The 121,896-nt window shown below is 42.8% G+C and overlaps 9 protein-coding genes and 1 long non-coding RNA gene across 14 annotated transcripts in view; 5 read left to right on the forward strand and 5 right to left on the reverse strand.

The window, feature by feature from the left end:
* The window catches only part of ascl1b (achaete-scute family bHLH transcription factor 1b), a 1,542-nt gene extending 1,072 nt beyond the window's left edge, over positions 1–470 (reverse strand). Inside the window, exon 1 of the mRNA XM_068723487.1 lies at positions 1–470. This exon is cut by the window's left edge and continues 1,072 nt beyond it. Within this exon, the coding sequence (XP_068579588.1) occupies positions 1–342 (342 nt within the window). The 5' untranslated portion in view covers positions 343–470.
* A 5,656-nt stretch (positions 471–6,126) lies between these two features.
* Positions 6,127–10,141, forward strand: irf7 (interferon regulatory factor 7). 2 transcript variants are annotated; one of them, XM_068723645.1, is made up of 10 exons: positions 6,127–6,223; positions 6,510–6,663; positions 7,064–7,235; positions 7,329–7,429; positions 7,553–7,604; positions 7,734–7,826; positions 7,943–8,151; positions 8,813–9,014; positions 9,127–9,242; positions 9,358–10,141. In XM_068723645.1, the coding sequence occupies exons 1-10, from the start codon at positions 6,216–6,218 to the stop codon at positions 9,541–9,543; spliced, it is 1,293 nt and encodes a 430-aa protein (XP_068579746.1). In that variant the 5' UTR covers positions 6,127–6,215; the 3' UTR covers positions 9,544–10,141. The 2 variants fall into 2 exon arrangements, with proteins under 2 accessions (XP_068579746.1, XP_068579745.1); XM_068723644.1 differs by lacking the exon at positions 6,127–6,223 and having other exon boundaries at positions 6,496–6,663.
* Positions 10,142–10,587: 446 nt separating this feature from the next.
* On the reverse strand, positions 10,588–23,594 carry phrf1 (PHD and ring finger domains 1). Of its 3 annotated transcripts, none has more exons than XM_068722910.1 (19): positions 23,530–23,594; positions 22,513–22,658; positions 22,263–22,391; positions 20,745–20,941; positions 20,511–20,594; positions 20,255–20,388; positions 20,038–20,129; positions 19,761–19,939; positions 19,281–19,413; positions 19,019–19,125; positions 18,616–18,809; positions 18,238–18,375; positions 17,535–17,677; positions 15,001–16,885; positions 13,686–14,869; positions 13,474–13,550; positions 12,925–13,041; positions 12,655–12,783; positions 10,588–12,522 (listed from the first exon to the last, which is right to left on the reverse strand). In XM_068722910.1, the coding sequence occupies exons 2-19, from the start codon at positions 22,598–22,600 to the stop codon at positions 12,376–12,378; spliced, it is 5,157 nt and encodes a 1,718-aa protein (XP_068579011.1). In that variant the 5' UTR covers positions 22,601–22,658; positions 23,530–23,594; the 3' UTR covers positions 10,588–12,375. The 3 variants fall into 3 exon arrangements, with proteins under 3 accessions (XP_068579011.1, XP_068579012.1, XP_068579013.1); XM_068722911.1 differs by having other exon boundaries at positions 23,286–23,578; XM_068722912.1 differs by lacking the exon at positions 23,530–23,594 and adding an exon at positions 22,819–23,055.
* Positions 23,595–25,525: 1,931 nt separating this feature from the next.
* On the forward strand, positions 25,526–26,860 carry LOC137881453 (uncharacterized). Its single transcript, XR_011103864.1, has 2 exons — positions 25,526–25,706; positions 26,161–26,860. It is a non-coding gene; the product is annotated as an uncharacterized lncRNA (long non-coding RNA).
* Positions 26,861–28,599: 1,739 nt separating this feature from the next.
* Positions 28,600–62,759, reverse strand: rassf7a (Ras association domain family member 7a). Of its 2 annotated transcripts, XM_068723014.1 has the most exons (7): positions 62,689–62,759; positions 57,838–57,961; positions 34,587–34,786; positions 32,942–33,876; positions 30,607–30,781; positions 30,423–30,530; positions 28,600–28,897 (listed from the first exon to the last, which is right to left on the reverse strand). In XM_068723014.1, exons 3-7 carry the CDS (start codon positions 34,687–34,689, stop codon positions 28,866–28,868), a joined length of 1,353 nt encoding a protein of 450 aa, XP_068579115.1. In that variant the 5' UTR covers positions 34,690–34,786; positions 57,838–57,961; positions 62,689–62,759; the 3' UTR covers positions 28,600–28,865. The 2 variants fall into 2 exon arrangements, with proteins under 2 accessions (XP_068579115.1, XP_068579114.1); XM_068723013.1 differs by lacking the exons at positions 57,838–57,961; positions 62,689–62,759 and adding an exon at positions 50,699–51,150.
* A 4,728-nt stretch (positions 62,760–67,487) lies between these two features.
* lrrc56 (leucine rich repeat containing 56) lies at positions 67,488–77,659 on the reverse strand. Its single transcript, XM_068723442.1, has 13 exons — positions 77,600–77,659; positions 77,187–77,364; positions 76,611–76,698; positions 75,981–76,041; positions 74,676–74,772; positions 73,979–74,176; positions 71,371–71,548; positions 70,989–71,219; positions 70,700–70,767; positions 69,979–70,121; positions 69,571–69,779; positions 69,054–69,405; positions 67,488–68,703 (listed from the first exon to the last, which is right to left on the reverse strand). Exons 2-13 carry the CDS (start codon positions 77,349–77,351, stop codon positions 68,526–68,528), a joined length of 1,968 nt encoding a protein of 655 aa, XP_068579543.1. The 5' UTR covers positions 77,352–77,364; positions 77,600–77,659; the 3' UTR covers positions 67,488–68,525.
* Positions 77,660–78,639: 980 nt separating this feature from the next.
* On the forward strand, positions 78,640–93,941 carry LOC137881054 (GTPase HRas). Its single transcript, XM_068722759.1, has 6 exons — positions 78,640–78,947; positions 86,388–86,525; positions 87,398–87,576; positions 89,109–89,268; positions 90,789–90,913; positions 91,126–93,941. Exons 2-5 carry the CDS (start codon positions 86,415–86,417, stop codon positions 90,906–90,908), a joined length of 570 nt encoding a protein of 189 aa, XP_068578860.1. The 5' UTR covers positions 78,640–78,947; positions 86,388–86,414; the 3' UTR covers positions 90,909–90,913; positions 91,126–93,941.
* A 943-nt stretch (positions 93,942–94,884) lies between these two features.
* Positions 94,885–96,345, forward strand: zgc:123278 (uncharacterized protein LOC641569 homolog). Its single transcript, XM_068723278.1, is given in 7 exon segments — positions 94,885–95,018; positions 95,134–95,218; positions 95,325–95,390; positions 95,541–95,582; positions 95,585–95,704; positions 95,870–95,972; positions 96,207–96,345. Coding segments are annotated over 5 exon segments (279 nt in total). The 5' UTR covers positions 94,885–94,976; the 3' UTR covers positions 95,629–95,704; positions 95,870–95,972; positions 96,207–96,345.
* An 840-nt stretch (positions 96,346–97,185) lies between these two features.
* On the forward strand, positions 97,186–106,958 carry tsg101a (tumor susceptibility 101a). Its single transcript, XM_068723448.1, has 10 exons — positions 97,186–97,565; positions 98,642–98,729; positions 98,851–98,916; positions 99,450–99,613; positions 99,907–100,033; positions 101,197–101,254; positions 101,492–101,586; positions 104,540–104,742; positions 104,863–105,102; positions 105,505–106,958. Exons 1-10 carry the CDS (start codon positions 97,524–97,526, stop codon positions 105,592–105,594), a joined length of 1,173 nt encoding a protein of 390 aa, XP_068579549.1. The 5' UTR covers positions 97,186–97,523; the 3' UTR covers positions 105,595–106,958.
* Positions 106,959–107,382: 424 nt separating this feature from the next.
* On the reverse strand, positions 107,383–113,500 carry ldha (lactate dehydrogenase A4). The gene is made up of 8 exons (XM_068723449.1): positions 113,393–113,500; positions 111,604–111,729; positions 111,093–111,210; positions 110,795–110,968; positions 110,514–110,687; positions 110,214–110,331; positions 108,782–108,905; positions 107,383–108,641 (listed from the first exon to the last, which is right to left on the reverse strand). The coding sequence occupies exons 2-8, from the start codon at positions 111,727–111,729 to the stop codon at positions 108,477–108,479; spliced, it is 999 nt and encodes a 332-aa protein (XP_068579550.1). The 5' UTR covers positions 113,393–113,500; the 3' UTR covers positions 107,383–108,476.
* Positions 113,501–121,896: the final 8,396 nt, after the last annotated feature.

A 121,896-nucleotide genomic window follows, 5' to 3' on the forward strand; every position in this document is an offset into this window, starting at 1 on the left:
CGGCACGTGCTGTCGCAGCGTCTGGAAACCCATGTTGACTTGCTTGACCCGGTTCCTCTCTCTTTCGTTCCGCCGGGCCACGGCCACGGGCTGCTGCTGAGGGATGGAGTAGCCGAGGCCGTTGAAGCTCAGGCGCCGCTTGCAGCGCAGGAGCTCGGGCGAGCTGGAGCGCTGTCTCTTCAGCACCTTGGTTTTGCTTTGGAAGCCGGCCGCGTTGTCGTTGGGGTGCGCAGCGGGGGCAGCGCAGTCCTGTGCCGGGGCGTGCAGGCTGATGCTGGCGTGTCTTTCAGTAAATCCAAAGGTGAATGCAGTCTGCGTGGTGGTGATGGTTGTCGTTTCCATCTCGCTGACAGTTCTTCCGAAGTGATGGATGCAGGGGGAGAGTGCAGCCTCTAACAGTGGGAGAAGAAGAGGCGGAAGGGGTTGGCAGTGTACAGCTCTCGTGTCCTTCGCGTGGGGACCGTGTGGCTAACTCTAGTCCAAGTCTCTCTTGACTGCTTACTCCACGAGCCGATCTGACCCAAACTTTGGCAGCACTCCTCTTTTTCAACACGCGCCCCAACACACACCCCACCCACCCCTTTTTTTTGGGAGACGCACGCTTCGTCGCGAGGCCCCGCCCCCGCTGTGTGATTCTTCTGCACGCCGACTCCCCCGGGCCAGGCGCGTGGCTCCGGGAGCTCAATAAACAATCCCGAGCTTTCACTGCGCCGGGAGCACGCGCTGAGCTCATTTACATTCCAATGTCCCTAACTTGAAGGCCCATTGGTCGATTCAAACGGCCTGCAACCGTGCAAAGAGAAAGAAAGGCGGAAAAAAAGACAGAGACAGGAGGGAAAAAAAGAAGAGAGAATAAAAAAGTGAATGGTTTGGTTCTTTGAAATGCCTTTTGAATTTGACAATGTACCCCTGGCAAGTCTTCAAATTATCAGTCCCCCCCCCCCCCGGCCATCTTTCTCCTCCAGCTCTTTACAACACAAATACCAAGGACGCTCTCCCCTGTATCCAGGCTACAGCTTTACAGAGCTAAATAAATTGCAAGCGTGTCTCTGAGCACAATAATTGGCAATTATAAAGCTCGTAAAGACGCGATAAATGTAAAAGTAAACACTTTTTATGACATGGAGGCGTCCGAAAGCCTATGTTACAGTTACATCTCAACTCAGTGCTCTGCAGGTCCACTTTGTTGTCACTTGCTTGACAGGTCGAAAGTCTTGTTAAATTCAATACAACTCCATCTGAATGCAACGTTTATTTTTGTATTATATAGTGTTATATGCGTAAACCACAAAGTTTGGTAAAATGCCAAACCCAACTCGAAGTACAGATGCACGAGTGCAGTATTTCAGCACCACATCTGACTGGACAGTTAACAACGCCTTCGTCATCCTCCAAGTTTCGCCTTTCTGTCGACCTAAGTCCCAGTATTTGTTTCAAACAGATTTTACTTTATTCAGCTTTGTCAAACGACCTTTGAAATACGCTTCGTACGTGACAAAGTCTCCTTACCAGCAAATTCTAGCAGCGAAGAAGTCTGGGTGGAAATGAAGAGACCGTTACCCATATAATAAAAGTGGGACACTTGCGGCCTCTGGCGGCAAAACATGAATAGGACTTATGCCAACATGGGCGCAGAAGACACCGCACCATCATTTAAACCAAAAAGTCCAAAAAGCGAGAAAAAACTTTCACAATCAGATCGTCAGACCGTCATTGTCCACAACAAGATGTATATATTATTGACAAAAGTTGTCCCTGGATAATACTGTAGAAATCAGAGTAAATACTGAATTAATAATCCATTTTGCCTTCATTTCCATGCTTTTAAGTCATAGTGAGCAAAGTTACACCCGTCAATATTAAACAATCACTCCAATGTTTAATCATCTGTACACTCCATAAGATACACTCTTAAATCATTTAGTACAGTGCAAAAGAAAATGGAACTGCACTTTACACCTCTCCCAAATCACACAGCTCGCACTATCTGTTTTCCTTCTGAATATCTTAATAGTCAATATATTTGAAGCTGAAGATCTTTCACTTTGAGATACACAAGCACATGATTCATGGCCAAACTTATTGATATATTATCACTCTAATTTGGGTCTTGACAAAATATCAATATATGACCAAGAAGCTCTCCTGCAGAGAACATCTCCATTCATTATCATCATCTTTTTCTATCATCATGGCTGTGTGCGTGTGTGTGTGTGTGTGTGTGTGTGTGTGTGTGTGTGTGTGTGTGTGTGTGTGTGTGTGTGTGTGTGTGTTCTGAAGGTACTATTATTCAACTGTGCAGTAATATAGACTTGCATTGGCCTGCTGTGTGCTGTTTCATTCTTCCCTAAATTGGTTGTGCTTTGCATTGTAATCCCCACTTTCAAACTCTTTCTCTCGCCCTCTGCCTGGCCAACAGCAGAGGGCGCTGAGTGAAAATAAAAGTGAAAACCCCGTGTTACGCACAAGCGCATTCAGCACAGGTTGTTTATTTAAAGAGCCTTCGTACCTTGAAATGGCGCCTAATAAACCTGTCAATGTCATAATAATATGTACTATCATAACCTGTAACAAAGGCTTTGTTGTGCTTTGAGCAAACAACAATTATTAGGAACATTTCTGAACCAAAATTACTTACTGTAAAATTAATTTGCGGCAATATCAAGAAAAACGTGTCAATTTCAGTTGTGGATATGTTGGAACCGGCAGAGAAAGATTCACTTGCTGAAATTGTTCTTTTTAAGGATATCAAACATTGTGAAATTCAAAACAGACGTTTTGTAGCAAAACTCCTGAGTAGAAAAAATGTATCAGTCAAAGGTCACTGGACCTTTAGGAGGACCCTTTAGGAGGACCCAAAACACACGACCAAAAGCCCTCAGAAATGGTTCACCACAACATGTTGGAAGTGTTCTCAGTTAGCCAACAATGAGTAACATATAACAATGAGTCATGGACGGTCTGGGGAGATGTGAAGTATAAAGTTGGCCAAACCAATCTGGAATGGGATGAACAAACAATTGTGTGCATACTAAATTCATGTTACATTAAATAATAGTCACAAATATTTAGAAATATATACAAAAAAAATACAATAACATTTGATATATGGTTAAATTCTTATACTATTGTTTTTCTCTCAGTCTAGCCTCCTCACAGAAATACACACACACACTAACACACACACACACACACACACACACACACCAATTTATGCTGACGTCTGTGTTACTCATAGGTGAGGGTGCAGCTGTTTATGAGAACCGTAGCAGGGTTTTTTGAAACACACTGAAACTCCAGCGTCACAACACTCAACATTTCTGAAGTTTGTTTTTTCTTACAAAATCAATGCCTCAAGTCAACAGTGCCTCATATGTAACACACACAGGTGATAGAGAGAGAGAGATACGGGTGGTAAAGTGTGTGCATCCTTCTGCATGCCAGCGCTACAGAGAGAGGGAGATAGATAGGAAGATAAAGAGAGACATGGAAGATTAAAGACAATTGAAAATCCAGCTAATTTCCCAGTGCATCAAACATGCAACAATAATTGTGCCTGTATAATATAAGTCCCTCATCCGAAGGCTTGTGTATACATGCGTCTGTGCTGGCAAAATAAGGGCCTATCATCTCACTCGCAACTCACTGTGGCGTCATACTACGAGACTAGAAAATGTGCTCAGATCAAAACAGTGGACCTTTCTGTCACATGATCGGCCACAAAATATTCAATATTTCCATTTACAGAACAACACACTTATGATATTGCCTTCGCATTGTGATTAAAAGTGTGAAATAGGATGTGAGCCATCCATGTGGTCTTTCAATAATCGAGCTATCCTTCCTGAGAGGCCTGGGTTTTCTAGAGGGGCCTTCTTAAAGGACTAAGCAGTATTTCCAACGAGCAGGAAAAGGGAAGTGCTCCATTAGAATATGTATCGCTTCTCTATTCCTGACACATGTGTACTAGGCTGTAGTCGTGTTAGCCATATTTCTTAAAACAGTGGCAGATAGAAGCATTACGATGCCTTAGTTCATCACCAAAGCAGTCTGCGGTCAGGACACGGCCAGACAGTATAAAGCAATCTTCTCTAGAAGCAAGTAAAGAGAAGTAGGCTTAGCATGCACACTAATGCAACACACAGTACCTGACCTTTTGTACTGTGTCTGTGGGTAAAAGATTGGATAAGACTCCAGAGGGGGAGAAGAAAATAAATAATTCAGAGTTGTACTTTTCTCATGCAGTGAAGTTAGAAAACGCTGATGCTAGAAAAGAGGAATTGTATAGTAGTACAATTGTAGTTTTCTTTAGTAATATACTGTGGATCAAAATGTATGTCATGGAAACAAGGGAGTCCCCACTGCACTCTCACTCACTGTCTGGTTATTAATATTCTGTTTCATTCAAACACATGACACAACCGCACACCTGCAGGATTCTTACTCTGAAAGTATCACATTACACTTGAATACACTGCACAAGCTTGTTACAAGCTACAGTACACTCCCCGGTGGATTCCTTTGTCTAGATTCACTGGAACAGAGCTGGTTTCACGGGTCGCTATTTATTAAGTGAGCAATACCTCTCCAAAAGCAGCCTACAGGTCAGAGCAAGTGGAGCTAAATGCCTCTGTGTATTAACTGACATCTCATCTGAAATTAAACTACTTACAAAATATTTGGTGGGTCCTAAATCGTCTCATCATAGCTATATGATAATGCACTGGCATGTTGTAAGGTGGCATAGCATTTGAAATGTCTGGTGCACTATTTTATAATCTATGTCAGTTATGACATCATAATTCAGGATCACATGGGCTATACCTACAGAAAAGGATTAGGGCCACATGGGAAAACATGTATTAAGGGTGGACAATTGTTCGGCATCATGGCGTATCGGGGTCTCATTAAGCCACTTGTTAGAAATCGTCTGTTTTTACTTGGAACTTTGACCCTCATGCTGATATATCGGCTGCGCAGGACACTAAGGGTCACAATAGACACAAAAGCATGTTGGCTTACATACTGCAAGATGCAACCGGATGACTTACTATGTATTGGGACATACAAAATATTTTTTCTGGCATAATAAACAGTGGTATTATGGATATTCGAGCGCACTTACAGTCTAGCGCTATGGGGAATGGCACATGCAAAGTGTAACTGGTGCTGCAATGTCGGAGGGTTACGGCAGACAGCACTAGAAATAAAGGGATGGTGTCCACTCAGGGGCTCTTGGGTTGCACATGGCCTGATTTGGGGTATGCTCGTGCACCAGCCAGTGAGCTAAGTGCAGACTAGATTTTACTGTGCATGCATTGTACGCAATGATGTGAGGCATGACATCCCCTCTTTTAACTCTCCTTGGTTTGAGGACTCATTCCTGCAGCACTCTGTATTATAGTTACAGACTGTAGACTGTATAATGAATGTTAAGCAGTATTAGCCCACCTGGCTCTGGCATGGTTTCCAGTTTTTAACAATAGGCTATACTGTTGGTATCACTCAAAAACAAGGTATAGACAGAACCAAACGCAATTTACTTATTTGATGATTTCATATATTATTTCTCATTTTAAACACGGGACGGCAACATTATGAGCAAATATCCTTGTAGTGTCCCTCTGGCCCGAGCATGTAGGTCAGGTAAACACACCTTACGTCCCAGCAGCATTGCGGCGGACACCAAGCATTACTGTTTCATCTATTGATACTTTATGTGGCGTTTGTGTTGAGAAACATGTTGCACGTTGTAGCTGACATTTCCACATTCCATAGCCTCTTTTGCCGTAGCTTCATGAAATGTCTTAAATAAGATGTACAGAAGTATTTCCCCCAGAGGGTTTAACGTGGTGACGCAAGAAAAGAGATTAACAGGAAAAACGTATTTCACTTTCGATCGCTAATGACAGCTATTCTACTTTTTCAACCAACATGTCTCTACATCCGGTCTGCAGAGGATGTGTTTCATTTATCCACCGTGAGCTGCTGAGTAAGTGTTTAACGCTCCTCGGAGGAGGTAACGTCTTGCTTCTCCGTGAATCAAACTCACCCTCGCGTGTCTCGGAAATGCCCAAAAGAGTTGTGCCCTCCCCTCTGGGGGAGGAGACGACGAAACCTGAACTAGTGACTCTGATGTTGCTGCTATAACTTCAGCGAAGGTGCAACGAGGATCCACATCAACAGCTCTGTCAGAGCAGCACATCTACTGAGAAATGCAAAGGTAGGGAGACAAACACACTCGCCTATGTAGGATATTATCAGTATGTTTCTTACTTTGTTTTGTTGTGAGTGGATTGCATGCGTTATGGAGTAGTCAGTTCCCTGTGAAACCTGCTGTGTAGATGAAGATTAAAAATCCTTTTGTATAATTTGCTGAATAAGTCTAGTGTGTGCATGTGTATTGCTTGGCCAGACTATGTTGAGGATTACAGTGTGCTGTGGGTAGTTCATTTCCTTTTAACTGTCGGAACATTGAAACTGACTGACAGTGTCATGTTTCCTCTCAGCCTTCCCAAGCCTCAGTTTGCCAGCTGGCTCATAGAGCAGGTGGAGACGGGCCAGTATACGGGCCTCCGCTATGAGGGCCAAAACAAGTTCAGAGTCCCCTGGAAGCACAACTCCAGGAAGGACTGCAATGATGAAGACAGTAAAATATTCCGGGTAGGTTTAACTGCCTCTGTTAAACTTCTCTGCTGTTCTAGTCGATTGCTTTGTTGACATCTGTCTGACACAACTGTAGTAATACTAGTAATGTTTTTTTAAAGGTATAATACTGTGCCAGAAACATGCCTCATAAGACATGACATGTCATTAGAGATTCCTTCACGTCATTCCTGGCACAGTGCTTAAGTATGGCAGGTGATGACAGTGGCAATTATAGCATTGCAGTTAACAGTGGTGGCACTTCCACTTCCCTTGAGTCAAAGTGGAAGCACAGTATCAGTACCACAGTGAAAGTGGTTAGAAAAACTCTATTCTATGTTTTTTTTAAATGGCAGGACATCCCCTTTTTGTGTACATGTGGACTGCAGAGTGTATTTAAACTTCTCCTGGTTCACAGGCATGGGCGGTAGTAAGTGGAAAAATCAACGAGTTCCCCAACGACAAGGCCAGGTGGAAAACCAACTTCCGATGCGCTCTGAACAACCTCTCCGTGCGCTTCAAGATGACAAGGGACAATTCCAAGAATTCGGACGACCCTCATAAAATCTATGAGATTATCAACACCGAGTGTAAGACGATAGTCACTTAAGCCAAGCCTTCTACTTCCACTGTTTTTTGAAGTTGAATGCCAATGAAAGTGTGTCTGTTTTCTTTGTCTGCAGACAACTATGAAAGTCTGCCAACACAAGACTCCCAGGAGGATTCTGTCATGACTCCAGATATCTATAACTCTCCCATCGAGTACTTTCCCTCAGGAAACGAGGTGCCGTATTGCCTAGAGCGCACTTTCACTTCTCTGTTAATTGGTTTCATATCACAATGATTTTCCTTCAATACTTACATGCATAAATATGCTTTATGCCTCTCTTTTTTTTTCTCCAAACAGCATAATCTACTTAACAATTTCATGGCCTTGGACCTTGGCAGCAAGACATCAGGTACATGGTCATATGCAAAGGGAATACCATAAATGTTATGGCAGAACATCCTCTCTACCTGCTAATGATTTCCCATGGTTTATAATGAGGTTGAATGTTCTTTAATCTGCTTTTTATTGCCTTTAATAGAGGAGCAGCTGTGGGCAGCTGTCCCTGGAAGCTATTCTGTGGCTGCTGAGAACCACCCACAGCCTTTACCAGACCAGCCTTCTTACTGTGAGGGTACGTTCAGCCAAATTAAATCAAATTCCTTTATTGAAACGCTCTACTGGAAAGAAATGTTTCCAATTTATTATCTGTAAATAAGTGATCATGTTTTTGTTGTTGTTATTTTCCAGTGAATCCTCCACCAGTCCTAAATTCACCTCTGCAGCAGCAGCCCAGTATATATGACCTGGAGGTCTCTATCCACTACAGGAAAAGGGAAATGCTAAAGGTCACATTGACCACCGCCCTTCTCCAGCTCCACTACCAGCAGGAGGCCCCGGGGCCCAATGTCCATCATATCTGCTTTCCCTCAACAGACAGTCTGCTGGACCACAAACAGGTACATGATCAGCTGGACAATTTGTGTGACCTAATTTAAGAAAAACTCCTCCATAACTACTGAATGAAAACCATCTTTTAGCACATTACTGCTTTTCTTTCTGTTACCACACTTGTGGACCAGTGGGAGAGTGTGAACCTTTTGGCAGGAATGTGCATCATCTCAGTGGCGTGTAGATGCACAAGAACCAACAAAACTGGAGACCCACTCATAGAAACATTGCTCTTTAGCACTGCTAGTGGTCAGAAACTCCACAGGGTACATTTAAGTGATTGTAATATGTGCCAGTCTAATTTTATTTTTAAGAAAGGCTTGCATCTTCACCATGCAGCGTGTTCATTTGAGCATTAACCGGAGGAACAAGTTTCAAAAAGGTGTCTGATAAGTGTATGGTTTGCTCCTCTACAAATAACTTTGATCAGCTTGAAGTCAGAATTTGGATTTTGTGTTAGCCCAAGAGCTTCTTTTGACACTCAACACAGCTTTTCAACATGAAATATAGAAATCCATTAAAAGAGAAAAAAATAGCAAATATTTAGGGTGGAATGTTCCCATAAGTTTATATACAATACACTGCTGTACATCCTCAGTGTGCCAAAGGTTTTTTTAATATTTTTTTTTTATGTAAAAGTTTTTCTAATCACAACTTTCTGTACAACAGGTTGAGTTTACCAACCGCATCCTTGACAGCATCCAGAGGGGTCTATTCCTGGAGGTACGTGACACTGGTATCTATGCCTGGAGGCAGGACAGGTGCCACGTGTTTGCCAGCACCAGTGACCCCAGTGTGGCTCACCCAGACCCAAGCAAGCTGCCCCAGAACACCATGGTGGAGCTCCTGAGCTTTGAGAAGTATGTAAACGGTAGGTGTGGATCTCTTGCTCATTTGAACACAATTAGGACTTATTACATACAATTTATGTGAAGACGATATAACTTTGCACTGTGAAAGTAATAAATTGGGTTCTGTTTCAGAACTGAAGCAGTTTAAAGAGAACAACGGCGGCTCTCCTGATTACACCATCAACATGTGCTTTGGAGAGAAGTTTCCTGATGGAAAACCTTTGGAGAAGAAGCTCATCGTAGTCAAGGTTACCTTCTTTCCTATTTTCCCTGACTTTCACCTCGATACAGTTTTTGAGATAATCTCACTTCAGTTGTGCATTTTTTTTAAAAGCTGTAAAATGTGTCACTTTGTCCATGTAGGTGGTCCCTTTGATCTGTCGACACTTTCATGAGATGGCCCAGATGGAAGGGGCCTCGTCTCTTCACAGCGCTAACGTCAGCCTACAGATCTCAAACAGCCTCTACGATCTTATCAGCTCTGTCTTTGGTGTGCCGATGGTTGAAGAGCCAGCCCGGGCTGCTGCACCTTTTCTACCTCTGTCCTGAAGTTTTATCTCTCACTTGATGGGGGCGATTTCAACTACCACTGTTCTCTTACTCAAAGCTTTGCTAAAAAGTAGCCAGACTGATGACCTGTTGCAATTAGTATTGCATAGTGGGCCATTGTTTAGCCACCCTCCTTCTTCGGATTATCTCCTGTTGACATAAACTTTAGGCTAAAAGCTGACATTTTTATCACTACATAAGTAGAAATGAACTCATCCACTAAAAGTTAGTGGGTTAGGGGTCTTACTCAACTCAAAGGCCAATGGCCTTGCCTAAGAATTAACTTGTAACTGTCAAATCATCATAAAATGTATGGTTCAATTGATGTATGCTAATGAGGGTAAATCCTGTGGTAAAATTTATGTTTGTGCTTTTTTGATCACATATTTATGAGCCTGTAAAATGCAAATGAAAGTAAAGCTAAATATTGAATGTGGAACTTTTTTTTATAGGTCATGCAGTCATTGACTGCAATATATATATATATATATATCTATGTTTGTGGTGAATTGTTGTGCACTTCAGAATTTAACCGTTTTTATACTCTGCTGGTCATTTTTGCACTTTTCAAACTGAATAAACCTAACCTGACCTTGAATGTGATCTCAGATCATTACTGCTGTGCTGCCATATATGACTCCAACATGCTGGGAGGTAAAATATAGATCACTTAACACCATTTTAGTGTAGAATCGACACACACACACACACACACACACACACACACACACACACACACACACACACACACACACACACACACACACACACACACACACACACACACACACACACACACACACACACACACACAAAATGGAAGACAAAGATATTCTTTCATTCAAATTGTGTCCCTGAAAAGAAAACACAAAAAGTGACTGTTTTCAGTCTATGGGGAACAATTAGGAGATTACAGGCATCACTATACATCACTATAATTCTCATAGTTTATCTTCAGATGTTACCACTTCATGTCCCAGATCCTTAAAAACAAAATATGACACAAGGACAGAATGCAGGTAAATGTATTAAACTGAGACAAAACCCTGTTTATCATCAGTGATTTATTATCATTTGTTTTCCCTCTTAGAAACACCTGGCCTGTCTGATCAAATGAAAAAGTAAAATACATTCAGATAAACATGAGCACCTGTTTTTGTAGTTCTCTACTACTCCTCTTTATAAAGTCGAATTAAACGTAAAAACAAGGGAACTCCAACCACCGACCTAATCCGTCGTTACAGTTGGCAAACAAACTACTATAGACAACAAAATGGTGGACATGTTCCTCCTGAACATTTGTGTTAAAGAAAGCGATGCAGTGAAGCATATCGCCAAGAGTTAGCATAAGACACAATGGAAAAGCAGTCATAACTAGGCTGTAATTAAGTACTGCAGGTGAACACCGAGAAGATTCCTTTAATGTTCCCAACTAAAGGGCGTGTTTATTTCCATCATATTGACCGTGGAAAATGCTGCATGTAGTGAGATGTTCCGTTGTTTTTATGATATTTAGACTATATATTGAGCTCACAAAACCAGGATATTGAGCAATTAAAATTTGCTTAATACTTATTAATATACATTAAATACAAAATTAAAAAACTGAAGTTGAAATGTTTGTGTACATGAGAGCACCAGGTAAGACAGTGACAAAATATGTACATTAACATTTTTGCAAGATAATGGGGACTGCAACTCAGCCGTTGAGACAGGAAGTCGGTATTATTCGCCTTTTCACTCCAAAATAAAATGTATACTACCTACTGTATTCTAGAGCTGTAGTCTCCATTGTTTAAATACAGAATGCCCAAAAACAAATTTAATATATTTTTTGCAGATGTTGCAAATATTATTATTGCCATTTATTTATCTATTACAAAAACAAGATATTTCTTGGTTCTCCAAAACCTGGTTTTCTACATTTGAGTAATGTATTGAAAAACAGATAACGATGAGATTCAAAGGTTTGTTCTGAACATAAGAGGAGGAGGAGGAGTCGTTTCACACTGCTGAGCAGTATTGGCCTGTAGTATGCTGGACTAGCTTTAGCTCAATAGACACATCAGAAATGTGAAAGACGGATAACAGAGGCTTTAAAATACAAAACACAATCCAACCAACTCTATAAACTTCTCGAACAAATCATTTATGTCATTCGCAGCAGGCAGAATGTCAGAACACAGATGACAGGAACATATAAGTGGATATATCAAATCTATATTATTTACAACCAAATCTAAAATTGTTCAATCATTCTACTGATAAATGTTCTACAAAAATTGCATAACAGTGCTATTCCTTAATGAGACAAACGTCTCAAATATGCATACTTTGCATATTTTAATACCTCTTCTTAACCAACAAAAAAGATTTGCCACTGATAAATACCCCTTCACTCCCAAAAAACAATAAACAGCCACATGAAGGTAAAAGCCCACGCTGCATCCTCCCAGTGGACAAAGCTACCTGATTTATCACTCCATGGGAGGGGCTTTGAGGTTTGCCTCTTTAAGGCACAACTTCAAGGTCTCCCATTAAGTTTGTGAGCTGTACTACACAAGGAGACCAGTTCTTGGCAGTGGCGGTCCAAACACCAGAGATCAGCAGGTGCAGCTCAAGTGATCAACAAAAAGAAGGTTTGTCCTCAAACTTCAGTTAAGATAGAAATCTCGGCATTATAGAAAATGTTCCATCTCGAAGCTTTGAGCAAATCTTACTCAACCGTTTAGAATGGGTTTGAGATCACACCCAGTGGTAGGACACAAAGTAAAACATATGGATACGTGTTTGCAGTGGTTGAAGCCGTCCTTGCCATTAATGTATGCCTCCTCATGGGCTGTCAGAGGTTCTCTCAGCCTCCTGTCCTAAGTCCTCTCCTCTCTTGTGTTTCCTAGCATGTTTGTATTTGTCCACGTATGCCTTGACCAGAACGCCCACCTTCACTGGGTTGATCTCCCCACTCTTGCTGTGGCACACCTGATGACCAGGGACACAAGTTAATTACATGTCAATTCAACTGATGAAATGCCAGAGTTAATTACTATTCAGACTTTAAGTTGATGGCCGGCGACAAAACTTTCAGCACCGTGGCAACATTTCTGCACCCACCTTCTGCACGGCTTTGCGTAGAATCTCTTTGTATTCGTCCTTGTCGATGTCTCTCCTCTGGTAGAACGGCTTGATGGCAAGCTTCACCTCTTCTATAGCTCTCTCCTGCATGTGCAGCTTCTTCAAATACTGATGGCAGGAGCAAAACATCAGAAATGTCATGATAGTTTCCACAAATATTAGGAATACTATTAAGTAGTAGTAGGAGTCATATGTGTTTACAAAACTCCTTGACAGTTCAAAGCTGAAACATTCAAAAGCCAGGTTCACCTGGTCTTTCCTCGCCAAATCCCCTTCCTCTCCTTGTTCCCCTTCAGAGGTGGAGGAGGAAGTGAGCGGACCAGCAGCAGCCCTCTTGGAGGGGTGACCGACAGCTCCAGTGATTTCCTGTTAAAGTCGAGGGAGATTGTGTGGATGAAAAGAGAATGACAAGACTAAAAGATTACGCAAGGAAAAAAATAAATATAAAAGATAGATTAGGTAATTGCAGGCTGCAACTAACTATTTCAAATTTTGTGTTAATAAAAAGTCCTACAACCCATTGGCGATGTATCCAAATAATAATTGTTTTATATTTCAGTCCAAAATCATCAAATGTGTCAACAGCTTTGATTTTCAGAGGATGGCTTTTACTTTCGTTTAGTCTGAAAACACTTCAGTATCAGTATTAGTTTCGACCACATGACTACACAGAGAATACATTTTACTTCTTCTAGATAAACACTGCCACCCTCTGGTCATGTAACCACATTAAACGCTCCATGTCTAGTAGGCAGAAATGTTGAGTTAACCCTGCAGTAACGTTTGCCTCCATCCTACCTGACCGGATGTCTGGACTGTTGAAGATGGTCTGCGAGCTCCTTCCTGCTTCAGCTTCATTTTATACAGAGAGAGCTCTATGCAAGACAACATTCAGAAAACAACATAAAGTTATCCATGTGTTAGCAAAGATCTACAATCACCTTTTACATCTCAACTCTTTTATTTTCAGTACAAAAACTGGTGTGGAGCGATCAAGCAGCAACACTTACTGCTTGCGGATTTCTGTGGCTGAGGCCCCTCAGGCTCCTGTATATTCCAGGTAACCCTTTTGACTTGAGTCTTGGATTTGGCTCCCACTACAGTCGATACCCGTTCATTCTTCTCCTCTTCTACTTCCGTCTCTTGTTTGACGGACGCGCCGCTTTCCTCTGTGCGCTCAGACTTCACGTAGTCCAGGTTGTCCAGCATTACGTCGACATTAAAGTCGTCATCGGAGTCGGAGGGTTGCTGAACTTCCTGCTTTACGGGGACAGTCGACCCCAAGGTGTCTGGTGGTTCTCTGGAGGGCATTAACTCTAAATAAGACTGAGTGGCTGAATCCTGGAGACTGTCTGCTGCACCGGGTGTAGTCGTTGTTGAAAATGAGGTGGCAGGGTTAAAGTGGCATAATTCTGGGGAACTTGGCTCGGATTTAATTATGGGGAATTCACAAATCTCAGTCTTGATTTCAAACGTCTCGGTCTTGATTTCAAACGTCTCGGTCTTGATGGGGTCGTCTTCCTTTCCCTCCTCATCTATGCTTTTGGCTTCCATTGAAGAATGAATGTCAGTTTCTTCTTTCTTAATTTGTTTCGTAAGAGAAAAAGAATCTTCAAACATATCAAGAGATGGTTGTTTTTCTTTCTTAATTTCTTTTTCAGTCTTCATCTCTTTCACCATTTCTGCTGCTGTGGCCTGGCTGTCTGTCATGGGGTCTTTGCCTTTCTTTCTAAGTTCAGAGGTGGCAATCTTCTGTTTATTCACCGTGGCAGCTTTGTCCTCTTTGAGGGAGCTTCGGCTGATATCCTTCTCTTTTTGTTTCTTGCCCTGTAACAGTTTTGTGTCTTTAGAGGACGAAACACAGGACCCTGAAGTCTTCTGAAAACTCTTGGATGACGATCCTTCTTCTTTCCTTTTCTCTCTTGAGCTGGATCTAGACCTGTGTCTCCTCTTGTCCTTTGACCGTGACTCCACCTCGTCTCTGGAGGAGAGAGACGGTTGTTGCACTTGCGTGTGGTCTTTCCTCCTTTCCCTGGATCTGGATCGGGAGTTTGAGCGAGAGCGGCCATGTCTCTTGTCCGTTGACACCCGTCTTCTATCGCAGTCTCTCTCTCTGCCGTCATATCTCTCCTTGCTCCTTGGTTTCTGCTTCTTCCTCATTGAACGCTCTTTGCTGCTAGAGCTGGAACCAGACCTGAAAGTAATGACCGACAAAACCCTTAACTGAAGAAAACTACTTGGTTCTCATTAAAAAATCTCGACAACAAAGAGACAGTTACTAAACAGTTGATACCAGGAATATTGGAAGTAGTATTACATATTTACCTAGATCGCCTGTCTTTGGATCTGGATCTGGATCTGGACCGCCGTCTCTTTCCACGAGTCTTATCTGGGGAATTGCACTGAGAGCTTTCTGAAGTTGAGTGTGGCCTCCTCGTCCTCTCTCTGGAGCTCGACCGCCTTGAGCTCCTTCCTCTGTCCTTCTCCTTCCGTCGGCCTCCCTGGACTGAGGCACGATGGTCTCCTCTCCCGTCTCTGTCCGTCTCTGAACTGCTACAGCGTTTCTCCTTTGACCCTTGGGAGGTCTTCTTCTTCTTATGGCCCGAATCTTTTGACGCAGGAGAAAATTTGGAATCTGATTTAGTTTCTGGCCTTTGCCTCTTGTTGGTGGGGATGGAGCTAGATGCCGATGAATTGTTCTTACAGTCAGGGGGAGCGCTGTTGGTAGTTTCAACACTCCGTCCACTCTCCTCCTCTAGAGTCTCTCTCTCCGTTTTTAAACGATCCAGACTGTGTTGAACAGCTGGTGTGTTGTCTGCTTTCTCTGACTTCACACTTTGTAGGCTGTGACCAAACCTTTCATATTCCCCCGTTTTAACTAACCCTGGCTCGTTCTTAACTTGGCAAGTGGCAAGTGATGAAGTTTGTTTCTCAGTCTTAGTGTCTATTAATCTAGATTCTTTTTCTACCTTGACCTTTTCCTCTGAGCATCTGACCTTCTGTGATGTGGTTTCCTGAGTGCCATCTCTCCTTGGTTCTTCCTGTGAGACCTCAATCTCCTGCGTTTCAGCTTTCACAGTAACCAGGTCCTGCTTGCTTTTTACGAGACTCTTTTTGTTGCGTAAACTAGGAGGCTTCCCCTCAAGTGTGGCATGTCGGGAGCTACCACGCAGGCTGGTGCTCTCAGCTTCATCGTCTGAGCTGCTAGACTCTGACAGGGTGGGATCAAAAGGATCATAGATACTATTACTGTCTTCTTCCTTACTGACCAGCATACGCGATGCCAGGAGCATCTGTTTATCCCTGTGCACCTGTCTCTTTTTTACTTCATCTTCCTTTTTACTCCGAGGTGTTTGCACACTGCCTCCAGCAGCAGAGGACGACGGGCTGCTCAGCTGCCTTGACTGCCAGGAGTTCCCACTGGAGTTAATACGGAAGCTCACTGCTGACGAAGAGGAGGAAGATGGGGAATACCGTGGTTGGCTAGCAGAAGAGCCCATAGGGGTCGAAGAAGAGGAGAATGAGTTGGAGAAGGTTGAGGACGAGCCGGCTCCATCAGGCCTTTGCCTCGGAGCCTGACCGTCAGCCCGGCCCTTTTTCTGGTCTACGCTTTGCTGCCTTCCCTTGTCCCCAGCAAAGCTGTTCATGCCCATCTCTGGCACGCGGTGACCATTACTACTGCTGCCACCTTGACCACTGCCATCATGTGCGATACCACCGCTCTCCCTTTTTATTTTTGGTATCCTCGGAAGCACCGACACATCTACCCACATGGGCTTTGTAGGGGCCTTTTTAGGTTGGGACTGTGATGAGGCCCCTCCCTTGCTCTTGTAGGTGGAGTCGAGCGTTAAGTGGGTGGATGAGGAGGGGCTGGGGTCTCTAACTCCACTGGTTCTCTGGTGACCAGGAGGGTGTGTGGGTCTGACTGGAGGAGGTGGCTGCAACCTGGGATGACCTCTGTGTGGTAAATCAGAATGGGGAGATGGATGGATGTGGCTGGCTGAGCAGGGCATGTGGGGGGGCAAGCGAGAGGAGCTCTGGGAGAGAGGTCTGGTCATAGACCTGTGGGAGGATCCTGGTAGGTCTCCGGTGGGGTGCAGAGACGGAGAACTGTCTCCTTGATTCGGTGACATCACCGGGCTGATCTGGGTGCTGACATCTCCTGAGCTACTGCTATTGCTGCAGCTTGGATTCAACGCAGATGGCATCACTGTAACACAAACGATTTACAAAAGATAAACACACTTAAAGAGTAGAATGATTAAGCTTTTTTTGCTTTGCTCGACAGATTACACTGACTTACACATTGTGCACTGTGATTATTTAGAGTAACATGTGCCAGTGTTGGGGGGGGGGGGGGGAATCAGGAAATGGGAAACAGTCACAGTTAGCTGAGAGTGAGTGAGGAATAACTCATTCCATAGTTTACATTTTGATGTTGACTAACTTGATCTGCATTTTACATAAAGCACTAAGGTTGATGTCATTTATATAAAAAAAAAAGAAAAAAAAAAGATTGTTTAAAAATTAAATTAAATAAATTAGAAAAGGTACTAACTAAATAAAAAGAAAAAAGAGAAGAAATAGAAATAAATAAGCGAGGTGTGCAGTGTTTGGATTCATTTCAAGCGATCTTTGCAGGATGTTTTAGTTTAATATTATTAGTTATCTAAGTTCATTTGAAGTTGTTTGATATTCAAAAGCTGGATATTTCAAAAGGAACTATTATTTTGATAAGAATCTCTTGTCCTCTGTTAGTCTCACAAACCACCAAGTGTCTTCAATCCAACAGCTAGAACACATTTAATTTAATCTTACTGGTTACATTTTGTGTTTAAAAATGTGCCACACACACTTACTTGGCTTTATAGCTTTAAGGGAACCATCCCGATTAATAACGACATCAGAGCTGTCCATCAAGAGGACACTCTGTCCCGATAGGATGCTGCCCAGGAGGTCGGGCACAGGAGCCGCCTCTGATTGGTGCACATTCATACCTCTCCTGGTAAAGCAAAGCAAACCTTTAATTAGATCAACCATATTTCTTTAGTATTCATTTAGCTAGATGCCATCTTGATCACCAAGACTGAGACAGCCAAGTACTTTACTAAGTAATTATGATTTGTAACTTGATCCACATTAGTAGTCTTTGGAATTGTTGTTTAATAATTTAGGTTTTTAATCTGCTCATTAGTTGTGGTTCTTATCTTAACTGATTACATTTTGTTTTTATGTCAAAGCATAAAACCACCTTCACATTCAGCAGATTTAGACTGCCATAAACTAACATGTCATAAAAAGCAAGGTACTAAGAAATATTCTCTTATCAAGTGATGCACATTGCTTACAATCATTTCGACCAATCAACGTTGGATGATTTCTGGATCATTGTAGCTAACATTGAGGGCATTTAACAACCCTGCATTCTAATACCATGCTACAGTAAAGTCTTGGTCATACTCGGGATTGATAAGCATCAACATGTTACTCAGTTAGCTATAAATATGGAAAGTTCCCAATCAGAACCGGTTCTGGATAACCAACCATTACACTTCATGTTACCTGGACAGGCTTGCAGTGACTGGTCGAGCTACAGGCTGGTGAGAGCGAAGAGCGGAGCGAGAGATCCCTCGTCTCTTGGCCTCCAGCAGCAATGTAACGCGGGCCTGCTGTCCTTCCTCCTCACTGGTCAAATCAATACTGTAAGGCACAATTATTTAATAATAATAATTATTAACATTGTATATGCTCAGCTACATACAAACACAAACAGAGAAATATACAGATAATGAGAAAAAAGAGTCAGGACCACTAGACCAGTAGGTGAGTGGCACTAGCAACCACCTCTATTCATTACATGCTTATTATACAATATTAAACACACAAGATATTTGAATTTGGTATTTGGGTCAGCACTGCAATATGCACAAGTCTTCTTACCGATCCAGAAATGGATCCAGGTCGAATGGCTCTCCATAGATAGAGAGGGATGCTGCACCTATGTCAGCACGCATGCTGCTTAGCGTTTGCTCTGACGGCCGATACACAGTAGGAAGCGAGGAGCTCTTCTTGTCCTTTACAATTTTGAGATTATTAGCAATACGGCTTCGAGGAGTGGCTGCCTTCTTCAACATCTAGTGGGAAAACATAGGCAGTGTTTATCTAGAGAGAACAGCATCTTACAACTACAAGATCAATAAATTGATTAGGTATTATTAATTATTTATAGGAAGCAATTATTATAAATAATCTTAATTCATTACTCATGGTTCACATTCGGTGATTCATCGAGTGAAATATTTAAAACCAAATCATGTAAATCTCAAGACTGAGACTGACTCACCAGCTTTCTTCTGGATTTAGTCCGTCTCACTTTCCGTCTCCTCCTCTTGACTCCTGTACCGGTTTTAGCAGAAGACGTCTTCCTTCTTCTTACCTTTCTGCGCCTCCCTGCACAGTCGAGTTATCCCACATCACAAACATCAGGATTTTGGCCTCACAGCTATCTCTTGCTTTTCCTTCCACTACATATGTTCATGTGTGTGGATGTGATTATGTTAACTATCAGAAAACTGTTGTGAATTTGTATGTGTGCACTGACTTACCGGTGTTACGCCTGCTGCTAGAAGGGACGCGAGGTGTTAAGTCCCGTATATACACGGCCGTGTTGAGCCCAGACACCACAGCATTAATAGTATCATCCAGCCAATTGGACTGAATCAGATACGTGGGAGCCAACTAGGAAGATAAAGTTTGCATTACTCCACTAGTTCCCTTTCACAAACCTTTGCTGCCTCAACACAACTCCTAAACACATGCGCCGCTCCTTAAACACAAGCATTTCAGTCACCAATCAAACAACAAATGTCAAAACCACATGCCACCATTTCTGCTGTCAGCAGCACTAAAGTACATCACCCAAACGCACAACTCAATGAGTCATACATGCCATCAGTAACTACATCTACACAACAACAAACCTTGCAGAACATCAAGACATTTCTGCGATATTCAGCCCGCATATACGCTGTGGAAGTTAAGTTAGAAAGTAAGCCAAGACTGAAGCGTCACGCCTCATGCCAAACCTGGGACGTGCGTGCCTGTGTGATGCGATGTCGGTTGACATTAGCTCGAACCCTCTCACTCTGCTGAGTTCGGGCGATGGCTCTGGTGGGACCTGCAGCACCGGACTGGAGGCGACTGGTGGCAGGGCGGGCAGTAGACGGTAGGCTCTCTGTATCACTCACATCTTCAGCTGAACCCCCTGAGACAAAAGGATTGAAACGTCTGACTTGTAAAAAAAAAAGTCCAAAATATTGTTTGAGGAAGTTTTTTAGAACTGCGAATAACTTAAAGGCGTACTTGAGTGACGATTGCTGGCTTCACACTCAGGGCAGAACCATTCCTCCACTGGAACAGAGTCAAGAGGTGGCGTGAGACACTCCATGTGATACCTATGGAACAAAAAAGGCATAACAAATGTATCTGATGATAAGAAATCAAACAAAAAGCTGTAATAAAGGCTGAATAAAAGCTGACTCTGAAAACAATAAGACAGGGTTAACAATATCTATCTCACCCAGAATCACAGCCATCGCAGAGCAAGAGACGGTCCTCCCGGTCACTGCCCCCACAGACCTCACAGCTGGTCTGCTCCAGGTCCAGATCTATTATTTCCTCGAGCCCCTCCTTCACAGGCTTTTGTACTGTGATCTAAAAAGGAAGCAGACATCAAACCCCACGTAAACAATCAGCCCACACAACATGATGTATTAAGCGTAAACTGGTTTAATAGATGTTCCAGAAGTTATGCTACCAAGACTGAATGCACTCACCATTTTCTTCACTTTGCCTCCATAACATTTTCTTAGGTATATGCTGTTGAAGGCAATACGGTCTACGGGACACGAGTTTGCATTCTAAATAGCAGAGAACAAAAAATGTTATTGAGCTTCCTCGACCACAGATGCTTCTTCAGTGCAGAGTATTTACTGTTAATCAAATGATACAAGGTGCTCTCTAACAAAGGGCTTTCTCCTCAGGCTCATACCACATTATGCGAGACCCACCTTGGCCCATGCAAGGATGCAGTCAAGACAGAAGTAGTGCTCGCAGCTCTCTGGCGTTGCAACAGGCTGGCTGCTGAATGAGTTCAGGCAGATGGGACACTTTTCCGTGTCCTCATCCGAGCTCATCCCTGCAAGATCAACAGAGGTTCCCCCGAAAGCTCCATCCTCAGCCTTAGCATCTCCCTCCTCGTCCTCATCTGATAAAAGTGGGAAGAAATCTATTGTGAATGTACTAAACATACTACACTGAAAGAGGTTATTTCAGCACATAGTAACACAGAACAAAAAGTAGTACTGATATACTTCACGCCTTAAGTGTGTAGTATATTGCAGAAGCTTATTTTTCCTATTTCAACGCCTAGAGGAAAACCAAAGGCTTTTTACGTTTGTTGAAGCAATTTATCATATTGTTCTTTAAGTTATAACTTGTATCGCTTAAACCTAAACCTTGGCGGATGCCACAGGCAACCACTGAAGAGGTGGAGGAAGTACCGGCACCTCGCACAGAGACATAAGTAGGTATTGAAACATAGCTAGGTCATATGTTCTAATCTTCATTGTTTTATTCTAGGGGTGTTAAGTTAGTTAGCATAACTGTTGTTCCCGTATATAGTAAGGTAGAACAAACCTCTGAAGACGGACACAAACTCATGCATCCAGGTGCTAGTCACCTCATGCATGAGTGGTTCTCTACTGCGCGTTAAGTACATGGACCAGAAGACCAGCGGGAGGTTCTAACATGTTTCTGGTATGAGTGACTCCACTCACTCAAGGGGAGAAATGTGGGAGAAAAATGTATTTGTGACTAGAAATATATTTGTGTAAAATCAATCATATGAAATGTATTCCTGTATATTCACATTCATACAGTGATATTGGCCTGCATCATTGTCATATGTTAACTCACATCACTGAGGCAGGGTGATTGTGCTCTTGTGGCCTATTGTGAAGTTATTTTTATTTATTTATTTATTTATTTATTACACTATATTTATCCTGTTGAGGGGGAAATTCTTCTCTGCATTTGACCCATCCCTGTACCGGGGACAGTGTCTTGCTCAAGGACACTTCGACTCAGCTAACGTCCCAGCCAAGGATCAAACTGCCAACCCTCCGGTTCCCAGACAACCCTCTTAGCCTAGTGAGCTAGTCGCCCCCCACAAGTTAGTTGACTTGTATACTTTGTGATGCAAATAAATCTACGTGAACTGAAGGAAATCCAATCTCTTGTGTTCTGTGGGTGTTCGTTAATGAGTAATAGTGAGATCTGTGGTGTCTCACCACGAGTCAGATAGATAACAGTTACTGAGCCAGCCGTGAGGTGTTAAGTTTTAACAAAAGTCATAAAGTCGAAGAAGCTCAACCACTACACGTTACAAAAAAAATCAATGTGTGGGTTGAATCTAAAAATTTGAGACTTTAGCGTTTTGTAATTACAAAAATCGTAATCAGTGCAACAAGTTGAGCAAAGACTAATAAGGCTATATGATGATCTTGTAAAAAGCCTGTCACTCTTACCATCCTCATCCTCATCCTCATCCTCCTCCTCCTCCTCCTCCTCCTCTCCATCTAGATGACGCTCCTGTTCTTCCTCACCACTGTCAGATTCTCCCTCCTCAGACTCCTCTTCACCACTGTCCGAGTCATCTAAGACGAACACAAACGCACAAGGTGTTAAAAACGTTTGGGTATGTTTGGCATTGTACTCTGAAATACTCTTTCTTTATTCAGCTCATTGTCTTAAACATAAACATGTTACACAAGTTACCTGAGATGGCCCACAGCGCAGCCCTTTTTCCTTTGCTGTGGGACGCGCTGCGGTTGATCAGCTCATCTTGGCTGTCATCTTCATCCATGGCTGACCATCAGAAAAACTGCCCAACAACTCCTGACAGCTTTGCTTTAACAGGAATCCTTCAAAGATGGACCAGAATTGCAGATAGTGTTTACATAACAGAAAATGACAATTTTTCTTGTGTACAAATGTTCAACGATTATCACACAAATGGGTCTGATAGATTCTCATTAAGATTTAAGTGTGGAGGTTGCATGTAGCCTAAGCCAGTCTACTCACTGCTTATTAAGTGGCAGGAGATGAAGGAAAGACATTCAACCACAATGACAAGTTGATGTGTTTTCCAGAGTCCTTGAGCAGTGAGGGGAAATGATCATCAAGAATGTGCTCTTACTGGTCTACACTGGTATCTATGACTACAGTGAACAGCCAAAGACATTCTTACTAACCACGAGTGACACTTGGGAGCTCCTGTGTAGCTCAGAAACTACAAAACAGCAGCTTTAAATTACTCGATTTTTGAAACTAATTTGTATTGTTTGTAGACAAATAGGAAATGGCCACCTAACATCAGCTTGTTGGCTAGCATCAACCTGCAGATTGTGCTATAGCTACATTTGTAAACAAAGAAGAAAGCTCAGCACCAAACAGATCGTTTCGTCTATGCCTCGGATACACTATGCATGCAGTGTGTATGTAGATATATATATTAAAGATATTTGCACTGACAATAATATGGGACTAACCTGTAACGCCGTTCTTAAAGAACAAATGATGCTAGCAAGTAACATTAGCCTCAGTGTAGCGTGTTAGCTAGCCTCACAATAGCTAAATTTAGCGAACGTCAACTACAAGCACCTTCGGACTCTGCACCCAAAAGCACTCAGTTTGTGGGGTAACGTAAACGTTAATGTAGCGTTACAAAATTCTTCATTTAACCCTCATGACTGCAGTGTCCTATTCGATCATTTAATATTACTTTAAACCTACCCTACTCAGTAATTTGCGGTATAATTTGAAGTCTCCACGGTTGTTGACTGACACCACCGGCTGGCTAAAGACGGAAAAGGCAGAGTGCACTCTGTGACTCTTAAAGAGACAGTACTCGTTTAAGTGAGATGAGTCGTATCGACACAGTAGGCTGCACGTGAATAGATATAATAGACACAATATTTATATATATATTAGTGTGTGTATATTACAGTTTGTCCAATCACATTAAAGGCAGTTATTTTAATACACGAGCTAACACGAGATAACACATTTAAAATGTTCTGTGGAGCTAGTTTTAGAGTATAGGCTGATATTTTAAATTTAAAAAAGTATTCAAATTATTAATTTTAGTTCACTTGTCATTTATATACTGTGAACTACAATTAATATGATCTGAAAGACTTCTGAATGGGATTTTAAATGCCCACCCTGTGTATTCTAGAATTGTAAACAGTAACACAAGTAAACCACACAAACAAACTCGCAAAAGCATGGAATCAAATGACGGTAACAACTTTTACACAACTGGCCTTGATTGCAGTAGGCCTGCATAGCCTGTAGTTATGAAGTACACGTGACACTAATTAGAGCATGGTGGTCAATCTAAAAGTGTGCAGGGGTAATAAGTGACACGGAGACGATCTGTGTTAAGGATACATTTTTTATGTGTTAATGATTATACATTTTGGCATAGTTATATTTTACACATAGCTCCTAACCTTAACTTCATACTAAAAATAACATATAATGTATATCTTACGTTGATAAATATATTGCAGTGACGAGGTCACTACAATGATTATTCCAGGGCAGTCAGTGGCCTACAGAAAATAAGGGCCGCTGTCGCCCCCTGGCGGTCACTCTGATTTGGTAAACCCAGCAGGTTACATAACGTAATGTAATCCTGATTTGCTACTTTATGTCATGGGGTTATGTGTATCCTGGCTGTGAATAATCCCACAGGGGTTTTACAGTCAAAAACTGTCCAGAAGAAAGCTCTAGAATACACCAATCTAAACCACAAAAGTTGTTTGATATTATAAAGAAAAAGAAAAGAAAACATGGAAAGAACATAATGTTCCAGCTGATAAGGTGAAAAGGGGGTCACATACGTGAAATTGTTGCATACATCTAAAAATGAGTTGTGTTTGTTGTTATTGTTGTTGTTTTTACAATTAATCATGACGATAATTGTTGTGGATAATAATACTATAATATCCATGGTATGATAATGCAATTTCCTAAGTGAGTAATGGAGTACAATGGTATTAAAGTTCCCAATCCAACTAACTTTTTTCATGTGTTGTTGAAATTCTAAGGTTAAAGAAATTCAAATCTGAATTGTAGTTCCAAATCGCCTTTATGCTGTACAATGTGCTAATGTCGTGGAGTCCTAACTCTCCGTTAATAATTGTGTTCCTCCACCACCACCTCCTCCTCTTCCTCCTCCACCTCGTCATCATCAGTTCAGACTGTCATGCTGCATCCTTGGTACGTGCACATCCACACTCCGTTCATGGCAACACTGTACATAAGCAAGCCGAGTTCAACCACTTCACACTGTAGGGGTAGGGGCGACCTTTGTCAAACCGGCTTAGAGTGCGCCTATCCCGCCCCCAGTAGCAGCTGTAGCATCACATGTCATCTATTTAAAGGTAAAGAAAACTGTGTCACGTTCCTGGTTGCAAAAAATAATCGGCGAGGACAGGAAACTGTTAACAACAGAATGGTTTATTCCTAATGTACGACGTGCAGAACTGAACGCGCCGCACCCCAACTATAACTCACCGAGTCAACTGAACCTGCTGGCCTCATCACGCCCACCTCCGTGAGATTGATATTCGTCGATTATCTAAAATAGGTGGGCCGTTCAGCTTCAACGCGGCCGCCCATTGGCTGTGCGCGACGCCAGTTTCTTTCTAATTTCCATAACCAGGTCGGGTTGCAGATGCAGGGGAGTGGGCAGGGTAGGAGTAGTGCAAGTGAACTGAACTTCTGTGTCGGTGTGAGCAATACTATATCATCAAAATGCACCTAACTTTAACCATGCACAGTGATTTCTTTTAGAGGAAAAATAATTCGGATGTTTTGATTGATAGTTGGTTGGGTCCTGTCGGCGGAAATGAAATGTTTTTTTTCTTTTACAATTAATACAAAAGAAAACTTGGGTTCTGGTAAGTAGCTCCCTTTATCTGCTTTATTCTTTATTCTATATGGGCTGGGTGAATAGGCCACATCGAACAGACCATTGACGTTAGATATATACTTTCTATTTACATTTTTTTTTTTACACTTGTCAGATTTAATTACTTATTATTTTAGAACTTTTTCATTACAAATGGAAAGCATTTTAATGTATTTCGGTAGCTAAATACATAAAGTGAACCAGCTTTAAATTAAAATGACGTATAGGCTACAGTTTGTTACAGTGTTAGGACAATTAGTGATTGAAAAGATTTATAAAATATTTGAATTGTTCGATAATTTGGTGTTGTATACATTCATTTAGATAGCGTGATTTTATAAACATGAATGATGTTAAATACCACTAATCTCCTCACTGCGTGTTGACTATGTATGTCTGATATATTACTGTTTTATTACACCACTGTCTGTGTTACTCCACAGATTGTGTGTGCGCTCATGGTTATTGATATCTGAGATCTAAAAGCAGGTAAGCCACTGACTAACGCACATTGTGCCAGTTGCCAGTTCCACTGTGCGTGTGACAGCGGCTAACCTGGTTTTGGGAACACTTCTCATTCTTGGCTCGTCCAAGACCAGCCACAGCCGGACCAGACAAACCCCTACATCTGCAAGCAGTCCCCCTCTTGATCATGTCTCGTGCACATTGCTGGGACAGGCCTGCTCAACACGACTGCCCGCCCAGCGGTCTCCATGTGTAGTGTAGCATATACTTCCTCCTATATGTTCACATACTGTTCCTTATTTAGGGCCAGTGGCTTTGCAATGCCTCTTATAGAGCCGACCTCTCCAATGCCGCCTATACTGTCAAGACTATTGGTGAGTGTTGTATTTCAGTTTCTTTTTTGGCTTTGCGGGTTAGACATGATCATCATCCCCATAGTTCCCATTTTAAGGTCAGAAGAGGTTCATTGGGGGGCCCTCCAGCAAAAAAATAGCATAATACTATAAAAACTTTGTTTTAGAAAATACAGTAATGTGTCCACCCCTTTACAGTAGAAGAAGTTTTCCAGTTATTTAAAAAATGTGTCGCAAGTAATAAAATCCCAGTCAATTGTATCCAAGCATTATGTGCCATGTTTTTTTATCCGTCAAGTGAAAGTAAAGTTTCTACTCAAATCAATTGTGGCATCATTTTGTCTTTCTGTTTTACTATGTAAGGCATTTCTTGGTGTCAGTGAGGTTGTTTCATTCCCATCAGTGCATAATGACTCACTGTGACACAGAGGAATAGATAAGTGCAGCATGTCAGACTCATTAACTTGTGGCCCCCCCATTCATCATCATAACGTGGACGTGCAGATGCTCACTCTCGTCAAACAACAAGAAGGTCCTTTCCCAGACACCCGCTGCCTTTTCTAAATGTGCATCGGTCAGTTTTCATACAAACGTTCAGCTTTGCCACCCCCTTTTGCATTCATCCGACTCCTCCTAAAGTAGATTAGGTGCCGTTGTATGAGCAATAATAATTCCCTCACCGTGGTGTCCCAAAACATCATGATAATCTGTCAATGTCCCGTTTACGAGATTGGAGTCTTCTGGGTTTAGATTTGAAGTGGGTGTGGTTGGATGTATTTCACTTTGTAGGATAACAGGGGAAAAAATACAACACAGGTCCAAGTTTTTTTTCCCAACTTTATAAGGATCATTACTTTCAAGGAGAAGGTAGTAGGTTTGAAATACAAAGAGAAAGACTTTATATTTTGACTTCACGAGTATGTGCAGTGTCCTTCATGTCCACAGGTAGGTGTCAGTGTTGCACCATGCTGTGGTCTTGCTCAGACAGTGGGAACTAAACAGCTTATCTAACCCCTGCCAGGCCAGACAGCCTAAATCTTCTCAGTAAAATCCAATTCTACATAATTAATCATAACATCTAAAGCGAACATGTCACATGCTCGTCAAGCATGAACAACAAGGGTACAAAGTGGAAATGATTGATACAAAATTAGATTTTCTTATTTCAATTTGTGTATATATTTTTAAATGGAAAGAAAATATGTGGCTGCTTGGAATTTTACCTGGCAAGTCAGGCCAGATGAGAGTATTTATAGAAATCAGCAGGGTTTCACTCCGGGGTTAGCCAGAGCGCAAGGAAGCTCACGTCACTCAGTGTGAAACTGCCAGCATATTTACTCTCCAGGGTAAACAAACAGGAAAGGGGAGGGGGACAAAAGTGTTGTGCAGAAGCCCAACTTTGTGCAACCGTGTGTTTATTCCATCATGCCAGGGTTCGATTTGACGGCAAATGACAAATTACAGAAAATAACTAAACAATGACTTGTTTTGTTGCCAGCATTTTAAAGAAAAGAGAGATAGAGAGAAAACACATCGAATCAGAATTTTCCCAGATGTCCTTTAGTGCTAAAAAAAGACACCATTTCTTACTAATAGTAATAAATACACAATAGACTATCAACAATGTGTATTTACAATTAAAAACATCTATGGTCAGCTCTCACAAAGGATGCTAGGCCCCCATGCCTTTATGGTCACATGTCTTGTAGCTATACTGTGTTACATCACCCACATCAGCTCAGGGTGTGCGATACCAGGATGTCCGACACATCCATTCCATCTGCATCCAAGGACGCACTTTGTGAACTTTCAATCAAAGGATCCATGTAGCACACGAGGAGAGCATGCATATTTCAGTACCTATAACATATTCATAATGCATGTCACATAGGAGCTTCATGGTACTGTCATTTTTAGAAAGTGCACACTGGTGTGTTAATTATTTACTGCAGGGGGTTCTAGATGTGCTGCACCTCCACTCCTAGTTACTGTGGTTGTAAGGATGATTATAATAAAATGTGACTCCACAAACAGGGCATTAAGAAAAACAATGACTCAACAAAATATGATCTAAAACACAATGCACATTTTTATTATATTTAAATATACAGTAATAGTAATTGCTCTAGGTAAAAGGTTTCTAAATTATTTTACATTTCATACAGATACTTTGCAGTGTTTACAGTAGCAAAAGTCTGTAAATATATTTGTCTTATGTATATACAGTATGTATATCATGGTCGATTAAAGAGTTACAAAGAAAGGGGTTAAATAAGAGGTGACGGTGACAGAACAGTGAACGACTTTCCTTTGGCCCTGCGGTCCATGTTTTACCTCCATGACGACTCTCGGGATGTCAGGACTGCAAGACACACAAAAATAAGTGGGGATGATGATGATCCAACATGTTTCAGCTAAGACACAGCAGGAGAGACCAGGGTCATTCCAGATATTCACACATGCCGATGAGAAACACTCGCTGACACACGACTAGTCATTGTTTCTATAACAGACATTGAGATGTTGTACAACCCCACAAAGAAAACACCAAACTGCAGATGGTAAAAAAAAAGAAAAAAAGAGTGTCACACTCCAACACAAGTCACTTTGACCTGTCAGCATAACAGAGACGCATAATAGGATGCCATGTGCTGTAATAAAGTCAATATTGGTTTCAGTGGTTTGGATGGTTATTTGTGGATAACAAGTAATGAAGACAGCCAAAGCACTGAAAACAGCAGCTTCACATACTGCTTGATGTTTGTTATAGGAGCTTAGGTAAGGAAGCTCCTCCCAAATCTACAGCACACTGAGGCACAATACAAGTTGTGACAGGTCAAATGTTAAGTGTGATGACAGCAGAAGAACCAGGCGCATACATCCCAACGGAGAAAAAGAAAAGAATCTCAACAAACCATGGCCTTTGTTGCGCTACTTTTGGAACATATCCTTTCTTTTAGCATGGAAGGAGGAAAAAAAATAGATTGGCAAAACCTCCTTAAATAATTTGTCTTCCAGCAGAGCAGAGATAGAGAACAGAAAGACACATTTCTCTGTAGGCAAACCAGGGCCACGGCTTCACACAGGAAGAGAATGGGACAGTGCAATACATATTTTGCAGAGACCTTCCGTGAAAGGCTCTTGCTCTTTGGAAGTCAAGCGTCACCAAAGTACGAGGCATTGTATAGATACACCCCCTCTCACATATAAATAGTATCCATACATAAAAGGCAAACTGAAATGGCGTTGGTCTCCTATCGTTCCATGTCACAGTGTAAAAACAGCACTACAATCAGAATGTCTTCTACAGTCATTCCCAGTGCGATCGACGTGTTACATGGAGATACGGTGAAAAGCAGCCGTCGGTAGACGATTGTTGACTCGAGGGTGGGAAGGCCACTCTGTATTACACAGTGGGGTGTTAGGAGCAAGTTCCCAGATGTATTAAAGTATAACCAAAGCAGCTACTGTTAGTCCAGAAGCAAACAGTGAGAGAGAGGAAGAGGGCGAGGGAGAAGAGACAGCATGAAAGGATAGATAGACCCACAGAAATAAAGCAGGAGTACTTAAGAAAATGGAAGGAGGAATGTGTTAAGTAAAGGGTTAGGGTTCAGGAGAAGCCAATAAGAGTTAGGCGTAGAGGAGAAGTCTTTCAGCCTTTTAAAGGTAGAGCACAGGGAAGATGCTGAGAAGTAGCAGGGATCCACCACACAGATGCTTCCACGACCCGACACAAAAAAAACCCGGCAGCTGTAGCCTTAAACCCAATCAAGCTGGGGTAGAAAGTATGGGGAGGCAAGGGGCCCCTGGGACCAGGGGACGGGCGGGGCAGGAGGGGAGCAGAGCAGGATGGACTTGGGAATCAGCAGGGTCTCACACATACACACCCTCAGGGTTGAGACTGGACACTAGAGGGTTTTGCAGGTTGCGTGGATGTCCCAGGAACTGTTTGGCAGTGGGGCGAGGCGGTGATTCCATTTGAGATGCACTGAAGCCTGACGGAGAAAACAGAAATATGATTAGAGGGCCACTCATTGAACTTTAACCAGCAGAGCGGTTTTGTTTCCGTACCTCCATTCCTGTACTCGTCCTGTAGAAGATGTGCCAGCTCTAACTGCTCCAGTTGCTCCTGAAGCTCTGTGCGTGAGTGGGTGTGCGCTGGCAGGACACCTGTCTGTTGTATAAACTGCTGCAGGTTGCACTGCCTCAGCTCCTTATTCAACTCCTCCAGTTCATCCTGCTTGGCCTGAGATGGAAAAAAAAACAAAACATGGATCAGCGAGGAAAACAAAGGACAGTTCCAAAGAGCTCATATCAATCAGCGCTGACTCACTGAGCACTGACACCTTGTTTGCTTCTAAATGGGTGCAGCATATGAAAATGGGATCTGTTCTGCATGGCTTGAATGTTAACTGTAATAATAACAAACCAACAGCAGAATTTAATGTATATACAAGGCAGGACTTGTGTGTATTTTGCCTTTAGGTCACATAACTTCTACTGTAAATGTCAAGCAACTTTTCACCATAAGGGGGCAGCAGAGTCTAGCCTCAATTCAGTGATGGAGACCATCGCCTATCACCCACCATCAGACCATTCAGCTACGATGAATCATCAAAGTCCCATAACTACCAAAAGCATTTTTCTAATTCCATCAGATTCCAAAAGCCTGAGGCATATGCTTATCGATGGATACATAAAAATGCTCATTTGCCTGCTGCATTTCAGAGCTGTCTTAATCGACCAGATGCCAAAGGGGGCAAGATATTAATCACCTACAGTAAATTAAAACATGGAGATCAGAGATGCTCCATAGAGACAGTGGCGTCACCTTTGCGCACACAGATTAAACTACAGTGATGCCTACAGACAGGCCAGTCAATCAGTCTTAATCGACTATCCATTTGTGCTTAATCAATGTGTCTGCGCACAGGACAGGAAGCAGCAGCAGTATGCTAGTCCCCAACTCCAGCGCCTGTGTATGTGTATGTATGCGTATGTGTGTGTGTGTGTGTGTGTGTGTGTGTGTGTGTACCTATAATTAATGTTGGACTGAGGCAGCCTGCTGAGGCAGTTCACACCTGCAGCTCTGCCTCGATTAGCTTAATGACAGGAACGCTGTGCTCATCATCACCAGCACTTAAACACTCGAGTGTCGGCCTCGACCCATCGGCTGACTGATGACTGACACAGCCAGACATGCGCACCTTTCAATTACGATGAACGGAGCTTTATTATACTGTATTATGTTACCAGTATTAACATGCATCTCATTTTTAGGTGATAACTGCCTGGGTGGCAGAATGCCTCTGTGGTTACTTTCGGATTATAAACTCTTGCAGTCCTGTTATGACATGGTGGTACATAGTATACCAGGATGTATGGAAAAAAACAAAAACCTAATACCTCTGTTCCGCAGCAGGATGCCGTCTATATAATTGGTAAATAGATCATGACACAGTCCCTCTCTGTTCCATCAATCGGGCAGTAAATCTGTTCAGTCAGACATATGTCCACAAGGATGACTGACTGGGAAGCAAATGAGCTTATTGTAATGGTTTAATCAGTTTTGCAGCCAGTTTGTTAGCTATTGCTTTTAGCCCAGTGGATTGAGCATTAGACACAAAGGTCTTTCAGTCTGGGTATGCTAGGGAAAATATGGAAGCCCTTGACTACAAATGTTTTCAGTGTGCTCCATTTCCTTGTGGCAAAAACATTCAAAACCATACTACAATAAAAGCGAAATTAAATTCTTCACTCCCCTGGCTGGAACCAGTCTGAAAGAGCTCCATGAAGTGGACACCCGAGTCCTGGGTTTCATTTGGATTATGAGGGAACTCGAGTTTCGAGCTTCAAACTGGGTTAGTCTTTTATTGATACAACCACGTCTATGACAACCACCACAAGTAAACAAACAATGACACCACAAACTACCATAAGTTAAGGCTGAGCAGATCCAATAAAAGGGGCTTTTGTTCTACAAATCAATCCTCTTTAATCTCTTTTTCCATACACAGAGTACAAGAATATGTAGATACTGGCAATGTAATATTAACACCATTAGTAACCACGTGTTCAGAACATGCACACAACATGAAACCTGCCAAACCAGTTTGGCTGGACTGACAATATCACATTTTCATACAAGGCAAGATATGAATATACAGCATTCATGTCATCATACTCTGTTGAATAATTATTCATATATATATATAAAAATGCCACAGTAAATCATGTGTTCAAGTGTCTCTGCACCGCTGTTTGTCTGCTGCAGTGTGCAGGTAGGAGAGGGATACAGTTGTACAGTATGGCTAAAAGAGGGTCTGTGCTACACCCCTCAAATGACAACACGCAGGCTGACGTGGACTTATAGCCCTTTCTCCAGAACCGTCACCTCTCTCCTTACCTGCATCAGAGACTCTGCTTTCCCCAGAGTCTTGTCAGTCTCAGACAGCTGCTCCTCCAGCTCTGTCCGGTGTTTCTCCCGGCTCTGGAGCTCCGCCTTCAAGGCATCAAGGGATTCTTCGGGTCCGTTGGCTTTCAGTTCCGTCTGACTTTCCCGCTGGATCTCTTGCTCCAGCTGAGCAGAGCGAACAGAGAAGTCGTGGAGCCGCCGCCCGCAGTCGTCGAGCTTGGCGTGGAGCTCCCCCAGCTTCTTTTGCATTCCTCGCTCCCTCTCCACCTCAGCCTGAAACTCCTCCTCCCAGTACTGCTCGTGGGCCAGCTCGGCCTGGTTCCTCCGCACTGCTAGCTCCAAAGTGTCCATCTCTTCCTGCAAGTGAGCGTCAGAAACTGGTGACGGACACGGAGACGGGTAGGGACGCTCCCAGGTATGCGACTCCCTCTCTAGAGCTTCTAGCTGGGCCTCCATGGCCCTCAGTCTCTCCTGTTGCTGAAAAACCTTCCTGAACACCTCCTCTTTGGATGGGCCTATAGGTGGTGATGGAGATGGCGATGGGGATGGCACATGATGGGAAACAGGGCTGGGAGAAGGGGAGGGGGAGGCTCTTTGCTCTGGAGAGTCCCGAGCAGGCCTCTTAAACTGTTCGGCTTTGGTTCTAGGAGAGGAGGATGGCCCGAGGTTAAAGGTGAGTGCTTTCTTAGGCTGGCTGCGTTTGGAATACTCTGGCTCAGGATGCTTGGGCAGTGGAGGGGGGCTTGGTCTGTCCTGTTTTGAGCTGGGTCCGTCACTGCTGCTTGGGCCCGTACGGCGCAGGAAGAACTGAACTTCACCTCCATGTTGGCCTAACTTAGCCAGAGACTCCAGAGGCTTCTCTGTGGCCAACAGCTGCCTTTCTGTATCCCTGAGACGCTGGATCAGAACATAACGGCCTGTCTGACCTGGGGACAGAGAGAAACAGGGAGTGAGGACAAAGACATACAAGCTGAAAGACAACACAAACTACGCTGCCTAAAATACCAGCATATCACACTGGACAGGCAGTCAAGAACGTTATTATACTGTTATTAATGCTGTTGATTTAAATCCAGTAGCGCCAGTGAACAAATGAAATCAGACGCATTATGATGATGCCGATACCTTTAAATCTCTGCCTCTGAGAATTGGAAGAAAGGCTTCTTCGTAAGACTCGCACTCTCAAATGTTCAAATAAACTGAAGTTTCCACAAGGACCTTGAAATTAGGACAAGCCCTCCCCGATGACTTGGCAGGCAGCTCACTCATGGAAGGAGGAGAGTGCTAAATCTGGATTTATGTTGTTCAACGCTGCTGCAGCGTAAGGCTTGAATAAAGCCAGAGAATACACAGACAGGGAGCCGGAAATCCAAACTGACCCCCTGACAATCCAACAGAGCACTCAATTTGGGTCAGAGGAGAAGGAAAAGGTGAGTGCAGAACCGGATTGTTGCAACCTTAGCATGTGCTCATGTTTTTTCTGACTCAAATTCTTATTGCCGTTATCTAATCGCTTAAAGCAAGATAAATGAATCAAGCACACAGATAAAGTGCCAAGTAACAACAGCTTGGAGGCTGGTATCACAACACGATGGACCCAATGACTTCACAGCAGAAAAGAGTTTGAGGTGCTCACCAATGGCCTGGGCCAGAGCGATGACCACATCCTGGCAGGACGTCTCCTCAGACAGGCCGCACACCACCCGCACCACTCCGTCCACCCACACTTTGAGCTCCATCTGGGACCAGGCAGGAGGAGGTGACGGGTCAGATGGTCTTCAAAAACGGATCACTTCAGCTCGGCTTGACTCAAGTCAACACTGCATGGCACGGACTCTGAAAAAGAAGAAGAGAGAGTTCGATAAGTGTTGATAAGATTGAGGGTTAATCCAGAGGTGCAATTTTCCAGATGTAACAACAAACTTTTGTAATTGTAGAAAAAGTAGGGAGGACAAAAAGAAGACACCGTGCCAACTTTGTAAAAGCATCACTGGTCATAATGTAATCTTACCCCAACATGTGACACAACCTGTTGCTAACCCAAACACAACACATTGCAAGCTGTCACATACATACGCAGCACCCTCACTTGTTAGTCATTTTGTTGAAATACCAGTTTCTACTCCAAACAGTGCCGACGTCAAAAACTACTGTGCTGAGTGAGAGTATGATTGAACTGTAAAATTTCAAGACCGGCAGCCGAGGGGGGGGGGGGGGGGGGGGGGGGGGCAGTGTAGCATTTTGTTGAGTTCCTGGTGGTTAGTTAAGAGACCCGGCAGTATCTTGTGGACCTGGAAGCATAAATGCCAATCTGTAACCCAATTAAACGCTCTGCTGCCCTCCTTCAAAGCCGTTATGATAGCTTACTGCCGAGGGGAACGGACAGGGAAAGTGGAGCAACTCAAGTGTGTCTATGTTTGGGAGAGGGTGTTTGTGCGGGTAGAAATACATGGAAACATGGCAGGAGAGATAGAACAAGTGTGTGTGTGTGTGTGTGTATGTGTGTGTGTGTGTGTGTGTCCCCTTCAGTTTGATCCCCTTAGCAGGACCAGAACTGGGTCTCATCAGACTCCGCAGAGCAGATCAGCAGGTTGCCTTACACGCGTCGGGGCAGCAGGTTTAGCCAAAATGAATATTGTAATGTTCAGTCCTCCGTCTGTCTCTCTCTGTCTGTACTTTTACAGCTAAGCTTCAAAACAAGGTAATAAAATACCGCAGTGCTCATAAAAAGTGAAATGCCTTGGGGCGGTGGCAGGATTATCTACAGAGCTTGGCACAGCAAATTAAACTTTGTAGCCTAGGTGGGTAAAAGACAACTCTTCACCCAGAGTCAGACAGATGGTGTTCTCTTTGGGTCTGTCTCTCCGGTTCTCAATGGGAGGTGTTTTAACTCTGAGCCCCGCCATTATCTTGCCCCTCATTCAGTGCCTGGCTGTGCTCCACTGGCTGCCTATAGGGAGCTGCTTCGGAGGAATGCACTGACTTCATCTGCCAGCCGGAAGAATCCCTGCTTTTCTTAACAAAGCCCTCACCCCCGCCCCTCGTCTGCCGCTGACCTGGCTGCCCCGCACCACCATTACTTCTCCGCTGTTTAGATGGCAAACACAAACTCTGCTGGGGAGCAACAGCCCTATCTGATGTGGCAACATCACAGAGAACAGCTCAACATGACACCGCATATGGGGGTGGGGGGGCGAGGGGGGGGGGGGGGGGGGGGGGTAATGACGGCACAGGCTCAGAGATTGAACCCACGGATCGGGATCACAGGAAACAAGCGGGAGACAGAGATGGTTGATTCAGATTCTTTTGAGCTGTGGTGGTTTCAGAGAGAGAAAGTTGATATGAAAAGGGACTGCTTACCAAAATCAAACACCAGGAGTTTCCACACAGCCGAGATGTTTCTTTGAGCGGGCACAGAGTGTGCTGTGTTGCAATACATAATTAAGCCTAACTGGTTGAGTCACAGAGTCAGTAGACAATCATTTACTTTAGCTGTGAGGCTTTTTTTTTTTTTTTCTTACATGCGGAGGTGAACAGCAATAAACATTTCACGTCTTCAAGCCTCATGCAGTGGAATACTACCTCACAGGCAGGAACCAGACTTTCCCTTACGCAGAAGCATCTCCATAGCTTAAGAGTAATCTGTTTACAAAGATCAAACAGATCGTGAACTCTTGACATTTTTGTCAAATACATGCCTGCATGAATTTCACTCTCCCATGATGCTTAGCTCCTGTCCCTCCTGGCTGGTGAAATGTGATAATGTGCACTAACAGGAAACAAACAGGCCTGTGAGTCTCAGGTTGCTATCTATTCTCTTTGTCACAGGCACAACAACACACTGAGAACCAGACATCCGCCGAACCCAGCTCCTTTTTCTCAGCGCAGCTCCGGAGTCCTGTGTCAGCTTCTCATTGAAATACAGATAGAGGAGAAGCAACTCCACACTGTTTGGGAAATGTAGTCTCAGAATCATGACGTGTCCCATCAACGTAGACTCTGAACAACAATGACAAGGGGCTGAAATAATGTTCAAACAGTCTGTCAATCAACACATTTATCCAAAAAGGGGGGTGACTCCAAGCCTAGTGTAGAATGTTTGGTTTCAGAGTCAACATGCAAATGCTGTAAACAAACACGGGCTGCAGGCTGCTTTGCACATTTACAGAGACATTACGTACACACACTCCAAAGTTATCCGAAACACATAATCTCATCCATACGACAACACTTGCACTTCCACACCCCACCCTTTAATCTCAGGTTACCCCCAGAACAGAGCAACGCCAGCCCCACCCACCCGAAACGGCACAGCATAGTTTCAGTTGAAACTCGGACTCTCTGTCATGTCACATGTTTTCTCAGAGGAGGAAATCAAGAAAATGTAAAAACCACTTTGGGAGGTAATCGGCAAAGTGAAGCAATCACGCCAAAAAAAAAAAAACACACTCCAGGCTCGGACACACGCAAATCCATAAAAGAAGCCAAGAGGAGCTTAAATTGAATAAATATAATAGACTAGTCATACTGTATGATGAAAGGGAGAGAAACAGAGACAGTGAAGAAGACAGACAGTGCAGCAAATGAGAAAGGGAGAGAATAAATGTGTGGGGGGGGAACTGACTGACAGATAAGACAGATAGAGAAAAGGCCAGTGATTGGAGCCATGTGCCACCCCCCCCCCCCCCCATCATCGCTCACCCATCCAGCTAACCCGCTCTGCGTCTTTCATCACCCTGTCTGTGCCTCTGTCTGTCTCTCTTCAACAGCAGCCTCCCGGCTCCTCGTTGAATTCGACTCAAGGCAAAAGTGGTAAGCCCTGGGCGTGAATCGGCTCGCCTGTGTGAGCAACAGTGACGGGCTGTGAATCGATGGGACAAGGTGGGCACAGAGACGTGTCCAAATGTCAAAAACTGGAACACTGCAGACATCCGATCTCCACGTATTTCTGTGCTTTTTCCCTATTACACGTGAGAATTTAAAAGTAAGACAGCACACGCAATAAACATTTTTTTAAAAACTCACACACAAGCACAAAAGTACTCATGCAGTTCAATGGACACACCCTTCAATGAACAACTCATTTCTGTTCTAGTCATGAGCAGTATTGAGAAACATGCGGAAAAGAGAAAAGCTTTTCAGGAAAATTCCAAGTAAGTGTATTGCTTCTCAACACCTGAGCCCTGAGGCTACCAGAAGAGTGTGCTTACTGGGTGTGTGACGCATGTGCATGTGCGTGTGTGTGTGTGAAGTGAAGTACAGTGCTCTGTGTCATGCTGGTGCAATGGTCAAAAGGTTGGGTTTGCTTGCATTCATGTACAGGCCTGAATGTGTACGTGTGTTTGCAAGCAGACAGGCTGTTTAGGCCCGATCTTCACGAGATGTTGCTCCACTGATTAGCTATCTCTGCAGCAGCAGAAGCCCAGGGAACAATGGCAGGAGTAAAGGGCAGAGCATACATCACGCAGTGCTTCAGATCCCAACCACCGACAAGATACACAAAACACACACAAACACAACAAGTAGACACTGTTAGCCCTATCCGTGTCAACAGAGACAATAAGTGCCAGGCCCTGGCTGGTTAAAGTGGACATAATAGGTTTTGCTGTTAAGAGGACAATGAACAGTGCCGGGTGAAGCTGTGTCCTCTGTGCCACTCTGGCCCAGGTTGGCAGAGACACACAAACACTCAAAGAGCCAGTAACGTGCTGGAACCGAGCGGCCTTGTCTCATCTGTCCTGCAGAGACACCATTGTTGTCCTGGTTCCACACTCAGCAGACAGTGTTGCCTCTTTTGTGGCCCCTGGCAACGCTGTGTCGTCTGCCATGCCACGCCAGCTTTTAGTGCCATTCTGCTGTGTCCACACGTTACCACAGATAAAACTCGTGAAAGATACAGATACTTTCTTTTGTCCTCCCTTGCCTCCCGTTTTGCATTCTGTATTCCCCCCCCCCTCCTTCTTCATCATCCAGGGTTTCAGTCTACCAAGTGAGCACAGTGTGTGTGCTCAAGGACTGATGAGACCAAAAAAAAACAAACAGGTTCACAAAAAAATGCCCGTAGTTGAGCAAACCATGTTTTCTGCCAACAATTATTCATAATGGCAGAAAATGATCCTTTTGCTTCAGCAATTAGAATTTGTTCTCTGTGGGAAAACATGTGATGAATCACATGGGTATTCACTGCTTCATTACACAGCAGCGAGAAAAAATGTCTAATGCCTGCCTAAACGATTGCTACAGAAGTGTGATACTGTAATATATAACAAACACACACACACACACAATCTTTGGGATCTTACTGTAACTTGCATGAATTTCAATTGACACAGTTTCAAAACGCATTCAAACAACGTATCTGACTCAGGGTTCTATCATCACCTATGTGACTGCTTACATTTGGATAGAAGCATTCAGGTGGTGCTGGAAGCCACCAACTGGGTGAAAAAAAGAAAAACGTCATCATCTTTATTAATAATGAGCAAGCTTTTGCAGTTGCAGCCCCTGGGCTCTGGAAAGCTTCCCTACGTTGCACTTTAATGAACAAGGCTTTGTAGGATTGTCACATTGTTACTCCCACTACACAAAGTATTGTTTGACTCTTTAACATCTAACTTTAAAAGATCAGAAGTCTTTCTAAAGTATAAATTGCTTCCAGGATTGAACTGTGCTAATCCCTGTACCAGAACACCTGCTCAGGCTCGGGACAACTTAGTATGAGGCAGATACAGAAGATATTTGGAGAGACACTTTACATTGCATGATAACACTGACAGGCCTAGCCTTGTGTCTTTGTCTGCTCCTGAATGTATCTCCGAAAGCATCGCAATGTTTTTATAAATTCTCCAAGAGCCACATAACACCATAACACGCATGTAGAAGGCATAATGAGCGTGGCTTTAGTGCCCGCGGTCAGAGAGCAGGGAGTGGTGCGCTGGGTACATGAGGAAACCAGACCTCAAATGTGAGGGCTTCTATTGGGCGATATTAAAACTAAATAACTTTCTGATGTGCACATACCTCTCACACGGGAGATTATTTGCTTTTGTAGTGTGACAAGGTAGAAAACAGAATCGCAGCTGGGAGGTTTAGTTCGTCTAGAAGGTGTTAACAAAACATCAAACAGCATCCTGTTCCCGTCGTGGCGTGTGGAACTTGCTCTACATTTGAAAAGAAAACTGGGTTACGTGTGCTTTTGTTGCGCTGCCAAGATAACATTATATGTGTGTGCCGACATTAGAGTATGCATGTGTAAAGTTGTGTGTTTCGCTGTGACGGTGACTGTTCTTCTTCTTCTTCTTCTTCATCATCACAGTAGAGGGCCAGTTCTGCAGCCGAATCTCCAGACATGCTGCTTGTTAATTAGACTGAACGGTTGCCTGGTTCCCCGCTAACGGAGCTCAACACACCTAATGAATAATGCATTTTGTTTTTCAAAGCACATTAATTTGGCAAATATTTCTCCGAAACAAAATCCAAACACTTGTGACCGACGAACTCTTTGAAAATGCCCCCCCCCCCCCCCCCCCCCGGTCTGCCTGTATCGCTCCTCTATTGACATGCTAATGACTCAGCGCAAAAGGAATCAGAAACAGCACTAATAAGCTTTAGTCGTCATACTTGCATACCGGGATCTGTCGCTGCAGCCTTCAGCCTTCTCCATTATAATGATTGGCTCGTCCAAGTGTGAAATCTCAATGAGGGTGGATCAGTGGTTCATTAATGCAGGGGACACCTTTGCTTCTAAATCAAGGGCAAATACAGGCAGCAGTACCAATTATACACAAACGCAGACTTTCTAATAGAAGGTTTGTAACTTAAATCCCAGATCAGCTGGACAAATGGGATTATTCAACCCTTCGCTTCTATATCTCGTGTACAGTCACTAAACACACAGGCTGTGTAACCGCTGTGCATGTCATTGATGATTGAGGAGGGTTTAAAGGTTGATGGTCGATTACTCTGGTTGATCTGAAGCCTCGACACGGCAATTCAGAGACTGGCCGTCACCTGTGGCCGTCACTACCACTTCAGTCACACTGTGTAAAACAGCACTTAGTGTGAAAAAAAAATCCCAGTCATCATGAATCACCAGCAGTACTCACACAGACAGTTGGTAACCTGGCCTGAACCGCAAGAGAGCAGGAAATGGAGAAGGCGTGAGAGGAAATATCTTAATTATTTGAAAGTAGTTTTGTTGTTCTAACTTTGGAAAGGTATGAAGAAACCCTGGATCCGTTTGGAATTTCATTGAAAGGCGATGAGGTGCACTCCCATGAGTAATAGTTTACACAGCCCTGGCCACAATAAAAACTCTTCTACATTATTCATCTCACCGAGTGAAAGACTTACTCATACCTGATTTGAGGCGTTTGCTTCTATCCCCGGTAACCGAGCGGAGGCGAGTACATTAGAGACCGGGAATTTGTTTGTGCCGACTCATGGAACCGTCCACAGAGCCGGCAGCTAATGGTGAGAATGCTAATGCAGGACTGCGGAAGGTCGGGCGGAGCCGGCCTCTACCGAGAGCTCGGCTCAGGGTGAGTGGCTTCACCCTGCGAGTACAGGAGTTTGTATTGTTGGTTGAGCCAGAGAAGAAGGGCTCTCAGACTGCTGATGGGCGCCCATGTGTAATTATATACTCCCGACCTGACTCAGCAATGTTTGCAAGGGAAGGAGGATATTGCTCCGTTCCCAGCCACACTTGTATGCATACAGCACACACACACACACACACACACACACACACACACACACACACACACACACACACACACACACACACACACACACACACACACACACACACACACGTATAGGTTGTGCAGTAATGCACACATACATGCAGATACATTCAGGCAGACATTCACTTATCACATGTCCAAAATAACAAGTTGCATAGATAGAAGGCAGACAGGCTGACTCAAACTTAAAGATGATTCACTTGGAACTAAAATAACATAGAACTGTAAAAGTGAACCTACTAATTTCAAGGATGCAATTTAAAGTGGAAATGAGTAGCCTTAAAATGACTAACACATGTTATTTATAGTTGAGTTTTGTTTTTTTTGCAGGTGCATGTGTGGGGGCTCAGCTCTCACTTCCTGTGTGCGTGTGTCATTGAAGAATCAGGAATGCCACGGCCTTCGGTGTCACAGGTTTGAAGCTAAACTCATTAGTAATTTAAAGGCCGCTTCCATGTCGACTCATATCAATTATTCACTCCATTTTTCTTTTTGTTATCTTACATTCTCAAAACACAACCCAAAATAGGGGCTCAAATAATGAAAAAACATCAATCAATCAATCTAAGCAACTAAATGTCATGTAAGTGATATAGTTGAAACTCCATCGACTGCAGAGGTATTGAATGGACGCTTTTTCTTTGTCAGTGACTGAGACTGGTGTTGGTTTCATCATACTTTAATTCCATGCACTCCATGATGCAATGTAGACTTGCCAGTCGTTATCCGAGCTGAAGGGGATATTGCCATTAGCAAGCCCGAGGAAACAAGTATCTATGTGTTGCTGCACACAAGAGAGCTCAAAGCCACAAACTGACGTCATCTGCACACAGCTCGGTCCGTCACAACATGTGCTGCAGCGATACACTAGCCTCAAGCCTTAGGTGAGGCAGTTATCAATCCAGGACAGAGCAGGTGCACATTCTTCTGCAGGGTTGGAACGGTAATATTACAACAAAAATATATATGACTCCAACAGAGAGAAAACACAGACCCATCAGCTGAATGTTTTCACAGATGAAAGTGAAGAATTCCACCCAGTTTCCTCCCAAGACATCAATCTCAGGTCACGGACATTACATGGCACTTCCCAAACTACTGCTAGGGCTAACGTGAACCGTTCACCTCTGGTTTTGATTAGACTCAAAGCCAAAGTTCCTGACTGTGACGTTCTTTGAACAACTGCAAGGAAAGTTTGAGTAAAATAAAAAGCTGTACAGATTAACATGTTATTCCACTGCCAAGGTCAGCCTGCTATGCAAAACGTCTCTTCTCACGCCCTCCCAATATTTACCTAGGGAGTTTCAACATACCAGGCCCTTGGAGACGGGGACACAGGTAAACAGAGCCATCGAGTGGGAGAGACCGGGAGTCTGTATGTGTGTGTGTGTGTGTGTGTGTCAGACCTTCAGGTGACCTATCACAGCATGTCAAACCCTGTATGCTGTCTCTTCGTTACCATAAAGGGGATTCATTCCACAAAAATGCTGTTGTCTGTGCTGAGATGAGGTTCGATCAGACTAGCACTGTGGAATGTACAATGTGTCATCAAACTCTGAACAATGTTGGAAACCACGTCAAGTGAAACCTATTATGATAAGAGAGTCCGGAGCGGAGATAAGAGGTTAGCTGATGCAGAAATATAAATAACCCTCGGACACAACACAAGGAAGAAGATATCATAAGTGAACATCTATAAGGAGGAACAAAGGGACTATTACCAAAGGTGGTCAGGTAGAGTGCATCTTTTTCCCACAAGCATCAATGACATCTTTTATTTTATGAAAGCATGAGGGTGCAGAGGTTCACCAATACAGAATCATTATAGCATCAGTGCCAAGAATCTCAATCTTGTGGGGGTGTTTAATGTGTTGGGAAGAGGACAGAACCACATTAAGGATGGTGTTAATGCAAATATGACAGGATATTGTGTCATTTTTTCAACACTAGTGTTAATACCATGCTATGAAAACAAAACTCTTCAGTATCTTATTCTAAGAATAGAGACGCAACAACTTTGTTAACAAAATAGTAGATCAAGCTTTGGATATAAATCACAAAGTGTCTGACCAAAAAGTGAGCAAACACGATTATAAATCTGACCAAAGAATTTGTCGGTCGATAGCTAAAAAGTATTGAGGGTTAAATGTGCTCATTTACAACACAGAGAAAGTAAAGGGTGGGATCTGTTTGTGTTGCATGTGGATCAAAAGGCTTAGGGTGGGCCTCTCAATAAGCCTGATTTACAGTCTGATGGGGAGGTGTCACACGGCTCTCTCTCCCTGTCATTACTCTGAGGAGGAGCCACGATCACGCCTATCAGAGAAGTGTGGGGGGGAGGATGTATGGATAGTCAAGAGGAGTAAGAAAAAGGTAGAAGGGCAGCGTGCAGATTTATGGCTGATTCCCAGTATCCTATAGGAACTCCTTCGGGACCAATACGATATCTGTCTGAGGGGCCCCCTTCACTTCCAGAACGCTGCCTTTCACCTCTGACTCAACATCACTGGGGTGATCTTTGGCATGGCTACACATGCATATACACACAGCTTAATACTGACAAGGATGCTGTTGTCGAGTTTAATATGAAAGATAAGTCGGCTGCTCCTCGGGAACCACGAAGAGAGAGGAGGGTGGGGTGGGGGTGATGAAGGGGATGCTGGACAAGACAAAGACAAGTGTTTGTTAAAGAGGGAATATTCAACAGCAGGCGGACAGACACAAACACCCCGCCTGAAAATATGTCAGAACCAAACTGAGCACACAATTGCTATGGTCTGTTTGGTAAAGAAGATAACTGAGGACCCGTTCCGTGAAGGGCGTTTACCACATTATCTGTATGACATTGCAATGTAAAAACCAGGAGCGTTTCATGTTCACTTCATTTGAGAAAGATCCAGGTTTGACTCTGCCAAGGCACCCAGGCAACTCAGTGAACGGCATCTTGGAGCAGGGCCGAGTCAAAACATGAGCACCTTAAACCGCAGAGAAACGGGTAACCTGAGGCTGACAGTAGGTCTTATCCACTCATCTCCATGGATGACAAAAGTGTCCGCTTTGGTCTTTTTTTCACTGGGTTGTGGGAAGCATGGCAGTCGTGCGTATGCAATAACAAGCACATTAAGTGGCACAGATCTGTAAAGGTAGTGTTTCAGTATATTCCTTGTGCACGCTTAAAAAACTGATGGAATGAAGATGTGCATGTGACACTTCACTCACAGAACTGTGGTCCTCTTTAGTTATTTGGTAAGAGCTTTTCATGGGTGCTTTGAGAACTGTCTCCCAAAAAAAAAAAAAACACAACCCCCATCCTGAATACCGTCACATGCTTCCAACTCATCATGCCCTGGTTCTGCACCTTCATTCAAAGCAAAGCAGCACGTAACACTAGAATTACTAATTTAATATTTAGCAAATGTATAACATGATCTTTCAGGACATCCTACAATGTAAACTTAAAGCTGTCAGAGAGAATATTTTATATATTACTTTTTTTTATTTATTGCAAATGTATTTTTGTCAAATAAATATGTGAAATTATTGCAAGCCCAAACTGCATACGTGCACTTGTTCTGCTCACCAATGTGCGTTGTGTACCAGAAGCTGCCATCTTCCCGTTTGCTTGTGATGCTTCTAATGTGCTTGATCAAACACCATCTACATCCAATGACAGGAGGAACGTCAAGCCTCTCAGCGTGAGGGACGAGTCTGTCAAACCCACCTGCCTCTCTCCTGTCCTGTCTGTTGATTTAGTATCTCCGAGCCCAGAGGCAGACGGTTTTTTTTGTTTTTTTTCTTCCTTGCTGGCGTCTTGACCCCCCCTTCACGGCCCTGTCCGGGGCCCTTGGCCGAGGCACCATGTTATTTACTGCCCAGAGAGCTCTGTGTGCAGAGAGTCAACACGGCATGGCTGGTTGAGCAAAGGGAGCAACCTGCTGCTGATTCTCACACACACACACACACACACACACACACACACACACACACACACACACACACACACACACACACACACACACACACACACACACACACACACACACACACAGTCACATGACCGTCCCAGGGGGCTGGCAGAGATGTTTACTGCCACTACAATCACTACACTCGGTAGAATTGAGAGCCATGGACAGAGAGAGACAAACAGACACATACGGATATAAAACCCCAGCAACTACGACCTGCCAGTGGGTTTTCAAGCTGTTACGAAAGAACAGGACATGTGAAGCTTTGGGTTTGATGAGGTGACGGAGCAAAACACCCATGAAGGCTAAAGTTCAAACTGACAGGACATGACAGCGTTCACCCAGGTGAACTTTACAGTCTGCTGGACTCATTTGGGAATGGGAACATGCCCTTAGGAAGAACAATCTTAGATCAATCTAACCTCTGACCTGCACATGTTGGATGAAGAAAGATTCAGGCTCTGGATGTTTGTGCCGCTCAATGACCTAAACAACAACATTCCCTAAAAAGGTTGAATGAAGACAAGAAACAAGTAGAGTGGCTTTCAGGTTGGCAGAAATCCATTCCCTCTGGGATCAGAAACACTAACGTGCTCATTTCAGATCGGTCCAAAAGGTTCTGCAGTTTTACAGCACAACAATGTGTTTTCAGGTGCTCTTGAAAAGGTCGAAAAGATCTAAACGCAGAACTGCAGAGAAATTCTTTCTCCAAATACCCTCCTTCCTCTCAGTAATTATAGCCTCCCAGCTGACAAACTGCAGATCTGTTGTGTTTGTCTTTACCTCCTCGGATACAACAGGTGAAGTAAGGCCTGTGTGTGCGTTGGGCTGGATGCCAGTCTCCTTCTGCTAGCCAAGTACATAATACCCTTCCTGGTACAACAAACAGCACCTGGGGACTGAAGGAGGAATGGTCCTATTTCATAAAAAGTGTACTGTCCGGAAAATATAAGACGGAAGACATTTTTGCATCACCGAGAGTTTGTGCAGCATCCTGCACAAGAAAAAAACTGAATGTTCCCCTTTATGAAATCCTGTGGGGAAAAAGTGTGCCATAGTGAAGTTAGGCGAGGATGATTAATTTAGAGGATTACAGATGATTTGAGAAATTGAAAACTGGGTTGACTTTGGATTGAAAAATAGGGGTGTGAGGGAAGATGAAGGGAGCCGGGGTGTGAGGATGTGAATGTGATGCAAGGAGGACTGGGATCAATCTTTTATCACCGCAGTGTGCTTTCATCCCTAATGGATCCGACATGAGCAGAGCACAGCACTACCTTCCGTCACATTGCACAGGCAGGAGGAAGGACGCACGAAGAGAACAAGAGGGGGAGCAAGAGTGGTAGACGGAGCAAACGCGTGAGAAAGAAAGTGGTTCAAACCACCCTTCCCATAAATGATCGCGAAACCAAAAACATGCAAACATATTATTTCGCCGACACGCTTGTCACGGCGTTTCCAATTACTTCTAGGCCCCCCCGAGCGCATCTGCAGGAGTTGGGCAAACACTCCTGATAAGGACGGTGAGAAATTAAGTCTCTTCCCAGCATGAAGAACGACTTTGAAATATTCCCCATCAAGAATCCCAAGGGATCTCTCTCGGTCTGCATGGGTGGACTTGGCTTTCTTTGCTATGAGAGCTGAGTGACAGACAGACAGACAGACAGACAGACAGACAACTCTAGAAAAAGAGGAGAGTCCATCTGTGTGTTCGAGCAGTGAAAGAGCAGTAAAAATAACATTGCGGAGAACAAGGCACGACGACTCTCAGAGGACACTCTGCTCTCTCCATGCTGAACAGGCTCATTCATGTGATAGAAAATGAGAAATATCTCGGCAGCGAGGAGGACACAAAGGGAAGGAGGGAGAGAAAAGAAGTGCTAACTAAACAAGGCTTGAAAGAAAAGCTGAAAGTTTTATAACGCATTCAGACGGCTGGCAAACCAGTATCGTCTGCCATCTGATAATTGCTTTTGGAATAATATCTTTGGTGCTTCAAAGACAGGGGACATATAGCAACACGTTACATCAGCACTTCTCTGCTCTCCATCGTGCTCAACTTTCCACATTTTACTGGTTCAAGGTAACAAATGCACGATACTTAGGGTGACTGGTTTCTCAGGGAGCGTGTGGTGTGCAGAGTCGGTATCAGCACCTGACACAGTTAAATGAGCAAACAAGGATTACCAGGAGCAGGTACATAAATATATATATATACACACACACACAGTATATACAGTGTGTATATATATATCTATATATATCTATATATATATATATATCTATATATATATATCTATATATATATATATATAGATATATATATATATATCTATATATATATATATATAGATATATATAGATATATATATATATATATCTATATATATATATATATATATATATATAGATATATATAGATATACAGTTGTGGTCAAAAGTTTACATACACTTGTAAAGAACATAATGTCATGGCTCTCTTGAGTTTCCAGTTATTTCTACAACTCTGATTTTTCTCTGATAGAGTGATTGGAACAGATACTTCTTTGTCACAAAAAACATTCATGAAGTTTGGTTCTTTCATGACTTTATTATGGGTTAACAGAAAAAGTGACAAAATCAGCTGGGTCAAAAATATACATACAGCAACATGAATTAGCAATTTTGGTGACTTAGAAAGTTGTGTCAATGAAATGAGCTTCATAGCATGGCCTCTTAACTTCTTGTGAGTGATTATGAGTGACTACAGCTGGTGACTTCTCTGAGGCCATTTAAATAGGGCTCATTGGATACAAACGCCCACAAACGCTACAATGGGAAAGTCAAAGGAGCTCAGCATGGATCTGAAAAAGCGTATCATTGACTTGAACAAGTCAGGAAAGTCACTTGGAGCCATTTCAAAGCAGCTGCAGGTCCCAAGAGCAACAGTGCAAACAATTGTTTGTAAGTATAAAGTGCATGGCACTGTTTTGTCACTGCCACGATCAGGAAGAAAATGCAAGCTATCACCTGCTGCTGAGAGAAAATTGGTCAGGAGGGTGAAGAGTCAACCGAGAACCACCAAAAAGCAGATCTGCCAAGAATTAGAAGCTGCTGGAACACAGGTGTCAGTGTCCACAGTCAAGCGTGTTTTGCATCTCCATGGACTGAGAGGCTGCCGTGCAAGAAGGAAGCCCTTGCTCCAAAAGCGGCACCTTAAGGCTCGACTGAAGTTTGCTGCTGATCACGTGGACAAAGATAAGACCTTCTGGAGGAAAGTTCTGTGGTCAGACGAAACAAAAATCGAGCTGTTTGGCCACAATGCCCAGCAATATGTTTGGAGGAGAAAAGGTGAGGCCTTTAACCCCAAGAACACCATGCCTACCGTCAAGCGCGGTGGTGGTAGTAGTATGCTGTGGGGCTGTTTTGCTGCCAATGGAACTGGTGCTTTACAGAGAGTAAATGGGATAATGAAGAAGGAGGATTACCTTCAAATTCTTCAAGATAACCTAAAATCATCAGCCCGAAAGTTGGGTCTTGGGCGCAGTTGGGTGTTCCAACAGGACAATGACCCCAAACACACATCAAAAGTGGTAATGGAATGGCTAAATCAGGCTAGAATTAGGGTTTTAGAATGGCCTTCCCAAAGTCCTGACTTAAAATCCCATTGAGAACATGTGGACAATGCTGAAGAAACAAGTCCATGTCAGAAAGGCATCAAATTTAACTGAACTGCACCAATATTGTCAAGAGGAGTGGTCAAAGATTCAACGAGAAGCTTGCCAGAAGCTTGTGGATGGCTACCAAAAGCGCCTAATTGAAGTGAAAATGGCAATGAAAAGGGACATGTAACCAAATATTAGCACTGCTGTATGTATATTTTTGACCCAGCAGATTTGATCACTTTTTCTGTTAACCCATAATAAAGTCATGAAAGAACCAAACTTCATGAATGTTTTTTGTGACAAAGAAGTATCTGTTCCAATCACTCTATCAGAGAAAAATCAGAGTTGTAGAAATAACTGGAAACTCAAGAGAGCCATGACATTATGTTCTTTACAAGTGTATGTAAACTTTTGACCACAACTGTATATATATATATCTATATATATATATATATATATATAGATATATATATATATATATATATCTATATATATGGAGGAAAAAAGAGATAACAACTGAATGGGATTGCTAGAATTAAAATAAATGAATGGGAGCCAAGTGAAAGCTGTGATATATGCTGCAATCAAAGTTTTCCATTTGGTTCTTTCCTCTCTTAACCATTTACTACGATGACGTTATCTCTCTGGAACCAAGTTCATCGTGTGAAACACACAGACAGAGATAACACACGAGGTATGACCGTGTAACTCCCAGGAACAAAAATAACCACTTCACCGGCGGGATGAGGGGTGTGCAATCGACGGCCCCAATCGGATAACAAATACAGATTGCTAATGAGCTCCAAGTTCTACTATCCGACGCGTACCGTGCTGTCAAATGTTGAATAAGATGCAAGCCATGCGTAACGATGAGTCAATGTTGAAATAGGCTTAGAGTGCTTTTGTGCATTAGGGTTGGCATTTGAGATGTGTAGAACGTTAACAGTTAAATGAGGCAGGATCATGCTCATGCCCTGCACTTGTCCCAACACACTTGTACACAATAAACATGCACACAGGGGCCCAGCTCTCTGACTCAACACTGGGAGTACTCCAAACACAAAGAGAAAAACTCACCCAAAAAAGTGAAAAAAACAGAGTGCCCAAAGAGTGGAGTTTCACCCAAACAGGTTTGGGACCTTTTTTTTTTCTTTTCCCCCACACAGGAATACTTGGGTGGTGGGTCTGGTGTCAACAGGTACACACGCACACGCACACACACACACACACACACACACACACACACACATCTAATAGCTCTCTTAACACGCATGCTGGAACACACAGCGAAGCCAAAGACAGATGGGCTGACTTCAGAGAAACTTCCCGACGCTGACATTCAAACAGGCAAGGACACATTCAAACAACCTCCCGAAGAAAAGCTCTTACACTCACCGAGTGAGAGGATTGTCTCCTTCTCTTCTGTGTCTGTAATTCCTCCGTCTGTATTTTATTCTCTCTGTCGCTTTTTCCTCACTCGGGGGGGGGGGAATCCTTTACTTCTGACAAGAGCAGCAGAGCCGGTTGTGCGGCTGGTGTGGGAGGCAGCAGCGAGTGAATGAGGGTGTGTGTATACGTGTGTGTGTGTGTGTGTGTGTGTGTATGTGTGTGTGAGAGAGGAGTGTGAGGAGTGTGCGAGTCCAGAGTCCTGAGGTCAGAGGCAGTCTGACGTGGTCACGCAGAGATATAAAGGATGTCGCGCCTTCTCCGCCTTCTCCTCGCTGGCTGCCTCAGGAATGCACTTCTCCTGGGTGTCCTCACCACAGCCGAGATCTGAGAGACTGGGATCTCTCTCTCTGTCTCTCTCTGTCTCTGTCTCTGTCTCCACCCCTCCTCCTCCTCCTCTCTGTCTCTCACCCACACAGAAACACCAGTCACTCCTCTCTCACTCTTGTTCTCCCCACCCTTTCTGTCCGCGCTGACGCATCAGGTACCTCCCCCTTTTACAGGTAGTTGAAAGCGCGTTTTCGACTTTGTCGTTCTCTCTCTGTATCAATTTATTCACTTTGCATTCTACATTCTCCAATGACACACAAGGGCTGCTTGTAAGACTGCGGTAGGAGAGATAAGAGCGGGATAAACTTGAACTCTTTGCATGCCTGTGTATTTACGTACGAGTCTACTGTTTGTACGATCTACAGCCTGAGGCATTAGACATCCACCCTCCAGTCTCATGAACAGCTGATTACACAAATGAGTCTGTCAGGTGATTTTCTTCCTTTTCCTGGAATGAGGTCATAGTCCGACAGACCAGGTGCAATTGGAGAGTCTGTGTTTGAGTTGGACAATGCCCTGTGGGCAAATCAGAGAATGAAGCAACCGAAATCTGACAAGCCTGGACCAGAGAGCGACACATGTACAAAACAAAAGCCTAATCAATTATTAGTACTCAATATTCAATCATAAAACAATGCCACCATCCTGAACCTTGTACCTCCACAGCTCCCTCCCACACACAAACACAGAGCTAAGACATGCGTGACCAATGGGTGAGGCAGAATGAGTAGGAGCCTCTCAGCATGAGCCGACTCCTCTTTTTCTATTGACGCCCCCCCCCCCTCTCTCTATCATCCCTAAATCTTACATTTGAACCATTATTATTATCTTTCTCCTTTACCATCCCCCCCGAACCTGAAACTAAAGACTGGCCACTGAAAATGAACCCGATACCAAGCACATCTCCTAAATGTGAACAAAAAGTTAGAATGTACTGTCCCTAAAAAGCTATGTATTTTGACCTTGATACAGCATAGAGTAAATCGCTACATATTAAAACACATTAGCCTGCCGACTATATGATAAAGTAAAACCATAAATAAGCATAAAGCAAAGTAAACGCCTGCTGTTATCAACTGTTACTGGAAGATTGCACAATGAAAACTATGAAAAAGCCTTTAGAAAGTACAGGGACGTTAATTTAAGTTATTTAAGCACCTTTTAAAGACGATACCAATATCAATATTTGAGAAAAATCTGAATGCTTTTTTAACACAGTGACCGAGATATGTTTTGAGCCGGACAATTTACAGCTAAGAAATATTATTGTAGCTAGTTTCTGGTGGATAAACTATGGTGTCACAGTTTCTAAACTAACTCAAAAATATCTTTGGCGCTCCATCGACAATATCGGCAGATTTATCATTTGTCATTTTAACCCAAACGTCACACGTCTTTCTGGTCAATTTGTTATTTGTTCTGCATCCATGGTTACTTATGTCTGAGCATTTTAGACCATCTAACTGGTACTTTAATTTGTTTGCTTATTTTCCTTGTGTGAGCTGAGGACATGGGATAATAAATACTATGTGTTAGAATTCAGTGGCAGTTCAAAAGATAGTCGTACAAAGTCAAAAGAAAATTTTTCTTCCTCCTCGACAATCACAACATCTACTTCATCCTGGTGTTTACTTTGCCTTTATTTGACGTCAGATTGTATTCTGATCAGACTAATGAGGACACACAGTCACCGCGCCTAATAACCAGTGAGCACATTGTATAAAGCAGATGCTCCAAAAATAGACATCTTGGATTAATTGCATTAATTTGATGAATTAAATCATGCAAAACAAAAGACCACTGTGTAGAATGCTGTAGCTTTTAGCCAGGATGAGTCACAGAGGCCCGCTAGGAGTCCGTTCGCATCCATGAGAGCCGTTTCACTGTTCTGCCTATAAAGCAAAAGCTTTTGGCACATCTAAGCTGTGTTGTCTGACAAATCCCTTGAACCACACTGGTGTGTGTGTGTGTGTGTGTGTGTGTGTGTGTGTGTGTGTGTGTGGGGGGGGGGGGGGGGGGGGGGGGGGGGGGGGGGGGCTCCTGAGGTACTAGAGGCGAGAGTGAGAAAAGGCTGGAGGTGCCAAGGAGGAGTGACATTTTAAAAGCAGCAGAGAGGTAAGTACACTTTATGGATCCTGACTGACCATTACCCATCACCAGCCCCACACCAGGTTCATTTGTCAAGGGCGAGGTTTTTTTTGTAAGACACGACTAAGCAGTGGTTAACAAAGTGGCGAGGCCTCCTCATCTGTTTGAGAGTCTGATGATGGAGAGACAACAGGGCTGAAATCAGAGTGGTGGTGAGGGTATTGTAATGTGATGTGGAGGATTATCGGTCCAAAAGCCTTTCGAGACTTCTCCGGCACCTTCCAGGCATTCCTCAGGGCACCTCCCACCGCTGTGCCTCCCTCATCCCACCCTCCCCTGTCAAGCCCCACATATCATCCCTCTTTTTCTGTGACTCAAACATTCTTGCAACCCCCCTTTCCTCCTCCTCCCCATCCTCCAACCCCTCCCTCTGCATTCAGCAAAGAAAGCTAAAGAAAACAAAGACAGGGTCTAAAAAGCGTTTAAAGCCAGTCGCTTTAAGAAGAAATCCTCCCCAATTTTGTACTTGTTTACCATTTTGTCTCTTTTGCGTAAAAAGGCTGAAAACGCACCCGACTCCAAACTCCGAATAGCTATTCGGCTGCTTTCAATCTCCACCTAATGAGTTAATGCCTCGACAAGTGATAGTAGATATAAATTTGTCCACCGAGTGGGGAGCCAGCCGTAACTCAACTCAGACCAGACAGGAAGATGGCTCTCGGGCTGAGAAATGGACTGGTTGGGTCTGGCAGCAGTTCAATAGGTTCTGTGGAGGGGAGCAGAGAGAGGGGAATACATGCTGATAGTGTCTTTGTTGGCCATTATTCACCAAGAATGAATAGCATTAAGTTGCTGCCACCGCTCAACCCCGTCCCGTTCTGCCTGTTGAAACCCCCACCCCTTCTTCTTCTCTCTCTATTTATTCAGCCTTTCCCTAAAAACAGCCTTCAACAGGTGGGCCGCAGGTCGGTCAAGACTAAAGCCTGGACCGTGAGTGTGGAATGAGAGCAGACAACGCTAAAAAATCCTGAACTTTTGTTGACATTGTTTTTCATACTCATGGTGAGCAACGCGAGGTAGTAATGCTCTGTTTTGGCCCAACATGCCTAAGTATAGCGTTGCCGTCTCATTATGGTCAGGACAGCGCTGTTGGCCCAGTACTGAAGCTATAGTCTTGTGTATTATTATGACAAGCGGCATGGCTTTCACCAGCGAAGGTAATTGCACTGTTGAGACGTAAATATAGCACAACCCACGCCAAGAACAGACAAAGACTTTTGTTTTCATCCCAGAAAACCTGGCTCAGAAGATGATTCATGTTTTGGAAGCAAATGCATGTCACTATATCATCTTACAAACAACAACAGCTGTATTGAAAACACACAGCCACGGTGAACCTGAGGACAAAGAGAAGACAGGGGAGTACAAAGCGAAAAAAACAGTGGGAGAGGGTCACTTGGATCAACATATATACTGCAGGTAAACAGACTTTGCATTCCTTCAAACACAGGATAAAAAAAAAAATAAAGAAAATACCCTCTTTTTTTTTTTTTTTTAACACTCTTCAGATCGCAGACACAAAGCACACTCTATTGGCTTTTAGCAGCTTCCAAGTTGTCAAGACTTTAGCCGCACCTCCTTTTATTCTGAACCGGTCCAGACTGGCTCAGGGCTTAATTACCACTATTCAAAAAGCATGTCTACCTCTGACATGAGTTTTTTTAGGGGCTATATGTAAAGGGAAATAAATCTGGACCTAAATAAAAAGCTGTAACATTGTCCTGGCTTGTTGGGAGTAGCTAACTAGTGCTTCAGAGTGTCTCACCTCCTTCCTTAATTCCCTCTAAGCCCGTTTGTCTTCATCCTATTTCTACAGTAGATGTATCGCCAATCTATGTCTTTTGAGATAAAACTGTACCATTAGTGTCACACTGTGCAGCTCTGTGCTGTTCCTATCAATAAATGGAGATTGGTTACAGCCTGATGGGACTCGGAGAAAGCTGTGGCCATTGCAGGGCCTTCAACTTTTTCGGAACGGGATGTTGACGATCAGCCTTTTCGTTTGTCTCCGTGTCTTTAAGAAATGCAAGAAATACACGTGAGCCGGGGAACAAAAGAGGAGTCAAAGTCAACAAGACGTTGCTGCCGGTGGCCTCCGTACATGCATCGGGTCCCGGCTAAGCTGAAGAGTTCTCAGGACACAAGGGGGACCCAACCCATAGGCTGCAGCTCTGGTCAAAGCACGCCATGTGCGAGCAAGGAAACAAAGAGCAGGCAGGAGGAGATATTGGCCTGCGTGGGGGTTGGAGCTGAAGATTTAATGATGATCTCAGTGAAAAAACAAAAGCCAGTGGAGAGGGGATGCACAGGAAATGCTAAGTTGGTGACAGGCGAGCTATCAGGTCGGAGCAGGTCAGGGGTCGGAGGTGAACAAAAGCTTTGGTAAGCCCCACACAGAGCGAGGTGGAGGCCCCTAGACGCACTACTGACGCCCAGTCTGCCCGTCTACATGCCTGCGCCTGGAGTTTGTTTGTCGGTCAACGTTTTTCTTACATCTGTCTGTCGAGTCTAAATGCTTTTCCATTCGTCCTCCATATAGACTAAGATGTCACCCTTGCTTTTCTGTCCATTTAGTCGAAACACTGTTTACGATACTGCTCTCTTCCACTCTCAGTGTCTGGGGGGAAAGGGCTATCCAAACACCTGCAGGAAAAACAGCATTTAAAAGCTTTCACTGCACCGAGGCTGTCATCTCTTTCCTTCAGTGGCTTTACTGGATCAAAGGAAAGCTGTAGCTGTGTATGGCGGGAAAGTCTTTTGTAGCTATAATAATGACCTGAAAGTGCACGCATACACACACACACACACACACACACACAAATGTGAGCATGCATATGCACACATAAAGACATGATGACACCAGTGCATAATAAAGTTCTCTAATCGTACCATTCTAACAACAGACATTTCAGTTGGAAGCAGAGGATATATGCAAAAAAGGATTCAAGTAGCAGACACTTGAAGACCTGTTGAATTTTAACGAGGCCGGTGAGACTGACATCGCCATCTTTATCGGGGTGGTCGAGGGTCTGAGTGTGCATGAGACTGAATTAATTATGTGTGTGTGTGTGTGTGTGTGTGTGTGTGGGTGGACATGCCAGATTACTAATCAGCGCTTAGACAAAGGCCATATGTGTGCAAGTCTGTGCATCTCACCCACATATATCTCCCACATACTCCCCTCCACGTCTGCGTAAAAACCCTATCAGCAGGAATGCTAGGACTGTCGGGTCAGCAGTGGTGACATCATGGCAGCCTGTCACAGACAACAACAAGGCCTCAGCGCCAGTTTCCTCCCGGTTGCATCAGCTGCGCGATACCAGGCTGTGGATCAATGACAACACGCCCCAGCGCTGCTTCCTGCTCGCTCCATGAGTCTTGGAACATTCAATACAGACAAGCAAACTGGTGCGTCTCTATTAACATACGTTAATAAGCCATTTTAACGGCCCCTGATGCATGACCTTACACGAAACAAGAGCTTGGATGAGGCTCCCGGCTGTTTACCTGCATGAGGTGGTCAAAGGTCAACTGCCAGACAAAAAGGGCTTCATTGTTTACAAAGAGACAAGAGTATAGCCTGAGGGGAGGCTAACTAGGGGAAGGAAAGTACGCAGAGGAAGGGACCACTTAAGCAGCGTTTTACATTCAGTAGCTAGAAAAGCAGCAAAAATCAGTGAACCTAACCTACATACATGTATGATTACAATAATCTTCCTAAAATCCGTCACAACTCTCCTTTTATGTGTCCCTTGCCTGTGTGAGGGGTCAAGTGTCAAGCAATAACAGATGCTACTGTGTGTGTGTGTGTGTGTGTGTGTGTGTGTGTGTGGGAGTGCGAGTGTGTATGTGCAAAGGATCCTTCAGGTCATCAGATAAAGTGCACCTGAAGGGAGGGGCAGGGGAGCCCGCTTTAGGCGTTGCCACGGTAACCCAATACAGACGCGACCACCTGGTTGGCAGAGCCCGACAAAAGGGGGGCAGAGAGGGCACCGCCACTTCAGGACGGCAGCCGTGCCGAGAAAACCCTCACAAAGTGGCCCCGATTCCCGGACACGACCCACACTGAGCGCACACAGCTGTTGAATCTTTCATGGGACATAAAAAAAGGAAGCAGGCCTACTGTGCAGCTCTCGTTACAGCGGAGAAATAACTTTGGCCCATCTTGACCGAGTTATCTACACAAGGTTTTAGTCACGCTCTCTCCTGTTGGACACTTAAAAAGCCATGCCAAGCCAACTGGGGTGCCATACCATAACAAATGTATAGCATCTGCACACACGGTTCTTAGTTATCACAATACACGATCATACAGGTGCTGAAAAATAATTATGAAAAACTATTACCCGTTAACATCACTTAATCTAGTAACATATTATCACAATGCTAAGCCTGCATTTTATACAACTGATAAGACCAACTTATATTTAACTTTAAATCAATACGTCATTGTTTAATCAATGACTAGTATGTCCTTATATTATTATAGTATAGTATTATAGTATTGAAAACGAGTCCGGCCACAACCAGAAAAGAAACAAAAAGTGTAAACTCAGTGGGAAAAAAACACCTCTTAACTCTGAATAAACAAGGCCATTTGTTTCACTCACCTCCTGCAGATTAATGGCCTCTGTGACTGCCCGGCCGATGAGAAAGAAGAAGAGGAGGAAGAGCTACACAACCGCGTCACTGTCTGTGTGCGTCGTGCTCACGGGCTACCTGATCCACCACAGCCTGTGAGAGAGACAGAGTGACAGAGAGAGAGACCGGCTCAGAGCAATGCAGAGGGGGGGGGGGCAGCTGCAGAGAAAAGTGAAGTGGTGCCGCCATTCCCCGTCACCCGGGAAACCAACGCTCTTTCAAAGAAAAATCGACCAATGGCGAACACCGGCAATTGTGTTCAGACAAAAAGTCACATGACTGCCAAAACCACCACTCCCTATACACGGAGTGAGAAGGGAAGGAAATAAAAGAAGTATGGTGTTGGGAGGTGGAGGGTGACATATAAAGAGGGGAGGACAGAAAGAACATTTAAAAACATTGAGGAAAAAGAGGTGAAGTAGAATCAGTAAAGCACAACAGGTCACCGGGCCGGATTCAATCCCAAATGTCTGCAAGAAAGAAGAACCCACCTCGTCCTCCTCACAGTCCATCTTCACAGCAGCTTTCTACAACAGGTTGGCTTTAGCCTACTTCAGTTTGCTAAGAGGAACAATGAGCTGCACTGACGGTACAGCTCTATCTCCAGCTGGCACACTCAGACATTACCTATCTACTTCCAGATTAGGCTATTTATCTAGAGAGCGTAGAAAACGTTCAAACATCCGTCCTACGCTCTCTTCAACCCGTAAAGCATTGACCACCACTCGATAAATAAAAGAACTTTGTCACAATTTCTTTTCATCACTGAAGTGAATGCATTATGTGAAATCAATAAGGAATCACAAGTTCACGCTTACATTTTGTTGGTTTGTGCCTACTTGTTAGCAGCAGATAATCCTGTTAAATGCTAGAATGCGTTTGTATTATAACAAACCGATGAACTGTGATCATTTGTTTCTATTTAGCTTGTTGTATATTTTTTTAATTTTGAATTCATTTTCAGAAGGGGTTGGAATTATTTGTTTCGATAATGTATGTCTAATTGATAATTGGGAAAAACATTTTAAGTTGGGCTTACAGCAGAAATACAGTAATGATAATCTAATTAATTTCATCTAATATAACTATTCCAAAAATGTTTATCAACAGATCTTTAAAAATCATATTGACACATTCCCAATACACTGGAAAACAGCTGGATTTGGGAACTATTTGGCTTAAAGTTGCACAGATGACGTGCGCTAAAAAGGTAATGGAACAGAAATCTGATCAATAACAAACCATTACATTTATACCTATGTAATTATTTTTTACATTATATAAATCAAGCCTGATGCTGCCTTACACGTATGCACGTATAAAATGCCTTCAAACCAGCCCTTTGCACAGCAGAGGTCAGGGCCCAATGAAGCCAGCAGAGCCACGTCCTCTGCAACAAGCAGCGATGCAGAAATCCCTTTTCTGGTCGACTAACTTGATTCAATATTAGCAGACGGGTGAAGAGAGACCTGAAAAATGCATATGCACAGTGAAAGCTGTTTTCTCATCCTATCCCCTATAGAGTGCTGCAGGAATGAGTCCTAAAACCCGGAAATGAGTTAGCATGTTTGCACTTCCGGTTCCCTCATCTCGAAGTTTAGACAAAGGGAACCAGCGTGATGCCGACTTGCGAGTTAGACTACAAAGATACATCATCCCTACAGCACTCTATGAACCTTCGCACCCCTAAAATCATCCTACGATTCTCAGGCTGGGCCTTCTCTTGGCATCCTGAACAAGAGACTGAAACATTTTATTTTAGCTATTTGTATAAGCAAAGGACTTCACTTATATTCCCCCAAGTCCCAAAATCCCTTTGAATGTGCAGTGTATCATGTTTTTACTGTTCACACTGGCATCTGTCCAGGGTAGTAAACTAAATTACAGTGAGGCTCTCCAGCGTACATTCCCAACAGAACACTGAGACAATACAGTCTACCAATGTTAGGCAGCAGGTTCATTACTCAGACTGAAATCACACATCTATCACTTTCCCAGCAATGTGTTGTACACTTCAACACAATCATCTGCCTTGTAATACATCGCCTCAGCGCCAGTAAATTGCCCTACTTCGGCTGTGGCAGGCAGAAATGCATTTACCACGAGAAAAGAGGCCCAATCGCCTCTCCACGGTGGGAATGTGACAGGACAGCTGATGAGCTGGGGGCAAGAGAAAGTGACAAACCCGACAGCACCCAACGCATTGACAGCGATGGCACGTCTAAGCTTCCACTATCGATTTTTTTTTTTAAAAAGGTAATTGAGAGGACTACCTGAGGATTAACAATCCTGTATCAGCTTGTCAATAGACAATAGGCACATTCCTTCTTCGGGCTTACTGCAGATTCTTGGGGATATTCTTGCAGATGGAACATGCAACCTGGAGATTAGACGTAATCATGAAATGACACTGAAAGCAGTCAGCCTCAGCAGCTTGGGGAACGATAACTTACAGTCTGCAGAGCGGGCAGCTGCACTCGGCTATCCGTTCTGCATCTAGGCCTGGTATTAAACTGAAGAGGAAAAAAAAACAAAACACAGGCTGTGGGGCCATATTTACTCTCATAAGACATTAAGTTAAGTATATGTGATTCAATACTTGACATTACAAGACAGCTGGTAGTCCAGATATACTTTGCCCTTACCACTGTTCACATCAGATGACGGTGAATAAATTGTGAGACGTGAGGACCATGAATTCAAAGGGAAGATCAGGCGGCTTTATCAAAGGCACAATCTAAGTATCCTGCTCATGCCAGTTTGATCTATGGTGGATCTAAACTATTCATACCTTCTTAAAAGACAACACATTAGCATAGACGGGGTGAGAAGAGGGTGGTGTTGCGATGATTTAGTGTCTGTGAGATGAAGATTGTGTTTGGGTGTGTGTGTGTGTGTGTGTGTGTGTGTGTGTGTGTGTGTGTGTTTCTCCGCTGGTAGACAATCCTTTATGTTCTCTAGTGCTGAGCAGCTGGACAGATGAGTCAAGAGGGATTTCATAGTGTGGCAACTGAACACTTTACGGTGAAACTTTTTGTCAAACTTTCATTATATTCCAGTATTATGACCAGAGTGAGCTGCAAATTCATTAAACACTAGAGGAAAATACTAAATACATGCTGACTACAGCACTAAGCCTGAATCAACTCCCATAATCAGAAATATTAGCTCTTTAAATGTAATGGCTCAATCCCACTACGAGTGTTTAGATGATGGTCATGAATCAAATAGAATTGACATCAGGATATTTTGCTGAATATGGCAAAGAAAAGAAAAAATAGCGCACAACAGCATCATTTTCTCAAAGATTTACTCTCACAAACATTCTCTGGTCTAATCCATCAAGAATGACTCCACAAATGAATTAGACAGGGAACACCTCACATACTAATGGGAAAGCATTACGGCTTACAAAGACATAAATACATGTATGAAATGCTTATAGACAAGACATAAAAAGGTCATAACGAGCATTTACAAAGTCAAGCTATTCACTTGTGGTCAATCGGTGATGTGGGGACAATTTTAAAAAAGGGAAGAAAACAACATGACATAAAAAAAACAAGGAAGTAAAAGTGAAAAGGTACAAACAACAGAGGAGAAGTGGGGGAAGTACAAACAAGAGACAGACAATAGATCCACCGGGACAATGAAAATGAAAAGCCGAATACATATATGTTGTCAGGCCAAAAAGTGAACAGAGCAGCTCGACAGAACAACGAGGATGAATGGTGAACAAATTGATAAATGCTGTAATGATAACGGTCTGAATGCACATTTACAAAAAAAAGTCGTATTTAGCATATGTGCATTCAGGACATGTGTGGTAATAAATACTAGGCCTATATACTCCTCCACAGACGATGCTGCTTGAGGTGTTTCGGGGTAGAGCGCTACATCTTCAAAGATATACGAGTAAAGCTTAAACAATAACTCATATACTTAATATATAATAATGTCCGATTATCAATTATTAATTTCAGTAAAAATGCCCAACTTTCTTTGATTTAAGCTTCTGTTTTGTGAAGATCAATTAAATCGGTTTGTGTAAAAAGTGATTGGCAGATTTACCAATTATGAAAATAATTGCTGGTTGCAGCCCTACCGTAAATGTGAGAATGACATTAAGAACAGGAGATATAAGAGATGAAAATGAATTGTACTGCCACATTATCATAGGTCAGTGAAATGATATATAAACCAATGTGCTCATCTAGCACAATGAAGGTTTTCTCAAAAACGAATTAACAATAATGCCAACAATTTTGGTTGTAAAAAATTACAAAACACTTTGCTACTTCCATGCAAAATCCAATATGACAAGCAGATGATGATGATGATGATGATGATAATTAGAAGCCTATTTGGGATGTTGTTGTTGAAATGTCGCTGTGATTATGTATTATTGTGATTTTCATTTAACTAAACTTGTACGTGATATTGGTGTTTTCATAAAACAAACCAAAACTAAAGTTACAGTTGTTGATATCCGAGAAAAATGTTACATTTCTTTACATTTTGAACTTATTTTGGTGTTAAAGTTGAGCACTATTTGACAATAATAGCATTCACATACATAGCAACGATGCCGATTAAACGTACAAACAGCATATTCGTCGACTATACTTAAGCGTAACGTGTCCAAGTGGCCCAACAGAGTCAGTGAGAAAAGTTTAGTAACGTGACTCCGGGTTATTGTTAGCCTGTCATCAAACTGCAGGTGCAGCGCTGCGAGCACGCTTGTTGCGTCCTTTACCAAAAAACATTTCAATGTCACTTAAGACTGGCAGAAAATTAAAGACAATGTGAAAACAACTTACAAGCAATTTAGTAGTCGACGTTGACACGACGGACAAGCGAGTGCTTCATCCTCTGGTCCCCTTCAGCAAAGGTCTGCGGGTGTCAAGCGATCCAGGAAACAGACGTGAAACACTTTCCGGTCACCAGTTTCAAACTAAGGGCATCAAACCAGAATATTATATTATAAAGTGGAAAAAAAACTATTTATCTATATGGAGAAATGTTCAGCACTTTTTTATTCGTGGGAAATCTGTGTGCTTATACAAAACTCCATATAATAAACTAACTATCATGGTTACTGTCAGTTTCTAAACGACAGCCATGGCATCAGCATACATAACATTTCAAAAGAGAACTGGCAGTGACTTGGGAACTAGGTCCTTACCCATCATGATTAAACAAAAGAAGAAAAAAAAAGCCTCAAAAGTGTCCTCTTGGATGCCGCTATTGAGATAAAACGTGAGGCAGTGCCCTCTAGGGTGCCCTCCCACTGGAGAAGTTGTGATAAAGTGCCCTTTGGGTGCCCTTCCAGTGAAGAAAAAGTGATGAAATACCCTCTAGGGCAGGGGTGGGCAATTGTTTTTTTTGCCAAGGGGCCACATGAGAAACAGGGACTGTTGAACTCAATCCTCCTCAATATTATTCAACCTTTTTATAAAAAGCAGTGAATTGTATGGTTTTGATAAGCTGCGAGTGGTAAGAGTAAATGTTATGATCAGTGGTGGAATGGTATTTTGTAAATTCATGGTACTTTACTTGAGGATTTCCATTTTATTCAACTGTGTACTTCCACTCCACTACATCTCAGAGGGAAACTTTGTACTTTTTACTCCACTACATTTGTCTGGCAGCTTTAGTTACTAGTTACTTTGCACATTATCATTTTTCAAACCCTTCTGAACTACCCAAACTGAACAACAGTGTTTAAAGGAGTTAAAATGAACTCCACCTTAAACATTTGCAGCAGGAATAATGATCCAAACAAATGTACATATGTAATATCCATATATAATACAAAACACTGACAGGGATCATGTTTCTGTAAAATTAGTACTTTTATTACTATTGTTTGTAGTCCAATGACATCATTTTCTGTTTTTCCGTTCAGTGCGAGAAATCTAGTCTGTGTTGTGCTTGAACGTCAGACTGAATGTCTGAGGTGAGATGTGAAGGACAGCTGACATGTGATCGTCAGTGAGAGAGGATCTGTATTTGGATTTGTTCAACTTCATCATGGAGAATGTTTGTTTACATATGTAGGTCGATCCAAAGAGAACCAACATCTTCTGAGCATGTTGCTTTTGCAGCTTAGCTAGCAAAGCCTCAGATGTCCTTGCCCTCTCTGCGTCACCAACACATCCCAGGTAGCCATGTGTGTGTGAAGTAGATTGGATGAACAGTTCCTTGCTTTATAGTGAGCCATCCTTTGGCCTAACGGCATCAAATTTGTCACCACATTTGACAAATAATTCGATGGGGTCCTAATCAATACACAAGACAATTGTGAAGTAGATCAGACAAGCTGCTCTCAAGATATGTGAAGAACACATTTACATGCAGACAGAAATTCCCACTTCCAGTTTTTTATTAGTGCAGAATGCCAAAATGTGATGTAATATTGTAGAATTGGTGAATAGTTGTTGGTAACCAGACATGTGCAGCTATAGCAGCAAGCGCATCACTGTTAATTGTTAGTATGTTGCATTCAATCCGTTTCTTATCTGTTGTGTGTTGTCTTCCCATAACCAAATGAGTTTAGAATTTACAGACCGATGCATTGAGGGCACAGGCGTTTGTTTCGTATTGCGTGAGAATAATTCAACATCAGTTTGGTCTGCAGGCGTGATGTTTATGCCTGCAACACTTCAGAAGTTTGAGGTTTGAATGTCTCTAAAGGGTGTCCTTAAATAAAGAAAACATGTTCAAGTGTACTCAGTGCCATGAAGGCTACTTTTCATGCAATGGGCTACATTGTTGGATTATGTATTGGATATGTAACTAAGAGAGAACTTTAAAATTCCCCCTCCTGGCATTTCCCAGACTAAATCTGATGTTATCTGAGATTGGGGCTGTTGACATCATTCATAGATGAGAAGATAGAGTCTGAGGAAACTGATGTAGAGAGCGTTCCTTTTACAATATGCAACGGGTCACCGTATGTGTTTCAGCTATGATGAGGAGGAAGTCTTAGAGGCGGAAGGTTGTAATTTCTGGAATCTTTTCATCACATAACACTGTCATTAATAAAGCCTATGTTGTTTCATAAACAAAAGAAAGAGGAACCATCCCCGTGTTAACCATTACTGAACTCAACAAGCTGACCTAGAGCTTCCTTAGATTTGTACTGAAATGCTTCAATTGACCTTTTTCCTGCTGTTGAATCAAACATGTGTTGGCCCAAACATGTCTATAATATAGCGCTGAAAGGCTAAATGGTTCTCATTAAAAGTATGAATCACATATCCCTCTATGCAGAGCGCTGCCTCAAATGTTTCACTTGTATCTTCCCAAACATTCCTTAAACCACCTTATCATGTTGATAAAAAAAAAAAAAAAAAGCCAGATGTCACATCATGAAAGTAAAACTAAAATAAATGTTGTTGTCATCCCACAAATTCTAATCACTGCTCTGCAACAAGACTTTGTGAGGTGAAAACAACAACAGCTGTTTGTGACTTAGTTCTGCTGGAAGAAATCATTAAACACATTATCATGTTCTGGTCTGTTTTCTTTAAATAACTCCAAGGTACTGTAATATAAACTTGATGTGATGCAATATTATTAGATCAGAAAACAGGTTTCTCTCCTAGTCCCACAGCATTTCTTCTCTTCCTCTTAAACAACAGGTAATCCCCAGTGCCTTCTTGTTGTTCATAGTAACTGAACACAACCATTTAATGCGGTATCAATACAATACAAAGACAATCTTCCTGCATGCGTTGAAGGTATTGTCTCAGCATACAGTTTCATCACCTGCTTTGTCACAAAGATTAGATTCAATTTGGAAAGCTGTAAATATGAAGCAGTACTTATTTACTTTATGCCTTTTGTATACCATTATAGACCGTTTGTCTGCATGAGGTTGTAAAGGTGTCAACATAAAATGAGTTATGGAGCCTAAATATCTTGCATTAAACGGAATGTTCCTTCCGGCGTTATGCAGTTATCTCTTGTATGTACTGTACAAACAGATTCTCCTGGCCTGTCTGAACGCATACTGTATGGTATTTCCAGTTTCAGCGCTTGCTTGGACAAGTGACAGGTCTCAAGTCAAAACAAGAAGGAGGCTTCCTATGATAATTAAGTCAAACAAGCATTCCATTTCAGCTACAAAAGTTATGTTGGTGTGTGTGTTTTTCACAATGTATTTCTCTGTAATGTATTCACACCCGTCTTGTTAGCTGCAGTTACAACACAAAGAAACAGCAGTATTGCTGGATAGACTCATCATATGAACCTCTGAAGTCTCTGCTGGCTTTGAGAATCTTTTGGGGAATGCGACTACAACCTACTTGACATAATCACAAAATTAAACGAATCATACCGAAGACATCTGGTGTTTGTTTTAATGGTATTCATAGGATGTGTTGACACCGTTTTCTCCACTTCAGTCTGACAGAAAAATGTGCAGTTTGTTTACCGTATTGCAAAAGAGAGGGTCTTAATAGCATTATCCTCCCTGTTTTTTATAATAATCTCTTGGGAAAGGGTTTCATAAAGTAAATTTGTGACATTGCAGTGCTATAATTATCTTTTGAATTTGATTTTGGGTTTAAAAGACCACCTCCATGGACCCTGGCTATTCTGACCACAGCGCTGTTTTATTAGATAAAAGAGAGACAGTTGGATGCTTTTTCAGTAGAAACCATTTCCTTTGATAAGAGTGGTAACTCAAAATATTATAAAGAAAATTAATCTTTGCTGAACAAACATTACAATGCTGAAACTGTTCTTTCACAACATATCAGACATAATGTATTACAGGGAAATGTTGTCTTTACAATCTGATTTTAAGGTTTCCTCAAAATGTTTCCCATCTATAAGGCATAGGGGGAAAAAAACACGCCCTTCTGGTTTGTCACATCATCTGGTAATAACTGGGGAGATCCGCTCCAGTCCCAACCAGATGTGAGAATGATCCCTTTCAGAGAAATTACAAGACTATTCAGAAAGTAGGTGGACACTATCCCACTTTCCCACCATAAAAGGCCTCTCCTTTCATTCCACTCTCCTCCATCTGTCCTGAGACATAATAGCACCAGTGAGATGAGAGTGTGGCTGACAACACCTGACAGGGAGCGAGGGGGCCGAGTAATGCCACAAATGAAGCAGCCCTGTCAGAGGATTATTGAAGATGGTACAGCAACGTGATGGAAAGAACATAAGAAATGTGCTAACATGTTACATAAGAGCCGTCGAGCCGTCTCTTGGTTGAGTGGCTATACACACACATCATGCATTCCTATGCCTGACATGTGTAAATCTTCCAATCCATCAGTGTGGTGAGGAGTATTAGCAGTGCTCTCAAGGTTGAATTGCTGCCTGTGCCTTGTTACTTTGACTCATTTATTTACATCCTGTTTCTGTGCACAGAACTGAAACACAGCTGACAGAAATATGGCAAGTGCTTTTTAATGTCTAGGTGTGTGCGTGAGCTCACGTCAGGTATTCACACAAAAGGCAGAGCAAGTGTGGAAACGTCCATGTTGAGATCAGTGTGACATGCGACATGCAACAACAAATGTCCTTTGAGAACTAATAAGGTATTAGATGTGGCTGCCTCTCTGGTCCTCATCATAAGTGTGCCTTCAGGACAAAATCAGTCTGTGAGTGTCCTTCATGGTGCAATGGATGGGTAATTTACCGTAGCTCTAAGGAAACAACAGGATCTATCACAGTTAGAACATATAAACTCTAAATGCACTTTATCTGTTCAACTCCAGTACTCATGCTGTGTATCAGTCAATACATCATGAAACATGTTCTACTGTATTAGCAGTGAGTAGGTAGCTTGCATGCTTAATGATTGTATGTATATCATAAATGACACAACCATTGGTGTAAATGCTGCCTTGGATGTGGACAAACAGGCAACAAAGGGAATGACTCTTATGTTGCAAGGTGGTGGATTTCTAGGATTGTTTGACCAAGGTGGTTGAAACAATGGAATGAGTTTTTGATTTAACGTTTATAGATAGCGCCTTCAAGTGGCAAAATGTGCCTATTACACCATGAATGTCAAAACAAACACAGTCACTGCAGGAAACCTTATCTCAAATTATCCTTTGCCTTTCATCAACTTTACAGCTCAGTTTCAATTAAAAGGAGAATTTAAAAAGTTGTTTTAATTGGGCAAAACACAATGTAGCATTTAAGTTATATTAATGTAATGTTTCAACCTGAGAAATGCAAATGTGAGGTATTAGTCACATCTCTCTTTATTTTTCATTCAGCTAGAGCAGCCACCAGAAAACCAGCAACTCAGCAGCATAAGAGGGACAATCTCAGAATATAGCAAGTCCTCGGAGTACACTGTTACTCTGTTATATTAATGACTCCATCACTCATGTTACAGCACTGTGAAGTCACTTGATGTTGATGTGTTGGTCAGTCCCAACATTTCTGAGAATGCTTTCTATATCTTACAGATCTTTATTAAAAAAAGACAGAGAAAGAGAACATCATATGGCCAAATACCGGTGTTTCCAACCCATCTCAAGGTATGGTGTGAGTGAGCCAACAAGAGGAACGCCCCTTAGTTAATGGCCTTCATGCTATCACTCTGTTCTAAAGGGAATGTCACACTGATCATACAGAGAACACTAGCCAGACAGTCAAACATCTGCCCACTGTGGTGTCAGTCTGGGTGTGAGCTCCCTCTGCAGGGCTGGTTTGTGTGGTGCTGGTGATGTTTCTGTAGCGCTGCTCTGGCTGTGTGAGGACGAGTAATCGCTGGTCTGTCCAGGAGTTTGGACATCTGAGGGATTTGAAGATGCTTGCTGCCAAATCGTTTACTGGATAAGTCCATTTCTGCACTGAAAGACAAAGAACTTTCTTTAGTAACACCCGATATGAACAATTAAGTTTAAATTAAAACTATTACACAGTACGAATTGACAACTAGTCACTCAATCAATTGAAAACATACATTTTAAAATGATTATATCGAGCATTTGGAAGGAAAAAAACAAGATGTTTGTTAAACGTTCACTCATGAATAGTATTTAAATTACCAGTTTAATTCCAAGTTTAATTAATTAGAATCAATTCAAACTACAAACAAGATACAACACTTTACACAGCAAACACAGTTAAATCTATTGTTTTTATATTGTATAAATACATACACATTGGTATATAAAAATAACCTTTAATAATGCCATACCATGAACCCATGAGCCCTTCACCAAGGGCACTTGTTGGAGGTGGGCGGGGTACGTATGCAAGCTTGGGCAAAAGAGGCTCGTTGGTTGTAGTCAACTGCTGGACCCTCTGGAGGTTCAGGTCTGTGTCTCCAGCAGTTGAACCTGTCCCAGGGGAGCGCCCTACCCTGCTGAAATCAGATAAATGTTCTGAGTTGGTCTGGCTGAGTCGAAGCCTACGTGCACGGAGCCCTGGTGGCTTGTGATTTCCAGTTGTTAGCATGGCACTGAGAGGGGGAGCAGGGGACAGTGTGGTGTCTGGGGACAGGGAGAGTCCAGCCACCCCAGGGGACAAGGCTTCTCTGTGACGCAGGGCTGAAGACAAAACAAAATGATTTTAAAAGCTTTATATATAAATAAAGGTGTTATGTTATGTTTTAAATTTGCTATAGATATTATTATGGATAGATGGTCATTATAGTTTAGTTTCTCGCTCTCTACGTAGGCAACAGCAAGTATGTTTATCCAGTGAGTATTTACCTGGGGAGATAAACTGGAAAGAGGAATCTGGTGAGACAGTATCTCGGCTGTCACCATGCCTCTCCGCTCCATGTTCTTCATCACTACTGTGCTTCCTTACACCACTAAAGCCGTCTTCTTCTTCGTCATCATCTCCCCCCTCTTCTTCATCACTGTGACAAATAGCCAGGACTTGTGGTAATCTTTCTGTCTCTATGGCCTGGAGACGCCTGAAAAACAATGTCGAAAGATGTTGGGTTTCATCCCCCAATGCAGAGGAAGAATCCTAATAAAATTCTTGACTCTCTGAGTCCTAATGGGTTGGAAACGGAATTATATTTAAATTGCTATCCATGAAACCAGTCTTTACATCATTTAGTGTATTTCCAGTTTAAGAAAAAAGGAGTGAGGTGTGTAAGTAGGTAGTACCTGCTGTGCTGCTCCCTCCAAGCTCTAAGCTCCGCGACAACATCAATGCGTTCTCTAACATCAGTCTCCTCGATGTCGTACGTGTGTTCTGGTATATGGATGGGAAGGTCACGGGGGGTGAAAGTAGATCTGGTGGGTGCTGTCTATGAGACCAAAGAGAGGGAGAAAGAGAATGAGGGGTGGCCGAGCTGTGTACATTAATTATGAATAGATGCTAGAGTAATGGTCAGACAGACAGCGAGAGCAAACGCAAGACGGAACAGGAGAGGAAGGTAAGAGGAAGGCAGAGTGACAGCAGAGGTGTGTTTATGCCAGTGTGACAGATAACATGGCATTGGCAGCGAGAACCTCATCTGTCAAGACAGTCTGACACTGTTACACCCTTAACACATCTCCATCCCCCGTGTCCTCCCACCACCGCGCCTGTCCTCTCAGGTTTCTGTCCACCTGCAGATAATTAGCTCCCTCTGTTTATACTGACATGACATTAAAGAGATGAGCTGGTGGTGTCAGTCAGCCATAATGGCCTGCCAAAGCCCATGAAGCTTGGTGTGCCTCTCAGTTGACACTAAATGCTCCGCTGTATGGGACACAGCGTGCAAGAAATCATAGACTGGTTTCAATTCATTTGATATCTCATTAACACAGATCGTGTGAACAAGATGTTTTTTTCAAAATTTAAGGAATTTTGTTGTTCCTTATTCCAACACACACCACCTACCCTCAACTTTTCTCGCCTTGCTCGAACAGCCTGGACTGGGTTTCCACAGAAGAGAATCTTGCCAGCTCCTTCAGAAAGCAATGGATAAGAGAAGGATTTCAGTGAGGACAACGCAAAAGAACGTCCTCTTGGCGGCACTGTTGAGTAAAGATTACAAAGTTGATCTGCCCAAGGTGATGCTCATGAGAAAAAAAAAGGAACTGGCGCTTAAACAAAATAAAATGTCGAGATGAAATGTTGAGACTGTTGAGAAATATCAGTTTGAACAGCAGCCACCGGTGCACCTAACCATGCGTAAGGATGCTGGCTTCTGCTTCAACTGTTGCCAGATCAGAGTCTGCAGAACCAGGTCTAGATCCAGGAGGGGAGAGGAATCCAGGCCTGGTCGCTGACATGGGTCTGAAGCCAGTGTGGGGTCTGGAGCCTGCTGACGAGAGGGGCCGGACGCAGGAGCGGCTGGAAGCAGGGCGCCTGGCTGAGCCGGGTCGGCTGTAAGGACATGCACTGTCTGCTGTACCCTCTAAAAAAACAACAAAGTGAGAGGCCCCTTAAATACACCGCTGTAATTAACTGATGAGCATCAAATCACTCAAAACAACATGGACCTAAACACACACACACACACACACACACACACACACACACATACACCCACACCCACACACACACACCATCTTCAGTAGCTGCCTGAGAGGAGTTGCAGTCTCTGATGGAGTTTCTGAGAATGGCCAAGTCCTCTCCCACGGTGCTGCTGGAGCTCAGCCCGTCCTCCTCCACCTTTAGATTGTCTAGGTAACGCAGCTGAGGGACCAACTCCCTCACTGCAGCCCGATAACTATAGTCTGCTGTCTGCGTGGAAGGGAGGAAGCATCGGAAAGAGAGAGGCAGAGTGAATGTAGAGGACAGACAGGTGTTTGAAGGAGACAAAAACAAAGTGTTATTAGAAACGGTGACTTAAAAGTATGCACAGTAGTGTACACTATGTAACACCTTAGTACTCATAATCATAATCAATCATCATGCGTAACCTGTGAAGTATCAAACCAAATATAAAACATCTTACAGTTCACACAGTAAATCACATCGGTATTTACGATATTATTGATATATTAACTCATATTATATAATTTCATTCTTTTTAAGAGATGAGATGCTGTATGGACTCTTCTGTTTCACTTGAATGACTTCCACCAGCTCGCCAAATAAGTTTGATCCATTGTTTTATGAAGATTAAATATTTATCTTAATGGCATGTAGCATTATCTGTACTAAAAGCCACGAGTTCATTATGTAACAGTGTTTTTTTAGGATTGCATTCAGTATGAAAAACATTACTTATGCACATGTTCCGGCTGTGGTCATTGATTGGTTTCAGTTTATGTGCTAGTGACAATTATATAAAAGACTAATTTAATGAACAGACTACTCAGATGAGTGCTTGATACAGACTGATCCACTTAATGAAGTTTGGTGCTCCAGTTGATTCCAGAGAAAAATGGAACTGTTACACATTATAACTACAGTATACTGTACTTTAGCTATGCTAAGTAATGCATAGCTACCTATTAGGGGCCATATGATGCCTTACAAATGATAAAGAGCCTGGATATGTTGTCAATAATTTTGATGAAAGAAAGTGAGTATTGATTTATGCAGTCAACCAAATCAGTGATACACTAACAGTCCAAACATAGGACAGTTCTAAATGTGTTAATAGTTACTAGCATCACAGCAATATAATGCATATTAGCTAACCGTCGTTATATCTTTTTGCATCCATTTTGACCATTATGGCAATTTGTGGAACTTTACTTTGAGAGAGAGAGAGAGAGAGAGTCCAGCAAATCACTGAGGTACTGAGTGATCAAATTAGAGCTGGGCACCCCTGCCCTTCACCAAACCACACAGATGCAGAGAATGAAAACGAGAGTGAAAGGCTGGCAGGGTGGAAACGAAAGAGAAAAGAGGGGGAGAATGAGGGCTGGGTGAGAGGAAGTGAGCGGATGTGTGTGTGTTTGTGTGTTTGATGGAAAGAGGGAGCAAGAGGAGTGATAGTTTGGCAAGAGAGCAAACCCAAGAACCCCTCAGTCACTACAAAGCACAGGCCTAATGCATATTCAGCTCAGCGTCTACCCTCATTGCCCCAGTTTCCTAATTAATGCTCTGCTAGTGGGTGTAAATAAACACATTCACAGTGGCCCAAAAAACTCACAGCACACTGTGTCTCGGATCAGCAGAAGGTGGAAATGCAGTACTTTTTGTATATGCAGCTACATTCAGTATCACTGAAGAGGTCCATGGTGAGCCGCTTCACCCACCAAATAAAAATGTATTGGCCAGTTTTCAAAGAGATCAAATAGCTCTGTAATGTAGTAGTAATAAAACATTCTGTCTGGGTCATGATGACTTGTGTTTTATTATTTGGATGCCTCCTGCTCTCCCAGGGTCCTATCTGGTGCATTGAAGACCCAGATGCAGAGCGGTGAGATCACACGGATACTTTCATGATCTCAGCGCATGCTAATTACATTTCAGTCATTATCTGACAAAGCCGTGAAGGCTGACAGCCTACTAGCCCAGGAGAGACAACTAACTGAATGATGCCTACATCATTACCACAAGTTGCTTTCGCAAGTTTGCTTTTACAACACCAACTGAATATAACACTGTTTTTTGAGGAACTCTGCCCGGCTCCTTGCTCAAGCTTTTCATTCAGCTTCAACCGTTCTCTATTTATTTTTTTAATATATATCTTCTGTCAGACTGCTGTGACTCTGTCCCTTGCGCCACTTGGTGTTGGCTACTTCAGGTGGCAATGATCCAGCTCTTTTAGTGTATTCTGTTGTTAGATGTTAATCTGGATAAGGACATCAGCAACATGTCTATAGACACATGCACAGAAAACATAGCTCCATCAAACGTTCTATCTGCCTTATCATCAATGCATCATCATGCTTGGATGCTGACAATTGCTGATTAGAAATACGTCCTGGTCTAATGTACTGTACAGGCGTATACATGACTTTTGTAGCTAATTTCGGTTCTTCCTGATGTCTCCAATTCCGCTACACTCCCTTTGGAACCACTCAATGTCTGCTGAATCACAAAGTGCAAACAAGGAGCTTGAAAAGGACTTGAAGATGGGTCTGGTGAAAGAAATTTGGGGTTCAAGGTGATCTATGTTCCCTTATTCAAGTGCCAACTCTTTTTGCAGGTGGTGACAACTGTAATAATATTGTGTTTTGTGGTAGAAACAACATCAGCAGAGCATTACCCTACCTGGGTGGCAGTGCGGTTTGGGTGCGCACATACAGGGTTTCCTTCCAGGGTGAGTGTCTGTAGTTTGCCACACAACCCCAGATACTGGATCTGGACGAGGTCATCCACGTCATTCCCTTCCAGATCTAACAGCTGCAGGTTCTCCAGCATGCCCACCTGACTCAGGTCTGACACATTGTTATAGGCCACGTACAACTCCTGCAACAGAGAGAGGTTGTACATACAGCGTGTAGCGATTGGTAGAGCGGATGAAAATGTGTGATTAGACAAATTGAAAGACTAGCAGACGGAAGACTTAATTAAGTCAATGATACAAAAATACTGTGGATAGAGGTTGGGGGGGGGGGGGGGGGGGGGGGGGGCAGATTAGACACATGGGGAGTCAGAAAGACTTCCTTTCTCACAGAGACTCACAAGACCTCTGATCAACCTCCTGCAATTACCTGCAGTCTTCTTTGTTTAACTTATGGGGAAATGTGTCACCAGTGCAACATGACAAATGGAAATTATGTTAAAGTTAAGACACAAATCTAAAAACAAATTTGTCCAAGAATGTCTTCATTTTTTTCTTTTAATCTTTATACACATTCTAAACTTAGGAACGAGGAAGTGAGGAAAGCGTGGCACTTGTGTTGCACTTGTGTTGCACTTGTGTTTTTACTCCAACACAGAGCCATTTGTAACCTACAAACTCTACCTTGATGGAAGTGAAAGTACAAATGCCATCTAGGTCTTGCAGGGAGCAGCGAGACATCCACAGCACCTGCAGGTGGGAGAGGGCGGTTCCCAGGTCTCTGAGGAGACAAAAAAAAGCACAAACAAGCCTTTCCCACAGTGAATCATGGGAAAGGCTATCCAGTGGCTGGAATAGCCTTTTCTCTTCCCCAACAGCAGGTCTCTCCACTGCCGCTCACTTGTCTCTACAACACACCCCTGCTCTGACCCTTCCAGCAGAGTCTCAGTCAGTGCATCAAAATCCCGTAACATCCTCTCCACTACAGCTCCCACAGCCCAGAGCAGGAAATGCTATCAGAGGCAGTGCACGTCTGGCTGGCTCTGCTCTGCTACTCTCAGGGTGGAGCAGACAGCTCCCTATCTTTCTGTTTGTACTCTCTTGTCCCTCAGCAAGTCTCTCGGGTAAAAATGCTCCACCTGTCCTGTTGTGAGGACAATTTACAATGTGTGTGTCTCATCCTGGAGGTTTATTGCTTTTTTCTCTATGCTATTTTGATGACACAGCTGTGGTTGCAATGAAAGTGGCGGAACACTTCATGAGAAACTGTGTACATTTCCTGTCTTTTTTTCCGGGACTTGTGCAAATGGACAAATCTGAAAGCTGATATGCCACAAACCCCTCTGTGTCCTATTGTGAGACGAGTGGGTGAACCTGTTCTCCATGTGTATCTAGCTCTAAGACTGTACTGAACACCACATCTGTGGTGTACAAGCAGTAACATGCATCGTCCATACAGAAAAACTGTGTTACCAGTCCCCATTGGAAAACCTTAGCAGAAGCAGAGCAGAGCCCTACATCTGCACTGAAACCATGCTACACTTTTTTTGTGACTTCTGACCTGCTATTCTGTTCCAAAGCCTCATGGCCTCCAAGACCTCTCACTAAAGAGTGTCTTCCAACCCACATGTGAACAGTGTAAAGCACGACAGTAATCCCCATGCGTTCATCACTGCGCTCGGTTACATTTCCCTTTTTGGAAAGACCTGGATCTGCTTGCTGTATTTCTAAACATAAGTTAAAAAGAAGTGGTTCATACAGCGACAAGAGGCGTCGACAGTGGAACATATTCAGTTTTGTTTGACGCTGCATTTTATTGTTAGTTTTGGGATTAGCAGCTTCTTGAAAATCTGTAGTATTCCATGAGGTAACGTCAACGTAATATGAGTGTGATTGTGTGTGTTCTCCCAGGAACAGGTTGCTTTTCAAGAACACAAAGCAGGAAGAAAACAAGAAGATGTTTTTTGTGTTACGTAACGTGAAGCTTACCTCACGGACATTATGGCACTGTTGTTCATTTTGAGCTTCTGCAGCTTGGGCAAGTAGGCACCTGCAAGATGATCAGATTAAAAAAGCCATCGCTTTCACTGTCATGTAACAGTGGGGTGATTATTCATTGGGTTTCAAACTAGCCTCCTGGTTTACCTCCAAATTCACCTCATCAGGCATTCCACCGCAATTAGCAAAAAAGTAGGAGCACCTAAGCATGACTCACACATGCACAGACCCTGCTCTGTCATGCCTGCACTCGTTGTGCAATCTAGAATTTTCTGAGGAAGGTGAGCCTAATGAAGTGTTCCTTCACCATTATCAGCTCAGTCATCCCCCATTGAGGTTGGCACACCTGAGAGGAAATCTAGTACGGATACGTTGCGTGCGTCATAGCAATGTCTTTATTTGTCTCTTGTCTAGTTCTGGTTCCTGATTGTCTGTGTCATCATTATAAGCATCTATGAATCATCATTGTACACCACAAGAACACTAGATATGAACAATAAAACCAATACAAACAACAAGCGGTGAGGCCTAATGAGTGCACATGCAACTTTGTACCTGTGCAATATGGTTTGAAATAGTTGATTTACATTTGTAAATGCCTTGAGATACTGTATGTCTTACCAAAGTTACCCAGCGTGTTTTCTTGTGTGTCTATGCAGATCTCCAGCAAGGTCACATTAGAGAGATCCCGAGTTCCACAAAGCGATTCCTGTCAGAGACGGAAATTAACAGCATATACTGTACTGGATTTTGTCTTTACTCTGCATATTTTCATCATCATCATCATCATCATCATCATCATTCACATACCTTCGACATACACCTATGACTTTGATGTAACAAATGACGTGAAGTCTGCAATGTGAAATAATTCTGTCCGTCACCTCACTTTGAAACAGCAATCTGCACAGCATGTGCTGCCTTTCCTCTAGTTACTGTTCATAGAGCACTTCATTGGCCACGAGAGAGGGCAATAACAGAGTTATGTCATCGGAATACACACATAACAAAGGGAGGATGCATACAGTAGATGTTATCTCCATGTTGACATGTGCAATGTAAGCCCTCAGCCCCAGTCTCCACACAGAACCTCCCCTACTGCTACTGACCAACGTCTACTACTGACAATGGAGAACGTGGTGTATCAGTGGGGACGGACACTGACTGTATCCTTTAGGGGCATATAGGCAAATTTACCAGCTTATCTTGAGGGAGGTAAAGCTCCACTGCTGTTTCATAGTCTTCACGCGGTTTCGGGGCTGGGGTTGGGTTGATGTGGCCTGATCCACTCAGCTCAGTCACTAGGACCCGTGCTGTGCCGGGCCGGACCTCCCGGGACGCAGGCGCATGACAGCAACTCATCTCTCACGGCTAACTGAAATAAAAAATATGTAAGTGACTTACCAACACGTTTGAATAACAAATAGTTAATACTAATGTCGACACTAACTACGTAGCAAACGAAGTAGCCTGAACTGCGAAGCTTAGATGTTGACACAATGCGGGATGCAAATAAATATTCCTCTCTAAACCAGCTAATACCAACAACATTGAACGGTGCTTTCATTGGAATACATAGTAGTTTTATCTAAATAAATGTATATATTTACCTTTTGCAGAAAAATGCAGACTAAAAGCGTCTACACATTTTACAGACTGTACACTTTGCTTACAAGCAGAAGTTTGCTTGACAACCACAGACGACTTCCTGGATACGGCACCTAGTGGCACCCTGGGATATGTAGTGCAAGTGTGTAAAAGTGGAACTGTTGAGGTTAACGCTTAGCTAATGTAATGCTAATGGGTCCTATTGTATATTATATAGATTTCTTCAAGTCTATGATTGTTACTATTATCATTTATGAATTTGTGAGCCTCGGTCTATGTTTCTACTACAATAAACTTAACCCGCATACCCTGGTCTGGTGCTACCTTCAAATGCTCATTTGTAAGCTCTGCTTTCGGAAGCGTATGCTTTCAAATTCGTGTGGTCGCCATTATAATTATTCTAAAGATTTATCTGAAACAACATTTTTTTTTCCTAATGGCTGTTCATCTAAATTAAACAGTATAATGCACACAGCTACTTTTTGATGCAGTGTCATGATAAAGATAATTATCTAAAAGGCATATTAAATAACAACTAACTGCTCCTCACGCCCTAGCATGGACATTAAGGCAAGTTATCTGTAATATATTATACTATTCTCCACCAGAAGTGCATGCTTTTCAACGAAGAGAAGGTTTTTAAGGGTTTTAAAACAACAAATGTGCCACAATGAGATTAGATTTTGGAAATACACTCACAGTAAAAACACTCTCAAGAAAATGTTGTTTGGTTGGTGGTTTGTTTTCTCAGGTGGATGATTTTGTGCTGGGGAAATGTGGACTCATGACTTATTTTCAAAATCCTGCCTGCTGCTGGTTCTACGGTGATGTAATCAAACAGACATTCAGAAATTTGAAGGGGTTCCTTGTCTGTCACGTTAAACTGACACTTTGTAAACTCGGTTTAAGTAAGGTAAATACTGGGGAGTCAGCTGGTCTTCCCCACGTAGTCTCCCACAGTTCCGACGGTCTGTGAACTCAGCAGTAACATGCATGGTGACCGGGGCGGTTCTCTGTGTGATAGAGCTGGGCGTGGGCTCCTCACTCCTCATCCCCTCTGCTCTCTGTGGAAGCACATTGTTCAACGCGGGCTCGTTTTTTTTTTACCCAGAACCAATGAATGCCTCGGTGCATTGTAGCTCTTGAAAATTGAACACTTTAATCGGATATAATAAGGTGTAGATATCCGAAGACGGCGGGAAGCGGACCAAGAAGATATTGTGTGTCCTTCTGATTACAGCGGAGAGGCAACAGAGTTGGAAGATTTCTTCTTCTTCTTCTTCTTCTTCTTCTTCTTCTTCTCGGGTAGACGAAACGTCGCTGTTGTAGCTAATTAGACCTCTGCTTGTTGTAAGTATGCGGTGCACATTCCTGTGTCCGAAATATGTTGGCAGTGACTGTTTTGTCTCATGGCACCGCTTTAAAATGCAATTTTTTTTAGGAGGGCAGCACCGCTGGAGATTGCGGTCCACAGTGTTGCTAAGCTATCACTGCGTTTTAATTCACCTTCATCTGTCGAGCTCTACAACTCATGGTTTGGCTACATGTAACGTTGTGTGCCATTGAATGTTGCCTACACCTCGGTTTATCTGTTTTGATACAACAGTATCCCCTTGAGTTTGTAGCGTTAACTTGGGTTATGGAGGAGAAAAAAAAACCTTCAGAGCGCCGTGGATTTCCCCCATCATCTCAGGGTGAAAAGGAAACCGAAGGCACGCAAATGTAAGCAGCAATAGTGAGGGGTTTTACTTTCTGTCGCATGTATTTTTGACCATTGTAAAGACAGTGTTGAGGTTGCTGCTTGCTGTTGCCCATAGTGGCCACACAGACACAAGTACGTTAGGGTGACGCCCCGTCACACTGAGTAACAACTGAATGTATCACTGCGGAAGTTAGATTCCATTACAAGGCATTTATAAAGCTGACCTGGACGTATTCTTACTCTGGAAGCTCGCTGTTTTTACCGTTTAGTGATTTAAAAAAAAAAGAGAAAAGATGTCAAAAGACGGCTCTAGTTTTCCAACCACTCAAAATATGGCCATACGGGCTGTTATACTAGAGAGGAAACAATTCACCCATCCCAAGCTGACGCAAATCTTTGTCAGAATTCATCGTTTCCATCACACTAGATGGTAACATTTAAGTGAGCCTTCTTAGGAAACAAAGCAAAGAAACGTTTGTGTTCATTGTTGTCTTATTGGCTTGTGATTGTAACTGACTGCTGTACATGCCTCTTTTTATCCACCACAACATCACTGTTGCTGACCAAAGCTGATGAGTACCATGTACAGCCATGTAGTGTTTCCATGATCACATAGGATGCAGGAGGTCCAGCGTTGGTCGTTTGACATCAAATCAGTGGCATTGTTCAGAATAAAGGCCAGAGTTTAGGCAGCTGGAAAGCAGCTGGAGAAGTAGCGGCCAGTGCTAGAGGTGTGATGTTAAGCTCTTGTCCCTTTCTCTGGACAGCTGTAGCCAGGGTGGTGCCCAGCTGCTTGCCAAAATAAGTGTGACTCTTCTGGTTACCAAGAATTTACAAAATTACGACTTTTTGTACAGTTTTCACCCAGAGGGTTTTAATTGGGTGAATGTGTCCGTTTGAGACTCATAGATGCCTTATGATCTTTATGCTTAGTATATGATCTTGAGTATGCTTTGTTTTTGTTTTAGCGGTATTTAATATGTTAAAGGTGATCCAGATAACTTTCAACTTCTAGGACCTAATGAATGGAAAGTTTATTTACCAAAAAATATATATATGTCCGTTGAGTTACCAATGTGTTTTTTCCTATGTTAGTCCATAGGAAAAATATTTTTGGCATCACGTGACGGACCAGGAAATTGTAATTCCACCATTTGGCCACTGTGTAAAATTTGCTTCAATGCCTGGCGCTCTTCCTGGAGATCGCACCCGTTGGCATAGTGAAAGTAGGGCTAGGCAATTATATCGATACTGTAACATTTTTGATATATGCTGTAAGTGTTGGCCTCCTGGTTTTAAAGGCTTCATGACCGTTAAGTGATGTAATGCTCCAAGTGCGACTGTCAACTGGGCGGCCTGTCCTCATTGTCGACAACCCACCCCACTTGAAACTCTGACCCGTCTCGTTTACCATGCTTTGTGGGTGTGACTTTTTTGCCGTTTCATCACCCTTCATATCGATAGAGTAAAAAGGTTTACAAGAACACAGAGTTCTTCATAGACTCCGGGGGTCACCAACTTTCAAAGGGTAGTTCCAATATCCACATTACTGGCTGTTATTCAGCAAAAATCTCATTGTGTAAATATTTTGTGGAAGCACCAATGGTCAACCCCTACAACGTCAATAACAAGGTAGTTGAACAAAGTCAAATTTTTTTTTATTTTCTCCGTATCGCCCAAAGTGAGGCTTCTAGAGAGCCATTCTAAACGCCTCTGGTGTCATACTCCTGTCTCAATATGGTTATTGTTCCTCAGTGTTTAGGTTTGGGAGGTTGGTTTGGACATTTGGTGGGATCTTCTACAGGTTGACTGGCAGCTTAGGTCATGTGACCCACAATAGGCTTTCTGTTCAGAGTGTTTTCACATGCACTCACAAACTGAAACAACTGGACAAGATTCGCTCATTACTCTTGATTGTAAAATAAAAATGCCACCACTGATGATTTTCCGGGTGTTTGGTGTGCGATGATGAGCCTCATGGCTCCTCTAACTGGCAGGCCTTTGTGTGGAGGTCAGCTGGCCTTTTCATCTCCGCTGCTGCCTCCACCGTCTCACCCAACCCAAGAAGCTGAAAGGCTGACCCAGTGTGGGGGGGGAGGAGGTCACTTGTACTCCAGTGCCTTTAAGAGCAGCTTGTTTAAGCACGCACATATACACAGATGCACACAGAAACTCTTTATATAAATGTTTGTAAGGGAGAAAATGTGGGGTGGAGGAATTGTTTATTGAGGGATTTTCTCTTAAGATTCTCTGAGCAAAAATCACAGTTTCATTGAGGTTTGGGTACTTGGATACTAGACGTGTCGCTGAATTGACAGACTTCATAAGAATAGCTTAAAGTCCTCACTTACTTGTGTTTCATTGGCCTCAGAGAGTATAAGTGATTCCTCGGCTGCCGGTCAAAACTTATGTTTGGATGCTGTTTAGGAGGATGATGTCATTGGAGGGGGGGGGGGGGGGTCTTGGAGTCTCAGTATTCGACCGTGATACCTCCCTAGAGAGGGTCTCCTTACCATCATTGCTCCATTAAAAATCTATTATCTCTGCAGTGGGCTTGTGGCTCTGCCAGTATGGATTCTTTAACCAATTAGGAATTTTAATGGAGAGCAGAATGCACGTTGTGGAAGACGGCCATTCATGAGCCCTGCTCCTTGCATCATGTGTTTTGAAGTGGTGGAATTGTTTTTCAGGTAAGAGGTGTCCATTGAGGGTAGTTATCAGAGCCATGAAGCCGAAGTAGCTAGGAAAAAGCATGTTCCTTATTGATTTCCGTATACATTTTTCAGTTTCCAGGTGGACCCCTCCCTCCCTGTGGTTTTCTCTCTCCTTGGCATGTAGTAAAAGTAGCCCCTCTCCCTCCCTCGCCCTCAGCCACTCTCTCCTCCCATCACCCCTCTCGCTGCTCTGTACTTGCACCCTCCGTACGCTGTCATGTAAGATTATCCTCTTGGTCCAGGCGGGGCTCTAGGGTTTCAAAACGAACTGTTAATTTCCCAGGCTGGAGGTGCCGAGCTATAAATAACCCTAAACACAGACACGCTCTATGGTGCTCCTTCGTCAAAAAAAGGGGAACGGCTATCCAAAGATTATGAGGAGTTTTGGACGGAATAGGTTACTGACTTGAAAGATGACACAGCGGCCAGAGCCGGTCTCTGAGTTGAGTATCTGACCAGTGGTTTGTAATGTTTTTCACAGGTGCAAATAAAAAATGTACAGGTTAACCATGCACTGAAGGTTATTACTGTACAATAAGAAAATCAGACACCACTATTGGGGCAAGATGTGTACAGAACTTAAAAAAAAAAAAAAAAAAAACTTAGACAAAAAGTTGACAAATGCTTCATCTTTGTGTTCGGATGAAATGTGTAAAATGATTGATTGTGTCCTCATCCCTCCTCTCTATCTGCCCAAAGACCAGCTCTGTGGGAGACCCACCGGCAACAAGTGGCTCTGGGAAGGCGACGGCATCACTATCGATGATTAATTTAGCTGTTCATCTCCATATGCATGTGTGGATTATTAATCAGCTGCCGACTTGGCCTAGTTTGAGAAGAGATGGCACGGCTGTCTGTTTCGCCTTCCTCCAGTCTCCCGGCAGCGGGAGCGTTGAATTTGCATTTTTTTAGGCCGTAAATTTCAATCGTTTGGCAGGTGTACACTTGAGATCTGGTTATGTAGAAGAAAATGCGGCAACTCGCCGAGTCAGAATCTGGAGAGCTGTGGGTGTGTGAGAGAGTGTGCAGCTGTCAATCTCCCTTTTTGTCTTTTTATTTGTGTGTCCTACATTTTACATCTCATCGGTTTAGTTCAGAGCACTTTATTGGCATAAAAGTTCATCAACAATATAGAACGGGCTTCTACATAGGATTTAAGTGTTGGTACATTCTGACACGTATTGGTTATTAAAATGCATGAACACGTCATGGTGCGCATTTCTCATTGCCTTGACATACTAGTGGAACAGGCACTGAACTTAAATCTTGATAGTTTAACGTGTTATTTTTGTGCCATCACGTTGAAGCAGCTCCGATGTGAGTCCTTGTCCTGTCTTGAGCTTGTTGCCTACAGTGACCAGAGGTGTTCCAGCATCTCTCCGCACAGCTGCTGTTTATTTGGTTAGAGGAGGCCGTGAGGAGCTCCGGCTGGTTCTGCGGCTCCAGCCGGAGCGGGCAGCACCGTGTACCAGGTTGATTTATTTACAGTGAGGGGAAAAGGGAAGCTAAATGTTTGGCCACAAGATGGAAGATTCAGGATAATTCCCTTCCTGTTTGTGCTTGAGAACTACAGCAGTGAGGGTGTTTTTACAAGGAGGCCATTGTTGATATTGGTGACGGTGATCAGAGCTACCGGTTCCATTAAGGCGAGCGATGGCTTATGGGCTCATGGATACGTTGCAGGAGCACGTGTGTGTGTGTGTGTGTGTGTGTGTGTGTGTGTGTGCGCGTGTGTGAGTATGATTGAATGAGAGCAGCTAAAATACCTTGTCTTCCGTTAGCAGGTCTGCTTTTCTCTGTCAATCATTAACATCAGTGAGGCAGTCTTAGTCTTGGCTAATCTTAGCATGTATCCACATCAGCACATTCACACGCAGACAAAACAACGTTTTCACAGAGGGTCCACGCACATTTCTGTAGTTTTCGTTGGATGCTTTGCATGTTCTTCCATTGAACTGGTGCTCATGTCACCTGTTACTCCTCTGTTTCTCCACGTTGAGTTTAGGATTCACTCCAGCTGTGCTTGTGCTCCCTTGGGAGATAAAAGCCCAAATAAGAGGGCGTGTGTGATGAGTTCTGCTCAGGCTCCGACCGCTCTGTGGTGAGCAAGGAGTTTGCGTAACAGCTTTGTGGAGAGCACGATGACAATTGATGCCCCCGGAGAAGGAACAGCATATGTGACCCGCGGTGCTCATGAAATCCTGACAGATTGATTACACACTCGAGCAGGTGGGGTGGGTTAGTGATTTTCTTCCTGAGCTCACTTAAGGAACATTCAGCAAAGTGAGACTCTTGTCGATGAACAGGCCCAGATGTTTAACCCCGCGTGACCGTATGTTACTCAACGGGACAGGAGACAGACTACTTTCGCGGAAGAGGTTTTTAAGACGACTTCAGGGTGACGCAGATGTCTTACGGGTTTAATATGATTCAGATGTCATTTCTGTAACTTTGTGTTGAAACTGGCAAAGACACTGTTGAATTAAATTTAAAGTATAAGTGCATGAAAATGCCTGAAGGCGAGTTTTATGACTGTCAAACTGAAAGTGAAACTAAACTGCCCCACCCCGGGAGGTTCACAAATTCCAGTGATTTTCCTCTGACCTCTGATATCAGAGATGACGTTGTTGTGATGACGTCACCTGACCACTCATTGTTGTCTGCGTGATGTCAAACTGAAGCTATAACCGCGGGAGGCTCGTGAGCGTGTGGGGGTGGGTGGGGGTGTTTGGTTAGCCAAAGGTTTGGTCATCTCACAAAGTCTCCACGGTGGCTTCACGTCTTTCTAATTCGGACTCGTCATGTACCATCGTGTGTACTACAGGGCTGCTCTCAGGTCATGTTTGGACCATGGATTTGGTAACTTTGTGGTACTTTCGCAAATAGCTGAGTCACACTTTGCCAATATATGTAGTGGAAACACCCATATGACTACTTTTGTTAGCCGTTGATTCAACACGCCTGGAATTTCACTGGCCATCAGTGTTGTAAGGGTGCTGGTGATGTCAGGGGATCTCTCTCTCTCTCTCTCTCTCTCTCTCTCTCTCTCTCTCTCTCTCTCTCTCTCTCTCTCTCTCTCTCTCTCTCTCTCTCTCTCTCTGTGTCTGTGTGTGTGTGTGTGTGTGTGTGTGTGTGTGTGTGTGTGGCCTTCTTTGGCTGCATGTGTGGTTCCAGCTGACTCGATAGTTGGCATTGTGATGGCATGTTTGGTATTTTCTGCAAATTCCCAGTTTTCTGACCATGCCTGGTCTTTCTGGTAAATTAGTTAGTAAACCATTCTACAACATCTCCACCTGAGTTGTAGGAAATGCTCATTCTACTAAATTCTTATATATACGCAAAACCTACCTTTGATAAATGGTTTCTTTGATGTTAAAAATGGTGAATTTAAAATGCACATCTAAAGGCAAAAAGAAAAATTTTTTTAGCTAGCCAATTTAACATAATTCTTTTGATGATCAAGCATTTTGTATGTCATTCCAAGTACTTAAAATTGTACCTGTCCATTTTGGAACTGCTCTACTTTTCCTATAATACTTTCAGTTGCCCTCTAGGTCCATACATTCATGTAAATGTGAAATTCACTTGTGTTGTGTAAGTTTTAACCGTCAGAAAATGGACATCACTTACGTTTTCTCCAGAGACGGACATGTTTCTTTAATAACGTGCCTTGATTTATAGTCGGGGCAGCCCTGTTACATCGACTAGACCTCTTAAGTGGGTTCAGTGTGTCCACAGGGGACAACTGCAGGCACACCTCAAGTCATAAAAACCTTTTTCTGGCCTCTTGTTCTGTTACTATGGATTGGTCCCAATGGAAAAAGCAACGCAAACCAACAAACAGTTCACAGCAGAAGCCTAGCTCTGTTGGTAATAGTGAAGAGTGATGGTTGACAGATACAATGATGCAGATCCTTTTGAAAGATATTTAACTTTTAGACATTCAACTTAAAAAAATCTTTTTGTTCAGTGTGATTTTTCTCGCTTAAATGTTCTGATTTTTCAAATGTTTGATCATTTTTGCTCTGGCGTCTGTCACCGTGGGTTCAAAGGAAGTATTGTGAAGCCTGAGTGATGAGGACCAGTCTGCAGTGTCATGCTCCTTCTTTTTCTCCCTCACTGTCTCAGACACACACTCTGCTGCTCACACTGAGGGGGAACATTGAGTACCTTCAGCATATTTTTCACATTCCCCTTTGAGGGTCTCAACCTTAGCTCCCAACACACACACTCACACACACACATTCTCACCACTGGGCAGCAGTGGTTGTGGGCTGCATCGCAGCAGTCCAGTGTCTGTTGTTCTGCTCAAACCCGGTAATGTGTGTATGCTTCTTGTCTGTGCTCACCTGCACCTTTCTTCCCCTCCCGCAGTGGTGTGGTGAGCAGCAGCGGCTAAAGATGACGGAGTATAAGCTGGTGGTGGTGGGAGCTGGAGGCGTGGGCAAGAGTGCACTCACCATCCAGCTCATCCAGAACCACTTTGTGGATGAATACGACCCCACCATAGAGGTATGACTCTCTTCTGCATGTTCTACACATCATTATCGTGGGAGACATCTTGAGTGTTGGGGTGGGAAGGTAAACAATGGTTGATTGTAATGTTTATTAATAATCATTTCCAGCTCCCCCTTTGTGTTGTTGTGTGGTTGTCCACCACTTTTACATCATGTGGTAGAAATGCGTGCATTAACTAACCAACCCCACAGTCACTCCTGAACAATAGTGTCTGGACCCTATAGCTCAGTCTAAAGTTAATTTAATTAAATTAAACAAATGTCGGCGTCAATTCTCCAAACGAACAGGCTTGGAAGAAATTCCTAATTTTCTTTCTGCCCTTCTGTAATTCATATATATATTTGAATGAAACAATACATCGAAAAAATGTTGCAGACATTGTAAAGAGGAGAGGGAAGCCAGTGAGAATGTTTTCTCCTCTCTTCTTCCCTCACTCTATCCCTCTTTTTCTCACCACGCCTGCCTCTGGCCAGACAATGTCCTTTTTGTGTATTGGCATTCCTGGCCCCTATGCTCTAACAAACAAAGGGACAGCACTCCGTGTTTTTGTGGCCGCGCGTTAGAAGGCTAAACATTGGCTCCGATACCCTGCTCCTCTGATCTCTAGTGTGCATTTTTACCCGGAATTGGACAGGGAATTGACAACAGATACCAGTTCTCACACATTCAATCACCATCTCTTTGTGTTCATATCTGGACATGCTGCTTAGCGCTGAGTGGCGAAGGATGTAACAACCTCAGTAAACCCACAGTTGCCTCAAATTCCACCTGAACCCCTTCTGTTTTTAGTATCTGACTTTCGTTATAGATTGCTCACCCACACATTTTTTCTACCTCCCCAATTTTTGACCCTTTTTTTTCTGCAGGACTCGTACCGGAAACAGGTTGTGATCGACGGGGAGACCTGCCTGCTGGACATCCTGGACACTGCAGGTCAGGAGGAGTACAGCGCCATGAGGGATCAGTACATGAGGACAGGGGAGGGCTTCCTCTGTGTCTTCGCCATCAACAACACCAAGTCTTTTGAGGACATTCACCAGTACAGGTGTGTATAAGAGTGAGGCTTTAGGGGGTGCAGGGGCACCACAAATGGTGACGTTGATGTAGAGCATTGTGAGATCTGACGTGAACCTAAGCATTAAGCACCTCTTCACAAACCAGTTGGGGTGGAGGACAGAAACAAAGTGATTTCTGTTACCTCTCTTCTAAGCTTCTGTGTATGTGTATTTGTGCATTCAGTGCGTGTTGCAGGGACTCCCATGAGGTCGGGATAGAGAGGGGTGTGTATATACGTATGTGTGCCAGCTCGCTGCAGTAGTTGGGTGATGTCATGCTGTAGCGTTTAACACGGCTAAAGAAAGCTTAGCCCCCAACTGGAGGATTACAGCACGATGCCAATGAAATCGATCCTGACTCAATTAGAGGAGTGGAGAGAGAGAGAGAGGTAGCACTTTCAAGGACAGGGAAGGAGAAAGGGGGGGAGGGGGGGAGAGATTCAGCTGGAGATGACAGTGTTCTCTTTCTCTCTTTGCCACATTTTGTCTTTCTCATCACATTAGGCACCCACTTGCCAGTCTTGCATGTGGCAAGTAAAAGAGGCTGCATATTAACTTTGCCACTTCCTCTACAGGTTTGCAGGTTTTGTTTTTGAGTTTCTTACACACACATTTGTTTGGCTTTGCTGCCATTGCAGTCCAGCCTTTTTTTTTTTTTTTTTTTTTTTGAGCCCGGCCGATACAACAGCTGATATCACGGTAAAACCATTGTGTAGCTTGCGAAAGCGAGCATGGATCTTTCGCTGGATGCTGGAATAGGTGGCGGTCCAGTTAGAGCTGTCGAGTTATTTAAAGATGTGTGGTCTATTTTAATAGTCAGAGGCATTTCTGCAGAACTTCTGCTCCACTGTTGGCACATACTGGCATGGTACCTGCTTAAAACTGGGCATAATTTGAACCAGCCAGCACTATTAGACCGAATGCAAGAATATATCGTCTTTTGGTGTTTGCTGGAAATATTAATATGCCTCAACCACATATGACGAGATTTAAACATGTGTGCTTTGACATCAAGACTCGGAGCAACTGTGGTCATGAACACCATTCACAGTGTTGGGTGCAGGGCAGGGCTGCCTGTAGCGGATGCATCCTGCCGTACCGTGGCTCAGGGAGAAGAAGGGCTGAGCTGATAGATTGATCTGACCCACTCCTCTCAGTCAGTTTCCCCCTGGCTGCCTGGCGTTTGACGCTGGCTGCTGTAGTGATGAGGTAATGCTGTTCGCCGCCTGCCTGTTGTCCAGCCCTCCCCCTCCCTCCCTCCCACTCCACATCCCCTCCTTCGGCAGTGCAGCACAGCCCAGCACCGGCGGGCTCTGGCTCTTCCTCAGGGTCCTAGAGCTCCCTGGGTGGTTTTGCTCTCCAGTGGTGGAGCTGTTGTTGTTTATGAAGTAGGGAGGATCCCAGGCAAGAGATATGTCCCTGTGACTAAATGCAGTGCCCGGGTTTGGCTTCAAGGAAAACGGCCAAAGTTTTTGTAATGTAAATGTCAACTGTGGAAATATTCTTGTTCTGCAATTCACAGAGAACAGATTAAACGTGTGAAGGACTCAGACGACGTTCCCATGGTGCTTGTGGGAAACAAATGTGACCTCCCGGCACGCACGGTGGACACGAGGCAAGCCCAGGAACTCGCCCGCTCTTACGGCATCCCTTACATCGAGACCTCCGCCAAAACACGACAGGTAGGTAGTGAGCAGGAAGCACACAGCCACAATACCACACATGCACTTTCCTGGAAGATCCCTCTTCTTTCTCTCTCCCCCTCTCTCTCTGGTATTTAAAATGTCCTTTAAAATGTCCAGTGTGTTGGATTCAGAAGGATTCATAGGCAGAAATGGAATATAATATTAATAACTATGTTTTTATTAGTGTATAATCACCTGAGACTAAGAATCGTTGTGTTTTCATTACCTTAGGATGAGCCCTTCATAGTCTGCCATGTTTCTGAAGTAGCAACAGAATAGACAATGGCTCTGATAACTAGTTCCATGTAACTGCTTTACGTAATTGGATTATATATGTAATTAAATTGCAGTTGCTAATCAAAATGTTTGTGGTTACAAAGAGGTTACAAAAGAATATACTGCTTTTCGGTAAAAAGCTTGTATGTAGAATATAACAGTCCTTCTGTTGCTTTGTGATCGATTAACTAGTGGATTAGTGGTGGCAGGACACATGAGCGCTCCGCTCACCTCGCCGCATGTCCAGGCCGAACCCACGGCGGGACGACGGCGACTGCACTCGCTCACCCCTCGTCGTACTGACAGGCGCCTAAAGACACATTTCACACACGAGGTTCATTCCCGTCCAGAGCCTGCAGTGATTGTTTTTAAGATTTTAAGAGTCCCCGGCCACCACTGGTAAAATCGCACTTCAAAACATTTGTTAGAAAAGTCATCAAAGTCATTACTTATTAAATTTTTAACAGGGTAACTAGTAATTACTACTTACATATTAACAGGGTAACTAGTAATCTGTAATTTCGTTGCTCGAGGGGTATTCAGTGGTTGCTATCTGCAATCTCACCGCTAGATGCCACTTAATCCTACACACTGGACCTATTCATTTCACCGATTTAGTTAATTTTTCCTCCCTTCTTTGCGAGCCACAAAATTCAGATTTTATGTAAATTTGAACTCTCCCTGTGCTCTATCATTCTATAGTAAACAGGTCATCACAGTGTCCTTCTATGGGCTCTGCGGTGTTGCACATTATACGTGTATTCATGCACATGAAGAGCCGTGAATGGCCCACGGTATGATGTTATTTGTGTTGCTGGAAACATTTTATCCTGCCGCAGGCAGTGACTCATAGCCAGGTTACCTTGGCTTGAGAGCAGAGCTCCAGTATTTGAAAGGCTTCATAAGGACAAGTCGCTGCACAGCTCCCACCGTCTGTGACTCACTGTCACACACTATGTGGGAACATACAGTCTTTCACATTCATCATCAACCCGCAGAAAGTCTCTCATTCAACCAGAACAGCGTGTAAAGAACTAAGTGACTTTCAGTCACAATGATTTTATTTATTTTTTGATATCCAGGTTGCCATGGCGATGTTACCAGGCCTCTCAATGTTGAGTACACCTGAGAGGTCTGCTGTCTGTTACAAAGGGGTCTATGCGGTGTACTCCCAATTAAAATTGACCATTGCAAGTGGCCAGATCTTTCTGCAACCTTCCGGTGTGTCTGTGTGTTCACAGGGAGTAGAGGACGCCTTCTACACGCTGGTTAGAGAGATCAGACAGCATAAGCTGAGGAAGCTGAACCCGCCGGATGAGAGCGGTCAGGACTGTATGAGCTGTCGCTGTGTGGTGTCGTGATGCAGGTGAGACGCATCTCCAGAAGGGTATTTTTATTTATTGTTACACAGCAATATGGGAATATGGTCTGTTATGCTAAAACTCGCACGTCTTCTTTTATGTGTTTTGACTTCTCATTGTAACTAAAAAATAAATGTGAACCCTCAGCTTACATTTTTCCCCAGAAATGATAAAATGGCACTAACACCCGTCCCCCTCTTGTCTTTTCTTTCCCCAGCTGACTGTTGCATGTTGAGGAGAAATGCTACGGCGCGTAGTGGCAGCATGGACTTAAAGATAGAACGTTAAAACAACTCAATGATGAAATATAAACTTTTTTCAAAAAGAGGAGGATTGAAGCAAAAGCTCTCAAGGAAACCAACCAGAGCTGACTGAACCATAGACCTTCATGGGAAGGAGGATTTGGACTGTTGCCTAAATGGCTATCTGAACTAGTCCGGTCCGGTCCCCTTTTTTTTTTGGTCCACGTGTCGACCTGTGAGCAACACCACTAATGACTCTTTGTCAACTCCAGTGTGGTCTCGCTGGATGGCTCAACAAGTTTCCTGCTAACTTATTGTTTTCAGTCTCAACACTGGTCTTAAAGGGGGTGTCTCTGACCTCCTCTCCCACCTTGAAAGCCTAATTCCACTCCCCCTGCCTGCCCACTGGAAGGACTGACTGACTTAAATGGAAAGGACTGGAACATAAATTCTCCCCCCCCCCCTTACCTGCCTTTGGTTTCCCAGAGTAGACCCTTCACTATACTGGATACAAGGGGTGGAGGCTGACATGGGAATGACTATAATTTGTTGTTTTAACTGTTAGCCTAGCTGTACAAAATCTTTTGATTTGTTTTTTGATATGAGACATTTTGTTTGTGATTGCAGAATTTGAAAGTCACAGAGCAATATGCGAGTAAGGGCATTCATCACACATGACACCTGGCTTGACATTAATCATGACCTGCCTGGCATAGTTGGAATTTCTTTATAGAAAGATAGATGAATTCCCAGAATGCAGCTGCCTTCTCTCCTTTCAAATGTTTTTTTTGCTACAGTCAAGAGTTGACTTTGTGGAATAATAATAGTAACGGCTAATGTACGTAGGTTCTGGTGCAATAGGATTATTTACTGTTCAATTCACACACAGTTTTGGGAATGAACCACCTCTCATTGCTACTGGTTATACTTTGCTTTGGGAAAGGGTTTGTGTCTGCAGAAGGAGGAGGAAAACCCTGCACGTGTACAGTCATACAATGACAGGTTATGGTTTGAGACAAAAATGACAACCAGTTGATTTTTCTTGCATTTCATTCTGGTAAGTGTATGCTGTACAACTCTTATTTACTACATGGGGATAACAGCTATTTTTAGATTGCAAGAATCACTCCTTGTTGATAATACGGCTCAGGAATCAGGGTCCAGGAAAGTCTCACCAGTCTTGGAAACCCCAGACTTAAGGATGTCACCAGTTAGCTTTGCAGAGTGTAACGCACAAAGTCCTGCCTCAAGAGTCCAACTTGAGTTTTTCCTCACACCACGCTATCCTCACAAACCGCTCCTCTTTCTCTGCCACCTCAGTTCTGCAACGGAACAATAACAGGTCAGGTGCTACTCATGTCAGAACCATATTTACTGTATATGTGGGACTATTGTGTGTAATAGGTGATGGATATTGGGTGACGTGAGTTAAATTAATACCGACTAGCTTGTGCTCTCCACAACTGCATTAATTTGCTGCCTGAATGGGAAAAAAGACTGCTCTGGATTTACTTAGCCTTATCTTTTAGCTAGTTTGTACCTCATGTATGCAGCGAGCTCTACCCGAAACGAATATGTGTTCTGCTGGCTGCATTGTTTGTTTGATTATGTGTGCAACTAAAAAAAAAAAAAATGTGTGTGTTGAGTTTAGACATGCGCTGTATAGAATTTGAAAGACAAGGCAAGTCCCTGAAAACACTACACTGATTTTTAAAGAAGGGGGTTTCTGTAATAGCATGTGCGTCTGAATGTGATTCTGCTTAGCAAGACTGAAAAACAACAGTTTAAGTATATATGCCAGGTCGACTTGCTGTCATGTTCATATGAAGTTTCCTTCTCAAAACAATTGGAACATGTGATGATGATGATTACTAGAAATTGTTACTTTAAGTCAAGGTTATACTTGAACAATTCAGAGAATTGGTCATGTATGATAATGTATAGCGTTCCAGACACTACAGGCAGGTTTTAGCAACAAGCTTCAGATGCAAACCTCAGAGGAATCCCAGACTTCTTCCAACGAAAGACGTCACATGTTATTTTGCATTTGTCGCCTGTCGAGGGAAACAAAATGTTTATTTCTGACCTAATTGATTTTGTACAGTTAAAAGTTCCCTCATAACATGGCTTAAAGAAATCTGATCGGTCTGGTTTAGTGTGGCTGGTTGTGAAGTTTTTATCAGTTAAGTGTTCATTTCTCTGCTTGGAGGAAAGGATATGAACTGTGAATGTGTTTGAGTCTTTAGATATGTTTGAAAGAAGCCTCGTGTTTGAAATTTACAATATTGTAATAATGCGGGAGTGGATCCTTAGGTCCCACTTTTGACTGTGTTGTTTCTAACTTTTTATTTTTCACCCATTGTGCTCAAAAAAAAAAAAAGGTGTGGCGTTTGTAACATGTAATTACAGTCCTGATAGTATGCTTGTCCTCTCCCTGTCGATCTTTAAACAGTACATCCATGGTAATACATAGAATTCCGCAAATCTTTGTATTCAAATTCCTGTTTCATTAGCTATCTTCATCATGTTGCCACAGGCATCCTCCAGCCAGCAAACAATAAGTAGACATGTCAGAAAACCTAGAGAGCATGAAGGAGACTGTACGGACCATACATAGGGAGATTTGCACAAGGATCAAGTGGGCTCAAGGGCTTGTTTCGCCCTTGCAAACTGGATGGAGGTGTGGAAGGAATTTATGAAAATGACAACTGTTTAGCTATTTAAGATGTATTTACTCTTTGAAAATGTGGCAAATGTATTGCAGGACAGGAATAAAGATGTCAAGATGAAACCGTGTCTTTGGTCCCTCAACTATCTAACTTTTAGATCATGTTGCTCTCAAATATAGGATTTGCTGCCACCTGCAGGCTGCTTTGTGTATCATATTTGAGAGTAGAAATCATTTACTGTAACACTGTGTGGCGTAAACTCAGCTGAACTATATACTTGTTGGCAAATACTTCCCCTGTTTGAATGGGACGGTCACAGTGTATGATATTGTGTGCTTTACTTAATGGGGGGGAAGTACAGCTGTGATCAAAGTTCAAAAGACATAAATGTTGTGTTTACACAAGAGTTTTACAATCAGCAGTGCCATGTATGAGAAGTTTTAGGTTCCACAGGTGAATGGGGCAGACCTGCTTTTATTTGTTAAAATGTAATGAAGTATTTCACGAACCAAAGAATAATATGTAATGATTCCTTCACAAACAAACTGTGAGTGAGCGAGTGAGTGAGCGAGTGAGTGAGCGAGTGAGTGAGTGAGCGGTTTGGTCACTTTCAGTAATAGAATAGGAAGGAGGAAGTATGCAGAAAATACTGTCTGGTGGAGCGATAAAAAGCAGCTCAATGAGGCATGGCATACAAATATTACTGATTTGTAATTTTCCATATTCTCTAAGTATATACATATAAATGTTAATACACTGAGTTAAATGTAAAGATGGAGAACAACAAATTTATCCTCTGATAGTAAGTATGCATTTTCAAGATAGAACATTTGAAAGGTTTTTGTATTTGTATTACTGCTGGTATTGTTATTTATTTTACTATGTGACCCATATGGTACCACTGGAATGAATGGTTTGACAACAGTCACAGGTCAAAATGATAATTTTTCTGTCTTGTTTGTTCAAACCATGTAGCCTAGTTATAGCTTTTTAGGGCGGGTGATTTGTGAGGCTGTTCTCTCACTGGCTTTCAAGTGTCATAAAAGATATAGGCGGTTATTCATAAACCCGAGACGGACGGAAAGACGGAATTGGTGAGTGTTGGTGATCGAAAACATACACAGAACAGATATTTTCCTTTTGGATAAACCGTGATCATGCCATACTATGAGAACGCGATTAAGAAAATGCTCCCTAAGGTAAGAATAATTATTAACAATTGAAATAAGAATTTAGTCTCCCGAAATCAAACACATTGTACATGTAGAATGTATATTCTGTTCAGTGTTTGTTTTGTATCTTTTCATTTTGAAGACATATCTTCGCAAACATGTGGCCCATGAAATATATGTTGCACTGACTCACTTCAAAAGCCTTGTGCCCCTAATGGATAAATATGGTAAGAGGCAAAACAACAGCTAACAATCTGTTTCTGAACTTAGTCAACCTGAAAAAAAATTCAACAAGTGCTCTAAATTATATCGTCAGTCTTCAATTTCTTTCAGTTTACAATGACGGAACCACGAAAAACTTGATGAGTCTAACTGGAACCGTTCCTGTCATGTTTAAAGGTAACAATGACTTTGCACTTTATGCTGTTTGTAAGCAGTTTAATTATAATCAGAAGCTGAATCTGACGTGGATTCTGAACAATTTTAAAGCTCATAATCTCTCAGAATATGCTAGATAAAATACCCTTTCCCTCTGTTCTTATATACAAGACAAGACCTACAACATTCCTGTCTGCCTGTGGATTGAGGAAAGCTACCCCCAAACTGCTCCCATCTGCTACGTCAGACCCACATGTGAGATGACGGTCCTCAGTGGAAAGTACACCTCCAGCAATGGTGAAGTCATGCTGCCTTACCTGGAGGAGTGGAAGAACGTGAGAATTTAAATTACACCGTGTACTCTTTCACTAGTCTGCATGTAAAAAAGAGATAGACAACGACATCTGTGTTGTTACTGATGTTGGCTGGCACTTACATGAACAGAATGGTGTGGTTTAGAGCTTTACATGTTTCATGCGGGATTTCCTTTCTCCTATCAGGGCGAATGTGACCTAGTGAGCCTACTGCAGGTGATGGTTGTTGTGTTCGGAGACATCCCTCCTGTATGCATGCAGTCTCATCCAGAGCCTGAACAAGCCCCTTGTAAGTTACACTCACACAGGCAGGAACAAGTTTCAAAACAACACATTACATTACATTACGTTACAACACATATCTGCTCTAGATAAGTTGATGTTGATAAGGCAGGTGCCTATCCAGGCCACACCTGATTCAGTCTGAATCGTATACATCACGTTCTCCCTGTCAACATGTTTATGAATTTGTTGTGACTGATAATGTCCTTCTAAAATGACAAAAAAATATATATGTTTATAGGTTGGCTACAGTTCCACAGACAGGCAGAGGTGCTTTCAAGGACAGATGGAAGTTTGTATCTGCATTTAGCCAGTGAAGATGATCTACCTTTCCAGCAAGAAAATGAAACGAGCTGTTAGCTTTGTGGACTGTTTGTGTGTTGGCTGTGTTGAAGTGTTTGATCCTGTGTACAGTGTCAGATGGTATCCATTGATTATTTTAAGGTTAATTCATTGATGATTTCAGATAAATAACAGCATGATGTATTTTTGTCAAATGATTTAGACTGTAAATGTAATGCAGCACCTGATGACAACAAATTGACCGTGTTTGGTATGAATGTATTGGATTCTTTTTTTTAAATGTGTATTTCATATGAACATAAACTAATATGGCATTTGAATGCTTGTGTGTTAAAAGACTCAAATTGCTTTACAAGCTGTTATAAAACCTTATCTGCACCCATAAGGCCTTTGTTGTGTTCTTATCCACAAATGTTTTGGACTTTTGACCAGTGAAGAGAAAAGTTAGTAATTTGAAGAATACACATGCAGCCAGGCACATAATCCAATAGATCATAATACATTTTAGTTTGAGGTTTATTGATTTGTTACATATAATATATCTGACAACTCTTCCATTAAATTGAAAAACTATTACTTACAAAAGTTTCTCATCTACTGTCTTTAAAATTGTTGTTACTTCTTTTGTCAAACGTTTCATTGGTTTAACATAAGGTGAAAACTTAGATTAACCATAAAAACAATGTACTATTCCCAAAGACAGGACTAGCATCTTAATACAACCTCTTGTAAAAAGTGACTAATTCATTATCGTGTTGTAAATAAAGGTATGGTGGGAAACACTTGTAAATAATTGTTTCGTATGATTACTTGGTACACTATTGCGTTGGTACTTGTGATGTGTGGAAAGGTAACTCACCTGACCACGCCTGCTGGGAACCGCTCGTCTCCTGCTAACGTCACATGCATACCGGAAGTAGTCAGGTGGAATACCGGAAATTCCTTTTGTTGACCATCAGATATTTGTTTTTCGGTCCTTTTCTGGATCGATTAACTAGTTGTTTTTGTAATTTTTTTTTGTATTGCATTTTGGCGCGTTGACAACAGAGTTATTACTCGTGTTGGACTGGAGGGCTTCATATAAACACCGAATCATTGTAGTGGGGCCCGAGGCTGGGCTAACTTTAGCCTAGCATTCAGTGAAGTCCTGCTAGCCAGCAATAGCTTGTGTTAGTTGTCAGTGTAGCTGGGTTATAAGTCAGCCGTTCACTCACCTAGGTTAACTCATTGATAAGAACGGTGAAAACAAAAAAACATGGCAGTTGTTAACGAAGGTGCCCTGAAGAAAATGCTGAAGGTAGGTGTTACGGTGTCAAGCTGGCCAACAGTAGCACGTTAACTAGCTAATGTTACCGATACCAAACATGACACTGTCGGTAAACGTCAGCAGGTTAATATTTCCTGGAATGGGTAATGCCTAATGTTCGGTCTGTATTCTCTTTAAGTTTAGTACGTTACACATATGGTTTTGTTAAAATGTTTTTATACATTTAACTGAGATCCCTCGTACAAATATGTGTTAACACAAAGTTAGCTGTTACGTTTGTACCATCTAGCATAGCCAGCTAAGCCAGCTAACATCACTAAAACGTTAGCTGTGAACTATAAACATATGTTTAAACCACCATTCATAGTTTGTATGTATATAAGTTAATTAAATCTTTTTAATTTTACAATAACGATCCAGCATGCCAATGATGTACAGCTTATTTACCACAACAAATACCACTTTTGTATGTCATATGTAGTTGAATATGTTCCCTTGTGAATAAATGTAATAATCTAAACTTTATTGAGGATTTGTACTTGTACTATTTTACTATTAGTACTTAATGTTGTGTTTGTTATTATAAAATTAAGAATTTCTGGGTCAATCAGCCATTTTTGATCACGTACAGTTTTATTGATGTTCAGAATTTAAGTTTGATTTACAGGTTGAATTTAAGCATTATATGTACTTCACAGTTGATCACAATTTCGAGTGTAGTTCTTTTCAAAGGTTTGAGACAAACATCACAGATGTCGTCGAATTGTGTACAGGATCAGAATGAAATTGAATAACTCAGATTTAAGTGTAAGTCTGACATCAGTGAACCAAGCCCTGAGTTTATACTTTGATGTTGAGGCTACACTTTTTCACAATCAAACCCTAAACTGTGCCTTTCAATGACCTAATATGAAAATGTTTTTATATATAGTCAGACAGCAAGTAAACAACTGCAAACTATGGGCTAAGTCAAAATGACTTCCAACATAAATTATTAAGCTTGTTAGTTATCAGCTCTGTCCAAATGTGTTACCTGAGTGTCTTAACTTTCAATATACTAACAAACATTACTTTTTCCCTTTTCATCTTTTGTTGTCATTGTCCAGCAATACAAATACAGGGATCTTACTGTTCGGGAGATAACCAATGTTATCTCCCAGTACAAGGACTTGAAGCCAGTCATGGATGCTTATGGTAAATTGATACTGATCTCCTGTTTTTTAACTGTCTAGTCTCAGTTATATATTGTGTGCTTAACTTATGGTAAATATCCACATTGTTTTGCTTGTTGACATGAGATCTTCTTCAATTTCAGTGTTTAATGATGGCTCCACAAGAGACCTGATGAGCCTGACAGGAACTGTCCCAGTGAGCTACAGAGGTAAAGAATGTTTACCTTTCTCTATCAATGTAACGAACAAAAAAACATATTACTTGTTTTTCAGAAGCTGAAAGACTGGGGCATATAAACTGTCAAGTTTTGCTTCTTTGCTCACCTACTCTTTCACTGTAGCTTGCTCTATTTATCTTACACTTTTCAAAATCAAACTTGTCATCTCTAGGCTCAAGTAGAGTAAGTGGAAAATGGGAAAATGCCTAATTGTGTCAGCTATTTGATACATCTTATAGTGAGCATCAAGCCAATTTTGGGTTTGGGAATTACTAACATACATTGTTATCTTACTTGATACCAAGACACGGTTGCAATAGATTTTTAGCCTGTACAATTTAAATGTGTTTTTATATACAGTACATAATAATTCTTGTTTGCTTCATGTAGAGGTCCAAATTCAAAAAAGTTTGCCTCAAAATAACAAAGTTCTCAAGTGTAGAGTGGAGTGATGATGATGTTGAGACTTAATAAAATATGATGTAATCATATTATAACATAGTTTATGTTTGTGTTTCGTTCAGGCAATATCTACAACATACCAGTGTGTCTGTGGTTGCTGGACACATATCCCTACAACCCTCCCATATGTTTTGTCAAACCTACCAGTGCCATGATGATCAAAACTGGCAAGCACATCGATGCCAATGGCAAGATCTACTTGCCTTATCTACATGAGTGGAAGCATGTAAGTGTGAGGTCTTGAGTCGCTATTTGTAATTACAGACTATTTAGGCAAGGAAGACAAACATAATAGTAGTATAATAGTATATTATAATAGTAAGTTAAACTGTAGCTCCCTGGAATATTTTCTATACGTCTACCAGTCAATGAGGACTGAATGGCACAATTTTTTTGGGCCGTAAATGTACCTGCGGCTCTAGATAATATTTGTGGTTTTCCTGTTGGATCATTCAAAGTAGCATTTAGCATTTGTTGTCTTGCTTAATGAAAACATGCACTTCTTTGTATGTCTTACAGCCTCAGTCAGACCTGTATGGTCTGATTCAGGTGATGATTGTGGTTTTTGGAGAGGAGCCTCCTGTGTTTTCTCGCCCCACCACACAAGCCCCCTATCAGGCGTTCCAAGCAGCCGGACCCCCTAACCGTGAGCGACATCCATTGTTGTTGGGTTGCAGGCCAATCTTAGTGGCCATAGTATTGTCTAATAGTGTCAGAAGAACAGGGTGACCCAAAGACTATAAATACTTCTATTAGCACCATATCACTTTGTATGAAAACGTACCTCTAAGTACACTGAAGCGTGTTTCTGATATGTTGGGCCACCCATTTATATTAACGATGGTAGTCTAAATATTAAGAACACCTCTCAGTAGGCAATTCAATTCATAAGCACCACAAACTACAGCTTCCAAAATATCCAAAGAGTTGAATAATCACCTTTCTTGAACAGTTTAAAGTGGCAATCTCGAAGATTTTCACAATCTATCGGCAAATGAGGTAACACAATGGTGATTGAGTTTATGGTCCACTGATGAAATTATTGCAATATTTATATTTTTGCAGCATTCCTGGAAAAAAAATGCTGTAATTCAGTTTTTCTCCATTGTATACACACAAAAAATGGAGCTTTGCACACAATCAAGCTCATGTATTAACAAAAAGACTCCAGACTGCTAAACTCTAAGCACCCTCTCCATTGTTTTCACTTAAATACAAATTCTAAACCAACCAGAAAAAGACAAATTTAAACCTTTGTGAGGGTGAGATTGCTTTAGATTTAGCGAGGTGTACTTAAGAAACTGCCAACTGTGTGTAGTATATCCCAATAAATGATTAGATCATCTTTTACTAACATTTTTCTTCTAATCGATCTTCAAAGGCGTGACTGCTGATATGTTACTTGTCATAACTATGAATAGAATTGCTTATTCTGTTGCTTACTATTTTATATTTTACAGCTGAAAGCTTGACATTGAAACAAACAAAATACCAGATTTAGCAGAGCCATGTATGCTCCCCTGGGTGGCAGTGGTTTAGGTAGGTTCACATCAGAATGTCATAAGTCTTCCACTGAGACAATATATTGAAGATTATTCCTATTATTGCTAATGCTCATGCATTATTGGGGCTCATGCCTTAATATTGCATTATGGTTTGAGTGATGCATTTATCTCCTTAAGCACTAGATGGAGCTCAGATACCACTACAGCACACCATGGAAAAAGTCTTTGTGAGAATGAAAGAGATGAATAATATTTTCACCTGTATGTCCTCGGATCTAATAGTTTCACTATCTCTCTACCTCAGCTTCCTATATGCCTGGCATGCCTGCAGTCTCACCCTACGGCCCAAATCCTAACCCGGGGTAAGATATTTGCTGAGCACTTCTCAAACCTCTCCTCCAGTGAACTCGTGCATGTTGTACTTCCAAACAAACCTGTCCTGGCATGTTTGTTTTTTCATAGTTTATTTAGCAGCATATCAAACAGAAGCACTGTTATTAGTGAAACAATTTGCAACGGGTTCAGTTACATTTCGAGCAAAAATTTACAATGGTTAATATAAGCAATTGACTATTTTTGTATCATTAAACTATTTGCAGAGGCTATCCGGGATACCAATACCCAGCAGGCAACTCTTACCCAGCCACTGCTGGATCTGCACACTACCCCACCCAGACTCCGGTTTCCACAGTGGGTATGTATCACATTAAGTATCGGGGGGGTTGTATTTCTTTGTCATGGTTAAAAGTTTTAAGTTCAAAATTAGCACAGGTTTCAAATGTTTTTTTTACAAACTTCACAAGCACAGCAAGATGCAGATAATATGTCCACTCAGAAACTGGTATTTTCTGCACTCTTCTGTTTTGTGTTCGTATTACAACACAATGATTCAACACTTAATTCACCCCTGATAAAAACAATACATGTTCTCCTTTCTATGGCCCTTAGTTAACTCTGAACTCAGACGCTTGACATTTTGACTCTAACTCTCTCGCCCTCTGGTTGACTTCGATGGCGCGCTGAGCCACCAGTGAAAGGTCGTTAGTGTAACCAGAGTGGGGAGCATTAAAGGCCAAAGGGTAGGATGGATCTGATGGGGAAAGGCACAGCCTCCAGCCATCACACCCTACACCTCAGACACAGTTTTATATTTAGGCTGGCGACAGTAACTCCACACAAAGACTGACCTATGATCAGGGGACCCATCTGCTGCCCCAACATCAACTAACAGCACTGCACTGAAACGCTGGTCAAGGACCAGCATGCAGGAGGAGCTGTGAACCATATTTAGTAAAGGAGAAGAAATGGGTTCGCCTGTAGACTGCTCCGATCTCAAGACTGAATCAACTCTGACATTTGTAGTGCTGACTCCAGACTACACATAAGGTGGTCTTGACTCTGAAGACATCCAGCAGTGCATTTACTCTTACACAACCTGGTATGCATCAGCTTTTCAGGCTTTAGTTTGTGATGGTGTTTTATTGACTATGTCTTAATATACTAGTGTTTTGGTCGTAGTCATGTACATATACATGGAATCAGAATCAGAAACTGTTTATTGCCAAGTATGTTACACATACAAGGAATTTGGCCACATGATTGGTGCAGTAAAAACATTTTAATATAGAAAATATGAAAATTTACAACTATAAACTATTTAAAGTAAATGTAAAACAAAGTATATTATAAAGTGTCACGTGTATAGTAAAAGAGAAAAGATGTACAAAAGTAAGACATTTTTTTCGGGATATAGTGTCTGAGTCAGTGGGGGTCCCGGGCTTTATTGATGAACCCAACTGCAGATGGGAAGAAACCGTTCTCGTGATGGACCTCAGCCTCCTGAAATCCACAACCATCTCCACTGTCTTTAGAGCGTTGAGCCCTAAGTTGTTTAGTCCGCACCAGGTCACCAGATGGTCAACCTCCCACCTGCAGGCGGACTCATCCCCACCAGAGATGAGTCCAATGAGGGTGGAGTCATCTGGTGCCTGGAGGTACAGCTGTTGGTATGCAGGGAGAAGAGCAGAGGGGAAAGAACGCAGCCTTTGGGGGGAACCGCTGCTGATGGTTCGAGAGACTGAGACATGTTTTCCCAGCTTCACATGCTGTTTCTGGGCATGTGCAGCTGAGAGAGCTTGTCATGCAGCAGAACAGACCTGTTACAGACCTGTTGGCTCTGTAGGCAAACTGCAGGGGGGTCCAGGAGTGGGTCAGTGAGGGTTTTTAGGTTCAACAGCACCAGGCGATCAAAAGACTTCATAACCACAGAGGTCAGGACGACGGGCCTGTACTCATTAAGTCCTGTGATCCTTGTTTTTTTTGGGGGACGGGGATGATGGTGGAGGCTTTGAAGCAGGCTGGTAGGTGGCATGTCTCCAGGGAGGTGTTGAAGATGTCTGTAAACACTGGAGACAGTTTGGGCTGGCTGCTTTGCGGGGTTCTGACTTTTAAACAGCCTGTTGACGTCTCTCTCCAGAATAAAGAGAATAGCCATTGAGATGGGGGGGGGGGGGGGCTGGGGGCTCTGGGATGGGTGGTTAGGAGGCATGGGTCCCTGAGGAGCTGGGGGAAGGGGACCTGTTGGTCTGGAGCTGGCGGATGGGGTCATGGGGGATGGGGTCAGGACTCTCCCATTGTCTTTCAAAGCGTCAGTAAAACTGGTTCAGCTTGTTTCGGCGGAGGTCATTCATGGAGTGGGGGGGCTTTGGGCTTGTAGTTGGTGGAGACCTCTCCAGCTGGTGTTGCAGTTTCTCAGAGTACTGTCGTTTAGCATCTCTCACCGCCTCGCTAAACGTGCATTTTGTCCCTTTGAACACGTCCTTGTCCGGACTCCTAAATGCCTCTTCCTTTTGCTACCTTAGCTGTCTGAGTTCAGCTGTGAACCAGGGTTTGTCATTGTTTTGACTCACCCTGGTGTTTATTGGAGCACAGAAGCTGATGTATGACATCACACCCTCTGTGTACTGTGCACTCATCCAGACTGTTGGTAGCAGGTCTGAAAACATTCCAGTTTGTTCAGTCCAGCACGTCCGCAGATCCTGAAGCAAACAATGAATGCTAACTTTGTTAAACAGAGCTTTAATAAAATACATACGACATAATATAATATTAAATGTATATAAATTAGGGATGGGTCATGATTTTTGGTTTTCAGAATAGTCAATTATAAATAATGGAAAAGTTAATGCGACTTTTCGTCTTGTCTTTAAAAAATATGTTGAATAGTATTCATGCTTGAAACCTGTTGATGTTACTCAATACACTGAAAGACTATCATAATCTACGGCCATATAGTTTACACAAGGCAGTGTTACTGCTGGGATGTTCTACTGGATTGTTAGAGTTTATAAAGGGGTTTTCCAGTAACTGAGTATAAAGTTGTTAAGATGTGTCATAAGTATCCTACTTCAGTTTGTATAACTACCTCCTTTGCAAGGTCATTCTGATGACACTTGTCATTTTGGATACCAATCAAAAAAGGATAATCATTTATTTTTATTCTAAATTGAAGTCATTTTATCAAGATGGTCAGTTCATCCCTCCCACCTTGCTCAGGGTAGGATATTTGTTTAGTTTTTTTCAAAGTGGTTATAATCTGTTTTGCCTGTTCGCTGTCTAACACCACCCCTTAACGTCTTCTTCTTAAGGCCCGAACAGAGACGGCACCATCGGCGAGGACACCATCCGTGCATCTCTGATATCCGCTGTGAGTGACAAGCTTCGCTGGAGGATGAAGGAGGAAATGGACAGAGCTCAGGCGGAGCTGGACGCCCTGAAGCGAACAGAGGAGGATCTGAAGAAAGGACATCAGAAGCTGGAGGAGATGGTCTCAAGACTGGACCAGGAAGTGGTGAGAAATCCTCTTCTTGCACCTCTTTTACATTTGTATTTTTTTCGGTCCTCTACTTTCCACCTATTTGGTCTACAATAAAAATAAAAATGTAAATGTTTGTAATCATGTTTCTACTAGTCTGAGGTTGACAGGAACATCGAGCTGTTGAAGAGAAAGGATGAGGAGCTGAGTGAGGCCTTGGAGAAGATGGAGAACCAGTCGGAGAACAACGACATCGACGACGTCATCGTGCCCACAGCTCCGCTGTACAAACAGATCCTCAACCTGTATGCTGAAGAAAACGCTATTGAGGACACTATCTTTTACCTCGGAGAAGCCCTTCGCAGGGGCGTAATAGACCTCGAGGTTTTTCTTAAGGTGACCACATCAACACAACTACAACTAACGTACGACACAATGTCTAATCAGCCTGCATAGTGAAAACGACACGTTAGCAGAGTGGCAGTTCTCTATCTGGGTCTACACAGGAGGCCTTCAGACACAGTATTGAGTGTAGGTCAGAGCCCAACACACAATCACTATAATAACGTGTTAAAACAGAAGTAAATAGACTTGAAGCGTGAACTGTTTTTTCGCGGGTATCGTGCAGCCTCTATAGACCGTTGTATTGGTTAAAAACAGAAGCTTATCTGTTCCTCAAGTGAGACGAACGCAGCTGAAACGCCTCCCGTGTAGACACTCCTTAAGAGACATGGACCAGTACACACTTGAGTCCTCTGTGGTTTTAGCCTTAATGACTGCGAGTCTCTTTTGTTACAGCATGTTCGCCTTCTGTCCAGGAAGCAGTTCCAGCTCCGTGCCCTCATGCAGAAAGCCCGCAAGACTGCCGGTCTGAGTGACCTCTACTGACCCCTGCTGACTACCAGGAAGCGTTTATACTTTCACGCTCTCTAACTCTCTCCTCCTCCTCTTCTGTTTTATTCCCCCTTTTAATGTCTTCTTGTAGCTCTCCTCTTTTTAATCTCAAAAAAATCTGTTCTTGTAAAGCAGAAATCTGAACAGCAACAACAGAGAACGATTGGAAACACAACCGCCATGAAGAACTGGGCTGTCCTGTGTTGCCACAGTTCTCATAGGACATCATTTGTATTTTGATCTGACCAAATACTTCATTGAGATCATTATCAGTCGTGGCCCTTTTGCACCAATATTAGATAAACACCACTGTGACCACATTGTGAACCAGGAACTGCGGTTGAAACTAAAACATGCTTAACGCTCATGCCATGTTGGTGTAAGTGAGGTGGGAGCTTATTTTGTGTTTGTGGGTTGGCATACAGTGAGACAGTGTGTCGACCTGTATATGTTGCAGTGCAGGGGGAGCCTACAGATTCTGTTCGCAGTCGCTTTTCCAGACAAAGTCATTTGGCTAGTAAGCACAAATTGTTCGGGGCTGGTAGAGAGGGGCTTTGTAGAGAGAGCCCCATATGGCCCCTCCTCTCATAATGAAAAGGTTACGCTCTGATATAAATACCCAGGGCAACCTTTCAGGAAGGACATGGGGTTCAGCCTCAGGGTTTAATTCTGCATGAGGTCTGGGTCATGTTCAGTGGCCATGGAGTCAAAGGGATCACTTTTCATACAGTAGAGGTGATGATGAACATTGATGAGGAACTGTATTTCTTCACTGTCTTGTTTGGGTCTTTTAATGGGCTAAATTTCGAGCCCCCCTTTCCATTTGATCACATTACTATTTGTATTTCCGCTTTCCCTGTCTCTTTCCGAGGGTGTGAGAGGTTCTTTGTGTCAGCTGCTCAGGTTCGCCCTCCAGTCTGACTGCATTAACCAGTCCATCATGTACAAGGGTTGATTTACTCTGTACAGTGTCTCTGTTGAAGGTGGATGAGAGTCCTGACAGGCTTTATTCAAAGGTGTTTTTTTTTTTCTTTACTTTTCTGTTTTCCCTGTGCTGTCCACTTATTCTCAGGCCTGATGAGAGGGTTAGGTTTTCAGTAAAATAAAGGAAAAAGTTGTGAATAACGCCAGAGCTTTGGAGGGTGCAAAAAAATAAGATATTGTACTAATCAAAAAGTTAACTTATGTAAAGTTTTCAAACATGTCTCATTTAAATTAGCCTTTTACTAAATGCACTTTGAATTGTATGATAGAATATCTGCTGTTTTTTTCTTGTTTCCAATTCAACCGTAGACCACCTGTTCTTTTTATATCTGTAGATTTATGTAAATCAGTACAAATAAAAAAATCTGATTTAATGATTCATCTCTCATTGATCAATATACTTTCTCAATATGTTTTTTCACAATTGTTTGAAAAGCAGAAAGTGACATCTAATAGTGTTTTCTGTCGCAGACACCTGCTGAACAAACCCAAACCACAGAAATGACTTAAATGTTTGTGAACTAGCTGTAATCAACAATTTCTCACTGATTAAACACAATCATTTTTAAATACTTATTCATAAGCAGGTGTAGCAGCATTTACCAATATGATCACCATGCCACAATGTCACATATTGAAGCATGGGATTGAATTTTAATCTCCTGAATAAAAAGCTCTAATCTGCCTGGTGTGTTGACACACAGCTGTGCACTGAGAGTGGCTGAGTCAGCATCCCTGGAAGCACATACAAACTGCCTTTTGCTAATTTGGATGACAAACGAGAGAGGACAAAGGACAGACTTGTATCATGATCCTGGCAGATTTATTGGATGTTACTGCAAATAAAAAAACAATTTCCAGCTGCCATGACAGGTTCAGTTCCTCAGTGAGTTAGGTGATTAATAAACTATGTCTAAACTGTTGTAACAGCAATACATAAATAGATCTTAACAGTATTAACAGCTATAAATAATACCATAATTTTTCTCTTGATGTACTCTATTCAGTTTGAGCAAAATAAATACAAAAACCTTTGAGGGTGTTTAGTGTGTGCTAACAAACACCTTCAAGATTATTACCTTGTGTTACGATTCATAACCTGACCCTAGGCTGTGATTGTAGCTAACTATTTGCCACTGGCTCTCTGTTATCTCTTTGCTGAGTTCAATAATGGTACGTCTTAGATGTAACCTTACATTGTTTATTCATCTGTCAGTGCATTTGTGGTTTTTGCTTGTGTACAAAAGCTTCAATGCCAACCAGTAAACGTAGCATTACCTTTCTCAAATGATAAGCTGCTTTGGTATAACAGGATTTTGGCCCGGTGTTATGCAGCAGTGTCATTGTGACTATAGCTGGATGTGAAGGCCTCCTCATAGGGAATGGAATGTCTCCATTATACGATAAATAAAACAAACAAAAACAGATTATCAAGTGGAGAGAAACAGCTGGCAACAATCACAGAATAAATATAAACTACAAACAAGGAGTGTACAGAAGAAACTGCAACAGTGCACGGTTAACATACAGTACGTAGAATGTAAACGCTCAATCTACAAAGGCCTTTTTTATGTGGACAGGACAACAAATAGACACATCATTCCATCTAAACACAAACTGAGCACAAAAGGCTGAAGGTGGGAGTTAGGTTTCCGAGAATTCAGACACAGATGGAGGACGACAGAAGGGAGGCAGCAAAGGAAAATGATACTGATATGTGAATATCTGAAGGGAAAAATCTAGCTTCCCCTGGTTTTAGCTACAAACACTTAGCCTTTTCAGACACTCAGAAGTTTCATTCGACTGTTGCAGTTAGGGGCAAAGGAGGTACAGTAAGAGGGAGACAACCACACAGTTTCGAGCTTGGATTGGAGACTTCAGAGGAGCGCTGTTCACAGGGTGAGCTCCTTCTGTACGCCCCACAGGGTCTCAGCGCTGGTCACCAGCTGCTTCTCTTCTGCGGGCTTCAGTGTCATGTGAATGACATCCGTCAGGCCGCTGTTGCCCAGGACACAAGGGATGCTGAGGAAGACCTCATCCTTCACCCCGTGCATGCCCTGTCAGAGGAAGGGGGCGTCATTTCACAACATATGAAGAATGTACAGTATGTTCGTGGAAACTAATTAATGCGGTGAATTTCGTCGTGCAGGATTTGCCAAACAGCTTAATGTGTGGCTTGCTCCCAGTCTTCTCTCACCTGGACCAATGTGGACACAGGGTGCACTTTGTGCAGGTTCTTAACGATGCTCTCCACCAGGTCAGCCACAGACATACCGATGGCCCAGGAAGTGTAGCCCTTCAGCCTGATAACCTCGTAGGCCCTGCAGTGCACACACATAATAAGGAAATAAAATCAAAGTGAGAACGGCATGTCTTCTATACTGAAGACAAAAACAATCAAGTTATTAGTCTGCTTTGGTATTTGGGACTGCGTCATCTTCCTCTAACACCCCTCATCCATCTTCTTTCCAGATGTTTTCCTGCTGTTTATCCCCAGGAGAGAAGTGTTAAATTGATTGATGCTTGCATGTTCGTTTGCTTTAGTTCAAGTTCATTATTGTCATTCTCATATCTTTGCTGTGCTGAGCTTGATGTATGCATGTATGCGGAGTGTTAAAGAATAAATCTGGTCCATGCGAGTTAGCTGGCTGAACCTGATGATGAAGGTAGTGCACCAAAACATTTTTTAAATTGGCTCCTTCGTCTGGATTTATACAGTACAGTTTCGTAAGTATTATTTCAAAAATAACGTGAACAGACTCTGATGTCTTCCGGTTTCATACACCTAAAATGTCAAACATGACAAAAAAAAAAGGTGTAATATGTGTAAAATAAGGCCTGTGCTCTATTGGCCATGTAGATGGGGAATCATGCTCCTTTGCTGATTGTCTTTGTTCTCCATTGAGACATCCATCGGGTACATTCACCCTTTGTCTCCGTCTCTCTTCTACCTTTTATTTTATACCTGAAACCGTTGCAAACATTTATCACCTATTGTGCTGTACACCGTTGACCTCTCGCTACTGCGAGATAAGTCAGGTTGGTCGGACGGTGTAATAATGGCGCAATATCAAAGTGTACAGGCCAAACTGTTGCAGCACTTACCTTCCGAAGATAGAACACGGATTCACATGACGAAATACAACAACGGGCATAAGTAACAAATACAGCAGTACTATAGCAAACCTGAGCGCAAAAGTGAGGCCATGAGCACAACTGTACAGTATTATGTTACAGACAGCAGCACAGCTATTGTGTTTGTACTGGCTGCCAGCTGCAGTAAGCCCTGTGGTGTATACTGTGAGCACGCCTCTGCTTGCCGGTTGGCATACAGCCCTGGTTAAATTCCTCACCAGGCATAGCCAGCTCCAATGGATTCAATTGTGCCTCTGGCATTTTTTGTCATTGTGATATATAGTCAACTGTGACTGAAAGCCACTAAACCCTAAAAGGTCTGTCTCGATAGAACATAGTATGCATGGCTCCCATCTCAGTGCTGGACACATGGCCCGTATGCACATGGCTGTTTGCATTGCAGATCAGAATGATGAGCCAAAATGTGGTTTGCAGGGAGTTCAGAGAGGGCTTTGAGCTCATTGGTTGATTACTGGAAAATGATTTGTACTCACCCATCAACCACCATCTTATGCACAGCCTTCCAGTTCTCACTGTCACCCTCGGCCCCCATCTGTGGGTTGAGGCCCTGCAGAGAAACTCCGGCAACATTCACACCGCTCCACACAGGCACTGTGAGAGACGGACAGACACACAAGCAGGGAAATATTAGTTAATCCCTGACCACAGATTCTATACATCGAGGCAATCACGTCAGCATTAAACATGCAGTTGATGTATTAAAAGATTTGCGGCAGACCAACAAAGCGGTACAGTGGACGGGCTGATTTTATTTTTAGTTAAGAGCTGCATACCACTGGAGTCTCCATGCTCTCCGACGATCCATCCGTGGCAGCTGGCAGGGTGGATGTTGAGCTTCTCTCCCATGAGGTGGCGGAAACGGGCGGAGTCCAGGTTGGTGCCGGAGCCAATCACGCGGTGGCGGGGGAAACCACTCAGCTTCCAGGCCACGTAGGTCAGGATGTCCACTGGAGGGTTAAGGGGACAAAAAAAAAAAAGATGATCATGTCATCCGCGCTATCTGAAGCCACACCTTCTCTCCTCCCTCACTCATTCACACTACGGTCTGTCTAACCTGGGTTAGAAACCACCAAGATGATGCAGTTGGGGCTGTACTTGACGATGTTTGGGATGATGAACTTGAAGATGTTGACGTTGCGCTGCACCAGGTTAAGGCGGCTCTCGCCTTCCTGCTGGCGGGCACCGGCTGTCACCACCACTACTTTGGAGTTGGCTGTCACACTGTAGTCTGACAAACAGACAAGAGGAGAGACGTTCTGATGGAGCTACACAATGATAGTTTCAGTAAAAGCCAACTGGCATACCATAATGAAGGCAAGTTCTTCAAGAATCAAATTTTTGTACATTCTCACCTTTGTCTGCTACAATCTTGTGTGCCTTGAGGAAGAGGGAGCCGTGCTGCAGGTCCATGACCTCACCCTTCAACTTTTCCTCCATCACATCAACAAGGGCCAGCTCATCACACAAGTCCTGAACACATGCATAGAATTAGTCATTGTGACAACTCATCACACGCTTTATACAGTGGACCTTATATCACATGGATAAAGCTACAGTGAGGCTTATTCAAAGTGGCTGAACTCCAGGATCTCTAGGTATATAACATGGATATAAAAGTGAGGTTTTGAATTATACCAAGCGTTGCAGAGGCTGATTCCACACCTTCAAAGTCTGTTTGAATGTTTCTCAGTTCAGAGACTATTTTGCAAATCCTTATTAATCCATTCGTTGGTACTTTTATATTGTTAAAGTGTATCTAAGTTTGTACATTTCAAAGGTTTATCTAAAGCTCCTTATACCTCTATACTGTAATAACTCTGCACAGCCACACACACATCCCTCAACTCTTTTTCTTTTTCTCACCTTGAGCAGGACGCTCATGGCAGAGGCCATGCCCACCATGCCGACACCCACCACCGTCACCTTGTTCCTGCTGCCAACAGGCTCCTCCTTCATCACATGGCTGATCAGCTTATCCTTGGTGGACATCTGAGGTATTTTGGAAAGAGTAGGTAAGTGGGTAAATAGAGCATAAAAAGGGGGAGGAGGGGGAGTGGAATCAGAGAGGCAGTAAAGTACTGCTGCATATCGTATGGGACAGTGTGTTGTGTTGTTATTAATAGGCCACACAAGGGCCTACTTAACGTGACTGATTTCTCATCTGACAATGACTGAAGCAAACTTGGATTTCCCTTTTTTAAAAAACAGAAAGTATGCCCTTCTCATAATCCCAAAACATAACCTCTGACCACCCTAACTTCCGGTTCTGTACTCCTCACTCTTCTCTCGTGTTTATTTCCTTAAAAGGTTTGTGGAATTTCTTGCTTCACAGCACAACTCTGGGTCTCCATGGCAACCCCTTCCTGGGACAGTACTGCATCCCGTCTCTGGCTGATGTCACACACTACTACTGTGTGCTTCCTGGTTGGGTGAAGCATGTGTGAGTGCTCACGCTTTCAAGGGTTTACATCATCAGCATGACTAGATTTTCTCTCTCTGTGATGTGGAGACGAGCAAGTAGTGGAGTACATGACGGGATGAATACACTAACACCTTCCTTGAGAGGATATTTAAGACCTCTCCATGGCGTGTCTGCACACGTTAATCAAATATGGTAAGTGGGACAGTCATACCCAATATCCCTTTATCCAATTATCTCTCTCTCTCTCTCTCTCACACACACACACACACACACACACACACACACACACACACACACACACACACACACACACACACACACAGGTGAAAGCTTACAACATACCAGGCGCTGACCCTGAGGTGAGCGGAGTTTGTGCTTTACAAGAGGACCCTTTGTTAACTTATAGTAAAAGATTACTGCACTTCACTACCAACCAGATACATTACATTGTAGCCAGACTAAATGAAGATTACAGGAAGGATTAGTAGCTGAAAGAACTCAGTGTTATACAGTAATAACAAGATATCTGCAGCATTAGTGCTCTCACTAAGATCTGCTTCCCAATGGGCCGGCCTATGGATGCAGTGTATTTACTGATACAGGAAATGTCCCACAGACTGCTGTGTTGATGGTGGTCTCCATGGTCAAGCAGAGGTCAATACAAACCACCTGATGCAACAATAGAAACAGATTCAAACCACCTGCACTTTAGGGTTGTTATAATAACCTATATTATAGGGAAAAGGCTTTTGGGATATTTCCTATATTTAAATTAATACATTTTTCAATAAATTAATATTGAAGGTATATATGTCCGCAATTTATAACGACAATTTTATAAAACCCATTCATGCAACTGCAACAAGTAGGCTAAGAGATTTCCCTGGCAGGCCTACAGCCTGTTGCTTCATCCATTCAAAAAATCCATTCATTACATAAATTATATAAAACACTTGTAGCCGGAAGAGCAACCTCTCATAAACTGGAGTTGGTGCCGGGCTCATTCGCAAAAAACAATCAACACTATCGATAATGACCAGCGACACAGCCCGTTCCATGTCCTCACAATGGGCATCAGGTTGCTGAAGGCCCCCCCACCACCACCACCACCCTTAAAACTACTTCTGTCAATACAAGACAACGACTCAAAATAGATGAGTTTCCGGAGACGCCTGGAGTGTACACTACGTAATTAGGTTATATATATTTTAGTTAGCCGGGTTATCTTACCTTTAGGCTTCAGATAGACAGGTGGAAACACGAAGCTGTATCTGCTCCAATGCAGCTTTTCCGCAGAAGTGGTCCTGCAGAAGGGAGTCTCCCTGGTATTTAAAGACAACCTCCTCGGTAGACGTGACGTGCGCACATGGTAATGTGACCGGGTGGGGAGCTGCGCATGCTGATAGTCACGTCCCAGGCAGGATGCGGCGGTGCAATGGTTTCCAACCTGTGTGACGTTAGCATACGCTTCCTTTTTAACATTTTTGTCCGGTCCTAGGTGTCACCGTGTCTGTCCCAGAAGTGCGCTGTGTGCTTTGTTATAACACGACTTTGACTTGGCTTGACATTTAGCAAAGATGTAGCCTAACGTTAGTTAAAGAGTGATGGAATAAAAAGATGTTGCCGAGGGTGCTCGTCTGTCTTTTCATTATGCGTCACACAACTAGGCCGCAGCAAACAACCCGGATTTACTTTATGACATTTAAAAACACTTCCGATAGTAATGCTGCGTTAGCACGGCTGCTCCCGGCTGAACGTAATATAGTATCGTAACACGTGGAGTGGGGATTGCCTTGGAGTCCTAGCTATATGAATCATGTAGGTGATGTCATTTGTATGTTAATTTGTAAGTGGAGGCTAATTTTAGTTTTGGGGTTCACGTAATGTGACAGACACTGATAGGAAATGGTCAGTCTGGAAATGGAAAAGTACCGGTATGAAGGTAGCCGGGTTTATTACGTCACCTACCATATCAGTAGCATTTTAGCGCCCCCTCCTGTCTAGTTTAAGGTATTACAAGAGAGTGATATGACAAACTAACAATAAGCCATCTGTGTTACCTATCTGAGGAATGTTCTTATCCGATAGAGCTGATTTGACTGACAAAAGGCTTGCATATTAGTTACAACATAGCATTTCCATTTGTCATTGTTCTGGTCTACTATTTGGCCTGCACTGGGATTAAAGATCCGTGGTCTCAGACTGTCCAGTTCTAGATATACTGTGTGTGTGTGTGTGTGTGTGTGTGTGTGTGTGTATATAGTCTATAGTCATGTGGAATTTCGTGATTTAAAAAATGTTCTCACTGAGTAATCCACAATTTGGAAAAACAATATGACTTCTACAGATGGGACTCTTTGTGCTTTAGCAATATAATGTACTGAATGTTACAACATGCTGCATGTCGAAACATGAACGTGGACAAATGACGAGATGTACGAGAGAAAAAGAAGAAGAAGGATAGATCAAATCCACAGCAGTTAAATCAGCTCTCCGATCATTTCAACACAGTAAACCGTTGCAATGCCAATAACCATTTTCTAAACACAAGAACCAAGTCTTTTGATAATAAGTGAAACACTGGCTTTGAGTCAACTCCTAATGATTTTGGTTGTGAGTTCTTTTAAAAGCAAATACAAGCAGAGTAGCACTCAGAGCTCAGTTTAGAGCAAACCATAGGTGTGGAGCAGAAAACTGCCCTTTGTTTCAAATGTAGTTCTTAGATGGGTATTTACTTTGCACAATGGAGTAGGCCTACACATTAATGTCACTATGGATTAGACTCCCACTTACATCTCTGTTTTAGGTGAACATACTATAGATATGCGTGTTTGTTTTTAAATAAATGTTTACATAAAGTCATTCATTGTTTTGTCCCCCTTCTCAGGCCACAGCAGACCATCGGCAGTGATTGATTTATACAATTCATTGACAGAACTATGTCCTATAATAGCAACATTAAAATGGATTTCCTCGGATAGAGTCCAGACACGGTGTTAGAAAGAAATCAATCACGTTGCCAATACAAATATATATATATATACAAATATATATACAAATATACATTCAAATATACACACAAATATACACACACACACACACACACACACACACACACACACACACACACACACACACACAGCAAAGTATGTAGGCTATTATATTGTATATCTATGTGAGCTAATGTTTGATAATTTTTGACTTACACTTGCTTACTCTAGTAGTCTGTTGCCTGCCGTCCTGATGCACAAAAATGACAAAGATGTCTGTTTATGGTATGATGATGTTATTAGTCATGAGCCCTCTCTGCTCTATTGTTATGTGATGATTTCACATCCCGGTATGTAATCTCCTTTCACTCAAACCTGAGAGGTGTTTCAGCAATCTGTTAGCTTTACTTTAGACAAATAATCTAATCAACTGTCAGGTGAGGTTGACATTTTGCAGGGGGGGGGGGGGGGATCTTTGAATTTTTTTAATATTATAGCAAAAGGACAGTACATAAACACTGACAGAGGTGCATAGATGTGTACAGTTAGTCAGAGTAAACATGAGAAAACTAGAGTTAACAAAATAGAAATACAACAAACCAAAAATAGATCGTCCTAAGGGTCTCTGCAGATAAGCCCAACTGAGTGACTAGAAGGCCAAACCCAGCTGATCTCTCATTGTACTGTCATGGCAACAACAAGTGAAACGCTGCTGGTGCAGGGTGTTAGGCGGTAAACATGCTTCCCTAAACATTTCTTCACCAAAACAAATACAGAGGTGGCACCGGCCAATCCTAACGTATCTAGACATTAAAGGGTACCCCAACTCACCTACTGTCCTCAACCTCCCACCACAAACCTTAACAACAACAGTGACAGGCAGAGCGCAAAAACACAAAGACAGTGAACTCCTCAGGCTTCCTCCTTTTGTGCTGGGCCCCACTCTGCTGATTGGCCTGCTTGTAATCTGTGGGAACCAAAGAGCAGCATGACTGGCCTGCACAGGTGGAAACCAAACACCTTGTTGGCACCTGAAGAAAAAACAAGGGAGGGAGAGAGAAAGGCAGGAGGGAAGAAAGCACACACACAGGCACCTTGCCCACGGCCTGACACGTAACAGCGTGACCATAGACAGAGAAGCGTTTCTGCAATCTTCTTGAGTTTTGCAAGAAGAAAGCAACACAATACAATGCGGCCTAAGGAAGCTTCAATAACATTATATGGAATGAATGGACATAACATAATGGACACCTAGTCGGGCATTATCCATGAGTGTGTGTCTGTATGTGTCTGTGTTTACAAGTTTTAACACAGTGCTCACCTGTTCCAGCCTCTCATTGGTTTTGTTCACATGAATTCCCTTTTATATGTATTATCAGCCAATGGCGCAATGTAAGCAGTTCACCAGCAGGAGGTGCTATCATAAAGGCAGTAGAACAACCTCCAGGCTCTTTTCCACTCTGGTAACATTACCACATGGACTTCATTAATACCTAAGGTTAAAATTGCTGCGCAGACGGGAGATTTACCATCCACAGTTAAAACAAGACACGCTCTAAAGACACCATTTGTGCTAATGAATCTATCCTCAGTTAACAATGTACAGCACTGCATTGAATCAAAGGTGTCTACATTTTCAACTTAGATGCCCACACCAGTTCTCCTCAAATGGCAGTCCTTCGTCTTCAGTTAAATCAACATCTAACACATGTTACCTGACTTTAAAAATAATGAAAACTTCACTGAATGTGTGTGACTACAACAGCATAAAACACTGCTGGAGACAGGTGAAGTTCCATTAGATGTGTGTGAAACAATACTTCATCTCCCGTTGTTTAATGACCTCAGTTTGCCTGCAGCGATGTACTCAAAACTTTCCCCAGACTCTAAGCAACTTCTTGCCCTTGCTACTGAATTACTTGTCTTTTTCTCCATCTTCCACCACCGCTTTCAGTGGTCTCTGGAGCGTGTGCCAATTCAATCACACCTAGCCCCCCAGTGGAATATAGAAACACTAGTTTGTCATGTTAGCTTCCCCTCTCACACCACAGGGTCAGTAGCCAACACGTTGTTATTGCACAGGGCATTGGGACCGAGGTGCATCTGCTGAGGGTGATATCCTTTCTGTCTCAGCCTGCCATGTAATGGAGAAGAATCTAATCACCTCACCACAGCCTCCTCCTCCAGCCTGTTTAGAAATAGAACTTAGGCCAGGGAACAAGGCCACATCAATCATAAAAAGGATTTACCGGGGAGCGAGATCTCTCTCACAACTCTGTCAGAACAACATCCAGCAAACTGACGTTTCCTTACTTTACCTCAGTCAGACACATCCTGAACCAAAAGCATTTAAACCCACAATGCATTCAGATTTTTCTTCTGTACCAATTTGTCCTTCCTTGTCTTTCAACATGAATCAAACACCTTTCGTTCTCTTTCATCCCACAGTCACTTCTAACCTTCCTTTCCTTCACATCTTTCCCCCCTTCCTTCACTGCTCCCAGCCCTCCCTCTCCTTACTTTTTCTGACTTCCAGTTTCGCTCCATGCACACCTTCTGTCTACGATTGATAACATTCCTGATGGAGCTCCTTTATTAGCCACCCACAGGCAGATTAACCAGAGCAATAATACACCAATCAACAGCAATTACGCCGAGATAAACCCAGGGAGAGCTCTGCTGGGTGCTGGAAAGGATATGGCAGTTGTAGAGTGATTGGGAGTGTTTTAGTACAGAATTAAAGGTTGTGTGTCTGTGCATACATTAACAAGTACATTAAATTGAGTGTACTTTGTTGTTTGCCTGCGGTCTTAATCCCTTCATAGGGCATGTTATTATAATCAGATGTGAAATCAGTCCTAGTCCCCAGGTCCTTATCAGGTGCTAATTGAAGTCATGATCAGGCAGGTTGTATTCTCATCTGTGTAGTATCAAAGTCATTATTGAAAGTAGAAGCATGAGTGCAGCAGAATAAATACAGGTTTTGACTCAATATGGTGGTATTTTACTCTCTGAGTGCAATATTATGATTGAAGGCATCCCTTCTCCCATCATTAGAGCATATTAAAACACTCCAGTTACAATGTTGGCTGTTGTTAGTTTTTGGACTTAAACAGCAGCCTGGCATTGTTCTAGAGCAGCTAAATGATGATGAAAACGAGTGGAAGCGTAGATATGAGTTTCCTGCCTGCAGGCATTCATGCACCAGCCAAGTCTGATTTCAAGAACAGCTGTGTGGATTTAACCTCCCCTCCCCCTCAGTTTTTTTTTTTTTTGCAATCACAAACATGCATTCACACAAGTGCAAGTACACACCAGCATGTGCACAAGCATACGTACATGCTTGCATGCCCATAAGCAGGGGCTACTTTGTAAAGGCAGACCAATGACCCTGGACTCTTTTTACTGCTGTGTGACTGGGAAGGCCACCAATCTTTCAATTCCAGATCTGCTTTATACCAGCAAACTTGCCAAATTGTATTTGCAAATGCATCAGATTAGTACCCCCCAACTGACCTCAGACACAATGATCCGACTCTCATATCAAAGTGGACCTCTAATTATACTTTGCTTATTTCATTTGGCTCTTTTAACTGTAGCTCAGCGCAGCAGATTGTGATTAATTCTTGCAATTCCAGTGTCAAAAGGCTGTGCTGTAACACTGGAAATTGGCACAGAGAAACTCCTGGACACTCAGTGGGTGTAGGATGTTCACTTCACCTTAGTTTCACTGAACATGCATGTCTCCTCCAACCTTGAACTGCCTCAGCCAACGACCTCCAAAACTTAATCCTGGAGCAGAAAATGAAGCAGACATTTACCATTTCTTCGAGCATGAAATTAAATACTTTTCCTTTGGCTGTCCCAGCTCTAATTATTTCAAAGGATTTATGACAGTGTCACTGTTATTTGTTTAAGGACAGTGTACGTGTTGTATTGTACACTGTAGCAAGTAGCCTCACATTCTTTTACATGCTTCTGGAGAAGCTCTGCGAAGCTTCTGTCTCCCAGTCCAGTGACCTTAACACCTGTGATTGATATGGGAGGGGAGATATACGTGTGAAGGCATGGTCTACCCGGTGTGTGTGAGTGCGTGTATGCACATGTGCACATGGATGTGTGTGTTTCTGCGTGCATGAAGGGGTAAGGTTAATTGAAGTTGTTAGAGTGAAAATGATTCCCTCAGGGGGGGATATAGCAGGTGGAGGAGGTGGGTGGGTTCAGCAGCGGATGACGGAGAGAGATCAGCAGAGAGCAATGCAATGGAGGGTTAAAGCAAAGGGGGGTGGGTGGGGGTCAAAGGGATTGCTCTTCACCCCCACTGCTCAGAGGCGATGATACATGAGGACGGAGATGAAATGATTCACCTAAAGGTCAGGTGTGTCTGTCCTTCCCCACGTCTGACCCCTCACCCATCCCTGTTTTTGTCTCTGATCGCCTTGTCTTCCCCTGCTTGTTTAACTTCAGCAGAAGGAGGACAAATTAACTGTTTTTTCAAATGATGTCAAATAGATTTTTTCACCATAACCTTTGCTTAACCAATCTGTGTGCTCCTCCCCTCTCCTCCCTGTCTCACACATCCCTCTATCTCTCGCTCTGTCCGTCTGTCCCCTCCTGTGGCCTTTCCCCTCTCCTCCCATACCGGCCTTCATTTCACAGATGACAGGTTGGCTGACTGTAATCCAACAGATGCCGGGGCGGGGAGGCCTGACCAACTGTTTTAACTCCAATCAGCTTTTATTGCTCTCCGGAGGAACCCCACACAACCCCATGCCAGCCTGACATTTCAGAGAGCAGGAAAGAGAAGGAGAGAATAGGAGAGAAAATACCACATATGTGTATATGCTTCCCAGTGTGTGTTGATTAAGGCAGGGGGCTGATGGGAAAAAAGGGGTGACAGTCATTACCCCCTGTGCCTGGTGTGGGGCCAAACCGCTGGCGTCAATCAACTTAGACACACGTGTGTTTGTGTGCATGTGTGTGTGGAACGGAAAGAGTCCGGCGTCAGCAGGGATGGCGATGGCGCTGGTAATGCATCTGCCACTGTCGCTCGTCCCCGACAGCCTGAGCCACCCCTGCATCGCCCACATCTGTCGCCTCCTTCCCATTCTCCATCCATCTCGCTCTCTTCACCCCCACCTCCGTTCTCCACCCTCAACCTCCCTCCATCCCTCCCTCTGAGACAAAGACAAAAGCCACGGGAAGTTACTGCAGTATGACTTTGAAGCTCTTGTTCAAATGACAAGATGCTATGTTGATGTTTGTGTCACCTGAGCAGTGTCTCCAGTCTAAACTGCTGTACCTCTAGAGTCTCCCTGAATGTCGCTTTCAAATGCTTATTGTCAAGAATCTAATATGTTTACCACATTACCTTAAGTGGCAACCACATTGTTTTTGAATTGTTAGCTACTTGGGGATGTTTTAAAGAAAGAGGAGCCTAATTTCCTGGACATTATGGAGGCAATTTTTAGCTACCATCATACTCCTGTGATAGCTATAATGCAGTTACAATGCCAGGGTGTAGGGAGAAGTTAATTTAGTTCAGACATGTGTTTGTATTTGCTCTCTGGTAAATTTGACCTAGTCCATTGTAGACTGTAAATGGGACACCTAATAGTTTCAGTTCAACAGCATAATAGCAGACATCCAGAAGCCATCAGTCATTTGATAAAAGGGTATCTCCATTTATCTGATGATTAATGGGGTTTTAGTTCTCTCTGTAGAGCCTTGGGCCATTTGAACTCTGCAGCCTGACCTGCTGGCAATTAAAGCCAGTGAAGACCCTAGAAACATGTTACTGCTGCTCACACAAAGAGGTGACGTGACCTTGGCCATGATGGTGTTGTTCAAGCGGGACATTGATATCATACAAGAGCACTTTCAACACAAGACATGCAGACATATGCATACATCTTTTTACACATGTGCATGATCATATGTCCATGTAAGACAAGTTCACTTCATGCTGACACAGCACATGAAATTGTATCTATAGTATGTCTGTCGAGTTTACACTCACTGCAAAATCAAGAATAATATGTATAGCACACACACATATATATATATATATATATATATATATATATATATATATATATATATATATATATATATATATATAGCAGAGGATATGTTGCACTGTGGGACAGAGGAGTGCCCAATCAGCCTCTCTCCTCTCGCTCTTTGGAATATATTTTTCTTTATTATCCTTTCAGCAAGTACAAGACAGGTTTAATGTCCCCAAGGAACATTTCTTTGGATATCTTCAAATGAGGCGTCTAATATCTTCTGACGTAACTGCTTCCCCAATTAGCCTCTCTCATAGTGATGAGAGGAGATTCTTTTTTGAGCGTAAAAATGGAAAGATTGTTTTATACACTGCTCTGTTTCTGACATGTGTGAGCTCACACATACGGCTTGGGGAGTGGTGGAGAAACCAGACTTCATGCATTACAATGTACAAGGTACATGATGTGCCATATGTTTTTCTTTCAAGTGAGTCTATTATATCATGTAGCTTGCACACATACGCAGGGTTCTAAACGCTGGAGCGAATGACATTGCCAGAAGCAGATTTTAAATTGGCTAGAGAGAAAAGCGTGCTTTAGTGTGTGTGTGTGTGTGAGTCATTTTCAAGGGTACGCAGACAGTTTACGACAGGGAAAGGTCACCTGTGTAGTCAGCCCCACAAGCAACTTGCTCTTAATACAGACTAAATGGGTGTTGGCAAATAGTCTTTTAAAA

The sequence above is a fragment of the Cebidichthys violaceus genome, unplaced genomic scaffold, assembly GCF_023349555.1.
Source record: "Cebidichthys violaceus isolate CVI_PGR_0920_01 unplaced genomic scaffold, fCebVio1.0.p SCAF_3, whole genome shotgun sequence".
NCBI lineage: Eukaryota > Metazoa > Chordata > Actinopteri > Perciformes > Stichaeidae > Cebidichthys > Cebidichthys violaceus.

What these genes read in the sequence shown, in the direction of transcription:
- tsg101a (XM_068723448.1), top strand. Translation starts at nt 97,524, where the DNA reads ATGGCAGTTGTTAACGAAGGTGCCCTGAAGAAAATGCTGAAG. An exon ending in TGTCCCAGTGAGCTACAGAG is followed by an intron (nt 98,917 to 99,449) that starts GTAAAGAATGTT and finishes TGTTTCGTTCAG; the next exon opens with GCAATATCTACAACATACCA. An exon ending in CAAGACTGGACCAGGAAGTG is followed by an intron (nt 104,743 to 104,862) that starts GTGAGAAATCCT and finishes TGTTTCTACTAG; the next exon opens with TCTGAGGTTGACAGGAACAT.
- phrf1 (XM_068722910.1), bottom strand. Translation starts at nt 22,600, where the DNA reads ATGGATGAAGATGACAGCCAAGATGAGCTGATCAACCGCAGCGCGTCC. An exon ending in TGCGCTGTGGGCCATCTCAG is followed by an intron (nt 22,392 to 22,512) that starts GTAACTTGTGTA and finishes TGTTCGTCTTAG; the next exon opens with ATGACTCGGACAGTGGTGAA. An exon ending in CTGGATCCATTTCTGGATCG is followed by an intron (nt 18,376 to 18,615) that starts GTAAGAAGACTT and finishes TGTGCCTTACAG; the next exon opens with TATTGATTTGACCAGTGAGG.
- rassf7a (XM_068723014.1), bottom strand. Translation starts at nt 34,689, where the DNA reads ATGGAGCTCAAAGTGTGGGTGGACGGAGTGGTGCGGGTGGTGTGCGGC. An exon ending in CGCTCTGGCCCAGGCCATTG is followed by an intron (nt 33,877 to 34,586) that starts GTGAGCACCTCA and finishes CTCTGTCCCCAG; the next exon opens with GTCAGACAGGCCGTTATGTT. An exon ending in AAGCAGAGTCTCTGATGCAG is followed by an intron (nt 30,782 to 32,941) that starts GTAAGGAGAGAG and finishes TTTCCATCTCAG; the next exon opens with GCCAAGCAGGATGAACTGGA.
- lrrc56 (XM_068723442.1), bottom strand. Translation starts at nt 77,351, where the DNA reads ATGAGTTGCTGTCATGCGCCTGCGTCCCGGGAGGTCCGGCCCGGCACA. An exon ending in CAAACCGCACTGCCACCCAG is followed by an intron (nt 71,549 to 73,978) that starts GTAGGGTAATGC and finishes CCTTCCACGCAG; the next exon opens with ACAGCAGACTATAGTTATCG. An exon ending in GAAGGGCTCATGGGTTCATG is followed by an intron (nt 68,704 to 69,053) that starts GTATGGCATTAT and finishes TTTGTCTTTCAG; the next exon opens with TGCAGAAATGGACTTATCCA.
- ldha (XM_068723449.1), bottom strand. Translation starts at nt 111,729, where the DNA reads ATGTCCACCAAGGATAAGCTGATCAGCCATGTGATGAAGGAGGAGCCT. An exon ending in CAAGATTGTAGCAGACAAAG is followed by an intron (nt 110,969 to 111,092) that starts GTGAGAATGTAC and finishes TCTGTTTGTCAG; the next exon opens with ACTACAGTGTGACAGCCAAC. An exon ending in CATAAGATGGTGGTTGATGG is followed by an intron (nt 108,906 to 110,213) that starts GTGAGTACAAAT and finishes TGTGCACTGCAG; the next exon opens with GGCCTACGAGGTTATCAGGC.
- irf7 (XM_068723644.1), top strand. Translation starts at nt 6,496, where the DNA reads ATGTTTCCTCTCAGCCTTCCCAAGCCTCAGTTTGCCAGCTGGCTCATA. An exon ending in AAGACAGTAAAATATTCCGG is followed by an intron (nt 6,664 to 7,063) that starts GTAGGTTTAACT and finishes CCTGGTTCACAG; the next exon opens with GCATGGGCGGTAGTAAGTGG. An exon ending in CCAGCCTTCTTACTGTGAGG is followed by an intron (nt 7,827 to 7,942) that starts GTACGTTCAGCC and finishes GTTATTTTCCAG; the next exon opens with TGAATCCTCCACCAGTCCTA.
- LOC137881054 (XM_068722759.1), top strand. Translation starts at nt 86,415, where the DNA reads ATGACGGAGTATAAGCTGGTGGTGGTGGGAGCTGGAGGCGTGGGCAAG. An exon ending in GAGGACATTCACCAGTACAG is followed by an intron (nt 87,577 to 89,108) that starts GTGTGTATAAGA and finishes TGCAATTCACAG; the next exon opens with AGAACAGATTAAACGTGTGA. An exon ending in CCTCCGCCAAAACACGACAG is followed by an intron (nt 89,269 to 90,788) that starts GTAGGTAGTGAG and finishes GTGTGTTCACAG; the next exon opens with GGAGTAGAGGACGCCTTCTA.